A 134,227-nucleotide genomic window follows, 5' to 3' on the forward strand; every position below is an offset into this window, starting at 1 on the left:
GAAGGGTGAGTAAAGATCTACATCAGGAACAAGGAGGGAATTAAGATCTACATCAGGATTTGCTGCCCCTGTGGATTCTGTCGCCTGAGAAAGTAACCTCACCTTGCCTCATGGGCAGGCTGGCCCTGACAGTGACTGTGATGCCTTCAGTGTGGGAATTTTGTAGATTGCAAAGTACCCCTTAGATTACAGGATGTACCAATTTGTGTATGTTAGGCTGGAATGCGAGACATGAGTAATTAAAGCAAGAGACTCAGGAAAGTTTATACGTATTTTTCGCTCCATAAGATGCACCTGACCATAAGATGCACCTAGTTTTTAGAGGGGGAGAAGCAAGAAAAAAAATATTCTGTGCAGAGCATGCAAGCGGCTCTCGCTTTTTTTGCTTTAAAGCAAGCAAAGCGAGAGCCGCTTACATGGCTTCTCTCCCGCAGATGTAAAAGAGGAGGAGGAGACACCGGGACAGGTGCTTTGCTTGCTTTACAGAGAGGCGGGAGGAAGGATGGGCAAGCAAATTGAGAGCTGCGCAAAGCAGGATAGAAGCCATGTAAGCGGCTCTCGCTTTGCTTGCTCCCGTCTGTCCCTCCTCCTGCTTCGCTGAGAAGCCAGCAGAGCAAGAGCGATAGCTGTGCAGCGCCTCTTGTTCTGCTGGCTTCCCAGCAAAGTGGGATGAGGTACGAAAGGGAGCCCTTACATGGAGCCCCTTCCGTCCCTCGGAGGCAGCCCGTCTGTCCCTTCTACCTGCTGGGGGGAAAGCCAGCAAGAGCCACGCACATGCTCTGCAGGCTCTTTAAAGGGAGCGCTGAGCAAAGCCTGTGTGTGGCTCTTGCTGCCTTTTCCGGGAGGAGGAACTGACGGACAGCCCTCCATCCCTTCCCCACCTCCCGGAAAAGCCAGCAAGAGTCGCACACACGCCCCACGCAGCTCTTTAAAGGGAGCGCTGAGCAGAGCCTCCCGCCTGCATTCGCTCCATAAGACGCACACACATTTCCCCTTACTTTTTAGGAGGGAAAAGGTGTGTCTTATGGAGTGAAAAATACAGTATATTCCAAACTAGGTACATCCAGTGTGCTCCCGCTACTGGTCTGTGAAGCTGTGTGCACAAGATGACAGCCACAATGCACATCTGTCCCCTTGTTTCATGAGAAATACTGCATGTTGATGCATCCCCCCTACCTCCCCAAAATGGAAGGCATCCATGATTCCACTCTGCCAGGCAGCAGGTGGCTTGGAAACACATTTAACCGGACTGATGTGTACAATGCTGTGTGAATGCAGCACATGGGGGAGGGGTGTACGTGACCTTGCTACATTCGAAGCCAATAATGGGTACACAGCGTCAGCATACAGAAAGAATTAGCGAGTTTAGTCAGCTGTAGGAATGGTCCATAGCTGTCAACTTACAGATTTGAAAATAAGGGACCAGCAGCCTTGAAAATAAGGGACCAGCAGCCAAAATAAGGGACCTGCAGCCTCACCTGTTCCAGGCACTCCAGTCTTCCTGTCCTCCTGCAGTCTGGTCAAACTCATGCTGGTAGCTTTGAGAACACTGTCCAACCAACTTTGTAACCAGAGGTTCAACTTAATAGAATCTGAATCACATGCACCACAAGGCCTATGCAGCCTCAACTTAAGATGGCTCCCCGGCCTGGCTTTGCACTGCAAAGTTTGCAGCAGCACGTGCAACAAAATGGTGTCCAGCATTCAAAACCCCCCTCAGCTTGCATTAACTAGCCACACACAAGGCATGCAAGCTCCACCCCCCAGTCGTTCTTAGACTTCTTATTGGGTGAGCAACACAGCCAAGCAACACAGTTGGAGCCTCCCTCCTCCCTGGCCAGCAGGGAGGGAGAGAGAGGAGCTGCTTCCTTTGAAATTTAAGGGACATCATTTAAGGGACATTTAAGGGACATCCATCAACAAGGGACAGCAGCAGGACATGGCGCTGGAATAAGGGACTGTCCCTTCAAATAAGGGACACTTGACAGCTATGGAATGGTCACATGTTCTGTGAAATGTATGAGGCTCCAAAAACCCTTTGCTAAATCAGACTACTTGGAGGGCACAGGAATGGCAACAGAAAATGACAGGGAGTGCATCGATACGAACATGCACATATAGCCTACTTACACTGTGATAAATAGGTACCGAAGGAACTACACCTGCCCCAGCTACTTATAAAAGTACAGAGCACTGTTGCGCTGTACCTTTCTCCTGAGTGATGTTGCCAATTTGAGGTGTGCTATCTCAGGATCTTTCTCTCCCCCTCTCCATAAATGACTTTTCCTGTTTGGTTCTAGCTGGTCCCCTCTCCAGCAGGATCCATATTTCAAACTGCAGGGGTTAAGCAAAGCGACCAATTTCCTCTGACTAATCGAGCATGCAATTTGCCTGCTTGTATTTGGGCAAGAGGATTTATTACACCCAGCGACAATAAATGCTCCGAGCACTGTTATGGGGCAGACAAGTGCCGCAGTTCATTAACTTAAAAGGAGGGGGATGCTAAAGTACTATTTCTATTTTCGGGCTACTCTGTTTCAAGTTCATTGTGTATTTACAGCTCCCCGGGCAATAAAATGCTTGAGAAGTCCACACCAGAAACTAATTTTGCGTGAGTGTTGCTGTGTGGGTGGGTGTGCTTTCCCCCCTTCTCTCACCTCGAAGTGTTAGCGTTTCCAACGCTCTGGTTTTTCACAGAGAAGCCTGTCGTGCTAAAACTCAACTTCCTTGCTCCAAGTTAAATGCTCCAGAGTTCGCCACTGACAAACTGTTGAATCTGAACACGGAATGGGCCTATGATTTCACCCACGCATCCGCAAATGATGTTGACGTTTGTATCTAACCCACTTTTTAAAAGGTGCTCAAAGTAACCAAAATCATAAAGGTAAAAAGAAGAAATGAATCAAATCTGTTGTTGTTGGCATCTGTCTGTCTTGAGAAACAATGGAGTCCGCCTCCGGGGGTGAAGTCAAACTGCTGTGTTAACAGCACCGAAGTAATCTTCCATGGTGCACAAGGTGGGCAGTGTGTGTGGAGGTCCTGGGCTGTCCAGATGACAAAGTTCCCTTCTCGGCCTCGCTGATGTGGTCCAAAGGAAAGCAGAGCAATACATTGAGCACCTTCTTGACTGCAGGAGTTGCCAGAAGGAGGCGTACAAGGCCCCATCCAGCTGTTTTGGGGACTCCACTCCAGATTTGTGTAGGGTTTACTCCAGGGGTCAGCAACCTTTTTCAGCCGTGGGCTGGTCCACCGTCCCTCAGACCATGTGGTGGGCTGAACTATATTTTGAAAAGGAAAAAAAAAAGAACAAATTCCTATGCCCCACAAATAACCCAGAGATGCAATTTTAAATAAAAGGACACATTCTACTCATGTAAAAACACGCAGATTCCATGACCGTCTGCAGGCCAGATTGAGAAGGCGATTGGGATGCATTCGGCCCCTGGGCCTTAGGTTGCCTACCACTGGTATACTCCATAGCCTTTCCTTCTCCTGAAGATATCCCACAAGGCAGTAGAGGTTTAAGATCAAAGTTTTCCTTCTCCTAGATAGACGACCTTCCTAGGTTGATGAGCCCCATCTGAAAACACACAAAACCATCTGAAAACAACAGGACAGCTGTCAGGTAAAATACAAGCAATAATAAATGATTTCTGGCTGGAAAATGTAACTGGAAAGAAAAGAGAGGGACTTTCCAGAGGAGAAAATTCAATAGCGGGGGGCTGCTACTGGAAAGGTCCTGTTTCATTTTTTTTATTGTTTTAGGACAGCATTCATTGTTTTAGGACAGCATTTTCCAACCTGGTGCCCTCTAGATGTTGTTGGATAACAACTTGCATCACCCCTGGCCATTGGCTATGCTGGCTGGAGCTGATGGAGGTTACTGTCAATTAACATGTGAAAGCCACATGGTTGTGAGGCATCTGATCAAGGCCTGTATTTTAAAATGAGCTTAAAGATATATTTGCAAATGTTTGTATGTTTCATGCCAGGCAGAAACCAGCTGGCTAAGTACTTTGGCAGTTGTTTATCTTCCTGCTCTCCTGAACAAGGGCCCCCCTGATTTATAGCAGTAGCAGGAGACAAGTTTCTCAAAGTTGTAAAAGGGAAATACAGGCTGGGAGCAAATGTTACACTGACCCTACATATTACAGAATACAATCAAGCTGCAAAAACACTAATTAAGAGTTGGTAAATAGTAAGATTTATTGTTTAACAGAAAATAATACCATGTGCCTCCCATCAGACTCTAGCCATATTTTCCTAAGGTTTAAGGTATACTGAGAGAGTTAAAGGGCAATAAATTTTGGGAAGAGCTAATGGGAAAAGCAGCTGGCTGGGAAAGGGGGGGTGTAAACTGAAGAGGATTCTTTTGAAGCTGTTTTTTACTGAGTTCCTTTTTTACTTTGCAAAGGCCTTTTCTTCTAAAAAGCTATCTATGTTATGTATGAGATTTGTTGGCTTAATGTAATTAGGCAAAGGATTTAGAAAGTAAGAAATGTTAGATTCTTATTTCATTGATGGTGTGTGAGAATGTGAACCCAAGATCTCTGTTTAGATAGAATTTAATACCACGAGCCATTTGTTTTAGCCATTTGTTTTGGAATGCAGGGGCAACAGGGGCAAAAGGTGATCTGGTAATTAAGGTGCCTTGTCGAGGCAAATGTAAGATATATGGCTACTTGTCTGCCATTTATGGATAGAAGAAAATATAGCCCTTTGTCTCCCATAAAAGGTAATAGGAAATGGGTGTATATTTTATGATTGGTTCTAGCAAATAGCCAATAGGAATTTCAACCAGGCTGATTGGACAGAGGCAGCCAAAGGAGGAGCAAGGGGGCTGGGCTGAGGAAATATAAGTGCTGGCCATCAGGGCTGGAGGGAGCAGAGCTTTGGTAACCATATACCACTGTGCCTATCATTTATTTGTCTGACAAATAAATTATTATTTTAATTTCTCTATTGCTGCGTTAAATATTTCATTCCAGCTAAGCGTTAACCACAAGCAGGGTGCTACAGTTGGGGAAGGTTTGTCTAGGAACATATTCAAGATCACTTGATTTTTTAATATGTTTTAATGGGGATCCTTCTGCTGCCCTGTAATCTGTAGTCCACACTTTTCCAAATTACAGTGGTGCCCCGCAAGACGAATGCCTCGCAAGATGGAAAACCCGCTAGACGAAAGGGTTTTCCGTTTTGGAGGTGCTTCACAAAACGAATTTCCTATGGGCTTGCTTCGCAAGACAACAATGTCTTGCGAGTTCCTGCGGGTTTTTTTTCTTTTTTCCCCCTTTTTCTAAGCCGCTAAGCCGCTAAGCCGCTAAGCCGCTAAGCCGCTAAAAGCCGCTAATAGCGCTAATCCGCTAAGTCGTCAATGGGCTTGCTTCGCAAGACGAAAAAACCACTAGACGAAGAGAATCGCGGAACGGATTCTTTTCGCCTTGCGAGGCACCACTGTACATATGAATACTCTCCCAGCATTCACACAGGCATGGTCCACGCAGCTGCCTTTGTAAATTTCTAAAGAGTCTCCTTCATAACTGGCTATGACATTCTGTTCTCCATCCTTAAATTGGTGCAGTACAAACAAGGACCTTCTGCCAAATATGTTTAGTAGTATTCTAGATTTGCCCACGGTTAGGGAAATGGTGGCTATCACAGCTCGACCATGTGCTGATTCATGTGCCCTACTTTGCAGAGGACAGTCCTCTATTTCAAGGTATCTTCTATTTAAAAGGCTGTTGAGTCAAAGTCTGATTCAAAGGTAAAAATTCCATTAGAAGGGAGAGCAGGGACCTTGAAGTTGCCCATGAGTTGTATGAACCTGGATAGCAGACTGAGCAAGCACACGGATTGCCTAGTCAGTTTCCCCCACTGCAGTGAAATGCAATACAGTTCTATTAAAATTAGGGGCATTATTCGTACATTTGCAGGGATATGTATGAATTAGCATATGCAAATTTCATGCAAATCTTTGCCTTATTTTGTCCTGCTTGTTTCCTTTTCCCTTTTTTTGCAGAGCAAAAGTAGTCATTCCATAACTATGAAAAATAGACACTGATGGTCTGGTCTGGTCTGGTCTGGTCTGGTCTGTATAATCGCATTTTGATCTGCAGATATCAGCACATAGTGGTTTTTCATTTGCTGATTGTCTGCAGAACAGATTGTTTTGAAAGACACAGAAGCAGGGGCCAATAAAAGCTTCCATGGAGAAGCTGCTGTTGGCTTTCTGAATTATGGAAAAAAGTGGATGAAACCCAATTTTGGAAAATGCACAGGTAGCTATAGAAGAGATCCATGTGTCAAAGAGACCCTACAGTCTATATTGCAAAAGAATAGGAAATGAAACTCTCTGGGTGAAATAATTTTAATCCGCATTGGTTGTGGGAAATTCAGACTTGGCAGTCATAGCTGTTCTGGATTACCATTCACCTTGTTAGCTAGGAGTGCTGGTGCCATTGGATTGCTCAAGAACAAGCTTTGGTTTGGCAAAGAGAAACTAAAATCAACCCATGATTAGCAGCATGATCATGCACAAAAATGGTGGCATTTGAATGCTTAGTCAGAACATAGCATGTACTGAAACAAGAAATTAAATTGTTATCAAGCTTGGTTTGAATTACAAAAATATTAAAGATCATTAGACAGAAACCTATTATCAGTATACATTCAGGCATTTAAGAACTTAATAGATTCAGGCATTTATAACCCTAATAGATTTGACATGCGGACTTTCTGATTTCAAGTTTTGACAACTTTTGTAACATAGAAACAGATTGCTTTTAGACACAGATTGTGTAGGGATAAATATAATATTTGGAATCCATTTATAAAAGTATAATATCTTGTTAATAATGTTGCATTTAATGGAATAATTCTATTGCCTGTATGCCCATATACTCTTTATCATATCACAATTTCAATTTTGGTTTTTTTTTCTCTTTTTCTTTTATTCTTTCACATTACTCCCTCACTGAAAACTTTTAATACAAATATAAACCTTACAAGTTTTGATGGCATTGCTGATTCTCATTGTATCAATGTTGTACCGCAGTGGCGTATTGCTATAATTAATCAAAATAATGATTTTACAAACTATACACAATTTCCTGTAGATTATATAAAAGTCCAGCATGCCACATCTTGGTATGCACTGCCATCTGGTGATAGTATTTTATGCAGGGTTGCCTTTTAAAATTATTCTCTGTTAACCGGTAGCACTCAAATTAAATAAAAAATGTTTCTTTTAAAAAAGGTAATTCAGAGTTTTAAAATTAACCCCTGATAATAGAAAATAAATTCCATAACAATTGCTTTCTTTTGCATTAATGAAGGTAATTTAGGCTTTTTTGCATGACCTTTTTGAGCTATGTCTTCTCCTTTGTGCATCTCCCGCAGCAACAGTGCATTATCAATTCACTTGCATCCAACAGATGAGGGGAAAGCCTTGATTCAGGCACAGAGGATGGCACATTAGGGTAAATGGGCACTACATGAGAAGCCTTAAGTCTCCTGGCAACCACCTGCCCGCCGAGGGTGGCTCCACCTGTATAGATTTTCTTCGTAACTATATCTCTTTGCATATCCTTTTGTATATCCATTGGCTTTCTATTTTAAGTTAGGTTCACAGTGACTGGCGTTATATTTTAAGTTAGACTTTGCAGGGATTGTGAGATGTGAGAATGCCATTCTGCTTTCCTTATGGAATATTATGTCAGTTAATAAAACTTCCTTCTGATACCCAACAGTCTGCATGCTCTCCATTGATGGAGCTCCAAGGAACATTTTTGCTTGCTTGGTGGTTGCTACTGGCCAATGACCACTAGCCGGCGAGACATATGCCCGGCCCCGCCTCAAAATCCTCGAAAACTCTTTAGAATTGAGTGTGAGCACAGACGCTTCACTTCTAGATTATGTAAGAATGAGAGACCCAGGGTATATGCTTTGAATTAGTTACGTTTCAAATACTGGTGGCATTTAGCGTTTAGAAATATAGCACGCATCGCTGAATAGTTTTTACGTGCGGTTCCTGTGTGCCTATTATTTTATAACCCCTGGGCCATATCCAAGAAACCCTGTCCAACCCTGAAAGCGGTACAAAGGATGTTGTTCCAGTTAACATCGGAGTGCAAATCGAAACACATCCTCGAAGCTCCTGGGGAGATAGAAGCGAGGGAAGTGAGATAAAGGAAGGCATGTCAACATCCTGCCCAAGGCCTAGTTGCGAGGCAATAGAAATGTGGCATTTGAGGCCATAATTGCAAGGGAGCAGAAGGCCGTAAGGAGCCATACACCGGTTTACCAACCCATGACCTGCAACCTCTCTTGGTGTATGAAGGATGTTTAAGAATGATGTTTTTATGATGTGCTACGCCTATAAAAAAAGAAACCCTTGTTCTGATGCTCCTGGCGGCAGACCTTCTTTCATAACTGGCTAGAACAAGCTCCTTAGGTCCCTCCTGGATGCTGGAATTTAATTCATTTCCTTGGCTCCTTCCACGTAGTATATTCATCACCACCCCATTTCCTTTCTGACTAAAACAAATCTTAGCTTTTTATCAAATTTAATAAATAAAAATAGGGGCTACTGGTTTGCTTCATTTATTGGTTTGCTTTCACTTGTTTTAGGACATGGTGTGTGGGTTTTTTGCATTTCCGTGTTGCACTTTTACCCTTGTGAGCCGCCCTGTGGTACACACAAACCCCATATATATAAAGGTAAAGGACCCCTGACAGTTGTCCAGTCGCAGACAACTCTGGGGTTGTAGCACTCATCTCACTTTACAGGCTGAGGGAGCCGGCGTTTGTCCGCAGACAGTTTTTCCGGGTCATATATATATATATATTATATAATTGTTGTTGTTTAGTCGTTTAGTCATGTCCGACTCTTCGTGACCCCATGGACCAGAGCACGCCAGGCACTTCTGTCTTCCACTGCCTCCCGCAGTTTGGTCAAACTCATGTTTGTAGCTTCGAGAACACTGTCCCACCATCTCGGCCTCTGTCGTCCCCTTCTCCTTGTGCCTTCCATCTTTCCCAACATCAGGGTCTTCTCCAGGGAGTCTTCTCTTCTCATGAGGTGGCCAAAGTATTGGAGCCTCAGCTTCAGGATCTGTCCTTCCAGTGAGCACTCAGGGCTGCTTTCTTCAAGAATGGAGAGGTTTGATCTTCTTGCAGTCCATGGGACTCTCAAGAGTCTCCTCCAGCACCATAATTCAAAAGCATCAATTCTTCGGCGATCAGCCTTCTTTATGGTCCAGCTCTCACTTCCATACATCACTACTGGGAAAACCACAGCTTTTACTATACGGACCTTTGTCAGCAAGGTGATATCTCTACTTTTTAAGATGCTGTCTAGGTTTGTCATTGCTTTTCTCCCAAGAAGCAGGCGTCTTTTAATTTCGTGGCTGCTGTCACCATCTGCAGTGATCATGGAGCCCAAGAAAGTAAAATCTCTCACTGCCTCCATTTCTTCCCCTTCTGTTTGCCAGGAGGTGATGGGACCAGTGGCCATGATCTTCCTTTTTTTTTTTTTTGATGTTGAGCTTCAGACCATATTTTGCGCTCTTCTTTCACCCTCATTAAAAGGTTCTTTAATTCCTCCTCACTTTCTGCCATCAAGGTTGTGTCATCTGATAACACAGTAATACAATTCGGATGCTTGGCCTCCCGACCGTTGGGCGCCTAAAGCACTAGCAGCTTCCTTTCGCTTAGTATATTCACACACACACACACTTAAAAAAAAAAATTTAGCCGCTAAAATGTATTTATTGTACTTTCGGGGTTCTGAAGCACCCGCTTCCCGCCATTATCTGAGGCGTTTCTGAGGCGATTCTCCTCCCCCCTCCCCCCTCCCCCCCACTTCGCTTTTCCTTTTCCCGCCGCGCCCTCCCCTTCGGGCGTTTCCGTGAGGGGCGGCTCGGCTCTTTCCGTGCGCCTGAGAGCGGGAGGGGGAGAGCGGGGGGAGACGGAGCGAGGAGAGCCGAGGCAGGTTCGGCGGCGGCGGCGGCGCTTGCTCTGTCTCTCTCTCTCTCTCTCTCTGAGAGTTTCCCCCTCCCTCTCTCTCTCTCTCCCTCCCTCCCTCCCTCCCTCTCCCTCAGTCGGCCGCTGCCCGCCCGCCCGCCCGCCTGTCGCCGGGGCTGGGAGAGAGAGAGAGCGCGCGCGTGTGTGTGTGTGTGTTATGTGAGTGACGCGGCGGAGGTGTAGTTTGACGCGGTGTGTTACGTGGGGGAGAGAATAAAACTGCGGCGAGAGCCTAGGCGCGAACGAAAGCAGTGACGGAGCAGCCTGCAGCCGGTAAGAGGAGAAAAGCAAAGGAAAGCCAGGAAGGGAAGAGAGAGGAGAAAAAAAAAAAAAGAGAGAGAGAGAGAGAGAGCAGGAGAGGAAAGAACCAAGAGGAGGAGGAGGAGGAAAAAAAACACCACAACCAACCCCCCCGCGCACACACACACAGGGAGGGGTGTCGGCCGAGGGGCAGCAGTGGCCGGGGCTGAGGCGGGCGGGGGTCGGTGGGACGGAGGGGAGCCCTCGGGCGGGAGAGAGAGAGAGAGAGAAGCGAGGCCTGGTCTCGCTCCGCGGGAGGGGCGCCCGCTTCTTCTTCTTTCTTTTTTTCGTTTTGTTTCTCTCTTTCTCTCCCCCCCCCTCCCCTCACTTCTCCGGCCCCATATAATTCGAAATGGAAGCGGGCCTTCTCTCCCCACAGATCGCCCCCCCTCCCTCACGCGACCCTGCTGTTTCCCGCCTTGCCGAACCCGGCCGCAACCGCCACGAACAAAGAATAATGGCGGATGGAGGCGGCCGGGCAAGGCTGGCGGCGGGAAAGACGGCTCCGCTGCTGCTGCTGCTGCTGCGCTTCCACCTTGTGGGGGGGGGGCGACATAAGACACCCCCTCCCCGACCTCTACTGCCGTTGGGAGACCGTGGGGGGGGGAGAAAGGGCCTCAGGAGAGCTTGCTTTCCCCCCCCCCTCCATACACTTTTCGTTTTAGTAGGTGGCCCTCCCCGTTGTTGTGGGGTTCCCCCCCCCTCCCGTGAGGTGCCTTAAGTCGTTATTTGGCAAAGGCGCGCAAAAAATTAAAACCGGATCGCCCACCTAGAACAAGCATTCATGGGGGGGCGCTTATTTAACAGCCCTACGGAAAATAGGGAAGCTCCCGCCGCCTGCTGCCTCTCTCCTTCCCCAAGCGCCGTGTTGGGGCGCTTTTGCCCCTGGGTGGGGCGGGCGAGGAAGACCCGAAGGGTGCGAAGCACACACACACACACACACGTGTTTGATTTTCGATCTGTACCCAGCCTCCCTTTGTGGAGAGCAGACGGTGGTCGCGATGCCTCCCTCTTCCCTGGTTACTACTCTCCTCTCTCAGCCTCCAGCTAAATATCTCCTGGGTCCCGCAACAGACACATTTTGCTTTCCCGCCCCTCCCTCCGTGGGCAAGGCACTTCCAGATGTTTGAACCCGCAGCCCTTGGGGTCCAACCCGGGTTGCTCTCCACAGCTAGATAGCTGATTTGGCAGGACCGCCCTTTGAAAAAGGGAAAAGAACGTTGTTGTTCTATTACGGAAAGCACAGCTTTAAAAGTTGTGCTCATTGAGCAGTGCTCTTGAGGTTGCAAGGCCTTCCGAGTTCCTTTTTAATAAAAGTATTTTGGATCAAAACTGTATTCCTGAACACTTTGTTTTCCTCTCAGCTCTGTGCCTAGAATGATACAATGAAAGCCTGGGCCCACTGAAAACAAAGTTCCTATCGGCTTCAGGGACACCGGGTTTAATCCTGGCGCCCCAATTCCACTGTTTTGCAGTTCATTTGCTCAGTACTGTAATGCATGGTGACTGCTTATGAAGAGAGGTGTATAAATAAAGCTATTCTGGCATTAATAACTATAAGTAGAGTAATGCATACATTTTATTACAGCATCTGGTTGCAGGGCACTTGGCAAACTGATGAAGACCAAGGGGTTGGTCATTTAAAATGTGGATTTTGAGCTGGGGTTTGAAGTTTTGAGACATTTGGGTGATACTAGTATATGATGCATGACAGAGTAGGCCCAATTGGAATGTCTAAATTTTGCAGCAGTAATCTCCATCCTTACTGGTTTTCAGGGAAATGGACTCGATACTGAAAATACCTTAAATGAGGCTGATATAACTTCATGAAAATGTAGGGAGGCTTGCATCACACTTATATACAGTTGTATATAACATTCTTTCTCATACTGAAAAGTGAATTTCATCACAGGTGTTGAGTAGCAGGTCTTAATCTAGGTCTCACTGTGATGTTTGCAAGCATTGTCCCCGTTTGCACTCCCTAACATACTTCATACCCAGGCAACCGTATTTCAGTGACCACCTCATGAATGGTTTTGTTTATTCTATTTCTTCCTTTTTTAAGTATAGAAATTCTCAATTTTCTTGCATGTACTTATTTGGGTTCTTTAGTTTGTATCCAAATGCAACTATTTTGTATCTTGCGGGGGGGGGGGGATAATAATAACTTGCGTAATCAACAATAAGATCATTATTATTTTTTTAAATACAACCTAGAGTCTTTGTGGTTCTAAAAAACCTAATAGTTATTACAACATACTATTTTTGGGCTAGAACCTACTTACATTATAGATGCCATGGACTGTTGCCAGTGATGGAGTGAAAAGTTCATGCAAGTCAGGGCACATGATTTTCAATGAGCCCAGGTAGTTTGGGTCCCTCTGGAACAGAAAAGGATATGATACAGTAGTATAGGAAGCTGCCTTATACAGAGTTAAACCACTGGTGTATCTAGCTCTGTTCTGTCCATGCTTCCTTACAGTTGCTATCAAAGGTTTCAGATGGGAGTTTCCCAATAATTTCAGGGGATTGCAGCTGGGATCTTCTGCATAGAAGGTAGATCCTGTACAACTGAGCTACAGCTACAGCTCAGTGGGAGGACGAAGAGAAAACCAAGTGTCCCAGTTTGTGTGCAGAAGCATTTCCACCACTGGATGCAACTCATGAAGTGTTACCCTCAATTGACAACTGGATACATACGGGGGAGGGGGGGGACACCATATATAAACAGCCATGAAATGAAAGAGGTACAGTCACTGACTCTCTTAAGAAAAACAAACCTTATTTTCTCCTTTCCCTCCACAGTTTATGCCAGTCCCTTAGCGCTAAGGTAGAAATTTGTCAGGAAAATGCTGTGCCAGGTTTTTTGTGTTTTTTTTTAAGAAATTAGGCACACAGTGTAACAGTAGGAAGAAACTACTTGTCTGTGTGGCTGTGGATCCATACATAATACATTTAAAGCAAAGAATCTTGAGAAGTGCAGTTTACCAGAGCTACACTTTCCAGGATTTTTTTGGGGGGGTGCTTTAGCTGTATGGTGTGTACACAGCCTTAGTTTGTCTTAGCTTTAGACCATGTGGTTCTTCTCTAAAGTAGATCTGTAAAGTATGCATGTATTGGGGATTATCTTGCATCATTTATATCTAACCTGGCTTGCTTTGGTTCCGTTTGTAGGGATGGCTCATATACTAAGCACCATATACCCAGGATGCATTTAGTAACAGTATTCTTCACAATGCAAACCAATTCGTTTGTTTTACATTCTTCCCTGATGAGATCCATGGATCCTATGTGCTATGTCTAACAAGTATTTGACCCCCTAAACATGCATCTTAAAACAATTTTGTTTGCCAGTATGGTAGTGATGTGAAGTCCTTCATATCACCTAGTTCTATACGTATCTCATCACAGAATGACCATTTCTTTGTGCAGTTGCTCATAGTGCTAGTTTTTCATTGGATTTCCCCTTTTGCAAGCCATGAGTTGTCTTAAGCTTATTTTTACTGTAGGAAAACTAGCACTGAAAAGCCTTGGAAGGATAAGGTGGGTGGGGAATTATATTCTGGGATATGAGGAATTACTGCAGAAAATGTGAACCGGTGTTATATTGCATCATTTCCCCTAGTGTTGCAGCAGGACTGTAATGGACCACTGGGTTTTCACATCTTACAAATGAATGGAGCTCTTTTCACATCTCACGTTTATTTTGTCACGTATTATGTTGCTGGTTAACACTTTTGCTTTCTGTGCAATATCAAGGTGAAGTAATTATTAAATGTAGCACTTTAGTCATGCACAGCAATAGTTGTTCAACCTCTTGCTGGAAAACCTGATTTACGCACCCTTTGACTGCCTTATCTCCTAGTCTGGATTTCCAAGGTGTCTTAAAGGACTTCAGGGATCCCTTCTTTTGACTCATGCCACTTCCTACAAATCCCACTTCATGTCTGAGAAATCCAGAATCCTTCCAAGGCACCCTTTTCAGTTTGAAATCAATCCATATTTGATGCACAATCCTAGTATAGTTCCATCTTTCTCCTCTTAACCTAAGGTGAACAAAAAGGGGGTATTGCGCTACTGGTGTGATCCCCTTGTGGGTTGATGAAGAGAACTGCTATAGTTCAGTGGTTTTCTGCCTTCCAGAAAAAGTTTCTGTATTGATCTGTCTGTTGCCTTACAGAAGATTCTGGGACATGGGAGGGTGTATTGTCTGTTCCTGTGAGAATCCAAACATACCTGTTAAGCTTCATGGTTGCCCTGCATAAATGGAATGCACCCTAGATTTCGTGTTTTTCTCAAGCTCCCCCCCCCCCGCATTTTTGCCTGTAAGACCACCCCTCCTTCTGTTCCACAGCTTGTCATGCAGATAATCTTGTTTATACAATAATGTATATGCAGCCTGCCGCTGTGAGCAAAAATCTGGATGGGAGCCTTTATCCAGCACTGAATTCTGATCTACATAACAGGACAATGCAGTAGCTTTTTCAGACCAGGTTGGAATGATGAAGGAAGTGAGGGAGCAGAGACCCAACCCACAAATCAGGGCTATTCAGCTCACCTTTATCTTGGATGGTGGTGGAAAGGAGGTTTCACATGCCTCAGGATCTTGCTAGTTCCTGAAAATGTGAATATTCCTTCCAACTGTCCCATAATTTGAGCACTGCTCTGTTGCAGTATAACACAAAAGGAAGATTAGAAATGCAGATTAAGATATATTTCAAGAAATATGCTTTGCTGAACTTGTTGAGAAATGCTTCGGGATTTCAAGAATTCTTTGGGTTCCCTGAAACATCAGTCAAAATCACTGCTCTTGTCAGTTCTTTTTAGTAAGGCTTATAGTTCTCCATACTGTAACCATGCTTCTCTAATTGCATGTCTAAGCCTGTAATCTTAGGATCACTTGGAAGTAAGCCTTATTAGATTCAGACTTGTTTCTCTGTAAAACGTACCTAGGACCATACATGTCAGAGTGAAAGTAGTCACACTCGTTTCCAAATAACTTAAGTTAGACTTACCTTCATTCGGGAGAAAAGGAAGAGCCATTATGTATTGCTGTTTATTCATCAATGGCCTTCTGGCATTCACTATATATTTTGAAGTATCTACAGATGAATTATTCCTTCAACCTTAAAATTACAGTGAATGTGAGCATCTTAATTTGTACAGTATATTTTGTGCCCTGGTTTTCAAGTTCCTGTAGACAACTGAGCTGGCATACTACAATAAAATGAATGCTGGGATTCTGAATGAATTAGCTTTCTGCATACCTGAAAAACAGCACATATTTTCCACTTAGCTTGCAGTTTCAGTATCCATAGGTTTTCATATGTGATGTCAAAGAAAGAAAGATACTTGCCCCATGACAAACTTTCTTTTTATGACTTCCCCACTATACCTGCATATTCATCTTCATGTTGTTTTCTCAGCCTATTTTCTTTTAGTGAAGAACTGAGTTTTAAGTTGCTCATGTTTTTATTGGCTATATTATATTCTATAGTGATCACTATAAAAGCAAGCCAGAAACAAATGGTTTAGCAACTTGTGCAACATCATTTTGCTTCATCTGCATAATCTCATGTTCTTGTACACACAAATGCAACATTGAGTGAGCTGCACGTTCGTGATAGTTGCTCCACAGCAAATACCATGATTCTGGGGGCGTTTCTTCATCCTCCTAAGAACAGTGTTGAGGAACTTTTCTCATCCCAAGTGCCACATGCCCTCATGGACTGCCTTCCATGGGCAAAACTCAAAAGAGGATTCCACACAAACACCACCACCCATGTTTTCACAGTTAATGGCACCTTCCAGCCAGGCAAAAGTACCGAAGGAGGGCTAGACTGAGCTGGTGACAGGTATGGCCTGGAGAGAATCTTGAGGGTATTCTAGAGAGGCCTGCATCTGCCCCCTTGGCCTAAAATTCTGCATCCCTGCTTTAAGAGCATGAAAATTGCTTCTTTCCCATGACTGGGATTGCCCAGGTCCCACATTTGGGTATATGAGCACGTTTGCAGGAATGCCAACAAAATCTTGGAAGAAGCATAGTTCCTGTTCCAAGTCGTAGCCTATATCTGAGAATGCATGCTTCTTCAGAACCAACGGTTGTATTGCAAACATGAAATAAATTTGATGACGTTGCTATTTTGCATGTTTTAATAATGTACAGTATTTATGTTTAGGGGAGTATCACTTAGATGGGTGTAGATGCCAGGCTACAGCTAGTAGGTGTTTAACCCTGCAATAATTCTACTGCTCTTGTTTATTCCAAGAGGAATACATCTGTTTCATAATGAAAATACTTTCCCTCAGAAATAGTGGAAACAGTTTTACCTGGTTTCTAATACTTACGGTATGTAGGATACATTAAATTCATATTTTCACCACCTTTAGAGCTGCAAACTTTAAATAACATGAAAGCTCGAGTACTAATTGTCCCAACAGCCCTGAAATGCTATCAGGCACTGAATTTGGCTGGCGAAACATTTGATGCTCATCCAGGCCTGGTGTCTGAGGTCCTCTAAGGGTAGCCAATAGCAGATCCTTAGCTAAGTTGGAAGGACTCTTTAAGGAGTAGGCTCATGTGTTTTACTGAAAGGCAGAAGGCTTACACTTTCCTTGCTTCTAATCTGATGTACAGGGAGGCAGCTACCAAGTTTATTCCTAAGTAACTGAAAGCCTCCTAAGCAGTGGCTAGAATTGAATAACCTCCCTCCAGTAAAACTTAGGGGAGCTAGAAATTAGCATTGAGCAAATGCCAAAAAGTATCATTTGTGTGCACAGTTAATCCTCTCTTTAGCATACATAAGGATAGTTTTGTCCTTTGGGTTTCCTTGAACAGTTGGATATTAAATATGCTATAGAGGGGGGAAACCTCCCCTGACAAAGTAAGTGTTTTGCACCCAACCTAATTTTGTTGTTGACAGCAGCAGCATCCTGTCTTGCAAATATTAGGTTGCAGAGGAGCACCAAACCTGTATTAATACCAATCATACCATTACAATTCTTTAAGAACTGATTAAATGGATTTTCATAGTCTTTGAAATTATTAGTATGTCTAAGTCTTGCTTGAATGTAGAACAAATAAAATGTAGAGGCAGCATTCAAACAGTTTTTAAGTATGCATGTGCTTTGTTGCTGAATATTTCAGTTTTCTGGGATTTTCCTACTTCTGTCCCATCCCAGTCCTACTAATTAGGCTTTCAGTTCCTTTTTTCATTTGACCCCTTTAAGTCAGGCTAAGCATTTTACCCATGTCTGGGGCTCAAAGTTGCTTTGCCAGTCTTTTCCTAGTATCCCAAGTCCTGTTCAAACAATCCTTAACTCTCCTTCGGTGCATCGCAGGCACAGGTATCTACACACCTCTTTATTACAGATTCACACAAATTTACATTTATTAATGGAACCATAAAACTTGTAGCAAATAATACAGCCAGGTGTAAATCACTTTAAAATTCTTTTGATTTAAATTTGAGAGTTAAGCACATGGTGACAAATAATTGCATCTCTGAAGCATACCTTTTAATTACACCACACCCTGCATTGGCAATAGGAAGATAGTTGCATACACAGCAGATTTTTTTAGTAACAACAAAGTCACTCCACTGTGATGCTGAAGATTGTTAAGAGCATGCATGCAAGCTACTGATTTGATTTCTCCAGTGTGTACCACTTTGCTAACTGACCAGTTTGAAAAAGGGTGTGTGTGGTTTTTCAGTCATGTTCAAGGAATGCTTATCTCATTGGCCTTGCACATGGACCATGTTAACTACTCTTGTTAAATTTGGAAATTTGATACAGCAAAGAGCACACAGTTACATTTGTCAATGAATTTCACTTAGATAACTGCCAGTATTATGTAGGGTTGTCATATTTCAAAAGGACACCCGTAAGTTGTTGAGTTTTTTTAAAAGGAAATTAAGATGCAGCACAAAGTGCCGCCTTTCAGAAATTCCACGTATGGCACGCCTAGAATTACGGAACAGCTACCAACTATTAGGCAAGATTGGCAGTTTCAAAGTTTTTAGCTTTGTTAACTAAATGCAAGTAAAGCAAATTATATTAAATCGCTGTCTGGGGTGATCTTAGGTGCAGTACTGTATCCAGAGCTCAGAAACTGCTCACACTAATTAAATTCCCTGTTGCAAAATGCACCTAGAACAATGGGAGTTTCAAATACTGCCGTGATGCTTGGACAGACATCAGAGGAAGTGTCACAATGAACTGCTGCATTCAAATCCCTTTTCACAATAAACTGCTGCATTCAAATCCCAAAGCGGAGGAATATTAATCAGTGACTCCACCCAAGATTGGGTGCAAAGTTGTCCTACGTGGCTTATGGAATAATGCTGCAAGTTTTTATTAAGGAACACTGCAAAGGTTTTTCCTGTTCTCCATGGTTTTTCCCGTTGCTTTAATTAGAAGTGTATTCTTCATAGAAGGGGCTACTGACAAAAGTACATTTCCCTCATGTCCTGAAGTCAGGTACGAATAAAGGGTGCACTACTGGACATTTGTGGATTTGAATTGCAGTAGTGAAATTATTGACAGAATGACTTTATGCTACCGTGGGTGACCTTGATAAAAACAGGAGAAAAGCATGTTTCACAAAGAGGGATTGCAGTCTTATCACTAATAATGTCTGCAAGCAAAACAGGAATAGATCACACACTGTTAAGAGCTTTGATATCTAGATAGCAGCTTCCCCTTGGCTGGCTTCCAGAGCAATCCTATGCTTGCTTACTTAGGAATAAGTCCCATTGAGTTCATAGGGTCTTAGGTCCAAACAAGTGTGCTTGGGTTACATCCTCAGTTGTGTTCGATTTAAACAGGACATGGTTCATAAGAGAAGAGAGGCACACAAGTGAGCAACTTCAGCATCACAATCATACTGTGGATATTGTGGTCAGTATTCAGAATCTCCCAAGTGTGGATATTACTGGTCACAGCACAGTATTTGAGTAACAATGAAAGCAAATTCACAGTAAACTGAAATCTGGGATGAATGTAATTAGAACCCAAACCTGTTCCTAACTGGCTAATTCCCTCTCTCATTTCCTGTCAACTGACCAAAGTTCCCATTGCCACCCAATTATCATCTTATGCCCTTTCAGCCTCCCCCTCCCCTTCTAACATTCTGTACTCCCAATGGATTTCCTTCCCCTACCCTCAAAGCTTAAACCCAAAATATGGTTCATTACTCCAGTTTTGGACTATGCTGCCCTTGCTGGTCCCTGGCCTGCCTCCTGGACTGGCAGTGATCAGCACAGAAACTGATGCTGCCTGTGTGTGATTTATGGGTCATTCAGAGAAATCTCTGCCTGGAAACAAGATTAAACAGCATGTCAGAAGAGGAGTAATGTGATGAACACTCCTTTAGCTTGTAGTGTATCACTGAAGGAGGATGTGAATGTTTCCGCCTGTACTTTGAACCTTAGAGGTGGGGAAGTTTAAAGAGAAATTATTTATGTTTATTACTTTCCAATTCGTCCATTAACCAGAATGGCTAACTTCTCATCAGGCTTGTAATCCAGTCATCTCATGTGCTCTTGGCCGGATTGAGACAGCAATTCTAGGTTTTCATTTTGCTTTTAATAATCAACAGTATAAACTAGGACCATGGTGTACCATCAAGTACCTATCAAAATGATGGCAGTGTGCTGCTAATGAGTAACCACGCTAGGATTATAAAACTGATTTATGAAAGTCGGTTCCCAACATTCTGTTCCACTTAAGTGTCACCAAGGGATGAATCCAGGTTCAAGGTGTGCAGATAGGAACAAGCTTTAATAATAGTTGGGGATACCAGCCCCCTATCCTAATGTTCTTGAATGTACCCTGACCATCTTCCACATAATAGCTATTGTTCATTCTACAGGGACAGGTAAAATTCTGCCATTGACATCCTGTAGCACTGCTGATTGCCCCTGATATTGGCTACAGCCAAGAAGATGAGGGGGAGCAATGTTTCTCCTGAGGTTCTGAGGCTAGGATGGCTTTTCCAGTGCCTTCCCTCACAGGAGACAAGTGGGAGTGCGGGTGAAGCAAAGCTGAACATTGTTTCTTTCCCCACCCAAATCCAGAACACAACTCCTGGTTGGAGATGGGGTACTTTTTCCTCTTTGCTTTGATTGGTTAGTTTTCGTTTGGGGGAACGGCCAGGTTGGGAAAAGATGTGTCTAGGGCAGTTACCTCGGTGATGAATGGGAGAAGAAGATGGGCTGGAATTATTTATCCTTCCCTGATCCTCTTCCACTGGGTAGTCAAAGAGGAAAGTGGTGACTCTGTCATACTTTAGCACAGGAATGGGGAACCTGTGCCCCCCCCCCAGTTTCCAACTCTTATCTTTATGTGCCCCCTTGCCCAGATTGTCCGGAGTTTGGGCTGGGTTGTCATCAATATGCTGATGACACTCAGCTTTATCTGTTGATGGGCGGCCGCCATGACCTGGCCCCGGACACACTGACCAGATGCTTGGAAGCTGTGGCTGGATGGCTGCGTGGGAGCCGGTTGAAGTTAAATCCTTCGAAGACAGAGGTCCCCTGGCTGGGTTGGGGCGACATAGGGTTGGGGGGCCAACTCCCATCTCTTGCAGGGCTCAATTAGTGCCAGCGCCTTCTGTCAAGAGGTTGGGTGTAACCTTCGACGCCTCCCTTTCCATAAAGGCGCAGGTTGCAGCCACAGCAAAGGTGGCATTTTTCCATCTCCGCCATATCAAGCAGTTGGTCCCTTACCTTTCTCGCCCTGATCTGGCCACATTGATCAATGTGACGGTCACCTCCAGGTTTGATTATTGTAACTCACTCTATACAGGGTTGCCCTTGAAGCTGACCCAGAAACTCCAGTGGGTGCAGAATGCTGCGGCGAGGCTCTTTACAGGGTCCTTGCCACAGGATCACATTCATCCAATGCTTTACCAGCTGCATTGGCTCCTGGTGGAGTACAGGGTCAGGTTTAAGGTGCTGGTTTTGACCTTTAAAGCCTTATGCGGCCTAGGACCCTTGTACCTACGGGACCGCCTCTCCTGGTATGCCCCACGAAGGACCTTAAGGGTCCACAAATAACAACACTTTGGAGGTCCCGAGCCGCAAGGTGGTTAGATTGTACTGGCCCCGACTTGATGGAACGCTCTGTCACAAGAGACCAGGGCCTTGCGGGATTTGACATCTTTCTGCAGGGCCTGCAAGACGGAGCTGTTTCGACTGGCCTTTGGTTTGGACTCAGTCTGACCCTTATGTTTCCCTCCCCTTCTGCTTTTGATTTATGGGCTACTACTAAAATGAGGCTGCATTTTAAATTTTATTTTAACCCGTATTTTAATTAACTGTTTTTTTCTTTTTCTTTTACGTTTTATTGTAATTTTATTGGTGTTAGCTGCCCTGAGGCCGGTTCTGGCCAGGGAGGGCGGGGTATAAATAAAATATTATTATTATTATTATTATTATTATTATTATTATTATTATTATTATTAAACCAAGCCAGCATGACCAATTGTAGGGGTTATGGGAGGAATAGTCCGGCAATAACTGGAAAGCCACATTTTTTTAAAAAAAAACCCCTTTATTTTAATTTGATAATGCATATATTACATACATACAAATTACCAGACACATTGGGTTTTAATTTCTTACCAGACTTTTAATAGTTTGTGCATAGACGTTATTTTTCCAAAATGTTTGCCACATCAGTTCTAAGATGGCCACCTACATCAGATCCCTTCTTAAGTGCATAATCTCCCAGTTCTTCACTTGGCTGCTCTGTAACCAGCTCTTAATTTTGGTTTCAAATCCTAGCTAAGGAGTGAACCTTGTTTTAACCCAGATATAACACTGCGTTATATTTAAGGGCAACCTTGGAAACAACACTGAGCTTTTGAATGTCAGGAGGAAGGTTTCGTCAATGCCTTCTTACCTTTTGCATTCCCTGCAGGCCAAATCTGACAGGTGAGCAGGGCTGCTCACCTGGTAGTCACCTGACATCACAGTTGTGTCATCTAACCCATTTTTCTTTGTTGGTGAGATTTTAAATCAAACTGGGCAAGGGCTTAGCACTTTGCAAGCACCAAGGATCAGCTGATGGTTTGTGCGTGCAAAGCTGTGTATCTTTGCAAGCACTGCCATGATAGCTGTTCTTGCAGAAAGCTTTGCAGGCTCCAGCAATCAGCCTGTCATTGGCATTTGCAAAATGCTATGCACTGGGGACGCAGGTGGCGCTGTGGGTTAAAGCCTCAGCGCCTAGGGCTTGCCGATCGAAAGGTCGGCGGTTCGAATCCCTGCGGCGGGGTGTGCTCCCGCTGCTCGGTCCCAGCGCCTGCCAACCTAGCAGTTTGAAAGCACCTCCGGGTGCAAGTAGATAAATAGGGACCGCTTACCAGCGGGAAGGTAAACGGCGTTTCCGTGTGCGGCTCTGGCTCTGGCTCTGGCTCTGGCCAGAGCAGTGATGTCACGCTGGCCACGTGACCCGGAAGTGTCTCCGGACAGCGCTGGCCCTTGGCCTCTTAAGTGAGATGGGCGCACAACCCCAGAGTCTGTCAAGACTGGCCCGTACGGGCAGGGGTACCTTTACCTTTACCTTTTATGCACTTGTGAGCACCACCGATTAGGAGCAAACTCTGCTTTCAGCAGGGAGCCACATTTCTACTTGACCCATCCCTGATGTCAAATGTGGCCAGGTGGGCATGGCTTCCTGGAAACAGTCTTGTTAGTCCAATGGGGAAACCTGGCAGGTTCAATTAAGCCTTCAGGGGCCTCACACCTTGTTTAGAGACACAGAAAGATCGTATCTGCTGTGGGAAGTTGTCAACCATAGAATGGCAACCCAACTTCGTGGATTGACAATAGTTTTTCTTACTAAGAAAAAAACATAGCATGGCTTACATAGCAACCAGGAAGTAGACAAACTAAAGATCAGAGAATCGAGAGACACAGTAGCTGGAGGAAAAGGGCAGGGCAGAGCACAAGTGTAATGGAAAAAGAGATAAGGAAAGAGGGATAGGAAAGAAGAAGGGTCTGATAAAGTGAGATCTGTGGGGAAAGCTAGCATGGCCTACAGAAATGAGGATTTTATATTGTTGGCAGGAAGAGGAGAGGGGAGAGTGGTGAGCAGACAGGGAAGGTGAAGCAAGTGAGAGCTGATAGAGGTAAGATACCGGAGAAAGTAGGGGCCTAAGGAAACAGTTGGTGATAAAACGATAGTCATCAGGGTGGGCAAGTAGGAGATGCATGTGAAGCAAACAACACATAAGGCCTAGGGAATTTTTACAGCCTTTGAGGCTCCAGCACCGTTTCCCTGAAACGTGGGATGGAAAAGTATGCTTTTGCCCATCACAACAGAAAAACCACGTTGGTCTTATTCTTCTATGCAACTGTCAGAGGCACAGAGGCATTCTCAGCGCATGGATCTTAAACCCCAAAGGGGCAGCCATCCTCTGACGCAGGGGAGACCAAGTGAGTGAGCAGAATTTCACAGATGTAGCTGAACTATTTATCATTAGGAAAGAGATTCAAAAATAAAAATCTGCCCATATCCTATACAGTTCTGGTTGCCACACCTCAAAAAGTGGAGCTGGAAAAGTTGCATCACCTCAAAATTTTGGAAGGGTCAAAACCTGTGCCTCTTGTATAATGCCAACCTAGAAGTATGAAATAATCTGAAATGAAGTGATGGCAACAAACAACTTCCCGGCAATATTTTTCCCTGCATTTTTTTCCCCTCCCTCATTATCAGAGAATTGGGGAAAAATAGCAATAACATATTCCAAATAATTTCAGAAGTAAAATGTTCTACTGTTAATGCACATCATGCAGTAAAAAGTGTGTTAAACATATTTCAGGGTTTCCTTTTCTCATTAACATTTTTAGAACTTGCCTTGCCCAAGAATGTGTGGTTTCGAAATTCAGTTCTTGCGTTACAAAGGTAAGAACCATGTATTTGACTCTGGTGATCTGTCCTTAGTCTCTTGATCCAAGTGCAAATCAAAATTTATTTTAATTTAATTTATGAATTCACAGCCCACTTTTCAACCAACATTCTTAAACAAAATATAAGAATTAGAAAATTAAAAAGTTAAAAAATAAACCATTAACAAAATTACAGTTGCAATTTCCTCTTCAGCACAAATCATAGTTTGCCATGACATCTAAATTAGAAAACTATTTAAACTATGGTTTCCATTTCTGGTTTAGAGGGATTAATGAATCTACTATCATTGCATGGACTTCCTAGTTTGCATTAAAAGTGAGGCAGTATGCAGGACAGGGGAGCATGGTTTGGAGGTTTTCTGAAAAAGCCAGTGACAGCCTTTGCAAAAGATAACCAGACAAGGATTCAGAGTACATAGGCAGACTTGGTGAAAGGATACTCAGGGACTTAAATAGCTTTTTCTGTTCTAAGCACTTCATAGGGACAGAAGGTCAGGTTACACCAAGAGAAGGGTGGGCACAGGCAGGAATACATCCTTGTGGTGTTTTCATAATCCTTTGCAACCATGAGGGCTGAAAACATTTCTTATATGCTAGTTGAGTTTCTGAGATTTAAACAAGAGAATCAAATATTTCCTCAACCCAGTGGATCATGTTCCCATTCACAGCCAGGTGGACTGGAGGTGGCCATCTTTGTGAGAGCAAGTTGAAGGAGCAGACATCATTCAGGAAAGTAAATCAAATGCCTTAGTTTGTATATTAATACTTGTGTGGCAGTCATTTCACTTTTACATTTCAGGTGCAGTGCTAATACAAACACACAAAGTGAAATTCAGATTGTATAAAGAAAGCTTTACGATCTATACATTAGCCTAAGAGATAGATACATGGGGGGCATTCTCTTTTCCTTCATAAAAGTTGTTTTTATTTGAGGGACATGTGCTTCATTGTTCACATAGGTGGAGCTTACAATCAAATACTAAGGTAGTATCAAGAAACTATAACGCCGCCAGCAATATGCACTTTTTAATGTACTTTTCAACAAATTTCTTTGGTTAGCTGCTGATCACCTCAAATCTCAACATACTTTCAGCAAAAATGCTTCTTGCTAACTGGTAGAGATGTTTCTGACACTATTTCTCCCTCCCAAGTTTGGTTTCACTTTTATTTCGGGGGAAACACTCTTAACATCTGGTTACAAGACCCACTCATCTTTCCTACAATGGCTAATGTGCACAGTGAAATTCTGGTTTTTGTAGTGGACTAATGTACATTCCAGCTAGATCACAAACCTTTAGGTTTGCTAAATATTAAAAACTGTTCATCAAAACCATTTCCTATCTAATCCTGTGGTTCATAGATCATTCCATTTAATTTTGGGGTCCATCAGTTATTGCATTAAGGTGGATGCTGTGAAAGGAGGCAAGCGCTTGTTAGGGATAGCAAACCAGTCATAGAGAATCATTGTTTCAATTGTAAAGCTCAGGCATTAGCTGTAACTCAAACTTTCCAGATATATTTTTGCCATATATGCTGTAAAGTATTTTGGTACTTAACATTACTTCAATCTTTATTACAGTGGTGCCTCGCAAGACGAAATTAATCCGTTCCGTGAGTTTTTTCATCTTGCGATTTTTTCGTCTTGCGAAGCACGGACTTTGGAAAAGCTTCAAAAATCACCAAAGTCTTCAAAAACCTCAAAAAAGGCTACCACACCACGTGCTGTGAGTTGCTCCTCGAAGTGAATGCACGGTTTTAAGAAAAAGGAAAAGAACTCGCAATACAAGGGAAACAAACTTGCAAGACGTTTTCGTCTTGCGAAGCAAGCCCATAGGGAAATCCGTCTTGCGAAGCAACTCAAAAAACGAAAAACTCTTTCGTTTTGCGAGTTTTTCGTCTTACGAGGCATTCGTCTTGCCATGTACCACTGTATGACCAGCCATGTTAAGTGTTCTGCTTTTGGGGAAACAATCTTAAACACACTTACTAGGGAGTAAACGTTGCTGGGTGTATTTCTGAGTAAACGTGCAGAGTTGTGTTACAGCAGGAGCTGCCCATCTTTTTTTAGGTGGGGGTGGGCGTGCTGTGAACTCATCTGGAAACCTGATAAACTTGGGTTCACCAAACACACATACAACCTAACACATTCACTCCCCAACCATGACTCTAAATGCCTCTTCCTCACTAGTTAGGCTTAAAAGAAGCCTTCTGGTGTGGCCAAGAGAAGACTGCTTTCAAGCCTAAATGTCTGTGTGTGATGTTTTCAGCGGCTAGGAGTTGCAGCTGAAGAGGTGAGAGTTAACCCTTCCCCAGCTGTGACTATCCCTGAAATAGCCCCCCCTCCTGCGCCACAATTAGCTTTGAGAAAAGCCTTCTGTGGGCTATAACAGATGGCTCCCCTGCCAATATATACACACACACACACACACACACCTGCACTGCGGCAAAGGACAGAGTGAGGGAGAAAGGCCTTGGCATGTGTATGTTCCCCTGTGGATGCTGGGTTGGCAGTCCCTGTGCTATTGTTTGTACTTCCCGATTAGTTTGCATTATTTGCGACAAGAACTGTAATCCTTATTACTTATGTCGAAGGTAATCATTGTGTAAATGAGAGGGAACTTACAGCATAGCATAAGATTTCTGGCAGATAATCGGGAATTTATTGTGCGGTAGAAATTCTGTAATTGAAACTTAAGAGTGGAATATACAGAGATACGGCAAGAAGTACACCTTCCCTGTAATAGTAACACAAATCATTACCATTGTAGGTAACTAAATGACCATGGAATCTGGCGCAGAGAACCAACAGAGTGGCGATGCAGCTGTTACAGAGGCAGAAAACCAACAAATGACAGTACAGGCCCAGCCACAAATCGCAACGTTAGCGCAGGTACAAAGTTGTTCTTGACTGATGTGTTGTGTCCTTAAGCAAATGTTTATAAGAGTAACTTTAACATCTCTTATGGACTCTAAAAGGTTTAAAGGTTGTTATGATTTGTTACAACTATTGCAACTAAGAAACACTGAAGTACCACAGCAGAGAATCATGTTGTTGTTTTTTACCTCTACATGCATCCCTGTCTCTCTTCCCTTCGTGGTAGACAGCAATTAAACCTGGAAGTCTCCTGCTTCATCCAAAAGAGAAAACTGTGTTTATTCGCTACAGAACAAGCTAAACACAGCTTGTTCCAAAGCTGGCAACTGTAAGTTTCAGTTTGGATAGAACAGGAAACCATTATTCATTGGCAGCTTCTGAATTTAATTGCTGCATGACACAAAGGGAGATGAGAAGGAGCTCCATGCTTGAGCAAAAAGCTTGATCTTAAGCAGCCTTTAATAAACGTATGTTTTGGTTGGAGAACAAAAAAGATCCTATTTAAAACCACCAGTATCAACTAAATCAGGTTTTTGAAACAAATCCAACACATTAATAGAGTTATGAATTTGTTATTACACAGAGGTCTGGTTAAGCCGTGGTTTGTTAACTCTGAGTTGTCTCACAGACGCCCCAACAAACAGTGGTTTGTTTCATTAATGTTTGGTTTCTTTGCCATCAGTTCTTTCATTGTGCTTTTGTAGCTTAATAAGCATTAGATAGGTGGCCAAAAAAACCCATGGTTAAGGAAGGTTCCTGGGTTTGCACCTAACAGCAAGCCAGAGTTAAAACAAGTCAACCATAAGTCAACCATAAGTCGTGCCTCCAGATAGTGGCTTCTCGTCAGTAAATAAATCATAGTTAAGCCACTGGACAGGGTTCAGACACTCAAACAAACCATGGTTTAATGAAAACTAATTTAGTGCACTATTTGTTAGTACATAAACTCCCATTATACATGGGAGTGCCTCTGAAGAAGGTTCAGAAATTTCAGCTGGTGCAGAATTCAGCAGCCAGGTTGCTCACTGAACACATAACACTGATTCTGTCCCAACTGCAGTGGCTGCCAATTAGTTTCCAGGCCCGAGTGCTGGTTTTGACCTATAAAGCCTTTAGTGGTTCAGGGCTGCAATACTTCAAGGGCCGTCTCTCCCCATATGAATTGACCCAGACTCTGCGATCATCATCTAAGGCCCTTTGTATTCCTCCGCAAGAGGTCCACAGGGAGACACACAAGAATGGGCCTTTTCTGCGGAGGCTCCTCATTTGTGGAATGCTCTCCCCAGTAAGGCTCACCTGGCGCCTTCATTACCTATCTTTAGGTGTCAGACAGGTATTGCTTTTGTTTGTTACTTTGTTATGTGTTTTTATATTGCAAACTGCCCTGTGATCCTCGGAAGAAGGGTTGTATGGAAAATAAATAAATATTAATATGAAATCTATAATCATGTAAGTTCATTATTTGTCATAAATCCATAAGATGGAAAAAGTGAAAGAGGTGTATAAAGTAAGTGTAGTCATTTATTCTTCATTAGTACCTTCGAAGAAAATATGATGATTGTTATAAAAAAGTTGTCAACCCTTGTGACATCCTGATTCTTGTGTTGAAAAGGTTTGTTAACTCTATTAGTACATAAAAGGGAGGAATGAAGGATTTAAGACATTAGTTCTGTGGTTTTAGCATAATGATTCCTACTTTCTTTCCTAGGTATCTATGCCAGCAGCTCACGCAACATCTTCTGCTCCCACCGTGACCTTAGTACAGCTGCCTAATGGGCAAACAGTTCAAGTCCATGGTGTTATCCAGGCAGCCCAGCCCTCAGTTATTCAGTCCCCACAAGTCCAGACAGTTCAGGTATGTGAAAATGCCTTTCAAATAACCATGTTATTTCCTGAAAATAGAAACATTGCCTAAACTGTTGTATCCTGAGCTTTATTATCAGCATGCAACGTTTTAAATTTCTGAAAAGAAATTCTAAACAATACCAATTTGCCTTTGCCATTTCATAGTTTATAGGTAGTTCATGCTATGCAAGATGATAAAATGACTTCAAAACTGCCATGTTCAGGACAGGACTAAAAAGTTCAAACAGGCCCTTTCTCCATTTCCATCTCTTCCGTTTAAAGTTGCTGCGCTCTTGTTTTTGTTCTTTTCCACCTCCACTGATACAGCAACAAAAATTCGGTTTCTACTGGACATAGGCATGGTCTGGCCTGAGCCACAACAGTATTTCTTGAGATAACTATTATAGCGAGAGAAGGCTGCTTGCTGAAGGATACCTGGAAGCTGCTTGGTTAGCCTTGTAAAAGAGATGTATGAGGGGAAAGAGTGTTCAGGGTAGACTCCAGCTTAGCTCCAAGGAGCATCTAATCTGGCTGTCCTAATGACCATGAAAAACCCTAAAGCCAAGTTGGTGGAAGAAGACTGGAAAAAATTTAAAGTTTATTTACAGAAACATTGCAAAATTAAGGAATGTTAGAAGGATGATGGAATGAAGTAATGTGGTTTTAGCAGAAATGATATAAAGGATTAGGTAAGAATTGATTTCTTTAATTGGAGAAAGACGAGAATGTAAAACTACAGTATATTAAGATAAATTATTAGGATAAAAACAAAGCTGGAAAGGATTTGCTGAAATATCTAATATCTAATTGAAATATCTAATTGAACTACAAAAAAGGGAGCTGTGAGGAGGTCAAGGAAATAAGCAAAGGAAAGAAAGTTATGTAAAGGTTTGAGCTGTTTTTTCTCTTTTTTCTAACTGTTTGTATTTTTGTATTGTATTTTCTGTATCTTTTTTTTCTTCTTCTTTTTTGTTGTTTTTTTCAAATTTTTCTCTCTGTAATTTTTAAAATTCGAATAAATATTATTTTTTTAAAAAAATGAAAAACCCTAAAGCCTAGCCAGTGAAGGACACAAGGCCTTGGTGGAGTGCCTACAGCAACAGCACCACAAGTTTAACAAATTACAGCCAGGATAGGCAGCATTTCAGACCTGGGAGGCATCAGCTGAGGAGGATTCCCCTGTGGTTCAGTTATGGGGCCTGGGCTTTATATCTCCTCCTTTTCATATCTGAAACCTTCCAAGGGGAAGGGGGCAGCTGGAAAATAAACGCTCTTAAGTTTTCATTCTGAAGCAGTCCACCATATGAGAAGAATAGCATTTTATTTAGTTTCTGCTGAAAAGGGATGTGTGTTTAGGTGATTGGAAGACCTGCACATACATAGGTGTTTTCTTGAAAGAGTTGTTCATATTCTGATGTGAATCAATAACCAATTTAGAACAGCTAGTGTATCCTCTACAGCAGAAAGCAGCTGCCCACCCTTGGTTTAGAATAAAAGACTTAAGCAGTTCATTAAAGGTAAAGGTACCCCTGCCCGTACGGGCCAGTCTTGACAGACTCTGGGGTTGTGCGCCCATCTCACTTAAGAGGCCAGGGGCCAGCGCTGTCCGGAGACACTTCCGGGTCACGTGGCCAGCGTGACATCGCTGCTCTGGCCGGAGCCAGAGCCAGAGCCGCACACGGAAACGCCGTTTACCTTCCCGCTGGTAAGCGGTCCCTATTTATCTACTTGCACCCGGAGGTGCTTTCGAACTGCTAGGTTGGCAGGCGCTGGGACCGAGCAGCGGGAGCGCACCCCGCCGCAGGGATTCGAACCGCCGACCTTTCGATCGGCAAGTCCTAGGCGCTGAGGCTTTAACCCACAGCGCCACCTGCGTCCCGTTAAGCAGTTCATTATGCTGCTTAATTAGGGGTATTTAATATGGTTCTTTCCCTAAGCGGGTTCCAAAGCACTCTCAAAATCATTTGCTATTAAGCATGACAATAGGAACAATTTAGATTGCCCTGGTGTGGTCTTCCTACAAGCATGTAGCTGGCAATTATTGGAAACAGAATGCTGAACTAGTTGGAACTTTGGTCTGATCCAGAAAGGCCCTTCTTATGTTCTTAAAAATGTGAGATAAATGTAGGATGCAGCCCTAAGGACACCAAGATGGCGTCCCATAGGCCATAGGCTAGATGGGATCTACCTCTGTGGCAGATCCTTCAAAGCCCTAGCCCAGCAAACATTGGAATTCTGAAGTCAGCTGGGCGAAAAAGGAGATAGCAGCTTTGATCCAGAGGCATCCTGGTCATGTGACTTACCCTCAAATGAGGGAGAAATTTAGTCACACTCCTAAGCAGAACTAAATCTTTCCTCCTATTGTTTCCAGTGGTATGGAAATTTTTTTAATAAAAAAAAACCAAAGTGGGAAACAGTCAAAGGGATACCAGGGTTTTCCTCCTGCCCTGTCGCATTGAGCCATTGTGCATCCACCCAGGATTGCAGTTTTAGAGATTTCTTATTAAGAATCACTAATCAACAGATAGACTTCATAAGTCTGTTTATACAGTTGTGTAAGCAGTACTAGGTTTTTTAGATCATCTTGATAAGGATTCCTGTTTGCTGCTTTACAAGTTCTGTCATTTCTTCTGCCTATACTTCCAGTCACTAAAGCTAGGTTTATGCTGTTTGTCATGTAAAACCCTCCAGAGTTCAGATGACACACAGGAATTTCTAAGCATAGTGAAACAAGATAAGAAACTGATAACAAAAGTGCTTGGAATTTAGGAGGAGACGATTAAAGGCAAGAATGCAGTAGGAATGCTGAAATAATAAGAAGTGTTTCACAATCCTGAAATCCTGGTTATACTGAATGTTGACGACGTACCTATAGATCTTTGAGCAAGTTATGTTCCACAAGTGAAGGCACCTGATAGCCTTGCCAATATCTACACATGTTTGGTTTTTGCTTGTTTGGTTTTTAAATTTAAAAACATTATTTTCTTTTTGGGGGAAACAGACTTTTACTTGCTTTTTCTTTATTGCGTTTTCATATTCACCAGTAAACCAGGTTAGCAAGTGTTGGCCGGACACCACCTATGGATCCCATACCTGCCTTCTGCTACTAAGAGCGTCAATGACATCCCCTTTTTGCAGAGGCCAGGTTTTATAAAGTTCCATGTTCCTCTGAGCATGTTTGTTCAGAGTAGATAGGAGACCACAGTTTCTTACACTACAGTGGTGCCCCGCAAGACGAATGCCTCGCAAGACGAAAAACTCGCTAGACGAAAGAGTTTTCCGTCTTTTGAGGTGCTTCGCAAGACAAATTTCCCTATGGGCTTGCTTCGCAAGACGTTTCGTCTTGCGAGTTCTTGCGAGTTCTTTCCCTTTTTCCCCCTTTTTCTAAGCCGCTAATAGCCGCTAAGCCCCTAATAGCGCTAATCCGCTAAGCTGCTAATAGCCGTGCTTCGCAAGACGAAGAGACTCACGGAACGGATTAATTTCGTCTTGCGAGGCACCACTGTACTTGGGTCTTCAGATTTTCATGTATAGAAGAGGACCTCATGGTGTGGGTTTGCTGACCATATTCTCACCTTTACATCTGTTTTTACTTAAATATGTTTAAAACGGTAACATTACTGTGCTCTTATACCTAGATCTCCACTATTGCAGAAAGTGAAGATTCACAGGAATCCGTGGACAGTGTCACAGACTCCCAGAAACGCAGGGAGATTCTTTCCAGACGACCTTCTTACAGGTAGGAATTTAATTTCTCTTACACACATGCAGCAAATCAGCTTCTTATAATTACTGTCTAGTGACACGTCAGACAGAAGTCATTTAGCTTTCAATTTTCTCAACAATCAGTTTCTTTGTTGTTCTACAAACTCCGGTACAAGTTATAGTCATACTGTATAACTATAATGTGTTCCAGATGTTTGGCATGGGGCTTCTACTGACCCGGTTTGAGGAGAGGAAGCGAAGTCTTGTTAGGCTAGCACAATGATGAGGTTCAATACGGCCCAGTGCACCGAAATCAGTTGGATTATCCCAAACTGTACAATAGGGGCAAAAATCCTTTTTGGCTTCAGTATACAGTTTGGTTGGACAGTGTTCTCGAAGCTACAAACATGAGTCTGACCAAACTGCAGGAGGCAGTGGAAGACAGGAGTGCCTGGCGTGCTCTGGTCCATGGGGTCACGAAGAGTCGGACACGACTAAACGACTAAACAACAACAACAAATACAGTTTGTTGCTAAGAGATATTAATCTTGAAGTGTTGTGTTCAAATCCTGCTTGGGTATCCATAGGTCAAGTCCTGCTGAGAAAGTAAGAGCTATATTCAGAGGCATTTCACATCTGTATACCTGTTGCTATAGGAGCAAATGGCAGATGAGGCTTCATGCTCCTAGCTAACCACCATAGGGAACAGAATATTGAAATGGATGTGCCCTCTGTCTGATCCAGCCAGGCTTTCCTTAGGTTCTTACCCTGCCAGTGTGACAGCCTGGGCATTCCGTCCCTGCCCTTCCAGTTATACCAATTCTCCTGCCCAAAAATACAGAAGCTACGAGAACCTGGTAAGATTTCTACAATATTCTTCCCTTTTCAGAAAAATATTGAACGACTTGTCCTCAGATGCCCCAGGAGTGCCAAGGATTGAAGAAGAAAAGTCTGAAGAGGAAGCAACAGCACCTGCCATCACGACTGTCACGGTGCCAACTCCAATTTACCAGACAAGCAGTGGGCAATACAGTATGTTGCTTGTGTTTCTCATCTGATAAGTGGAGAGGAAGAATACTTCAGAGATTTGGTTTTTAAAAGATGGCAAGAATGCTTAGTATGTATATTATGAATTTTTCCTAAGTGCTCAAAACGTGAAGCCCCACGTTTGCCACTCCCAAGTTTTGAAATTGTGGTGTCAGAAATGCTGGAAGGAGAGAAACAGGAAATACGTGGGAAGAGGCCAAAAGGTAATACAGACAGGACACAGTGCTATTTTTCTAGAAAAAGAGAACTCGTCATGAGCACCTTCGTCGTTCTCTTAAAATGGCAGTGGCGCCTACCTGAGAGGTGCTGGAACCCACCTGAGAGGTGCCGGGACTGAGTTCCTGTGAGTTCCCCCTGAAAAGTGCCCTTTGGATGCAAAGGTTCCTACTTTCACCAAAGGCCAGCTTCCTGTTCTGGCAAAATAAACAACACTTCCTTGATGCAATGGATCGGTAGAACAGGGGGTTTCTTGAGTAGCAGCACAGCCAACAAAGTCTGTTTATATACAATTCTGAAGGTCTTTTTTCAGCCCAAACACCCTTCACTTGTCCTAGCTGAAGGTATATTATTGGCGGGTAGGGGGGTTGCCCCTCCATAGAACAGCTTTATCCTACTTCCTCAGTGTGAGATACCGTGCCAGCTTGTGCCATTATGACTACAAAGGACGAGCTGACTCAAGCAGTTGAGGTGGTAGTTTATCAAGTGATATGGTGATTGCATTCCAGTTTAACTCCTATTGACGCTTTGCAATAGCTATTGCATGCAAGCATGCTTCCATGTTGCAGTTGCAGTTTTCATGTGAGAAGCATTGCCATGTGGATTGTCCTTACTCAGTAAACTTTCAGGGCTGGAGTGGGGGGGGGGCAGATGAAGAGCATGGTGCTTGCAACTGTTTTTTGCCCTGGTCCCCAGTGTGGTCCTGATTTTCTTTTAGGGACTGGTGTTGCTGATATCAACCATCAATATGGCAATGCTCTGCATGCAGGTATTGTCTGCATGAATGGACGGGTGTAAATGTGGAGGAGCTGAGGAATCTTGTACTAGAAGCGCTGAATGAGGGGACCGTGTGTGAACGGCATTTGTGCTGCTGTCTGGATGAGGTGGAACAGACCGAGGGACTTCATGAAAGAGAATAGACTCATGAAATAAAAACCAGAAGAGAAACTGTATGTGAAGAACGAAAAGGAACTGAGATTAAGAGACGGAGGAATGCTAGAATGGAGATCTGAGAAAAGGGTGTAGATGAAAGCATAACCATGCAGGATAGAGAAGAGGGGGAAACAAAATGAAAAAACAAAAAACCTTAATCATTAGAATGGGCAGAGCTTGATAGAGGCATGTCAGAAGTAGATTGATAACTTTGATGAGCTTTATGTCATTCGTTATTTGTAACTAATATTCTGTTGACCTACACATTTTTTCACATTACTGAAAATCTCACATAGTAAATACCTCATGATCACCAAAATCAATATTTAGAGGGTCTTATTGTTACTCTTGAAATGTAAGTTGTGAATATTTATTTTGCCCATAAAGTAGATATTTTCACTCTGCAGGAGGAAATTGTTATCTAAATTAGGTTGTTAAAAAAACAAACCATAGTTGCAAGGAATAGAAACATAACTGGCAAGTTGATGACAGTTTTTTAACATTGGCCTGTGTGGTGATTGCAGTCCCAGCTGCTGGGGTTTCAGTCTCAGGGCAGTATTTCCCTGGAATGACAACGGTAATGGCACCACATCCATAAAAAACAAGAGTCTTGAAACGGACTTAATTTTCAAATTGTTGGTTTGACTAAAGGACTGAGGACAGTTGTGTGTATGGCACTGAGGAGGTCAATATTCTAATATGCTGACTCGCATCTGCCTGCTTTCAGTTGCCATCACCCAGGGAGGTGCAATCCAGCTGGCTAATAATGGCACCGATGGAGTCCAAGGCCTGCAGACGCTCACCATGACCAATGCTGCTGCAACACAGCCTGGTACCACCATTTTACAGTACGCACAGACCACGGATGGACAGCAGATTCTCGTGCCCAGCAACCAAGTTGTTGTACAAGGTAAAGAAGAGCAGTTTTAAGCAGTTTGCTCAAGTTTAGCACTAGACACGTGCCATGTGTGAAATTTTTCCCCCCATAGGGAATCACTGTGCACATGTAATATTTGTGAAGCACCATACTTTCAAGCAAATTTACCTGTTTCTAAGGAAGCTGCAATACACTCTGCTGTTCTAGCAATAGTGGGCAATAGAATGAAGTAGTTAGTAATGGGCCAGAATTCTGAATGCTAATAGCTAGACAATAGCATAGTTTTGGTTTTGGTTTTTTAAAAGTGTCCTTCCTCCAAGGTTTTGTTTCTGGTGCTGCCAAGCAATCTTTGGCAGCAGTACCCTATCAAAGGTGGGGACATTATTTACTTTTGGAGCAAAGGTGCCCAAACTAGAGTTTACTCTTCTTGCTCCTTGAAAGTCCCTAGGGTTACTTTTAAGTTTAATTGAACCATGACTGTTCACTAACCCACACAAAAACAATTATGTGCCTGGCCAAGCCTGATGAAAAAAAGAGCAGTGGCTTTGAAGAATTATACAGTGGTGCCCCGCAAGCCGAACGCCTCGCAAGACGGAAAACTCGCTAGACGAAAGAGTTTTCCGTTTTGGAGGTGCTTCGCAAAACGAATTTCCTATGGGCTTGCTTCGCAAGACGAAAATGTCTTGCGAGTTCCTGCGGGGTTTTTTTCCTCCCCCCCCCTTTTTCTAAGCCGCTTATCCGCTAAGCCGAAAAGCCGCTAATAGTGCTAATCCGCTAAGCCGTCAATGGGCTTGCTTCGCAAGACAAAAAAACCGCTAGACGAAGAGACTCGCGGAACGGATTCTTTTCGTCTTGCGAGGCACCACTGTATGTGGAAAATAAGGAGTCAGGGAGAAACACAGGAGGAAACAGCTATGTACAGCAGAAGCCTATAATTTGACAAAGGTTCTGGGTAGGAGGAGCAGTAGCAATGGTTGCAGATAGCAATACTGCAGGGTGCAGATAGGGATGGTGGAGACTGGGAAAGGGTTGATCCTGAAGAGTCAGGAGGGGCCCTGTGGAAGAAGCAGTGCTGGCAGCCTGGAAGTGGGCTGATGTATTGAATTGGAGAAGGGTCTGGGCTAGAGAAGTAGAAGAGAGAGCTAGGGTGTGAGGAGGCCATATGAAAAAGGATCAGAAAGTAAGAATGGGCAGGGATGAGCAAAGCCACAGAGGCAAGTAAGATGGGGAGGAAGAGGCAAACGCATCATGGACATGTTACGTAAATATGTACATTTAGCCCAGCCACACAGGCAGAAGCTTTACACATTTGCAGCACAGCACGGAAGCAACACAAAGGTGTCATCAACCGTGCAGCTTCAGGTAATGAGGGGAGAGATTCTTCGTTTGAAATGACAGGTCCCCGTCCCCCCCGTCCCCAGTGTAGGCTTCCAGAGCTGTCAGACCTAATACCCCTGCATTCCCTGATCCGTTTTTTTCTCTTAGCTGCCTCAGGAGATGTCCAGACCTACCAAATTCGCACAGCACCTACAAGCACCATTGCACCTGGTGTCGTGATGGCATCCTCCCCAGCACTTCCCACCCAGCCAGCAGAGGAAGCAGCGCGGAAGAGAGAAGTCCGCCTAATGAAGAACAGGTTTGTGTGTTCTGGAGGACTGAGGTGGACCAGCAGACCCGCCCCCCAACTCTACCCGCCCCCGCCCCCCACAATCCTGCCGAAGGTTTTGTTACCAGGTGGAACTGAGGGTGTGGCAGAAATTTGGCTGTGCCTGAAAAATAAAATAAGCAGAAATGTGGCTCCGAAAGGTAGCTTCAGTACACACCAGTCTTTATCCCTCAGCATGAAGGGCAAGAAAAGTTGTGGTGTGTAGTACCTTACTCCTCTCACCACACCCCAAAATTACCTAGCTAAAAAATCAGTCCAAAAAGGAAAATAACACCAAATGCAAATATTCCTTACAATTTACCAGCAATTTGAATTTAAGCCAGAGTTCATGCAAAAAGGGGAAAAAATATCAAATGCAAAATATAATAATAATAATAATAATAATAATAATAATAATAATAATAATGTAATAATAATAATAATAATTTATATCCCACCCTCCCCAACCGAAGCTGGGCTCAGAGCAGCTAACAACAGTAAATATACCATACAGTTGATCCATACAGTTTAGTGGCATATGTGAAATTACCTCCCTTTGCTTCAGAAGGTTCCTGATACGTTAGGCAAGCAATGGTGATTTGCCACAACTACAAGGAAGCCTGTTGCTCACCTGTCCATAAAGAAGATTTGTGTTTATTCTACTCCCAAACAAACAATAAATATTATACTATTCAGTTAGTTCTGCTTCGGTTTTATCAGTTTAAAATCAGTGAACATATTGACTTGAGCTTTAATATTCTGTTTTGCCTACAGGGAAGCAGCACGCGAGTGCCGCAGGAAGAAAAAAGAATATGTCAAATGTCTAGAAAACAGAGTGGCTGTGCTTGAAAACCAAAACAAGACATTGATTGAAGAGCTAAAAGCACTTAAGGACCTTTATTGCCACAAATCGGATTAATTTTAGATCCCCATTTTTGGTTTGTTAATGTCAGAGAAAGACTGCTTTGGTGACTGCCAGAAAGACAAAGTGGACTTTTTATTTTCTAAACATTTCTCTCTTTTTTTTTTCTACGCGCAAAACTGCCTGAAAGCAACTGCAGAATTTTATTCGTCTGTGCTTTGCATTAAACTGTGAATGTTGAAACACCTGCCTCCACTTCTCCCCCACCTTCCCTCTCCCTTCCCCCGAATTATTTTCACCACAGTGCATCCTGGTTGAGAAGAAAGAGAAGAGACTTCCTCATCTCCCATCTTCTTCAAGGAATAATAACATTCACTTCTGAAGCTGGGTTTTGTTTTTTGTGTGTGCGCGCAGAGGGGGTTATTTCATAATGCTTTCAAGAATTAAAACACAGAGCTCATCTGAATCCCTCAGAGATGGTTATCGCAAGGCTCTGCCCTGAAGTATTATGTGTGCGTACCCAAGGTATGCTCTGAGGAAGCTATGGTTGCCAAATTGTCGCATGGTTTCAAACGTCCATTATCAAACTTTACAGTTGCAGCTACGTGGTAGAATGATGCCAAAAGACATGTACTTCAGGTATGTAGGTATGTACACAATAGGAATTAAATGAGCATATAGAGAAGCGTTGGGGAGAAGGTGGGATAGTCACCTGTAACCTCCATCTGTTTTTTAGATAGTTTTCTATATGATAAAAGATGATTCCATTGATTTCCTGTTTTTTATATATAAAAAAGGATATTTCATGTGTTCAGTCTTTTGATTGCCCGTAAAGAAATCATCTAACGCTTATGATATCCTAAGGGGACATGGACTCCTAGCAAGCAGTAGAGCAGGAACGGTAACGTTCTGCTTTAGCTTAGAAGTCCATGAGATTATCATAAAGAATAATTCATTAAAACACCATTTTTGTTTTGCATTATCCAGAGGCGATGTTATACAAGGCAACCACTAGCAGTGCATACTTGAGTGAAGAAAGGAGTGAATGTTAACTTTTTCGTGCAGGTGACCTGGTAGAGAATTTTTTTTTTTTAATCTCCCTATTGTGCACATAGATGGTGTGAAATTGAACTTTGCTGACTTGTTAAACCTAAGTCATCAGCCAGACCTGCATCCCAGTTAAGCTATCTGATTTCAGTAGGACTTTGTGTCATTTAGGGATCAAGCTGGATCTAAGTAAAAGTTTCTCATCTGCAGACATTCAAACCCTAAGGAGTAAAAAGAAAAAAACTTCCCCTAAAGTATGTTGCAGGAATCAGTAATGTGATTAATCAATATAATATGATTTAAGGCAGCAAATAAGCCGTTCAACATTAGAAATTCCTTTGTTCAAGCTACTTTGGCTTCTTAAGGTGGAATCAGTTCTCCGGAGGCAAAATGGACTTATTTAAGAGAACATGAAGTTATTTTGAATCTCTAATCCCAGCAGTTATTTTGATCCTCATCTATAAAAGCCTGCATATAAAATAAGACTGCTCCTGAAAGAATATTAGTTCACAGATCTTCTTAAAGGTGATAAAACCAACATGGCCTATTGCAATGTTTTATCAGTTAAATGTAACACCTGTAGCAATAATTTAGCTAGTAATTTTACTTAATAGTGCATTTGTTTTTTATGAAAATAAGTGCAAATCTTGATAATTTACTCTTTTATCAGATGAAGACAAAATTTGTTTACATGGCATGTCACAAAATCTTTAGAATTAAAGAATATAAAAAGTTATCAAGCCTCATATTTTAAGCAGCTTATTTTTATTTGCAAGGCAAACTTTTCCTCCTGCTAGTGGATAAAATAATACAGACATTTTGAACAAAAATAAGTCCTGCCATTTTAGAAACCCTTTAATTCTCACATCATAATATTTTTTTAAACAAAACAAAAGCAGGTTCCTACAAAGAAATGGGATGATAGATTATGGAGAACTCAGATCCACAATTTTTACCTGCCTTGTGAGGTTTGTTCCCCTCACCCCCCGAAATTTTGGTAGAATCATGATCTCTGCTGATTTTCTCAAATTGCTAACCTCATTGAAAACCATTGTATGTGTTGATCTTGGTTTGAGAAAGCCTCTTTCAAAACTGGCTGTGGATGTGTCAGGTAATCTGTTTAAACATTATGTAATAATCTAAAATTCGTTCATCAGGAAAGCAACCACCATAACTCTCTGCTTGCTGTGTTCTTGGCATCTCCTGCAATTAGTTGAGAGAGTTGCATTTCAGCAAGAGATATCAGCAGACAAATGGGTTGTGGTGGGGCTGATCCTACGCTTAATTTCAGCCTTTCCCAGGTTCCATTCGGTCAAAGGAGGCTCAACATGAACTGCTTGCAAAATCTAGTGTGGCTCGTCTATAGGTCAATTCAGGGTTTTCATTCTGGAATCTTTCACCAGCAATAAAATAACATCTGTCAGTTTTTACTTACCCAATACCGAGATATCTGGCATTTCTTATGAAATACAACAATTTCCTATTTCTTATGTTTTCGGTAACCCAAGTTCAGACTTTACTGGTATGTCCTTTGTAATTATGACAGCCAAAAGGAACTGAAGAGAATGCGAAAAACAAGCAAACCCTTATTTTATATATTGCTAATTTATTGAACAAACAGCAAGATTGTCTTACCTGGTTGTTTTGCATTGGCCCCTTTGCTGCTCAACAGAAATTTTGCTAAAATACTAAGTTGGTTGCCAGGCTTAATTGGGAAAAAAAAAGGTGTAGAAAGGGCTAGCTCCATTGTAGTCATCATACATAGGTCTGGTTTCAAGTACAGTTTCTATCTTTTACAAAATAAAAGGTACCATGTAGGCAATTAAAATATTGCCCAGGGTGTTCTTCTAACAGATATTCTTGGAAAATGCGTATGTATAAAATATGTACATATATAAAATATATATACACAGTATATAATCTATAGCTCTGAGAGCTTTTAAGTCAGGAATGCTGAGTATTATAGTATATTGAGGTCAGAAAAAAAGTTTTACTCTGTGTGTGTGAGAGAGAGAATGTGCATGCGTGTTAATACACACGCTTCAGCCTCTTGTTTGAGCTACATTCTTCTGGCGCTTATTGATATGTTGTATTGTTGTTCACTTACCCATATTTAGTGATTTTATTTCACTGCAATTTGTATTTTTTTAGAAAGTGAATTATGGAATTATGTCAGCCGTTTTAAGCTCCTCTCTTCCCCCAGATTCTTCACCTTGTGCTTTGTCTCTTCGGCAGCTATACATTAAGGCAAAAAAAATAAAATAAAAGGAAAAGATTTGCTTTATACAAAGGGAACTAATGACCCACCCACCCCACCCCTTTTTTTTTTTTTTTGAGTGTGAAAGCACACATCCGTCTAAACAAGTCTGGTGGTTCTATAGTGTCTCTATTTCAGAAACAATTATCTGAAGCTAAATAATTCCCAGTAAGGTGAGAACGTGCGGTATGACAAAAATCAGTTTTGGTAATGAGCTCAAATATATCACCTGCAGCCTTGGGTGCTGTTGAAGGCTAGAATGTGCAACTACATGCTGCAGGTGGAGACTGAATGTTTGATTGTGTTCCCACATGTACCGTATTTTTCGCTCTATAACACGCACCAGACCATAACACGCACGTAGTTTTTAGAGGAGGAAAACAAGAAAAAAAATATTCTAAACGAAATAGTGGATATATGATTTTTGTGGTTCATGCTGTGGCCACAGACATGTGATCTGACAGTGAGTTTGGAGTAGCCCAATGCAAAAATCCTGTGGATCCATGCTTTGTAACTACGGAGGAGGGAAGGAAGGCGAACCATGGATCCTCTGCTCACGACTACAGCAGATCCCCCCTGCCACCCGCAGGCATTCGCTCCATAACACGCACAGACATTTCCCCTTACTTTCTGGGAGGAAAAAAGTGAGTGTTATGGTGCAAAAAATACGGTATTTTTAAAAATCCTGCCCATAAAAAAAACTAGTGTTAAGGAGAAGGGTATACTATAGCCTTCCACTGACATCTTAGTTTTTAATGTTTGGGCATGTTGTGATGAGGCAAACATTTCAATTGCCATCTGCAGTGTGAAGTTGCAGTACAGTCACAGTTCAAATTTTGCCTTTGAGGGTATTGATCATGCAGCTTGGCTCTTAACCTGAAGAGCGTCTAGCATATTTATTGTGGTCCTACTATTTGTATATATCTCATTACTTTTAGCTAATCCACTGACTCTCAGGATAAACTTTAAAAGAGGCAATTCTTGCGGGGGGATCTGCAGGGCAGGACCAAAAATCTACAGGCCACTGGAAGTTAGGAAGATTACAGTCCTTTTAATGACATTAGAAATGTGGCAGAGGATTGTATTTAATGATTGGAACAATCATATGAGAAAAGGGGAAACTAAATTTTGGTGATGCTGAATTCATTTTGTAGTTTGTGAATAGAACTGAACATTTCAAGGATCGAATCCAGATGAAAAAAATGTAAGATGCATGGATTTGTTTTCCTTGAAGAGTGAAGCTACATAACACACCCAGATTTATCAGAAAGCACAACTCCCTAGTATTTCCTGCCGGCAATTAAGATGAGTTGATGTAAAGTTAAAGACTCTTAAAATGGGTTTATTTTTCTATACGATAAACCCATGGTTGCATACTTTATGCCTATGGATAGATTTTATCAAGTCTTCTAAATTTTCTAGATAAAAAGTACACCAACCTCTGTTCTGAGCACATTGAGAAGCACAGCCAGCTTGGAACTGTTAAATATATGGTGCTGAAATTTTAGCAGTGCACTGTCTTGTGATACGTTCATCTTCCATGCTGACTGTAGCTTAAGAATTATTGCATGGCTTCACTGCAAGATGAGAAATCAGTAGACGACATATCAGAATGTACGGTAGTCCCAAATATTTCATTCTGATATATTTGCATCCTGAAACACTGCAACCTCAAAATGTATGTAAACCATAGTCGTAGGTGAACGGACAGGCTTTTTCTTTTAATAGCACAAATGTATTTTTGGTACTGCAAATGCAGGTCCCTGCTAGCTTGAAGTGAGCGGTCGTACATTTTAAAGTCATGTTTACAGAGTCAGAAATGATGAGGGTTTGTTCAGGATTGTTATTTTGATCACTCCCTTGCTTATACCTGCGAGGAATCTCACCGCATCTTACTGTACCCTTTTACTCACTTTCTCAGGGTTTGTGTGCACATGTACGTTTTCACCAATTCAGCATTTATTTCTGGGATGCTTGGTGTCAAGGGGACCTATAGCTTACCCCAGTGTAATGAGACAACTGAGAACAACTACTCTGGGATTTAGCTCATTAATTTATGGATACGTGGCTGCAAAAATTAAGCATCGAGGTCCTAAGGTTGCCATTCTTTTGCAGTGCTTTCTGAATATTACCCAGTCACCACTGCCTACCACAATAACTATGCTGTATTGTTTATATGTGGCCTCTTAGCCTCACATTGAACCCAAGGCACATCAAACCTCTCTTAATTATCTGGGGGTTCTCCTCACTTGAATTTCTCCTCCTGATTGACCTGTTGATAATGGAACCAAGTTAGAGATTGGTGCAGATTTAAAAACAACCATTGGCTGTGTCATTCTAAGCAAGATACTACTGTATCAGTCAGTCACTTGAGCTGTGGCCGCATATTGATTTGATGGACAATCTGAGGCAGGAAGAAAGAGGAGAGGAGACCTAAAACAGTTTGATGGTATTCAATAAGGTCATGATAAATAATTGGGAGATTGTTTTTAAAATGTTTTCTACTAGTTGCACTTGAGCCAGATACCACTCCACTCCATATCTGTGTAATAGAATTATTTCTGTTTTGAAATAAGAAGAAACTAAATGCTAGACCTTCAATTCCATTTACAACCCTACTACTTTATGTATGACCATTCTGCTTGCAAGAACACACAGAGAGAAATTTGTGCAAGTGAAGCACCTTCTCTAAAGCTCCTTCGTTACGTTTGGAAGGCAGTTTACACATGAAGAAATCACAATTCAAAATTTCAAGTTTCTGGAATGGGGATGGCTATGCTATTTTTATTTAAGAGAAACTAAAATTCACCCCCATTTCTGATTCTTCACCCAAAACAATCAGCACAAAACAGGGTATTGAACTTTGAAAAAAGTTTCCTCTTGAAATTAAATTGCTGAGCAAAGAAATATGAACTGGGGATGGGTTAATTTCATTTGAGAATCCTCTATTTCCTAGAAACACCCCTGTTTTAATTTTGTAATTATTGTTTTGTGCGTTTATTCCCCCCACCCCATGTACTGAGTTACACTGCTTTTTATTAACATTGTGTACATACTAACTGCTTTGTGTTTCAGAATGCTAGTAATTGCTTTGTATATTAAAGTGATCCTTGTGAATTTGTGAATTGTCATAAAAGTGCTTTTTCTTACTGTAAAGTTTGTGGTATAAACTGTCATAACACCCTTTTTACACATTTATGTGCAGACACATAAACATGCTTTTAAAATCATTTTGAAGTCTCTTTTCTTCAGAGAAGGAGGGTCATTTATCTTGATGCTGTTGACGTCAGCAATACTTGACCACTTAAGAGCAAAACAATAAAATAGAAATGCTCTGAGAGCCCAATCATAGGTATACTTTCTGTCAAGCTGGCGAGGAACCCTAGGATGCAGCCTAAGGGCTGCTTTGGGGGCAAGAGACAGGTATGCTAGCAGGAGAGTTTATGCCACCAGATGTATTTCAGAACACCTGCGGAAAGCTCCCCTAATCTAGATGTACCAGGGGCCCATGGGAAATGGGAATGAATTCCCATTCATGTCCCTGGCACACCCACAAAAATGATGTTACCTTTCATTATTAACAGGAAGGAAGAAATGGGGGGGGGGGCTGCTCCCTTGACTAGGAAATGGGGAGGCAGGGCTGAAGAAATTTGTAGAAACCATAGCAATGGCCCTCCTAACCTCCCAGCTCCACATTTTGCACCAGAATAATAGCACAGATCGCTTGTGCCCCTTTCCTCAGAATGGCGCTGATAATGCCAAGGTTGCAGGCTTTTCCCTGCATAAAGGGACGGCTGTATATTGCTGGTTTGCAGGCAGTTGGACTAGATCCTGGAGGTCCCTTCTCATTCTACAATTCTACACAAGCTTCCAGGGGTAGATACCTATTGTCTCTGCCAGGATGGGGTGGGGCAGGTCATTGGGGTTTTTCAGCACGTGCTCTGCTCAACCTTAGATCCAGCTCAAACTGAGAATGTGCCCTAGGATGGATTGTCAAATCCTACAGCACAAAAGTGCTCCACAGGTTACAGGTTGCGATGGAATGGATTTACTTAGGCTGGAAAAGCTGAAGACCGAATTTGTAAACTGATTCAGTTCTAAATCCCAGAAAGAGCTCTTTCAAAAAAAAAAACTTCAGTTACTTTAAACAGCTGTTTTTATTGCTGTTAAGTAGTGCCTGAACCGAATAGGACGCGGGCGGCGCTGTGGTCTAAACCAGAGCCTAGGGCTTTCCGATCAGAAGGTCAATAAAGCGAGATGAGCGCTGCAACCCCAGAGTCGTCCGTGACTGGACTTAATGGTCCGGGGTCCCTTTACCTAGTGCCTGAACCATAGGAACCAAAGAATGGTGCAGCTTAAAAATGAAATTGTGTAGATCTTTAAAGATTTGTTCACCCTTGTTACATTTGCACAGTCGATTTCAAGATTGTGCTTTGTGCTCTTTAGGAAGTTTTGGGAGTCCAAAAGTAATCTGTTACATGCAGGACGGGAGTTGTTTTGTGTTCAGCTGGGGACACTCTTGTGCCTCTTGGATGGTTTTGATCCAAATGTTCTCTTCTACTGCTGCACATGGAAGCATGAGGACTGCTGCAGAACCTCACAACTAGAGAATTGCTCTTCTGCTCCCACTGCACATGCAGCTCTTTTCAGTTTGATCACAGTACTTGGGATCCACTCCAAGGGACCACAACGCAATTGGGCAACACGTTCATATGGAAATTCTGGATTTCTGGTTAGAAGTTGCACTCTGCTGATCGGGATGGAATTTGGCACCTCACTCTGGAGGCATGTTTAAGTGGAGGAGATCAGATTCAGAAGTCACCTGAGATTACCTCTTGAGTACACCTGCCTGGTTGTATCCTTCTGTTGAAAAACTAATCAAACATGGGACATTTCTTTGCAAAACATCAAACATTTTTATTGACTTTCTACTTCTGTGGAATGATTTACAACTATCAAGTATTACTATCTCTATCAGTAACAACTTATTTGTAAGAACTTCTTCCACATGAAAATAAGAATACTGGAACTTTGCACCAGAATTTTACAAGTCACTAAGCAGATAGTGCACTTGATTGATCAGATCACTTTCCAATTGCGATGACAGACAGTGGACGGCACACTCACTTTCCGGTCTCTTCATCACATGATGTTTGGGTAAGAAATGGATTCATCTTTTTCTTTTGATAATTTCAGGAGTAAATCTAATCTCACTGAAAGCTTTTGAGGGAAGGATCTATTTTTTAATTGCAACAGAAAGCATCGCGACTTTAAATTACACCTTAACTAATTCCAAATTTTGAGACAAACTTTAATATAAGACAAACTTGCATGTTATATATATTGTGTGAATCTAAACAGATAAGTTTACTGGGAACAGAACTTTATTTGGATATACACACCCATAGACTTTCTGGACATTAAAAAAACTATTCAAAGAAGATCTTACTGTATACGTACTTGATGACCTTGAAATTACCTTTGAAAAAGACCAGTTATTAGTTGACTTCTGGCTTATGTATGATATCACGGTTTTTACTGTATTTGGACTTGCATACTGATAACTGATGCTGGATTGGGGGTGGTTCTGATTCTACATTGGCAGATTTGAATTAGCAGAGGGGAAACTTTATTAAATGTAGATTAGTGATTTACTTAACTAATGTATTACAATTTTACTTTTCGATAAAACAGTAGGGATCCACTTAAGAGAATAATCACAGATTTGTATCATCTTTATAGACTTGATAAATAAAATTACTGGACAGCTTGAATGCGCACTGATGAATTATAAATTACAAACTTGATTACTGAAAAACAACTAATGAAGCATATTTGTGAACAGAATGAATTTCTAAGGAACTAGGCAACTCTAAATAATAATGAATGAATGATGTTAGACTATTTAGTCTCATGTGAAATATCTAGAAGAATTTAAACATTCTATTAGGAATGCAAATCAATAACTCCCCTAATGTTTTGGTATATTATTTCTCTATTGCATGACTGATCATTGTTCCAGTTAGCCTGATAGAAAATTGCTAACTGATTCATTATCTCTAAGTACACAAACAGTAAAACTGGTTTGTTTTTACATAATATAGCCAAATACTTCCTTGTGAATATCACATTCCCCCCACCCCCATGCACTGCATAATTCAGATTTGCTGTTCCATTGGGAGAAGTGCCCTGAGATGTAGTTCTGAGCAGCATAGCTTAACACCAGCGGGAAACAGAGGTAAACTGTCACTATTATTAATCTAATTGGATTTTTCCATTTACTTGAAGCCAGCAGGCTTGGCCCTTGCATACTAATAATTCATTGGTCCATTTATAATTTGGTTGGATTACCTGAGTTACCATGATCGGGATGGGAAAAAACAGGAGGAATGGCTGGATGAAAGTTGTTGGCTAAATTAAGTTGTTTGGTCCAGGTACGATTGCAAGTGGCAGGAATAAGCATACTAGAGTTCACAAACTAATCACAGATCTGCTTTCTGGGCTTTCCTCTGCGCTCTGAATATATGCACATCATTACTAGGGTCATAGTGCACCTCGTATACTGAAAACCGCTCCTTCAACATCTTCAGGAAGTTGTGGTCTCGCTCGTAACGGAGGCGGCATGATAGTAGGATCACCGTCTGTTCAGAGCAGAGATGGTCCAGTGTTTCAAGAAGATCGGCAAACGTTTCTTCCAGGTAAACAATGTCTGCTCCCAAGATAAAGTCATATCCTCCTGATGAGAAGCTCCCCAAGTCTCGGCCCCAAGTCAGTTCCTTTACTGCTGTCCTTGGCCGGACGTCAGCAGGTAAATTAGCTTGGACGTTTGACTCCAGTAGCGCCAAGGCTGCCTTCCTGTCTGTGATTGTCACTTGAGCACCTAACGTGCCAAAAAGGAGGAGGAGGAGAAGGAGAAGAAGAAGGAGAAATCAAATGTGTGAAGACAAATTGCTGGTATCTGGCACAACTTTCAAAACACAGGTTTATTTCCCCAAACAACAAAACCATTTCTCGGGTTGATTCCTATGTAAACTCATGTTTGGAAATACTATTATTAATGTTCAGTACAGCCCAGTCATGAGGGACGCAGGTGGCGCTGTGGGTTAAAGCCTCAGCGCCTAGGACTTGCCGATCAAAAGGTCGGCGGTTCGAATCCCTGCGGCGGGGTGCGCTCCCGCTGCTCGGTCCCAGCGCCTGCCAACCTAGCAGTTCGAAAGCACCTCCGGGTGCAAGTAGATAAATAGGGACCGCTTACCAGCGGGAAGGTAAACGGCGTTTCCGTGTGCGGCTCTGGCTCGCCAGATGCAGCTTTGTCACGCTGGCCACGTGACCCGGAAGTGTCTCCGGACAGCGCTGGCCCCTGGCCTCTTGAGTGAGATGGGCGCACAACCCCAGAGTCTGTCAAGACTGGCCCGTACGGGCAGGGGTACCTTTACCTTTTTACCTTACAGCCCAGTCATGTCATTCAGCCAAGCTATCCAGACCAAGAGAGTGTTCTAATGCTCATTAAAAGAATATTATGCTACCATCTTTCTATCACTGCATTGCTATGCTAATCCATTATCCGCAAGCCCCTGTTAATAACCTTGCAGCCCCATTTTGGGTCAGCTGAAGTTTCTAGATCATTTTCAAGGCAGCCCCACAAAGGCCATGCAGCCGTAATTCAAGTGGTTGCAATTCAAGAGTTGAAAGGTTATCTTGGTTTAGAGTCATAAATGGTATATCAACTGAAGATGAGTTGGACTGGACTTGCTCCCAGATATGTGTATATAGGATTGCAGTCTGAAAAGGCTATATCTTGTGATGGCTGCAAAATAAACATTTTTGGTATAGGATCCCCCAACACCCCCCCAAAAAAAACACACAATAGAAAGGGATTTGTGCTCTGCAAGTGAACAGCACCCAAGGAAAACAATGCAACTCAGAATCACTGTCAGCCCCAGTTTCTGCAAAGAGAAACTTACCAAGCAATGCAGCTACAATTCCCAGCAAGCCTGTTCCGGCTCCTAACTCAATCACCAAGCGTCCTTGTAGATCAATGCCTCCCATCTCCAAGAAAGTACACAAAACCACAGCCTGGGCACCCGAAAGGGAAAAAAAATCTAATTAACAAGAATGCTTATTTAGGTTAATGCCAAAACACAGCGTTGTTCATGTGGATCACATGACAAACTTGCAAAAAAGTTGAGGGCAACAAACCGCTGTGAAGTGCAGGCAGACCAGAATATTATTATTCTTCGGACCTAAATACTCAGGGGGACTGGGGAGGTTAAAACTGGAAGTCTGGGTGTCCCTGCCTAAAATGAGGATTTAACTGCAAATTATTAATTTCTAGTGACGTTACTCTGCTCAGCAGATTGTGAGCTATTTAAAACTGTACTTTTTGACAAATATACACTAAAGAGAAGAATTCAGTCTCCTTGAGGGCTGTACTAATGATTTATTTGTTTGGCTACTCATAAATTTATCTTCTTCAGGTAGGAAGTTAAAACTGACTTTTTTGAAAGAAGGTACACATCCAGTGAGATTTCACATCTCTGAACAGATCACGCCTTGTCAAGAGATGATGAAAGAACTAATCTTTCTGTTGTGTAGAATAAAATGAGGACAGATTACAAGAGCATTTTTCCAGCACAGAAAAACAAGAAATATCAGGGTTTTATTTTTATTATTTTAATGTGGCATCACCAATGGTTCATTCTGTAGAAAGGCTGTACCATCAGCACCCAAACAGACAGCAGTGTGATCCTATACATGTCTATTTAGAAACAGGTTCTGTTGAGTTCAACATGACTTACTCTCAGGTAAGTGTCTATGACTACAGTGAAGTATACTGTCATCTGAAACTATGCCAAAACATCAAGAACACAGTATACAGTGCATGATAAATGTGTAAAGTGTTTCTTTAAACATTTGCAGTATGACTTTCATCCTCCATGGTCTCTTTTGAAATGTGTGGCTTTGAAGATCAACAGTTCAGTGTGAAGAGAACATCCATATCAGGTTTTATCAGTTGCTCTGCTACCCAAATAATAGTTTAAGAAACACTACAACTACAGATAAGATTATTAGGACAACTAGATTAGACCATCGTTACTATGGCAGGACTACTATACAATAATTTGGAGGTAAATCCTACTATATCCATTATTAGTAAGCACGCACAGGATCAGGGTACAAAAGCACTGAAGAACTACTGATTTAGGAATTGGAGTGGGGTGGGGGGCTGGACAAGTGACTATTAATGCCCACCTTTAAACAGCAAAGGATCATCTTTAAACAGCAACAGTGTCAGAAAATGAATAAGTGCAAAATTATACGGACCGCATCCCACACAACAGCTGCAACACCCAGCTGCTTCCAGTTCTGCTGGATCTCGATGGTGTGGTTGGCAAAACAGTATGTAGAGGAAGACTTGTGCAACTTCTGCATCCCCCAAGCAGCCGTGTCATCGTAAGGAACCAAGGCCATCTTTTCCTCTGTCAAACCAAATGGAAGTATAGCATTAGGGGAAAAGTTTGTACAAAAGGCTCTTCGTACTTCTTCAAATTCCATTAGCAAAGGTTGACTCAAGTTTTGCCCGACTCCACAATTCACTTATTCTGATTTTACACTCACTCCATGCCAAATGTTGGTAACTGAAACGTAAGATATTCACACTAGGAATTTATCTCTGAGTTTTACTTCAGTTGTGGAAAGCAGACTACCAGTGCTGCCGGAAGATGCCAAGAATTCTTCTCTATAGGCAACCTCCTTACACTTGCTTGATGCTTAGTTAGCAGTCAGGACTATTTTCATTTTATGTTCATCTTCCTGTGCATGTAAAAACAGAACCAAATTAAATCAAAGAAAAATAAAATGTATTTCATGACTTTGATCTTATGAATTTCTGTCAAGGGATTATTATTGACAATACTGGGCATACATGGATACAGTATTCCTGTCCCAAAACGTTAAGTATTAGAAGTCTGCTTTAACAAGTGAATTTTTAAAGCCTGTCTGAACAACACATGAAGAGAGGGAGCCTGATGGATTTCACCAGAGAAGGCATGTCAAAGCACCGTGCCACCACTAAAAAGGGGCCATGAAACCACGCTTTGAATTTCTACTAATGATGGCACATAGAAAGGGCTCTGAGGCTGAGCTCATGGCTTGATCAGTTTCATATGGGAGAAAGCTGGGTCAACTAAGGCTCTAAACAGCTTAACAGCAACATTTTGAAATTCAGCCTTTTTTAAAAAGGAAACTGGTAGAGATGAAGTAAGATCAGAGGTATACGTTCTGACGTTCCAGCCAGTTGAATTTTGGACCAATTGCAATTGAATGAGCAGAGCCTCATGGAAAGAGCTCATACAACCTGGAAGATTGCATGAGTGATTACGCTCAGGTCCAAATTCCCTAAGAAAGGTTACGGCTAGCAAACTAACCTGTAAAAATGACTCTTGTCCAGCACTGATACTGGATATCCAGGATCTCTACCCTAAGCTGCATATCTGATCTTGCAGAAGGAGTACAACTCCATCCAGAACAGGGTTGTATACCTACCATATTTTTCGCCCTATAGGGCGCACCGGCCCATAGGGCGCACCTAGTTTTTTTTTTTTGGGGGGGGGGAATAAAGAAAATTTTTGTTATTTCCTCCCAGGCGCAGGGCTGGGGCGGGGGAAGCCCGAGCTTCCCCCGGCCCCAGCCCCCAGAACAGGCTGCTATCCGCAAGCCTTGGGAGCCCGGCGGGAGTTCGCAAGCTTGCGGACAGCTGTCCGAAGCCCGGGGTGTGCTCTGCTGCGCTCCCCGGGTTTCGGGCTTCAGGCTGCTGTCCACAAGCCTTGGGAGCCCGGCGGGAACTCCTGCCGGGCTCCCAAGGCTTGTGGATAGCTTCCTGAAGCCTGGAGAGCGAGAGGGGTCGGTGCGTACCGACCTCTCTCGCTTTCCAGGCTTCAGTGAAAGCCTGCATTCGCCCCATAGGACGCACACACATTTCCCCTTCATTTTTGGAGGGGGAAAAGTGTGTCCTATAGGGCGAAAAATACAGTAATTCCTGGTTGGCAGAATTCCTGACCGAAAGGACATCAGCTTCAGGCAATTATTTGCCACCAACCATTCCTGAACTGACACTGGGCACTGGTTTAGAGTTTCCATCACCTCAAAGGGATCAGAAGGTGAGAAAGAAAGGGAGAGCAGTATCTCCTCTGCACACTCATGATCTCAGACAGCAGTTTCATGTATCTTGTGAGCTCCTGCGCTGAAGAGCGGTATATAACTTTTAATAAATAATTGCATTTGCATGTTTGAAAGCACGAGAGACAGGCTAGTATCCTTTGGCACCCCGCAAACCAAATCCTATACGGCAGGACAGCAGTCCCCCGATTATTATTGCGCGATTTCACTTATGCACATGGGGGCCCGGAACGTAGATCCTCCCTATAAGTGGGGAGTCGTCTATATTTGCACACAACGACCCTGTGAGGTGGCTTGTCAAAAATTCAGTTTTCACAGATGCGGGGGCCCTGGAGGCAGGCAGTGCGCCACCTTACCTGGTTCTTTCACACATTGACGGGATGGAGATGGGCACATGCCTCATGTTTTCCTTTCCCACTGGAGGTTGGATAGATAGATAGATAGATAGATAGATAGATAGATAGATAGAGTGGCCTTGAAGACAAAGCTCTGGCTATGGCTCAAGCTTTGTTTTAAACCAGTGGGTATTGCCCCCTTGATATTGAGGGATGATTTTCAATCATCGTGGGATAGGGAGGTCATTAACGAGGTTCAATCCTGTGGATTGTCTCACCTTTACTTTGAGTCTATGACGTACAATCAAGCTAGAGATGTGATCTCCCGGAGACTGAGTGATATTGCCAGACAAGAGGACATAGCCCAGGTAAAACCTGGGATGTTCCTAGGGGACCAGATTTATCGGACCATACCAGCCCCCTACCTTGCAGAAATCCACTATGTGGAATACCACAGACTTCTTACAGCGGCTAGATTAAATGTCCTTGACTCTGCGATATTGTGGGGAAGGTACAGGGGAGTACCATACGCCCAGAGAACCTGTCATTGTGCTATCGGTGTGGTTGAGTCCACCGAACACATTCTCTTGACTTGCCCTTCTTATGCAGAGCTTAGACAAAACTTTATAGACCCACTCCTATGTCAACTTAGCTTCCTACCCGGAGAAAACCAGGTTTTACACTTGCTGAATAATGTCACTAGAGCTATACCTTTCTTGGTAGCCAAATTTCTTTTTTTAGCCTTTAAGCGTCGCAAGACCATAATTGACTGTATTGACATGGTGCTATCTGTTTAGCCCTTTTAGTGTTGGCTAGGCTCTAAAATCTTCTTGGATGTTTTAACTGTGTATTGACAAATGTATTTGTATTTTTTTTCTCTGACTGACGGTCGAATAAAAAGGTTCCTTCCGATAGATAGATAGAATTGTAGTGTTCGAAGGGACCCTTAGGATCATCTAGTCCAACCCCCCGCGATGCAGGAATATGCATCTGTCCCTTGGCATTATCGGCACCACATTCTAACCAACTGAGCTGTGTGTTGTGTGCGATCCAATGAAAAAGGCTTTTTGTGTATTTCTCTTATTAACTGTATTCCTGAGAAACCTTAGCCATTTAATGAAAGGGCCGATGCAGTGCTGTTTGCATTGCAATTATTTGTACGGTTTTAAGAGATCTTACATATAAGAAAGAGAGAGAGAGAGATTTTTAATTCTATCCATGTTTCATTGTTTCTTGGTTGTTCCTGCTCTCTCTCGCTCTCTCTCTCACACACACACACCGTTTTTATCTGTTCTTATTTTTATCTGTAAGCTGCCCTGCCAAGGAAACGGGCAGGTTTAATAAAAAAATAAAGATAATAGATTCTCTGTAGCTCATGCATCTTTTTTTGGCTTGGTGATTTAACTTTGCCATTAGACGAAGTGTGTCTGTGCTTTGCTAACAGCATGTCTGTTATTCTGAATAAAAATTATATTATTTGGAATTGAAGAACAAAAACGTCTAGCTCGTTTTCCCGCAGACCTTCATTTTCTATGCTCGCCCTCCCCGCCCTCCCCTTGGTTTATTTATTAATTATTATTATTATTATTATTAATATTAATATTGGTGAACCTTCAGGAGAGGGGTACCTGGCCTCCCTCCCTCCTTGTTGCTAGGGAACCCAACACTCCTCCCCCCACTGACCCTCCTTTGCTCACGTGACGCGGGGTCCACGGAGACCTTCCACTTGTCCCGGGAACCAACTTTGGGCGGCGCGGGAGCACCGGGCATGCGCACAGCAGGCAGCACGGCCGGACTACAAGCATAGAAGGAAAAACGTGTAGAGGTGTGCACTCAGCTTTAACTTCCGGTTACGATTTCTTTTCTTCCTTTATTTCAATTGAGCCATCATTCTGTCCCTTCCTGCTCTACAATTCGTTTCCAGCATTCTGATTCTGCATGGACTAAAACCGGAAGAGCTACACACAGAGCTTTAACTGCCGGTTACAATCTCTTCTCTCCTTTTTTAAAAAGCAAAGGCGCCAATTATTCTCGTTTACTGTACTTACTGGTTGCCTCTTTGCAGCAGGAGCAATCGCGCCCTGATTTTTTCTTTTCTTTTTAATAATCAGTTTTGCAATTATGCAATTAAAGAAGAACTGCACTGGCTGCGAAGTAGAAGCATGGGAGGTTCCCCAAAGCACCCTCTTTGCAAAGATCGCGTAACTTTTTGAGCTCCGCAGTCTCTCTGCGCACTAGTAGCATAGGAGGCCAGGCGCCTTCCTGCGGGTCCAACGTGGGGAAAGGGTGCCTAGGGCGTGTCACACAAGGCACAGGGATGCCTGCCTCTAATTACAGCATTGCTTGAATGTTCTTGGAGGTCAGATCCACACCCGTGCCTCCCGCCTGCCCCCCAGTGTTTCCTCTACAAATGCCCCTTGCCGAATTGGAGGTACTGCTGGTCTCCCTTCTCAGTGCTGGGGGGGAGGAGAGAGAGACTGTAGCACCCTGCTTGTGGTTAACGCTTAGCTAGAATGAAATATTCAACGCAGCAATAGAGAAATTAAAATAGTAATTTATTTGTCAGACAAATAAATATGAGGCACAGTGGTATATGGTTACCAAGCTCTGGCCTGGCCTCCTGCCATTCTGGCCAGCACTTATATTTCCTTAATCCAGCCCCCTTGCTCCTCCTGTGGCTGCCTCTGTCCAATCAGCCTGGTTGAAATTCCTATTGGCTGTTTGCTAGAACCAATCACAAAAGATACACCCATTTCCTTCTGCCCTTTTTTGGGAAACAAAAAGCTATATATTCTTCTATCTATAAATGACAAATAAGTAGTAATATATCTTACATGTGTCTCAACAAGGAATCTTAATTACCAGCTCACCTCTTGCCCTCCTTGCCCTATTGCCTTCCAAAACAGATGGTTAATCTTGAATTTTTATCTTAAACATATGTCAAGGATTTTGAGTTCACATCAACATTGAGAGATCTCCTTCATTTGAAGGTTTCTAAACAAAAGGCCTGACAACCATATATCAGGAGTGCTCGATGGCGTCTCCTGTCTGGCAGGAGGTTGGGCTGGTGGCTGACTTAATTTCAGGATAGTTACAACTCTTACAACTATATGAAATAAGAATCTAGCATTTCTTAAATCCTTTGCATAATTATATTTAAACTAATATATTTAATACATAAATAACCTTTTAAAAGGAAAAGAAATCTTAAAAGGATCTTAGTTTAAGAAAGAAACAGCTTTAGAAAAGACTTCCCAAAAATGTTCTCTTTCTGCCAGCCAGACCAGTTGCTTTTTCACTGCTCTTGGCCTTTTTAACCTTAGGAAGAAGATATGGCTCATTTTACTATTTATCCACCCTTAATTTGTAGGGTCAGTGTAACCTTGGCTCTCAGCCTGTAATTCCCTTTTTACGACTTTGAGAATTGTTTTCTGCTATAAATCAGGGGGCCCCCTTGTCTAGGAGAAAAACATTTTGCCAAGGTTCTTAGGCAGCTGGTCTTCTGCCTGGCATGAACATTTGAAAATCTTTAAGCTCATTTTAAAATACAAGCCCTGATTAAACATATAAGCTTTAATAAAAATGCAGGCTTATGATTAGATGCCTCAAGACATCATTTTGTGGTACTCTCTCTGCACTAAACATTATCCACCTTTCTCCTCAAAGCTGCAGTTCCTCCCTCCACACAACTTCAAATCTTCAAATATCCCAAGGGCTGACTCATGGAGGATGGTGCAAGCTTGGGTTTTTTCCTCCCGCTCCGGAGGGCAGGACTCGAACCCATGGCCTCAAGTCAGGGAAATTCTGACTAGACATCAATAAGAACTTTTAGGATGGTAAGAACCGTTCGATAGTGGAGAGGTGGTGGACGATCTTCCTTCCTTGGAGGTTTCGAAGCAGAAGTTGGATAACCATCTGTCATTGATACTGCAGCTGAGATTCTTTCATTGCAGGGGGTTGGATTAGATGACCCTTGGGGACCTTTCTAACTCTACAGTATGAATCATTGATGCCTTAGATAGCATCTTAAAGAGCAGAGACATCACCTTGCCAACAAAGGTCCGTATAGTTAAAGCCATGGTTTTCCCAGTAGTGATGAATGGAAGTGAGAGCTGGACCATAAAGAAGGCTGATCACCGAAGAATTGATGTTTTTGAATTCTGGTGCTGGAGGAGACTCTTGAGAGTCCCATGGACTGCAAGAAGATCAAACCTCTCCATTCTGAAGGAAATCAGCCCTGAGTGCTCACTGGAAGGACAGATTGTGAAGCTGAGGCTCCAGTACTTTGGCCACCTCATGAGAAGAGAAGACTCCCTGGAGAAGACCCTGATGTTGGGAAAGATGGAGGGCACAAGGAGAAGGGGACGACAGAGGATGAGATGGTTGGACAGCGTTCTCAAAGATGCTGTCTAGGTTTGTCATTGCTTTCCTCCCAAGAAGCAATATTTATATATATATATTTTTGGTGTGTGTGTATGCGGGTGCCTATATATGTATGTGCATAAATATGTGTGCGTGCCTATATATTTGTGTGTGTGTGTGTATGTGCATCTAGATGTGTGTTCTCTTAGGTATGATTGGTGAGGAGATAAAGAATGTGGACCAAACCTTTTTTCAGTATGCCACGGCGGCGGCTAGAATTTTAATAGCGCAAAACTGGAAATCCCCCGATATGCCTACGATCAGAGACTGGCAAGTGAGACTGCATCAGTACATAGAATTAGCGAGATTGACACAAAGAATTAGGCATCACAATAATATAAAATTAAAAAATGATTGGAATAAATTTATAAGTTATATGGAGGTTAATTTTGGAATTAATAATTTAACAGCAGACGGTACTTAATACCTACCACGTTTTAGTATGATGGTATTAATAACTGCAGAAAGAGTATAAGATAATGTAACCCTAAACCGAGTTGGACGGAGGTCTATTGTTTGTAGGTTTGTAAGTTTGTAAGTCTTTTGTATTTTTTACTCTTTATTTTTTCTTTTTTCTTTTCTTTTTTTCTTTCTTTTTTCATCTGTGTTTGCTTTTTTCCTATATGGTTGTTATTATCTTTGTTATATTTTTGTATGTGGCTTTTAAAAATTGCTCAATAAAGATATTTATTAAAAAAAAAAAAAAATAGATGTGTGTTCATATATGTGCCTATGCCTGGGCATATATTTCTGTGCGCCCGCGCATATCCGCTTCTCGACCCCGCCCCCATCACGTGGTCCGGTTCCTCCCCCCCCCCCCCGCTTAGCCTTCAGATGCTACGTCGCAGGCGCGCGGGCGGGGCGGGGCGAGGCGGCGGTGGGGTTTGTCACGTGGGGGCGTGGAGCGCGGCCGGCGGTTGGCTGGCGCGTGCGCAAAGGCGCCGGCGCCGCTCCCTCCTCCTCCTCCTCCGCCGCGGGGACCGTTGGGAAAGCGGCTTCTTCTTCCCGGGTCTTCCGGCTGCAGCTGCTGAGGGGGCGGCGGGAGCGGCTGGTTGGCGAGCGAGGGCGGCGAGGCGGCGGCGGCGGCGGCGTGACAATGAGGCGACGCTGCTGCTGCTGCTGCCGTCGCCGAGGCCTTCTATAGCCGGGCTCGGGCCCAGCCCAGGCGGCGGCGGCTGCTCTCCCGCTCGGCCATGGGGAACACCGTCACCTGCTGCGTCTCTCCCGGCGCCAGCCCCAAGCTCGGCCGGGTCCGCGGCTCCGCGCTGAGGGCGGCGTCCGCCGGAGGGGGCGGCGGGAGCGGGGCGGCGGCGGCGGCGGCCGTGGGGCTCGAGCGGCGGGCGGGCAACTACCGGGAGGTCGCTGAGGCCGAGTCGGGGGACTCGGATCCCGGCGGGGGCGGCCCCCACCTGCAGCACATCAGCGACCGCGAGTTCCCGGATGGTGAGTGAGGGAGAGGGACGGGGGGGGCCCGAGGACCCCGGGGGGGGGGCTGAGGAAGTTGGGGGGGGGGGCGTGGAAGTGAAGCCTCTTTCGTTCCGTCGGAATGACCCTTACTCGGAAGTAGGTCCAGCTTTGATCAGCAAGGCTGTTACAGTGGTACCTCGGGTTACATACGCTTCAGGTTACAGACACCGCTAACCCAGAAATAGTGCTTCAGGTTAAGAACTTTGCTTCAGGATGAGAACAGAAATTGTACAGCGGCAGCAGTGGGAGGCCCCATTAGCTAAAGTGGTGCTTCAGGTTAAGAACAGTTTCAGGTTAAGAACGGACCTCCGGAACGCATTAAGTACTGAACCCGAGGTACCACTGTATTTCCAAATCCCTGCTGGGTGAGATCCCTACAGCCTTTCTCAAACTCTGGTCCCCAGATGTGTTGGGACTACAACTCCCATCAGCCCTAAGGATGGCCCCCAAAATTTAAGTTGGAAGGGACCTCAGGGTCAATCTAATCACCAGCCTTCTGGTTAGCAGCCAGATTAACCTCATCCTGCAAGGAAGAGGGCACAGAGTGTTTCACGTGCCTGTGATAGCATAGTTCTTGCACCCAGTGTTTGAAATTAGCGAAGCACGTTTTGCACCTGACTATTGGTCACTTGAGGGACGCAGGTGGCGCTGTGGGTTAAAGCCTCAGCGCCTAGGACTTGCCGATCGAAAGGTCGGCGGTTCGAATCCCTGCGGCGGGGTGCGCTCCTGCTGCTCGGTCCCAGCGCCTGCCAACCTAGCAGTTCGAAAGGACCTCCGGGTGCAAGTAGATAAATAGGGACCGCTTACCAGCGGGAAGGTAAACGGCGTTTCTGTGTGCGGCTCTGGCTCGCCAGAGCAGCGATGTCACGCTGGCCACGTGACCCGGAAGTGTCTCCGGACAGCGCTGGCCCCTGGCCTCTTAAGTGAGATGGGCGCACAACCCCAGAGTCTGTCAAGACTGGCCCGTATGGGCAGGGGTACCTTTACCTTTACCTTTATTGGTCACTTGCGACCAAGTCAAGATGCCAGGATGGTGCCTGACATGCCAGGGGATCATTGGATCTGGATTGTTTTCACACATCACATCCTGTAGAATACTAACTTCTATATTTTGTCTGCAAAATCAGAATGAATTTCAGGAACCAAAATGCTTTTTCTGTGGGGCCTGAGTGGGAGCAGTGAACAATGTTGTAGTTAATTGTTGTAGCTTGTCTTCAGTTACCCCACCCCACTGCCCTGCTCACAGTTGTGAAGAATATTCCTACATTATGAATGGTCTGTGTCACCATTAAGAAAAAGAGGTAGGAATAGACCAATATATGTGTGGGCTGTTCCTGGATCAAGTGACTTTTCTTCTTTAAGTTCTCAAAGTTCTTAACCTAGCTCAAGGTTGTCATCTGAACTAGCGAGATGTTTAACTGATAATCAATCACAGCCTGTCCATCCTTTCAAAAATAAGGCTTTAGACCCATCTTGCTCCAAAATGGCAACAAGACATTTCGTTTTGGCAACTGCAAGCTTGGATTAAGGAGCCATTTGGTACCTAGTATATACAACTGAGTTTCTGACACTGGTCACAAAGGGTTAACAGCACAATGTTTATTTGAGTAACAATGAAAGCAAATTCACAGTAAACTGAAATCTGGGATGAATGTAATTGGAACTAGTAATCTCCCAAACCTATTCCTAATTGGCTAATCCCTCTCCTTTCCTGTCAGTTGACCAAAGTTCCCATTGCCACCCAATTATCATCCTATGCACTTTTCAGCCTCCCCCTCCCCTTTTAACATTCTGTACTCCCAATGGATTTCCTTCCCCTACCCTCAAAGCTCAAACCCAAAATATGGTTCATTACTCCAGTTTTGGACTATGCTGCCCTTGCTGGTCCCTGGCCTGCCTCCTGGACTGGCAGTGATCAGCACAGAAACTGATGCTGCCTGTGTGTGATTTATGGGTCTGTTTTGCATTCAGAGAAATCTCTGCCTGGAAACAAGATTAAACAGCATGTCAGAAGAGGAGTAATGTGATGAACACTCCTTTAGCTTGTAGTGTATCACTGAAGGAGGATGTGAATGTTTCCGCCTGTACTTTGAACCTTAGAGGTGGGGAAGATTAATGAGAAATTATTTATGTTTATTACTTTCCAATTCGTCCATTAACCAGAATGGCTAACTTCTCATCAGGCTTGTAATCCAGTCATCTCATGTGCTCTTGGCTGGATTGAGACAGCAGTTCTAGGTCTTCATTTTGCTTTTGCACCATCAAGTTCCCAATATTCTGTTCCACTTGAAGTGTCACCAAGGGATGAATCCAGGTTCAAGGTGTACAGATAGGAGCACTGTTTGTGCCTACTTGGAGTCTAAATGCAAAACTGAGAAGGAGTAGCTTAATTCCAAGTGAGAAGTGGGAATGCAGAACAGCTCAGAAGTGGAATACTTTACTGCTGAATTTAATGGGAAAGTAGTCATTGCTACTTGGGGGGATATGGGTGTGGATAACCCTTCTGTTTCCCTTAGAAAGATAGGCAGTAGTTGCTGAAGTGGAACAATGGAAAAGATTGATAATAAAAGTGCCTGCAGAAGAAGAGATGACGTGGTGGGTTGGTCTTGAAGTCCTTGTTCCTGTTGTGTTTCCTTCTGGTAGCAGTTCCGAATTACAGGAGTGCCACCCCCCACTTATTTATTTTTAACATATATGATGTTTGTTTACTTCACTAAAACCATTTTGGGTTTATTATGTAGGGTCCCTGGCCTTCTCCCCTATAATTCCAGAACTGGTAGTAGATAGCTGTGTTTTGAAAACTTTTATTAATGTCTTTCTTAGTATCAGCTATGTTTTTCATCGTCTTCATGCAGATTTTTTGCTACGTCTGATAGGTTGAAACAGTACCTTTTCCAATACTGGGGCTGTTTAGAAAAGCTAAATGGCAGCAGCTCTCATTGCACACAGGCTTCATAGTGTTGCTGCTTGTCTTTCAAACGTCCAGTTTATGGTCATCTGTCTTATAGAGAGAGCTGCGATCCAGCCTCAGAGTTAGTGTTCACACTTCTCTCATGGTCTTCTAATAAGTGATGCATTGAAAGCAATTGGATAATTTTTATACAGTATACAACCATATAGTATAACTTGGCCCCAGATGACCAACAGCTCTGCATTAATGATGGGAACAAGCACAACACTTTTCCAGAGTGATCTGGCCATTTTGTGGAGTTATATACTGTATACACTTCCACTTCTTGGCGTATAATATTGGGGGGGGGGGTAGACTTTAAGATTTGTGTATATCTTACTAATCTGGCAAAACATCTTTGGACTAGATTGAAGTAGTTTGTACTCCAGTATGAAAGAAGGGATTCAGATCTCAACTAGAGGATCTGGGCAACTCTTGGAGAAATCTGACCCTTCTCCCCTACTTCCCTCGCAGTTCCTTTGAACATGACATATTTACTTTAACAAGAAACTGCCTTTGTATTCAGGACTGGAACTGCAGTTGTGATGGCATCTTCCTATAATGATGTTTGGAAGCAAAATATGCAATGTAAGCAAATACATTCGATCTTAAATTTGTATAATGCATACCAATCCCAGAACTTAGTTCTTGATGGGGGCACTTGATACCTTTTTAAAACTGAGACATTCTGCTTCTAATAACTAATATATAGTTATGAATTGTGATACAAAAGTTACGTTCAGAGTGCAAGTGGCAAGACAAGCTTGAGTGTCTTAACCGCTGAATTTTCTATGTGTTTATTGGAAGGAAGGAAAAGGGTGGTGGAACAATGGAATTCTGGAGGCTAGCTTAAAAATGACATAATATAGCTGGACAATGGCAAACTATATCCAGACCAACAGGAAGTTAAGTTACAGCAGTAAAGTCAGACATCGGCAACCCACTCCCACCCAGCTCTTGTTCCATGCAGGTTTCCTGGGGGAAAAAACTTAAGTTATGTTTGCTTCCTGAACCAAAGGAATAATACTAAAATTAGTTGTACCTATCAAAGAGTACTTTGCCATGGGAAAATATTTAGCAGTCTTACTCAGTTATAGCAGCTTTCTGATTTGTGAACAATCTTATTGGTTAATCTTCTTGATTGACTGGTTGGAAATATAGTAAGTGAAGAATGATAAATGTGGCCAAATTCTTCAAATGATGGCTAGCCATCTGTGTGGTTGCCTTGCTGTATGAGTTTTTTGACTGTCATAATGGCACAAACAATAATTTCTTTGTTCTGTTTCAGAAAAAGTGCAGTGGGGGCTTCAGTAAATTTTTATTGATAATATTTTAGTTTTACCTCTGTTTTCCAAGGTGCTTGAGGCAATGAACACCACTTAGGTCAATTTAGTTTCACACTAAATAATAACATTAAAAACCAATAATCAGGAGAATCGTGATATACGGTTAGCATCATAAAATTCCATAAATACCTGGATAGTAAAAAATTACAGGCTCAGAAACTTCTAAATGCAGTAATAATAGCAGCAGAGAAAAGCAGGAGCAATAAAAAGGAGCAATAAAAACAATGGGAGTAGATAAAATTAAACTACAATATTGTTAGAAAAGGGAAAGCGTTCCTTGTTAAAATTTGCAAGCATACAACTCTGCAAAACAGTACGGGTGAAAAAAGAGGAAGCAAACCTAACACTTCACAGTTACCTTCAAAGTATTCAGAAGGGTTAATGCTTAGTGCTGAGCAGCTTTTCCTTCTAGTGTAGCTGTGACAAGTCTAGGAGTGAAACAGGCTACAGCTTGCTCTTGCAACAGAGCAGACGTGAACAAACACCAGGCCTTTCTCACAAGGCACCTCTCAGAGGAAAGGATCTGCAATACTATCAGTTCCAGCTCGAAAATATAAAATTACATGTGGGCTTTAGGCCCAGTTTTGGAAGGGTTGTCCTGTGGGATGAAATATGTGATAGTAGTAAGGAGCAAGAGGAATATAACTGTGTTGATTCCTTTGGACCTCTAGGCAGCTTTCAACATTGGCATCCTTCTGGTTAGACTATTTTGAGTTGGAAGAATTGCATTGCGGTGACTCCACTCCTGCTTGGATGGTTGAGAGCCCGGTGGCATTGAGGGGGTTATTGCTCTGCTCCTTGGCAAGTATGTTATGGGGTCCCACAGGGTTCTTAAATTATCTCCCATACTGTTTAATATCTACATGAAATTGCTTAGAGAAGTCATCCACAAATTTAACACTGGTATCGGCAGTAGACACAGATGACACCCAGCTCTATCTCTCCTTTTCATCTTTCATCAGTGCCTAGGTACAGTAATGCCCAAATCCAGATAAGATGATGGTTCTGTTACGTGGTGGTTCACCTGCCTGGTGGATGACTTTAACTTGTTCTGGATGGTGTTGCATCCACTGTAAGGATTGGATTCACAGTAGATCATAGGTCTGGTGTTATCACTGTCGATGCAAGTAGTCTCAATGACATGAAGTGCCCTTTATCAGCTTTGGTTGATATATCAACTGTAGCCCTCTCTGGACAGAGATAACCTTGCTACAGTTACCTATGTTCTTTCTTATAACCTACTGCTTGGAGTAATGTGATATACTAGTGTTAGAAACTGAGATATGAAAGCTAGGAGCTAAATGGTACTTTAAACCTAGGTTATGGGTGCAACAACGGAATGTCTAGGCATGGTTTTTTAACACCAAGAATACAAAGCTGAAAATGAATGAACTGCAGCTAAAATACTACGTTTATTTTTCACATGGTCTAGTCCTTCCTCGGCCCACCCCCCTAATATTCTGAATAGGGTCTCTTCTCCAGTCTTCAGAGAATAACTGGAAGTGGGGAGGCAGGAGAATAAATAATAATAATAATAATTTATTATTTGTACCCCGCCCATCTGGCTGGGTTTCCCCAGCCACTCTGGGCGGCTTCCATAGAAACCAAAAATACACTAAAATATCACAGATTAAAAACTTCCCTAAACAGGGCTGCCTTAAGATGTCTTCTGAATGTCAGGTCCTCCTTTCCTTTCCTTCCAATCTGCAGTTTTAATCTGAAATCTTAGGCGCAGTACTGTGCCCAGAGCTCAGAATCTGTTTGCGCTAATGGACTTCCCTGTTGCAAATTGTGCCTAGAACAATGGGAGTTTTGAACACTGTATTATACACAAGGCTGCCTCTGGAAACAACATGAAACATCTGGAAACAACCCGATCCTAAACAAGGCAGCAGGGTATCGGGGACCCAGCAATCTGATCATATTACTGTGGTGTTTCCCCACCTACACTGGCTGCTATCCTTCTCTGAGTTCCGCTGCTTCATGGGGTGTGTCAGATGGCTACTGGAGAGAGAATATTTTTGGTACTGGTGCCCTGGTTATGGAATGCCCTCAAAGAAGTACCACCAGCCCCTGCCGGGGGTGCAGGCCTGGAGGGGCACAAAATCACCTCTCAAGACTAGGGAACGTATGACGTATGTGTGTTTGGCGACACTGTGTGGCAATACACTGCGGCACAAAGGTGTGCAATTTTTTCCATCCTCCTCAGTCCGAACACTTCAAGTACTCGGGATGCATAACATGTAGCAATTGGGCTGTGCAAAATGTTATTTCTAATGTGGCTATTGTAAAGTGATTCCCCTGCCCCCTGGTGACAGCAGGTGGGACCCTAGGTACGCCTCTGGCCCTCCTCAGAGAGACTTGCCTGCGCAAGGGCTCAAGTCATCTTTATGATGCCAGGCTTTATATTTTCCTTTATATTTTTATACAAAATTCATTAGATCTTTTATTGTGTTTTAATGCTAGTTTTACGGCTTGCTGCCGGTGGTTTATCACTTCTTTTACTGTGATTATTTGTCTTGTCTTGTTGCTTGTTTTTAATTAATATTTGGGCAGAGGCTATTATTTAAAGAAGCTGATCTTCCTACAACCCTACACACATTAAAGTAAATCCTACTGAAGCCAGTGAGACTTGCTGATGAAATATGCATAAAATCCAACTGTAAGAGACCTAAGGAAAGACAGACAAAACGGAAATGGCAGAGAATACAATACACTTTCCTTGTTCATGAGAATGTTGGGCAACTAAACTTACAATATACAGGCATAGCTCACTTCATTGCGTGTTGCGGATATTGTTACCTTATAAGGACATTCCCAGGGGAAGGAAGCCCCCTACCACCACTGCCCCTCTTCTGGTTATGAGAGTGGAGCCGGCTTGGGCTGGAGCCGGGGTTTTGCCCTCCCACCCATGCAGCCAAGGTGGCCTGGCTTAATAGACTACTACAGTATAGTGTAAACATAACTTTTATATGTACTGGGAAACAAAAAAAATATGGTATGACTCACTTTATTGTGATACTTGCTTTATTATGGTGGTCTGCTACCGAACCCCCAATATCTCTGATATACAGTATGCCTGTATAAGCATTTAATCTCGGTTGGGTTGCCATTTCACTTTGCTGTCTTCCTGTAAGTCAGGGGGCTCAAGCTGGTCCAAAGCAAAGGGCAGCTAGTTATGCATATTCCGTAAAAGTTAGATATTATAGAATAGGAAAAGCAACTGGTCTTTTGAGTTATATCCGAGTCATTTAAGATGGCTTTTAAAGTCTACAACCAATTCTGAAAAATAGTTCAGACAGTTTTAGCCATCTAAATCAGCGGTCAGCAACCTTTTTCAGCTGTGGGCCAGTCCACTGTCCCTCAGACCATGTGGTGGGCCGGACTATATTTTGAAAAGAAAAAAAAAAGAATGAATTCCTATGCCCTGCAAATAACCCAGTGATCCATTTTAAATAAAAGCACACGTTCTACTCATGTAAAAACACCAGGCAGACCCCACAAATAACCCAGAGATGCATTTTAAATAAAAGGACACATTCTATTCATGTAAAAACACGCTGATTCCTGGACCATCCACGGGCCGGATTGAGAAGGCGATTGGGCCGCATCTGGTCCTTAGGTTGCCTACTCCTGATCTAAATGTTTTTGGAAAGCGCAGCTGGGATTTTGATTCAGTGGACTTTTTTTCATTCGGTTTTGCTTTCTTCCTTAGGGCTAGGAAATATGTGGCTGAAGTTCTATAATGTCGTTAGAATTTGGGAGCTATTACTCCAGAGGATGGATAAAAAACATTGGCTTGTCTGAAATTTTGCTTGCAAAACAGTGGGGAAAGGCATGCATGTTTGGGTCAAGCATTATAAATGTCATAATAGGCCATGTGTTGTTTTATGGCAAATCATGAATACTTATGACTCTATGAACCAAACATTTTGGATGCTTCTTCAGTGAGATCGAAAGTAAATGGCTTTTGTTGCGTAACTTCTACCCCAGTTTCCAGAAAGTTAGGGTGCTTAGGACAGGATTATAAAATGGGCTTGAACACATCCAGTGGCTTGATTTAAATCTGTGGTTTTAACTTACTTAAGTAAAGATTAATTTAAATCAATTTCCCCATTGTCTAAAACATACTTCCTGAACAGCCATACCCACTACTTGGTTGCTATGGCAGTTAAAACACTTCAATTAAATAAAGCCTTTATACTACCTAGAAGCATAATCCGAAACCTTTGGTCATGAAGCATGCATTCTTTGTACACTCCACAATTGTATCTCTTTTAAAAACAAGGGAAGTGATTGTGAAGCTACTGGATTTTTGTCTGGCTGTGTTCACATGGCAGCATCACTCACCTGAAGACAAGAGCCACAATCCAGTACAGAATTAAATACATTAGATTGTGGTCTAGGTCTTCAGAATTTTCCAGAAGAAACTGGACCAGTGTTCTTGCACATTAGATAGACAGTGGATGTCTTTCTTTTTAGTTGATAGTTACAAATGTCAATCATTTCTTCAACAATAAATGTGTTCCATTGTATCGTAATTATAAGGTGTCAGAGTTTTTCCAGGCAATATTTATTTTCACAGTGATTCTGTAAGTGTTTGTGAGTGTGCATCATAATTGGACTTTAAGAACTGTAGAATTTAACATGCTTTATTACAGTACAGATTTTATTTCAAATCAAGCTATCTTCAGAAGTGAAACAACATTATTAAAAATTACAAATCCATCTTAAAACCAAAATTCAGTGAAATAAATGGGTTTGGCACCCTACGGGAAGCCTTTTAGAAGCTTTTTATTATAAAATGTCATAAGATTTGGCAGCAGCTTACGACAGCAGATGCTGCATTGGAACTAAGAAAAGTAATTCAGGAAAGTTGTTAAAAACCGACCAACTTTAAAATATTAGTATTTTAAATACTAGTATTAAATACTAGTATTAGTATTTGTTATGTAGAACCTTTATAATCTGAGCTGGTTCACGTGGTATTCTAAGCTATGAAGTACAGGCAATACCTGATTCAGTCATGACAGCCAGATAGGTGGCTGTGCAACAAACTTTAGCTGCAGCTCATGGTTAGTGAGGACCCACTTACCTGGAAGAAACCCCATTAAATTCAGTAGGACTTCTGAGTCAATATCATTACGTTGTTAGTGTCCTTGCATGTCTGCATGGAGTGAAATGGAAACTAACATCTACATATGTGCAGTCCACCTTCTGAGCTTACACGTGCTACAAACTGATCTTCCTTTAAGTCCCATAATAATAATTCTGTGTATTTTCATGTGCAAATCTGGGTTTCTCTGTACAGTACTTTTAAAAAATCAAGTTCCTGTAAATCGTAAAGTGCATGAGGTATGTAGGCTGTATCAGTAGAGGTTTGGGATTTAGTTTCTACTTCATTGTAAATCAAAATTTGTTGTTGTTGTTTAGTCGTTTAGTCGTGTCCGACTCTTCGTGACCCCATGGACCAGAGCACGCCAGGCACTTCTGTCTTCCACTGCCTCCCGCAGTTTGGTCAGACTCATGTTTGTAGCTTCGAAGACACTATCCAACCATCTTGTCCTCTGTCGTCCCCTTCTCCTTGTGCCCTCCATCTTTCCCAACATCAGGGTCTTTTCCAGGGAGTCTTCTCTTTTCATGAGGTGGCCAAAGTATTGGAGCCTCAGCTTCACGATCTGTCCTTCCAATGAGCACTCAGGGCTGATTTCCTTAAGAATGGATCGGTTTGTTCTTCTTGCAGTCCATGGGACTCTCAAGAGTCTCCTCCAGCACCATAATTCAAAAGCATCAATTCTTCGGCGATCTGCCTTCTTTATGGTCCAGCTCTCACTTCCATACATCACTACTGGGAAAACCATAGCTTTTACTATACGGACCTTTGTTGGCAAGGTGATGTCTCTACTTTTTAAGATGCTGTCTAGGTTTGTCATTGCTTTCCTCCCAAGAAGCAGGCGTCTCTTAATTTCGTGGCTGCTGTCACCATCTGCAGTGATCATGGAGCCCAAGAAAGTAAAATCTCTCACTGCCTCCATTTCTTCTCCTTCTGTTTGCCAGGAGGTGATGGGCCCAGTGGTCATGATCTTCGTTTTTTTGATGTTGAGCTTCAGACCATATTTTGTGCTCTCCTCTTTCACCCTCAATAAAAGGTTCTTTAATTCCTCCTCACTTTCTGCCATCAATGTTGTGTCATCTGCATATCTGAGGTTGTTGATATTTCTTCCGGCAATCTTAATTCCGGCTTCGGATTCATCCAGCCCAGCCTTTCGCATGATGAATTCTGCATATAAGTTAAATAAGCAGGGAGACAATATACAGCCTTGTCGTACTCCTTTCCCAATTTTGAACCAATCAGTTGTTCCATATCCAGTTCTAACTGTAGCTTCTTGTCCCACATAGAGATTTCTCAGGAGACAGATGAGGTGATCAGGCACTCCCATTTCTTTAAGAGCTTGCCATAGTTTGCTGTGGTCGACACAGTCAAAGGCTTTTGCATAGTCAATGAAGCAGAAGTAGATGTCTTTCTGGAACTCTCTAGCTTTCTCCATAATCCAGCGCATGTTTGCAATTTGGTCTCTGGTTCCTCTGCCTCTTCTAAATCCAGCTTGCACTTCTGGGAGTTCTCGGTCCACATACTGCTTGAGCCTTCCTTGTAGAATTTTAAGCATAACCTTGCTAGCATGTGAAATGAGTGAAATTGTGCGGTACTTGGAGCATTCTTTGGCACTGCCCTTCTTTGGGATTGGGATGTAGACTGATCTTCTCCAATCCTCTGGCCACTGCTGAGTTTTCCAAACTTGCTGGCATATTGAGTGTAGCACCTTAACAGCATCATCTTTTAAAATTTTAAATAGTTCAGCTGGAATACCATCACTTCCACTGGCCTTGTTATTTGCAGTGCTTTCTAAGGCCCATTTGACTTCACTCTCCAGGATGTCTGGCTCAAGGTCAGCAACCCCACTACCTGGGGTGTACGAGACATCCATATCTTTCTGGTATAATTCCTCTGTGTATTCTTGCCACCTCTTCTTGATGTCTTCTGCTTCTGTTAGGTCCTTACCACTTTTGTCCTTTATTATGGTAATCTTTGAACGAAATGTTCCTTTCATATCTCCAATTTTCTTGAACAGATCTCTGGTTCTTCCCATTCTGTTGTTTTCCTCTATTTCTTTGCATTGCTCATTTAAGAAGGCCTTCTTATCTCTCCTTGCTATTTTTTGGAAATCTGCATTCAATTTCCTGTATCTTTCTCTATCTCCCTCGCATTTTGCTTGCCTCCTCTCCCCCGCTATTTGTAAGGCCTCGTTGGACAGCCACTTTGCTTTCTTGCATTTCCTTTTCATTGGGATGGTTTTCGTTGCTGCCTCCTGTATAATGTTGCGAGCCTCCATCCATAGTTCTTCAGGCACTCTGTCCAACAAATCTAAATCCTTAAACCTGTTCCTCACTTCCACTGTGTATTCATAAGGGATTTGATTTAGATTGTATCTTACCGGCCCAGTGGTTTTTCCTACTTTCTTCAGTTTAAGCTTGAATTTTGCTATAAGAAGCTGATGATCTGAGCCACAGTCAGCTCCAGGTCTTGTTTTTGCTGAGTGTATAGAGCTTCTCCATCTTTGGCTGCAGATAATATAATCAATCTGATTTTGATGCTGCTCATCTGGTGATGTCCACGTGTAGAGTCGTCTCTTGTGTTGTTGGAAAAGAGTGTTTGTGATGACCAGCTTGTTCTCTTGACAGAACACTATTAGCCTTTGCCCTGCTTCATTTTGCTCTCCAAGGCCAAACTTGCCAGTTGTTCCTTTTATCTCTTGGTTCCCTACTTTAGCATTCCAATCTCCTATAATGAGAAGAACATCCTTCTTTGGTGTCACTTCTATAAGGTGTTGTAAGTCTTCATAGAATTGGTCAATTTCAGTTTCTTCCGCACCAGTAGTTGGTGCATAAACTTGGATTACTGTTATGTTAAAAGGTCTGCCTTGGATTCGTATTGAGATCATTCTATCATTTTTGAGATTGCATCCCAGTACTGCTTTCGCAACTCTTTTCTTGACTATGAGGGCCAGTCCATTTCTTTTGCGGGTTTCTTGCCCACAGTAGTAGATATGATGGTCATCCGAACTGAATTCGCCCATTCCCGTCCATTTTAGCTCACTGATGCCCAGGATGTCAATATTTATTCTTGCCATCTCATTTTTGACCACATCCAACTTACCCAGGTTCATGGTTCTTACATTCCAGGTTCCTATGCAATATTTTTCTTTACAGCATTGGACTTTCCTTTCGCTTCCAGGCATATCCGCAACTGAGCGTCCTTTCGGCTTTGGCCCAGCCGCTTCATCAGCTCTGGATCTACTTGTACTTGCCCTCCGCTCTTCCCCAGTAGCATGTTGGACGCCTTCCGACCTGAGGGGCTCATCTTCCAGCATCATAACTTTTATATGCCTGTTGTCTTTGTCCATGGAGTTTTCTTGGCAGGGATACTGGAGTGGCTTGCCGGTTCCTCCTCCAGGTGGATCACGTTTGGTCAAAACTCTCCACTATGACCTGTTCATCTTGGGTGCCCTGCTCGGCATAGTTCATAGCTTCTCTGAGTTCTTCAAGCCCCTTCGCCACGGCAAGGCAGTGATCCATGAAGGGGAAATCAAAATTACTCTGATGTAATTGTATACTAACCAAATGAGTGAATGGAAAGCTTGACTTAAACCAATAATTGTTTCCTCTCTTTTGGTGACTTAAATTAATTTCCTAACCCTCACCCCCATTCTGATGGGAGGTTTGATGTAGAGCTTGCAATATTTTAATGACTGTTTCTACACCTGACCTCTTTTTAATTCAGGTGTAGGGCAGCAGTGCCATTTCATCTGTTCCCTGAAGGACTATGTAGATGAGCAAACTGAAAGTATTACTGGTACTTATAAGTGCTTTTGCCCTTACTTTGTATGGACAATGGAGTCATCCGTCAGTGTCCTGCTGAATGGCCAGGGAGGAAATCTAAGTCAATCCAAAGCAGATGATTATATGATGTAATAGCTTGCTTTTGTGCTGCATGAGATTGTTAGTCAGGATGGAGAAAGCAATACTTTAGTTCCCTATAGGGACGCAGGTGGCGCTGTGGGTTAAAGCCTCAGCGCCTAGGACTTGCCGATCGAAAGGTCGGCGGTTCGAATCCCTGCGGCGGGGTGCGCTCCCGCTGCTCGGTCCCAGCGCCTGCCAACCTAGCAGTTCGAAAGCACCTCCGGGTGCAAGTAGATAAATAGGGACCGCTTACCAGCGGGAAGGTAAACGGCGTTTCCGTGTGCGGCTCTGGCTCTGGCTCTGGCCAGAGCAGCGATGTCACGCTGGCCACGTGACCCGGAAGTGTCTCCGGACAGCGCTGGCCCCTGGCCTCTTAAGTGAGATGGGCGCACAACCCCAGAGTCTGTCAAGACTGGCCCGTACGGGCAGGGGTACCTTTACCTTTAGTTCCCTATTGTAATAGGACTTTGCTTGTTATGAGACATTCAGGAAACTGATGTTCAAGGACCTACCATTTGTGGTCAGTTCAGAGACAGAAGAATAAAGAGATGGAGCTTTTCCTGAAACCACTTCAGGTGGTGCAGTTGCATATTTCAATGCCTCCCTTTCTCTACCATTCACTGAGGCCCAACTTAAACAAGATGCAGGACATAGGTTTAGCACTTACGTGTCTCTAATCATGCCCAGATCGTTGGCTTGTTAACGTGTTACATTAGCAGGTCAATGATTAGCGGCCAAGGCAGACACACAGTTTGTGTTCCAACACTATATGCAAATAGGCAAACAAACATGCTGCATGTGTGGAAACATGACAGGGTGTGTGGGGAATGTTGCAACTCTACAATGCTAGGACAGAAATGTAACAATGTCATTCATGCATTTGCTATCCAACTTCAGCTCAGAATTATGCAAGGATATCCTGCATTGGAAGGGGTTGGCCTAGATGACCCTCGAAGTCCCTTCCAACTATGATTTATGATTATAGCCATGTTAGTATGTCAAAGAGAGAAACTGCAATGCCTTAGAGAGGAAATTGTCTCATTGCAGCATAAACTTTCACTGTCAGCCGTCCAAAGGCATACCAGTATGTCTACAATTTAAATCCCTTGGAGCAGCTGTTCCTCCTTGACAGAGACTTGGGCCATGCTGCTGAAGATTCCCCTCTGGTAAACTGCAGTGTATTCTGTTAATCTGCAGCACATGTGGTTCCTTTGTATTTATGTCCGTCTGTAAAATTACTGCTGAAGTATAAGTGAATCCTGTGTCTATATAGCATAGGTCATTTTGTGGCCAACTATCTTTGCAAGCGTGCCAGAAATCAAGACCCAAGTGCGAGAGTCACTCTGGCACACACTATAACACATAAAACAGCTGCTACACATTTGTGGTATGTTCTTGCCTCTAGTGAACTGGGCTGGGGGAAAGGCAACTAGGTAGAATAGGAAAGGTACTTATATATTTTAAAAAGCTACAATAGTGTATTCATTATTTTTTAAAGTTAAGACTTAAAAAGTAATCCTGACCTGAGATGACCTCATAGCATCGAAAATGCCTTGTGGTTGGGTTCTCCCCAACTCAGTATCCTTTATATGAATTTCTTAACAGTTTCAGTATTTACAAGTTTTCTGGTGACTCATGTCTCTTAGAAGTAAATCCAACTTCAATGATCTAAGTGTGAAATAATGTGTTTTAATGTGTGTTTCCCATTCATACTTGGAAAGTGTTCTTAACCAGCTTCTTGAAATTCTTGGGGACTGCCTGTAGAATTTTAAAGGTTTGGCATAATTAAAGCTACTTTCTTTGTTTACTCAGAGAGGAAAACTAAACTACTGATGAACAGCTGGGTGCTTTTAGGAAGCCATCTAGCATTAGTCTAGCTTGTCCACACTATGTCCTTGAAACAGCCAATCTAGCATGGCAATATTAGAAATTCAAATACATAATCTAATCGCCAAATGGCACTTTAAACCTAGGTTGCACTCGCCACAACAGAATGTCTAGGGATTTATTATTAACACATTCAGTCTCCAAGGAAGATATATCAGAAGTGACATTTTGCTTTAAACAACCACCAACTTGGTATCCAGAGATCTCCACGTGGTGGCTATTGGACCTGCACCAGTCACAAAATGCACCTGGCTAATTTCTAACACTGGGCAATATTATATATGGGCAGTGTTATATATGTAATGAGGGCTGCTCATGCAGAAGAGCTGAGGCAGTATTGATGGTCTAGCACATGGTGTCACTATGGTATCACATGATTGACAGGTGGATTGCCCCATCCACATGTCAAAATCCCTTGCGCAGCACATGCTTTCCAGCAGTCTCTTGCCCCCCACTTTAAGATTGCTCTGGTGCTCTTTAAAGTGGGGGGGAGCGCTTTCAAAGAGTGCTGCAAAGCAAGTGCCTGCTTCTTCATTGTTGTGTGACAGAACGGTTTCTGTCAGAGCCTGTATCTAAAGCAAACATGGGTTCTAGCAATGAAAATTACATGCTGGGTTTTTTTTAATACCCCCTCCCCAAAATATGTTGATCTTCTTCAAAGGCTGAAACAGTCGGCATGGAGCAGACTTTCCAAGAACATCCTGTCTGTTAGTTGATGTCACCAGTGACATCAGCTGATGGGCAGGTGGTTTAGAGAAATGGCAGACACAGATTGGCCCATTGGCCAGAGTTCCCCACCCCTGATCTATTCAGAGCAGGCTGATGACTCGGACTTTAAATCCAACTGAATGGGGTAAATACCAGTTCAGTATGCTCAACATTAGTGTGGGTAGCACCCTGTTGATTATTATGAACTACTGTATGAATCTTTTTTATTATTATTATTCTAAGATATGGTTCTAGTGTTTGAATGTATGAAAATGTACTATATAGATACTAATTACGTAACTGTTGGGAAGTATGGGATAGGCAGGATGTCTAGGAGTAAGTTCACTTTTCTTGGAATATAGATGTGTTTCCCAAAATAAATCCAAACCTAGGAATAGCATCCCTTCTGTTTCTTTGTTTCAGATTTAGCATTGGAGTCAAATCCATCTGACCATCCTAGAGCAAGCACAATTTTCTTGAGCAAATCCCAAACAGATGGTAAGCTATCTTTTGCTCTCTTAAAACGAAGGAGAGGAGGATATGATAGAGCGGATGGATTTTGATTGAGAAATGCCGCTGTCTCCTTCCACTTCCGTCAAAATACTGACTCTGCATCAACATTTTAAGCTGCTCTTTCTTCATAGCCATTTTCCAAGGCATTTAAAAATAAGCTTTTAATTCATCCATTCTTTTGAAACACTTGCCACTCATTAGAATGAATAGGAATGATTGCATTTCTTATTTAGGAATGGTTTAGGATGGTTGTCCTGTGACCAGTGCTTGAAAAAAAAAAATCTACTTAGGTTTATCCTGGCAGAGTGTGTGCCTTGTAGCTTGAAGCTCAGTAGCTTTAGATAACACAACTCGTAACAGCATTTATTTTTGTAATCACATGTTCTTCATGGTATAAAATTTCAGTGCAGTTGGATTAGCTCAAACTTAGCAAGTAAATGCTTAAAGCAGTGCTCTCTAGTGATGAAATACCAAGAGTCTTGAATGCATTTTCCCTCATAGGATGAACTGCTGCAATAACTCCCTAGTCTTTGCAGAGCAGAAGGTTCTGTTGCTTTGAGTGGCACTAGCTCTGTGTAAACCTTTCTTGCATTGGGAGTAAATGTTAGGTTTCCCAAAAAAGCAGCATAAAGTTAAGTTGACACACCCTGGAAGTGATAAACTGTGCTCAACTGAAAACTGAATTATTGTCGGATAAACCTTGGGTGGTTTTTGTTGGGTTTGAATGTATACTCCTAGCAATTAAACAGATTGCATTCTAAAATACAGAATGCATTTAGAAGTTGAAGCATTCATTAATAAAAGTGTTCACTCCCTTTTCAGTGAGAGAGAAGAGGAAAAGCAACCACATCAACCATGTAAGTACATCTAGGAAATGAGGAAAGGTGTAAGCAAAAGCCCAGCTAGTTACATGCAGGAAATGGCAGCAGTGAGCTTAAGAGTTTCACTCCTTGCTATTCCAACAGCTTACTTCAAACGTTTAAACCATTCACTGCATATTTAAGTTCCTGCAATGCAGGGCGTTGGACTAGATGACCCTTGGGGGCATTTCCAACTCTGCAATTCTATGATTCTCAAGTTTCCTTTTTCCATAACGCAGTAGAACACAATCCTAGCTGGTTGACTGCGCAATATCTCAGTCTAAACACTCACGTGATATAATTGTTTCAAGTGCAAAAGCATATTTAATAAATGAGCATGAAATTTGTCTCCCACATGGCTAATGCTGTGATGGAGAAGGAGCAATAATGTGTGCTTCAGTGGGAGCTGCAGGAGAGGGTCACCTGTGACTAATGGGATTAGTGGTGATTAATCCGTTCAGCATTTCACTTCCATATTTTTTTGCCTGCCAACACTTGATAGAACAAGTGCTCTGTGCTCCTGTTTCCCTTCTGTTTCAGAAACACTTTGCAGCCAAAGTAGAATGGGAGTAAACTCTGAAGCAGAAGGTAGTTCATGTTTAATTTCCATTGAACAGCCTGTTAACTACCAGTTGCTGGAATTCCTGCAGAGTACAGGACTGGGTGGGCCTCAGTCTGAACATTGCACCTTCAGGAACAGTGGATTTTTTCTGAATTACTTAAGACAGATTAGTTATATTTTAAATGTTAAGATCCTGAGGAGGTGTTTATTTGTTTAAACAACCCACAGGGATTCTAGTACAGTAACAACAAAATATTCTGCAAAACAAAGTTCACCCCTGCCTTAAGATATCTGCTACCAACTTTCACACACTTTCCTAGAATTGTTTGGTGGGATGAGTAGCTTTTTGATGTTCATAGCTTATAACTGTCGAAGTATAATATTGATGGCACATGGTTGTGTAATGTAATGTGCTCATGCTCACTCTCCTAGGGTTGCTATATTCCCAAAAGTGAAAATCCAGACAGAGTTGTTGAGCTTTAGTTGCTGTTTTTTCCCTGATTCCGCAAAAAAAAATTCCCTAAAATGCCTGGATGTATCCAGGAAAATCTGGTTGTATGGCAGCCCTAGGCTCGTTTCCTAAAAACTAAACACAATTAATCATTGGCTTTAAATGGGGGGACATCTGTAGCCTAAGTAACCCTGAATACCTTCCTTGAGCTTCAGCAGAGTCGTTTAGCTTCTCTATGACACACTGCTGGCACATGTTCTTCTCAACTTTAAACATGTCATTTCTTGTGTATTCTCCTCTGCTATTTACAATAGTAGCCACAAGGGAGTCCAGACCTGGAGAAGGACTTGCGATGGGCGGCTGGTGTGTGTGTGTGTGTGTGTGTGTGTGTGTGAGAGAGAGAGAGAGAGAGAGAGATTTTCTATGCCATTCAAGTATTTTTCTCTAATGTATCTTTGCTTTAATAGAATTTTAATGCTTAATTCTTAAATATGTAGGTTTAGATATGGGTGCTTACTGTAAACCCATAAATAGTTGTATTGGAAACCCTTTTTAAGAACACTGCTGCTTTCCCCTCCTCCTTACAGGTTTCTCCAGGGCAGCTTACAAAAAAGTATAGTTCATGTTCAACAATATTTATTGATGACAGCACAGTAAGCCAACCTAATCTTAGGAGCACAATAAAATGGTAAGTACCACTGAGTCTTTAGGGAGAAGGTATACTGATGAACCATCTTCAGAGAGATAAGAGGAGTCAGTATTCTCTCAAATGAGAATAAGTAAAAGTGGTTGATTCTGATTTTTATAAGTTGAGCAGGAAAGTTTTCTTTGCCCCCAAAGTACACAAAGTAAAATGCAGCACTTTTATGAAACCTTTGCTCTGGTAACATTCTGTATAAAACACAGTAAATTGTAGCCTCTTGGGTTGGCCTGCCATCTAGTGGCATGAAATTATTCCTTAACCACAGTACTTGATTCCAGAATTCTTTGATTCAGGGAAAAGTTACCTAATAGTTAAACTTTTTTTGTATCTTCATCTTTCTTGTTTCTCTTATGTAGACTCCAGAGCTCTCATACTCCAGTTTCTATTTTTGCCCTCTCAGAGAATTGGGTATAAAATTAGCTTGTAACTTTAAAATGTTTAGCTGATAAAATATTGGAGTGCTTGAGACAATACAGTAATTAGGAATTAGGAACACAAAGCCCAGATTTGCCATAGATTAGCTCATGTAAGTCACACAGTGTGTTTAGGCCATAGAGAGCTGCAGGAGGAAGTTGGATTCACAGCTGAAGCTGAGAAGTAGTGGAGATTTTAAGTACAACATCATGCATCATTTCAGATTGGGTCCCTTGACTCAGGGTTGCCAGAATAGCAGCAATGAGGGAAGAGTGTTGGAAGTACCCTTCATTTTCCCCCTTGAAAATTTATTTCCCCTTAGAATTAATTTCCTATACTGTTCTTTGGCTCACTGACTTATTTTTATCCCTGTCGTATAATGAAATTATACTATAGCTTAAAGGTATAATGGGGGGCACACTATAAATGGAAAAGAGGTTTATTAAAGAGGACTGTATACTGTTGAAACTCTCCAGCATTGTAGGGCGAGCTGCTTAAAATACAGGGCAAGCTGCTTAAGGGATGATTCCATGGAAATGGATTTAGCCCATTTATAGGTGTGGCCTCTTAGAAGTGGAGCCACCACCACCCCGACACAGTTTCCTCCACCTCGGTAATAGACTCTGTGCACCATGAGCATAAATATTCTCAGGGCTTTCAGACTGGAGCGAGCGAAGAGTTGATCTTGCACAGTGGATGTAGGAGGTCAGAGCTTCCCCCTCTGATTCCTCAGCTGGGCTGTGTGGTGTGGTAAGCCTAAGGAGCCATGGGCGATGGTGTTCTGTAGCTGTCAGAGCATCAGCCTCTTTTGTCTAATGAACCTTCCCCTACCTCCCACCAGCTGAATACAGCGAGGACAACATCTCAATCTCTGCACTGGCAGCATCAAAATGTGCCCACAGGTCTGCCTGGAGAGAGCAGCGTCCAGTTGCTTGGAAAAGGAGGAGGCACAGTCACTAACCCACCTATCTTGTCTTACAGCAAAAAAAAGAAAAATGACCAGAAGATTTTAGCCTACATCACCAGTGTGGTGATACCCTGTATCCCTCCTAATATTCAGTGTTATTCAATAGTCCCCCCCACTAGTGATATTTGTGTACCGCTTGGGGTCTCTTGGCCAAGTCATCTACACAAGCTAATTTTGTTGGTCATTTTCTTACTAAATAGATTACAGATTTAATCCAGATGCTCCATTATACGATCCAGTTCCTGGCATTATAAAGATTTTTTTAGTCTTAGTTCAGGCAACCTTGTATTAGAGCATGTTGAATTTCAACACATATATCTTTAAATGAGTTCAGTTGAAAAAGGGAAAGAAGAAGAGGCAAAAGTTTCCAATGTGGTTTTTGTCATAAAATCTGTTTTTGTCTCGAACAGCAATCTTGTATCAAAATTAAACTTGCAGAACCACTAACGGTGAAATGACTTTTCTCTCTCCTCACAGTGTTACATTAGCAATATACTATCACATAAAGAACAGGTGAGCACCATTTAAAACTCTTGTGATGATGACTACAGCTTAGCCATTGGTTACTGAAGTAGCTGTAGCTTGTGTGTTTTATTAATTGGGGCTTTCATGTTGGAGAGGCAACGCTGTTAAGAATCAAAAATTTGTTGTGTGAATATGAAATAGCAAGATTTTAAAATGGGCAGGTATTAGCTACATTTTTCATACCTAAGAAATTGCTGGTGGCTGTAAAGAGCCCTGGGGAATTGAGAGAGAAAAACAAATGCACACACAAACTTACCAAATTAAGGTCTTGGAAACAAAAATCAAAGTGCAACAGATGTGAGTTTTGCATTCAGTAACTTAATTTTTATGCCACCTTCTGTGCATAATGACTTCATAGATAGGGCTGGGTTGCAAATGCGTGCTCCTTGTCTCCCCACTTTCTATGGCTGATGATGAGCTACTTCACTGCAGGAGATTAATGTTAAATATAGCTCTTTGGGGATGAAGGGAGTCTCTTTGAAGACAGGAGCCACAGTAACAGTTATAACACAAGCTTTGTACGGGCTTCTTTGAGGTTTTGCATCCCTTGCAATATAGGCATATTGTAATTTGTGGCTATGGGCTCAAAATGTGTTTGCAGGAGGGATGTGTCTTTGCTCCATATGGTTTCTTTAGCACCCCAGGTTGTAACCAGAGTTGTCGAATGGAAGTCTGCAAGGTGTCCATTGCCCAATTTCTACTTAGTCCTCCTTTGCACTCCAACCCTTGGTACCACATCCCACCCCATTCAGGAGAGTCCTCCGATTTTTCTGGGGGCACAGGAGGCTATAGCGAGGAAGAGATAGGAGAGCTGTGTTCTACTCATACTATTCAAGATCCAGCCACTGGATCCACACACAAACACACACCCTTCTGACCATATGCTTACTATTACTCATTTGCCCAGACATCTTGTCTCACCTTAATGCAAGTGCTTGCTAAAAACTTCAAATTTGGCTCATGCTGAGTATCTTGGCATTGAAAACAAGTCTACAAAAGTTATTGATTGAGGGCTGTTTGTTTGTTGGGTGTAGATGTCTTGCTTGTTTTGTTTAATGACATTGCCAGTTTTGTTCCGTGAAAGTATATTGTGGTTCCCAGGACAGTTTCTTAGATTTCCAACAATTGCTGTTAAAAGTTTATTACAGTCATACCGTGGTTGCCGAATGCCTTGGAACTCATACGTATTGGCTCCCAGACAAACAAAAGCCGTGTCTTGGTTTTCGAACAGTTCCGGAAGTCGAATGGACTCCCAGAACGCATTCTGTTTGAGAACCAAGGTACGACTGTATATAGTTTTATGGCATTTTTGAGTTAGCATTTAGAAATGCAAACATGGAGGAGAGAGAGCGGGCAAAGGAGATAAAGAACAGGGTATTGCCATATTACCAATTACATGGGTCGTCGTCCTCATCCTATGATGTATTAAAATGCTTCTTAAAGGAATGCAAATGCTTATCTTTCAAAAAACTTTACTAACAGCAGTAACATACATTCTCCTGTGTTGCAGGGATTCTGATAGATCACTGGATATTTTTGATGAGAAATCACATCCACTCACGGTAAATTTGATTACCTTAGTTTGACTTAATTGCTTGAGTGCATCCCATATGAACAGGAATAAACCCTGATACCTAGGAAACTGGTGTCTATTTCAGCTTGCTTTATAAGGAAAGCCAGATTTTCAGGAAAATAAGAGAGATTTCTTGTTTCTTAGCTTCTGTGCAAAGAAAGATTTCAGTCTATACAAAACTAGATTGCTAGTTGGCTTCTTATACTTTAAAAAGTGATGCTGCAGAGTGTAATCCCTGGCCAATTGGTTCCATTCTACATTCTGGCTGTGGTGCAAGACAGCTGATACAGGTTTTGTTTTGTTGGAAGAGCAGTGTTAGACCTCTATAGCTTGGAGCTGGAATCCAAAGAGGGGTATTTATGAAAAATATTTACCCATGCTCATGAGTCAGTTTCTCCCTTCTGGTGGTAGCTTCTTGAGTCCCCATAGAATATAGTTCTAGATTGTGTCCCCTATTTTTGAGAGCAGCTAGGGAGCTCCAGTAGGAAAAGGCCTTTAAGGAACTCCTGTGAGCACTCAGCCATTTGGATTCCAGCCTTTGTATATAACCCACCGACATGCAGGATATTTTCACAGTACTAACAGCATGATCCTGTGCATGTTTGCTCAGAAATAAGCCCGCTGTGTTCAGCTTCACTTTTAAATTACTTCTGAACTGTGTTCTGTTTCAGCGTGAAGAGGTTCCAGATGACTACTTTAAACATGACCCTGATCACAAGCACATCTATCGCTTTGTACGTACCCTGTTTAGTGCAGCGCAGCTGACGGCCGAATGTGCAATAGTGACACTGGTAAGCCTTGGTGGTAAGCCCAGTTACCACCATCTTGCATTTAATTTTTTTTTAAATCAGGTTTTGTGAGTTAGATTCATAAGAGTCATAGGACTGTAGAGTAGGAAGGGACCCAAAGGGCATTTGACCCCAACTCCCTGCAATGGAGGAATCCAAGATGGAATTAAGTATGTCTCACGTAATGACTCCTTGTCATTTTTACCTTGCAGCAGTGAGAACTAGATACAAGAAATGCACTAGGTTGATTGCAGCAGTGTCAATAAGCTTGCACCTAAGCTGCCTGTTTGATAACTGTTAGACAAATCCATTGCGGGGGGGGGGGGGGCTGTTGCCTTCCAGGTTCTTGTTGGACTTTGACTGTCCATTCGGCATGCCAATGGGAATTGGAGTCCAATCACATGTGAGGCTACTTGATTCCCCCATCCCTTAAGTTCTCTTGTGCTGCAGAAATAGAGGGTAAATGCATTGGGCTACATCTTCTGAATTTGGAATACTTGTGGAGGTAAGTAGCTGTCCTGTAGCCAGTGAGTCTGTCATGACTCGGAATTGAGGCCCTGTTTCAGTGTAAGATTTGCCGCCTCTGCTGTGTTTTTGGAATGGTTCCTGTGAAGGCCTGCAGGTGAAAAATTCCACACGACCTTCAGGAATCTTTCAGTAAACTAGAACTGCCAGAAATGGAATATTCTGCTTCCAGTGCTTTTCTGTATTGAAACAATTCCTGACAGCACTATCTGTGTGTGTAAGACTCTAGGAATTCTTCTGAAAGCATTCTGTCGTGTAAGAAAGCAACCCTTAAAAAATTCAGCCACTTAAACATTAAAAAGTACTTCTGCCGCTAGTTGGCACTGTTTCACCGTGGAAAGGAGCAAAAGTTTTCAGTCAGTTGGGAGTTACCTTTCCCCCTTCTGTACATGATATTGAAGCTGAAAATATGGCAGTGCTGTGTGGTTGCTTGATTCTAATGTATTTTAGCGAATGGAGTTCATTTTAAATTGGTGAATAAAACGTATATGTAGATGTGTATCTTGAATGTACAGTGAGTGCAAACACACATGAATAGGGAGCATCTCGGTAATGAAGTTTGCAGTGATGTTGAGTAGTTTTGATTAGTCTTGGTTAAGAAAAATACGAATTCTTAAAACGTGCAATACTTTTTTTATTCGTCTTCACTTTACAATGCCCACCCTTCATAGTGAGTGCATTATGTTTGGTCTGCTTGAAAACAAAAACATTTCTGGTGATGTAGATGGGAGAAGTTGCAGGAAATCAGACTAAAACTACTCCTTCAGGTGTTTGACTACATCATAGATTTTACTTGATTGAAACATTTACTGTGCATGCCTTATTAGCCCTATTCTGGTGTCCTTTGCTCCCGTGTTGAACAACACAGAAGCAAGGATCAAGATCACGCCAAGTAGCCCTGCCCTGGATTTTGTGTGTTTTTGCTTTGCCGGCTTTGTGCTCAGTGCAAACATCAGTAGCAAGGGGAACCTCACACATATAACCCTGAACTGTTATAGATTCTGGGGAAGCCTTCTCACGTACAAGCATGGTTGTGAAACCTCTTTGCTACAGATGTTAATGCTGTGTGCATGGACATCAGAGGAGACATGCACAATGTTGAGGGCAAAGGGCTAATCTAAGCAGCCCCACTTCTCATTTCCATGTTGCTCAATATGGGAGCAAAGAGCACCCAAAGAGGACTCTTGGGTCATTACAATCTTAAGAACAGTTTTCTTCATCTGCAGGTTTACTTGGAAAGGCTCTTAACCTATGCAGAGATTGACATTTGCCCAAGTAACTGGAAGAGAATAGTTCTAGGTGCTATTCTGCTAGCTTCTAAGGTGTGGGATGATCAGGCCGTGTGGAATGTGGATTACTGCCAAATACTGAAGGATATTACAGTTGAAGACATGTAAGTTGCAAGCTTTAGTTAAATTTGCTCATCTGTGTCTTAGCCCAGATAGTTTGAAAATACACCTTTACTCCATGATATATTTAGTATGTAATATGCCTTCAAATCAGGTTTTGAATGGTGTGCATGTGACTTCTTGTGGTTTTCTTTGTGTAACAGTAGTTTGTGAGTACAATTTTTATCAGACCCTGTAAGTTGCAATGAGCAGTTTGACCCGGCCCTAGTAATATGGTGCTTGTTCTTTAACACTTTTTGCGGAGGGGGGGAGGGAGACACAAATCCAAACTTGTTTGGTTTTCACTTTAATAGAGCTCTGGTCTTGGAAAAAATGTGAGAACTTCTGCTTGCTATTCACTAATTTAAGCTGAACAGTGTGGGATTTCAGTGGTCTTGTTTATCAGAATGAGCCACTGGTACATAGTGTTGGGGAGGATTCGGTGTTCATGTTGCATGTTGGCACCAATGACATGGGCAAATGACATCCTGGAAGCTAACTTTAAGTTGCTAGGTTGGATGCTGATAGTCTGGACCTCCTTTGGCATCCAAGGGTCCAACCATCTCCCTAGACTGTTTCCTGCTACTGATACATTTAAAGAATTTTTTCTTGTTGGTCTTAATGTTTTCAGCCATGTGTTGCTCAAATTATTTTTAAAAAATTCCTTACTGTCTGCTTGCATTTGGGGGAGGGGGGTTCGTGTTCCATTTTGTTTCCTTCATTTGGACAAGGTTTCAGTTTTTTGATGGAAGCCTCCTTGCCTCCCATAGCTTCTGTGACCCTTGCTTGTTAAACAGAACTGGCCATGATGGACCTGGAATGAGACCTTCACAATAGATAGCTCAATGAAGATGTTGCAGCAGCCATGAAAAAGGCAAATTCCCTGCTAGGGATCATTAGGAAAGGAATTGAAAATAAAGCTGAGGATATCATAATGCCACTATAGAAATCTATGGTGCGACTGCATTTAGAATACTTTGTACAGTTCTTCTCACCTCATATCAAAAAGGATATTGTGTAGTTGGAAAAGGTTGAAATGAGGGCCTCCAAAATGATCGAGGGGGTGGAGCAACTCCCCTGTGAAGAAAGGTTGCAGTGGATTAAGATTTTTCTTTAGTTTAGAGAGAGGCCTGGTAATAGGTGACATGGTAGAACTTTATAAAATTATGTGTGGCATGGAGAAAGTTCCCCTACCCCCCACCCATAACACCAGAACTTTTGGACATCCAGTGGCACTGAATGTTGGAAGGTACAGAACCAATTTTTAAAAGTCCTTCTTCATGCAGAACTGTGAAACCCACTTCCGCAGTGATGGCCACCAGCCTGGATAGCTTTAGAAGAGGATTAGACAAATTCCTGGAAGAGAGGGCTCCTGATGTGCTCAGATGCTGCTTGCAGGTTTCCCACACGCATCTGTGAGAACAGAATGTTAGACTAGATGGGCTATTGGGTTGATCCACAAGGCTCAAGACTGTCCCCCAGCTCCTCCAGTGCAGCAGCTGAATTTTGCTTCCATTATAGATTAAGCACAGCTTGTTGTGTTGTCCAAACCTTGGCAAATTGTGGTCAACCTTAACTATGGCTTCTTAAAATAATCCAGGTTCAAACTTTTTGCTGATCTTAAAATGGAAGTAGAAACTTCTGCATCCTTTGTGACTACAGCACCATATTCACTTAGCTATGGTTTAGCATTATTGTGTTGTGTCTGAAATTAATACTCAAACTTGTAAAAACAGAACACAAAATATTCAGAGGTGACCCCCAAAGCGAAATGTATTTTTGCTTTTTAAAAAACTATTTTTTACCTTGTACTTGTAAATGTTAACTCTGAATCTTGAGACAAGCATCTAGGAAGGAGTTGTCCAGCCTCAGCAAGTTGCCCTTTTTCTAGAGCGTGCATTGAGAAGCATGACTTTTAATTTGTGATAAGATGCTTAATGGAAAAGAGAAGTGTTATAGGCAGATGAGGGAGTTAATTGGGTTTCTTAAAAGATCTGCCTCTTAGTTTAGAGTGGGGGAAAAGATGTATAAAGCTGGCCAACAGAATAATGCATCAGAATTTTCCTTGCACTGCACTTCTGATTCTGTAACAAGAAATCTGAAATGAGGAAAAAGGAAAATGTTGTTTGTTGAAACCCTTTGCCATATAAATAGCTGCTTTAATGGAGTGTCTTAATAAGAGTGGGAAAAACCTCTAGCCATGCAGCTGGTAATCCTGTAGATTACAGTGTGCATAAAAGAGGGGACATGCTGTTCATTCTTGGGCTACATGTGATAGTAAATAAAGCAACACAAACACATGGGGCCTTTTTGCCTTTCCTAGCTTCTAAACCCTTATTAATAGACTTGTTAATCCGGCAAAGTATTGTAATTTTTACACAATTAAAATGTATTAGCAAGCTCTGTACAAAAGGGGCAAATGAAGCCCTGATCAGCTGATCATCCAAACATTATCTGATTTACATTTCTATAAGCTTTATGACCATATGAGCAGGAAATTAATTCTGGCAGGGGGCTTAATGGTCCTCCTGTCCATCCTGCTCGAAGCAGAGCACACAAAGCTCCTATTCTCATTGAGACTTGCCATCTAGATGATACATTCCTCTTTGTTTTCTGTCTCTTCAAATAAATGCCAATATAAAAAAGAACGATACTTCTCCTCATCTCCCCCCACCCTGCAAATCTTTGTGAGTGAGGAAGAGTTAACAAGAAACTGAAAATTTGACATGCAATTGTGAGTTATGCAGCTCCCGTTTTTTATGGGGAAAGCCCTGTTGTCTGGGGTCGATAGGCAGCTTTTGATTTGCTCTGAGTTAATGGGGGTGGGGTGGGTTTTTTGTTTTTGTTTTAACCAAATTTTCTTGAAACTGGTTTAGATATGGTGATAAATATGGACTGTCTGGGCTGGCGGCAGTGTCATAAGGCAGCAACTGTTGTCACTGGGATGTGCCTCTGGGCCTGAAGTTTCACCTCTCCTCTCCTTTCTACACCTTTGCCTTGCGCTAGAAAGTACTAGAAAGTACTAGAAAGCCCAGTGCTTCGTTCTGGTTTCTTACACAGCAGCAAACACTTTGGGCATAGCTTTTTAAAACATTTTGTCGGTCACATGAAAATCAGCCCTTGTTAATGTTGACATTTCATGCGTTCGGGTTTGAAGACATTTCTTCCCATCCTTGTGGCTATGCTAATTTGGGCTAGGGGATTATTCTATATTTCATTAGGAGATGAGCAAATGAGTTTAGTGTGCTAATAGGGTCTTAACACTCTACTGTATTTTAAATGTAAATGCATAATAGTGGAAAACGCACACAATTCTACTGCTTTTGAATTGGCACAAAGAAAAGGCACATTCAAATAAATGCAACGTACCGCACATTGTAAATCTGTATTCGACTGAAAGTAGAACCATGCCTTTTGACGTTTGGACCGATGGAGAGGTTGCAACGTATCAACTCATAGTGAGATTCTGTTTGGGATATGAAGCAAGTATTACTTTTGAGACCCGTTGCCGGTTCTGATTTTTTGCAAGTACTCTTCTAACCATTCTGAAGAGGTGCTGCCCCGTACCTGAATCCATAGGATAGATTTCAGTAAAATAGCATGTAAGGCAGCCTTTAAAGAATTCCTCCTCCTGTCTTGTGCTGATATATATCCTCCCGGGAGGCTCGGGGTAAAGAACTCCTTCGCCTACCTAATGCTGCTTGCTTGCTTATTTATTTATTGCTGGAGATGAATCCATGTTGCCTCAAGAGGCTTTTTACTCCTAGATAATAGCAGCAGCAGCTCTTCAGAGATCCATTTGTTGCCGTGGTGATATGCCTACTTCTTTTGTTGGTCCACCTCTACTTCAACAAACCCCCTTCCTGTTATCAACCTGGTGAAAATGTCTGCAAGTTCTTCAGAGCTAATCAACAGCACATATCATTCTTTTCATCTGATAACTATAGCGCAGGGTCTTGTAAGAATGAGAATGGAGTATGAATTGTGTACAGCTGTGCTAATGGAACTCTAAAGGACAGCGCTTCTAAGTCAGCAAAGTGAGTGCATGACAGAACATAACCTTTTCTCCCGAGCTGGAGGTCCCAGAATTCAAATTGCATCTAACATGAGCACATTCACTTTGTCCCATTAAAAAAAATAAAAATGCTTCAGATGCAATCAACATTCATTTTCCATTTTTTTGGGGGGGGGGGGGAATGTTGCTTGCAACACTGAATAATATTAAGGTGCTTATTTTGTCTGTTTCTGTGAACCCCTTTCCTTTTACCCTAGGAATGAAATGGAAAGACACTTCTTGGAGTTACTGCAGTTCAATATCAATGTTCCTGCCAGTGTTTACGCCAAATACTACTTTGACCTTCGCTCCTTAGCAGATGACAACAACCTGAACTTTCTGCTGGAGCCCCTTAGTAAAGAGCGAGCACAGAAACTAGAGGTAATGGTCCGAGACTTGGTGTGCTGGGTACTTGGTTTACGTAACAACAGCTTCTGTCCCTTCTTAATCACATTAGTGTGGCTTGCTAAGCTTTTTTGGTTTTGTTTCGTTGGAGGGTTTAACCTCTTAGTTGCAGGAATCCTTCTTTTTAAAGGTAATCCTTTCTTAGGAGAAGAGTCAGAAAGAATGGAAATGTCAAGAAACCAGACAGAGTTGATTAAGACAATTATGACTCTGTGTGCTGACCGACACATTCTGTTCATAATCGTATATTACTACATACAGTCTTTAAAAAAAGGTAAAGGGACCCCTGACCATTAGGTCAAGTCGTGACCGACTCTGGGGTTGCTGCGCTCATCTCGCTTTATTGGCCGAGGGAGCCGGCGTACAGCTTCTGGGTCACGTGGCCAGCATGACTAAGCCGCTTCTGGTGAACCAGAGCAGCGCACGGAAACGCCGTTTACCTTCCCGCTGGAGTGGTACCTTTTTATCTACTTGCACTTTGACGTGCTTTCAAACTGCTAGGTTGGCAGGAGCAGGGACCGAGCAATGGGAGCTCACCCCGTCGCGGGGATTCGAACTGCCGACCTTCTGATTGGCAAGTCCTAGGCTCTGTGGTTTAACCCACAGTGCCACCCGCGTCCCGTTTACATACAGTCTTTAAGGTGTCACTAATGATACCTGAAGAAAGCATGGCAGAGCCTCTTCTTGATTACTTCACTTTGTTAACTCAGGGAAGAAAAGGACACGTGAATTACATTAACTCACACCCACCTGCAGGTTCCATATGATGAACGTGTGTGTGCGCGTACGTACGTACGTGCATGCGCCCAGTCCAGTCCAATGCATGTCTGAAGTAAGTCCCACTGGGTTCTGTTGGGCTTATTTCCTGGTAAGTGGATATAGGATTGCAGTCTCAGTGAACTTTGGTTATCTGCTTCCAAAAGGTGACTTGGCTTTGAGCCTCCAAGAAGAAAGGGTCAACCTGTTTGAATAATTTCTGTGTTCCCTTATACTTGTTCCTGCTGCTATACATCCATCTCTCTATCTCTCTCTCTCTCTCTCTCTCTCTCTCTCTCTCTCTCTCTCTCTCTCAGCTGTTTCACTTATTGTGAGAAAAAATATATAATTCCATCCTAGAAAGACATGCATGAATTGTAAGGACTGAAGTGTGCAGTCCAAGTGTTTTTTCTCAGCTGCAATTATACAAATTGAATGTGGTGCAGTGGTTATGCTAAGGCTCAGGACACCTTGGTTATGTGGGGCATATCTGACTCCTCCTACCTGGAGGGCTCTCTGTGCAAACAGTGTGCGGAATAATCTTCAGTTGGAGGGAAAGAGGAGACCCCTTCACATATCCAGGACAATGTGAGCCAGTTTGGAAGTCAAATAGAAGTTCTGATGGAGTGGTGTGGCTTCTCATATCAGGATATATGTTATCAAAACAAGAAGCTGAAAGGTGTTGAACATAGTCCCTGCCAACATAGCTGAATGCCTGTTGCTTCTCCTGAAGTTGTGAAAAAGCAATTGTCCCTTCAGATATGTAATGAACTTGGCAAGACAGACTGAACTACAGTGCTGCTTTGGGTGCTAAAAATCACCTATACAGATTAAGCAAATGTTTCAAAGGGAGTCTGGGTATTGGTTCAAATATACTAAGCAAATGAAGCTTTACTTGGAAGTATATTGAATGTGCAGCCCTCTAAAGGGACAGTGAAGTTATTTGCTGAAAAGGAGTGTCTGAAATCTTCACCAAATGCAATTAAAGTGTCCATTTTCAGGCAGGTGTGGGATGCCTTTAGATGCTGCTGCTTAAAGAATGTTTCCGTTTGAGAATTGAAAAACCTAGTTAGTAAATTGGCTTGGAGCCTGCAGAAGAAGCATTCAGATCAATATGATCCTAGGTTTGTGATTGGGTTTTCCCCCCTGCTACTTCTGAATCAGTAAAGTGAGAGGTAATACAATTAAACAATGCTGAGATGGGTTGCCTGAGATTCCTGGTTCTCATCCTACGGAGCTCATATTTCTGGCTTGAACATGTTTTCTAGGCTATCTCCAGGCTGTGTGAGGACAAATACAAAGATTTGTCAAAAGCTGCTATGAGACGATCATTCAGTGCTGATAACTTAGTTGGGATCCGCCGTACTAACGCCATCCTCTCTTGAGCAAGATGGAAAGCTGCGATCTTGTGGCGCCAGGATTCCTATCGGCCGGAGATACCACCTCCACTCCAGGCTCACAAGTCAACAGCGATGGCGTCTTCTAGCCAGCGGACGGGGTGAGCACAGCAAGCCAAGGGAGCCCAGAGCCAGAGGAGCATGATTCCAGGTGGAGGGGGGGAGAGATGGAACCTCTTTCAAATGGGCACACTCCATTAAAAATCAAGAGGTTCAAAAACTTTTGAGTCTTCCCCCCTTTTCTCCTCACTGTCCCTCACCCCCCCCCCCAAAAAAACCCCACAGATGTTTGCTTACTGTGTAGGCCTATAGCTGTGAACTATGTGAGTTTTTAATAATGACTAGTTTTACATTTTAGAATTTGAACATTAACACGACAGTAGTCGCGACGTTCTTCCCCCTCTCAGTCATCCAGGACCAGACTGCGGTTGCCTTTCAGTGCAGTGTTAAATGCTAACACAGTATAAAACCAGTCTGGGACTAATGCTACGGCATTGACCAGTGAAGGGTTCTTCCCTCCCTCCCCTCACCACACATTTACTAGCAAGACTCTCGATTCCTACACTGGAGTTCAGTCAAAAGACCAAGGAGCTGCTGAGCAGCAAGCTGTGCTAACTGTTTAAATGCAAAACCCGACACTTGAGATGGTCAAGGGACTGGAAACCTTTGGGGGCAGGAGCAGAGAAATGGTCTTCTGTGTTCACTGATTTGAAAGCCAGTTGGTCAGGGTCCATTTCTTGTCAACTATGGTGCTTCTCACGTTCTTATACTTCTAGTTGAGCCCTGGGAGAGACGCAGTCTGCATAATACACTTTCTTTTGCCTGAAGCGCTGAATAGAGCTGCATTGAAAGCTTAGCCTGAACAAATGTACTGACTTGGCGATGAACAGACAATAAGGCTGCTCTGCTAAACTCTTCCACTACAAACAATGGATATGGAGCAAGGTTTGCTTTTGTCCTGTGCTGCCAAAAAGCTTTAAATTCACAATGGAGAACTATTTTGAAGGTGCTGGACGTGTTGATGAGGGAGGTATGATGATCTTCAGTTCATATCATTACTCTTTTGAAAACACTTTTTTCCCTTTTAAAACCCAGTATATAATGTTCCTTGCTCTGGAAGTGAACTTCTAAACATTGGCTTTTTGTGTAAATTAATTTTGCTTGTCCAGAATGGGTATTTTTGGTGAATCAAGTTTTCTGCTCCTAAAAGTAGGAAGCAACCTAGATTACAAACCTTCACCACTCCAAGTCAGATGATCTAAACAGTTTATACATTGAAAGCAGTCCCTATTGCAATCTGGTACCTTTTGCTATTACTTAATATCCAGCCCAACTTGCTTCTTGAATTGTCAGTGGCACTTGGACTGTTAGGCCCCATCTGCATTTAAAGCAGTATCATGCCACTTTAAACTGCCATCATTTTCCCCAAAGAATTCTGGGAAGTGTGGTTTGTTAAGGGTGCTGAGATTCATTAGTAGACCCCTTTTCTCTCTACAGAGCTACAATTCTCAGAGTGGTTTAGCAGTCAATCCCTCTTTCCAGGGACCTCTGGGAATTGTAGCTCCTTGAAGAGAATAAGGGTCTTCTAACAACATTCAGCACCTTAAGAACTACAGTTCTCCGCATTCTTCGGGGGATGCCATGATTTTTAAAGTGGTGGGAAGCTGTTTCAAATGCAAAGTGCAGATGGAGCCAAAGTCTCATGCTGTATTTTAACCTACCAGCTCTAGGCAGGCATTCTACAGAGTCTGTGATTTCAGGTATTAATCACAATTCAGTTTTGAAACAAATGCTACATCTTCAGGTGGCTTTCCTTTCTCATGTTTGTATTAAAAGAGAAGCTAATAATAAACTCTATTTTAATTAAGATCAGGTGGAGTTAGTGTGCTTTGTATGTCTCGGTCCCAAGTTTCTTGGATAAAAATGTTCCTTGGGAGGAAATGTAGAAAAGCCCTGAACCAAGGTGCACTGAAATAGTCTTTAGTGGTGCCTGCTAGATTGCATCCAATGTCTCAATGTTACTACAAAAGTTTTCTGCCTGATTTTTCAGTCCAGAAGACTCAATCCAGATCAGTTTACGCTAATCAAACAATGAAATTAGTAGTACCAAATCAACGAGACACAACAGCCTCTGCATAAAGCAATAAAAACAGCTGGATATAAACATTCACAAGATCTAGAAGGCTAGATCAGGATGTGGAATCTGGCTCTTCAAAATGATGATGGGCTTTAGCTCCAGCCAGCATTTCCAGTTAGCAGCAATAATGGGAGTTATAATCCAGCTATATCTAGAGGGCCATAAGTTCCCCATTCATGGTCCAGACAAATAAAGCCATATTTTCTGGCATCAAAAACACTTCTCAACCTCAGAGGTGTCATGCAGAGAGCATGCCGTACATGGAGACAGCACCACTGAAATGATGCAATAGCCATCTACCACTCTCCTCTCTTCTGAAGGTAAGGAGGACTTGGAGAAAGGCCTCTGAGCATTGTGACTTTTTAATGTTGTCTCCCACCTTGCTACTAGGCACGAGGAAGATAAGGGAAAAAATCGTTTTGTCAAAAGCATATTCTCAGCGGAGAGTCTACTAGTTTTGCCACTGTGTGTGTACTTACTTGGGAGTAACTTCCCAAATTCATTCCTGGAATGTGAAGTAAGCTGGAAATGCCATTCCAAGATGTCTAATGTTGTCCAGCTAGCCTTTAAGTAAAAAACTACAAAGTAAATTATTAAACTAATTTCTGTCCACCAGAACACAATCAAGCTTTCCATGAACTCTTCAAGCTGATCATAGTGCAGCTTCAAGTAATATAACTGCAAAAATCTTCTTTCCATTGGGAGCACACCAGGTATTCACGTCCAGTAGGCATCCAGCAAGGCTTGAATTGCACTTTATTCAAAAAGTGCTTGTTCAACAGGTGGGTGTGAGTAGGGACAAGCTTAGTGAGAAAGTAGGGCTTGAAGGAAAAGGGTAGACTCCATTAGCATCTATCATAACATTTTGCAACAGCACCCTGCACGCAGCTGCAAGAGGGAGCGTGTGCATTTTCACTTACCAAATAGACAGTTGCCACTGTTTGGAGAGGAGGGTGAGATGTCACACAGTTTACAATGAAAAGGTATATTCAGAAAGTAGAAACCGTACAGTAAACGGAACATCTTGCACCCTGCCAAATTCATCTATGTTCTCAAAGTGCTGTAGTGAAATTCCATTTGAGTTGCTGATTCAGTGATAACGTCCTTCTGATACAGGAAAGAGCTCTTGACAGCGAATGGCGAACCAGCAATGTACGTGCTAGTTTCAGCGCAAAGTGTTTCTCGTATGCTCACTTTGCCACGTGAAGATACGTTTTTGAAGAGGAGCCCAACCTTGCCCATTCATTCATATGTGCTTAATAGGAAGTTCAGGGACTGGTCAGTGTTCAGCTCACTTGATTGCTGCTGCCATATTGCCTCTTGTGTATAACCGTTTGTTTTTGTCTCCAAGGCAATTACATATTGAAACCTCTTCAAATAGGTTAGCCAGGTAAAAGGACCTGCACTTGAACAGCAGAATAAATGTTAAGGGCTGCTGCTTGTTGCTGAGTAAGCAGGTAGGTGTCAAGGAAGGGAGAGGAGGGAGGTGAGTGTTCCAGTAAAGGTGAACAAGTACCTGCTAAAAGGCTTTGTTCTTAAGTGATGAAACTGTTGCTCCTTTTACTGGTATGGTTGTTTCTAGGGAGAGGGGTGCCCAGTGACCAAACGTGGCAAAAGCTTGGATCTAATTGTGAATGGTGCTTTTTCCTGACATTAGCAGGGCACCTGGGTGCTGTAGACAAACTACAGGAAAAATGGTAAATCTCTTCTTGATGTGCTGGACTCGGCCTCCACCTGACAGTTGAGTAACAACAGGAATCTGTTTGATGGTTAATGGGTCTGTATTTCTATGACCTTAAGGCACTTGGGCATACGTGTGTTTGAACTGCATTTCTCAAGGAAGCTAGGAGCCGTTTAACGTGGGTATTGTGGTGGTCTGTATGGGACTGATTCAAGGTCATCTGGCAAGATTCAGGGCTTGAGCACAGATCTTGAACTTGGGGGCCCCAAGCCTCTCTTGACCTTTTCCACTTGCCCTGCATCCTTCTGATTCGTTGCTTCCTATGTCTGAAATGGGGGGGGGGGACAGCAGCGATGCTGGCGAGAAGATTGTTTTGCCACCAAGGTATTGGAAGATGGTACACTAGATGTGTTTTAGATGTTAATCACTAATCCTGCCCCCCCCCCAAGAAATCAAAAGCAGTGACTTCAGTTTGTATCAGGCGTTTCTGGGCATTTGCCGGACTTGAGAGTTTGGTGCCCCTGTTCATAGAATCTTCATGTAATGTTAGCTTCTGAAAGCTCTACTTGTTTTCTGGAGCGAACAAGCAGCAGAATTCAGTGTGGGCTTAAACTGGTGAATGCAGCAGGTCTCTGTATATATGTGCATAAAGGCATAATGAGCAAGCTAGATGAACCACCATCTATGACAGCTAAAAAATGAGATGCTTGCAGCATTCACAAGGTTGCTTCTGGTAGGGAGCCAGGTTCCTGGGTTAGTACATAACTGCCTTTTTTACTTCCTAGGAAAGAAAAGCCCAGCTCCAGATTCTTCTCCGCTTCCTAACATAGATAAGGGGATAGCTTCAAGCTTTGCAGCTTGAAACACGCTTAGGAGAGGGGAATATTCTGTGTTTGCCTAGCTCTCTAGGCAATGCTGCAGCAATAACAGCAGCAATCTTCCTTCTAAAAAACTGTAAGACATGTCTGGATCTCTCTCACACACAGTTATCTCTGTGTGTGCAAGTGCTGAGCATTATCATAAGTGAGCATACTAACCCCTTCCTTCCTTGTATTTTAAGTCTCTTCCTGAGCTCTTCCAAAGATTTATGACCGAAAGAGGGATTTCCTTCAAAGGAAGAAAACTTCCAGTTTGCCTCATGTGCTGTGTTGCAGTGGAGAGACCTTTGCTTACAGCACCGTTTGTGTCTCACAGCAGCCCTGGGTGATAAACTAGGTTCGTGGGTAATAACTAATCACTGCTCCTTGAGCCTTACCTAGTCAGCTTTGTAATGGAGCTGACGTTTGAGCCTTGGTTTCCCCCAAACATACAATGTAAGACCTTTTAGCTGCCACAGCCCATTGGCACAATCCTGAAAATACATGCCCAAAATCTGAGTGACAGCAAAGCTACCTTCTTTTTGAATATCTGTGCTTTTTATCCTGCCTCACGCAGGGTTTCTTATCTTCCCTTGACCTGTGTTATTGCGAGAGGGAATTGTCTTCCCCTGTGTGTGTGTTAAAAGATATCTGAGAATGCAGAACAAGGGGCCGCTGCAAATGAAATAAATGTTTCTGTGCCTCTTCACTGGACTTGAGGGCATTGTGGACGAATGAAAGACGTACATTGTGGTGACATATTAAAGACAATGTGTCGTAGGCGAGGGGGGAGATGGGCATTATTCCTTGCATGGGAAGTGGAAATGGTTAGCTGCGATGTGGCCATCTCAAGGCATTGCCTTCCTACTCTAACAGTCTTCTGAGCTGGTTCCAGTACTTTTAGGAGCTGCATAAATGGTAAGGACATGGGCAACAGTTCTCGTTTCTCTCTTTCTGGGATGTGAGCAAGCAGCGCAGATGGTTGGCATATTAGATTTTTCTGCTTTTGTCCTTTTTCTAGTGGCCTTTGGTTCCTTGAAATGGAACATCACACCCCAGGATACAACTGGTTGGGGAAAAGGCTTGCCTTTGGAATTTCGAATTCTCGTGCAATTTCAAACTCCCTACTGCCACTGGTAAAGACGTAAAGGATGCTTACAACCTTCTAAAAAGCAGGATACAAAACAATTTGGGGAGTTGCTCCTTTAGCATTTCAGAGAGAATACTTTTTATTCTTAAAGAAAATGACAGACCTGGAAGTTACTGAACTATGATTCCACAAGTTGAATCCCACTGTGAATTTACTAAGTGGCTCCAGGCAACTCAAAACCTTTAAGCCCCATCTGCAATATGCGGGTGGTAAGACCAACATTAATCATCTTTACAAGCCTGAATACAATGGTATATTCAAAACCATTTGAATACATATATATGGTGACAGTAGCAGTACCTGTACACAGCAGCAGAGACTGCCTTGCATCCACCTAGAATAGAGGTTAGTCACACTTCATGTTTCGGAAATATAATCATGGTTGTCTCTGAAAAGAACTCAGGAGTGCCTTGTTAATTTTCACACTGCATTTGGAGTGGTTTGTCTGGCATGAGCCATTTTTAGTTGTGCTGCTGTTCAGTAAAGACTGCCTGCTACAGTGCATGAATTCAATATGCAAGCCTAGTTGGTTGCATAAACCAGTCATTGTGTGATGACAAATTAAAGGACTGTGGGCTCAGTGGCAGTCCATCACTCAGCTGCTGGGGGCTCTGGTATTCAGTTTCTCCACTGTCTCGGTAGTTTTTCCTCTGCTCATGTATATATAGCAGTTTCAGACTCAAACTGCTGCTGAAGTCTTGATTTGAGAAAATCATATAAATGAGGGGGTATCTTGGATCAGTTTTAGCTAGCAGGAGCTTTTTTTAAGTATCTATTTACAAAGTGGTCATTTGTTAATTAATCTGTGTTTGGCTTAAAACTCTTTTGGGTAACTCTTTGGCACTGCAAGCATTAACCTCCTAGAAATGATGAGCATTAACCTCCTATAAATGATGCACTGAGGAAGTTACTCCATCCATGTTCTGTGGAAAAGGTTCTAGGCTTTTCTCCACTTCCAAGCCAAAAGCCTGTTACCGCTTAGCAGAACTTCCTTGATGGTTTTATATAATGGTCCTTTTCCCAGACAGAGAATACATTCCTGTAATTTTTGTTTTGTTTTTTCAGTTCACCATAATCACAAACTGGAAAATAAAGCTATGGTTTGTCTTTGTTTTCTTGCAACTCAGTTTTCTTGGGTTTCTTTTTTTATTTGCATAAAATGTATGTCGCAGTTTGTTATACTTTAAAAAGATCCTTAAAATGTTGGCCCTGGAATGAACAGGATGGAGAACTTTTCGAAAGCCACTTCTTATCGAGTTGCTGTGGCTTGGGATTCTGTTACACTATCTGTCCCTGTGTAATTTCTATGCAAAAGCTGGAAGTTTGGCACAGAGCTTTTGAAAAACCAAGCCCATCATCAGCATTTTCTTTAAAACAGTCCTGTATATCAGAGTACAATAGCTAGTGGCCTGTAAAAGGTTAGGTTGTGTACTACAGACTCACATACACACAGAGCGAGAGAGACTGTTCACTTTTCATATAGAATTATTCCCTAACCATGCTTGCAATAATCATGTTTAGGCATTTATTTAGGTGGCAGTTTGAAGTTAGTTTATTTCCTCTTAAAGCTTTTTACAGAATCAACGATGTCTTTTCCTTTCATTTTTTTTAACATCATTTGGCATGGTATTTTCATAATAATATTGCAAGTAGTATGTAAAAGCTTCATCCCTCCACAAGGCACAACTGAAAAAAAGCAGCCTGACCCAAGCATGAATCCAGTATCAAGTACAGCCATTTAATGCCCCGGACTTCCATCCTGTTTATCTGTATCCAAAGCTGCCTCTTTGTCAGTGAGAATTTACAACCTGCTTCCAACCCGTATCAAAAGTTCACTAGAGATTCAGAATATATACAAACTTAATTCTTTTAATACAAATATTTACATACTATAACTACACGGTGCAATTCTGTCTTGGAACATGCCGATGTACACAATGTCTCAATGAAAAAGAACCCTGTAAGTGTCAGAACGAATGACAACTTGTACACTGATGTTTTCTGCATTCCAAAAGGCAATGTTATGCAATATATTATGCCCTGCTTCTTACTTTTCAATCTCTTCCTTTTATCATCTGGCAACCGTTTTAGTTTCCTTACCATAAGCAGTCATGTTCCTAAACTACTGCAAGCACAACTTTTTGATTCATCAAGTTATTGCATTAGGCTACAAACATCGTATTAAACCAGTAAGGTTGGGTGACTTCAGAAACCACTTAAGTTAAAATTGGGCCTCTCAACAGCCCATGTTCCATCCAGCTCCCTTCCCCAGCTATTGATTGCAGCCTACCAGGACTTTTGATAAACCTACTTTAGCTGCCTGCCTGCAATGACAAACAGGCTGATTGTCAAGGCCATGTTTTGGCTGGGTGTTTCACAATTTGTGCAAGGTGAGCTATTTCAAACTTTAACCAGAAGGTGCCTGTACCTTCTAGCAAAGTTGCAACCAGCAGATTTATTTTCCCTATACTGTATCGCCATTCCACTAGGTACAGCATTGGGTGGAAATAAGAATAGTAGACACAATAGGTGAGATCAGGATTTTCAAAGCAGTCACCGATACATACAAAAATGTGCATCTGTATGTTTGCATGGTTTGGTGAGGAAAGTAAAAAATATACAGCTGGTCTCTTTCTCCCTGCAAGACAGTTTACATAGCCACTGCCGATCTACTTAGTAAATCAGTACACTGGTCCAGGAAACTGCAGGTAATGAATGGAAACATGCACAGCAAAGTCTGGAAGGATGCCCTTTTCATTTTTGCACTGAGTTTGGTATAGAGGAAGCTGCAGTGAGGACCAAATCCTGGGGACAATGCTAAAATAAGTATTGGCAATTGAAACCTCCTTACTGCACAGATTATAGTGGGAGGGAGAAATCATGAATCTTGTTAGCATATGACAAATGCAAATGAAATTCAGTATTTTCTACTTCAGTCACAGCTTGGCTAGGTAGTGAAACCAGTTTGGGGCAAGGGAGACGAAACGAGCAATAAATTTGCTCAAATGCATTGCTCAGTTGGCTTGGTCTCTCTGATGAAGGTAGCAGAGCTAACGGCAGTTTAAGCTAATATTTCAAAGAACATCTTTTCCATTGTGCCATTAGCAATAAATATTACATGATATACTTCTCCTTGGGGTGGGGGAGGCAACTCAGGTTAACCAAAATATTTATTGTTCTACAAATTGAAGAAAGTAATCCCAACACAGTTCCCACTTAAGGCCATTAATTTCAATGGATTTAAGTGTGCCCTAATGCCATATTAGATTGTGAGCTAAATGTTTAATGTTGTCAAGGTGAAGAAGTCATTTCAACTGGTCTGCACTGTTACAGCATTTAAGCTCCCTAAAGCAGCTGGGCAAGGGGGGACGACAAACCTCACTGCGGCACAACTTTAATAATTTCCTCATAAAGAAAACCGGAAGAAAAATTGCTCAGTAATAATGAATATGAACATGGTTGTTTTGAAGGAGTGATACTGTGCTGGAGCATTTTCCACCAAAGTCCTTTGGAAAGGAAGAATGCAGCCTAGAAAAGCATACCAAGGATGGACATTGGCATTAATTTGAGTGAGGCTGCCATCCAAAATGACCAATGCCAAGCACAGAGGTATAGCAGTAGAGTGACCCCTCTGCATCACCATTGTGGCCAATTGGCAGCTTCCAATTCAGAATCAGAAGAAGGCCAAGCATCCCTCTAGCCTTTTCCTCCTGCAGTACACTAGAAGAGGCAGGTCCATAGATTCTGGAAGGTCATTCAACCACTGCCTTCAAGGTAGAGTCTCCCACTTAACTCCATGACACCCAGCCAGCTCTGTGCTAAATAAGACTGACAGACAGCACAAGGAAGGTGCATATGCTGCAGAAACAGCCAGAGGGGCAGTGGTTAGATCCTGATCGCTGCTCTCTCCTCACTGCATCCACCACAATGAGGCTCACCAGGAGGATGTGGACAAGTCACTCAACCGACCTCACAGGGTTGCTTTGAGGGTAAAATGCTATTTGCTCCAAGTTATGGACTTCGAGGAAGGATAGGGTGCAAACCCTTTTAAAAAAAGAGTTACTAAACTTCTCAAGGGGAAAAAGCCCCTCCTCTTCCCCCCACCTCCAGAGGAAGTTATGGTCTACGTCAACCCGCATCCTGGCTATTTTAAGATGCCAGATCCTTGTCAGTTCTCTGTCAAGAGAAGCAGAGTTAAGTGAACCCTGTAATATTTTGGGTAGTGTTAATTTTTAAAAACAAGAGCAACTCTTTAACTCAATGGATGATGTCTGCAAACTGGAGCTACTCTGTCCAATGCTTAAAAACTGACTGCCTGTAAAAGTACAGCCAAATTCCTTCAAAAAGTTCTGCCCCTGCAGTTTCCCTCTACCTTCCATGGGCTCCAGAGGAAAAGGGGAGCGTTGCTAGTTCCTGTCCAAAGCCTCTCTGGCCAAAGCCCCTCCTCTCTTGCCTCCGCCTGCTGCATCCATGTGTATGCTTAACATTTGACACCACACAGCCATCTGGTCCAGGAACTGGATGTGTCCTTTCCCAGGTTGCACACTCCCTCCGGCTAACGCCCAGCAGTAGCAGCAGACGTGGGAGCTGAGCATCCGAGGGAGAAGGAAGCTCTGGCATCATCTTGCAACCCTCCTCCCCACATTATCTCGGCAGGCGGGGACGAGGGAGGAGGGAGCTCGACCAGCATAGCGGTTTCCTGTGCCGCTGGGCTAATGTAAGAGTCCGATCCTGTTCACACTTTCCCCCATCCAATAAAGGAAGGCACTGGAAAAATGTTCCAATTGCAGCCACTGCTGGGCAGGTGCGCTTGAAGAAACAGAGGCTGGAACAAGTGATCCTAGAAAGAGTTGCTTTTGATGGTGGCCAATGGATAAGGCCTACATGCCTACCTTAGTAAAAGAAATGCATTGGCAACTGGATGGAAAAGATGCTGTTTTATTTTGAGAGGTGTGGGCCAGCCCCGCTTAAGTTCTTTAAACCATGTTACGTCTACTCAAGACATAAAAGCTCAATGAGTTCAAACAGTTGCTCCACGGTAAGTGTGCGCATATATATATAGGATTGTAGCCTGACGTCCTGTTGCTTTTGAACAGAGAGTGAGTTAAGCACATACTTAACTTCCCCACTGAAATTGGAAAGCCAAAACCATTGGGCGGGGGGGAATGGTTTGGGAAGTGATGTGGAAAACTTTACCACTTTAAGCAGTAATGGATATCCTTCACAGACCCAGGTCACACATAATCCTGCAGTTATCCAGTGATAGTTGTGCACATGGAAACCAGCACTTAGAAAAAGGCTTTTTTTCTGGGTTAGGGTTTTAGCATGGGCAGGATCAGTGCCAAAGCCCTAGCTAAATGGGTGGGCGGTGGACTTGCTTCCCCACAAACCTAGGTGGTCATATCCACACCACACTTTAAAAGCACACGGCTGCCTCCAATGAATCCAGAGAACTGTAGTTTGCTAAGGGTGCTGAAAATGGTGGCTCTTTGGGGTGTAAGCTACAGTTCCCAGGGTTGTTGGGGAAAGCCATCTGCTTTAAATGTGTGGTATGAATGCCACCCTTGTATGGAGGCCAAAAAGGTTTGGATTCTCCTGAGGTTGCCCGTTCACAAACTGAGCAGTCTAGTAAATCAGAGTTCAGGAGAAACTCACCAACCTCTTTGTAAAGCAGATCCAAATGCAATAATCCGCGCCCCCCCAAAAAAAAATACTATTACCAGAATGAAGTTTTTTCCATATAGAACTGAAGTGCTAACACTTTTCACTGAAAGAGGTCTGGCTCCCTCGACAGAAACAAACACACACATACAGCGCTAGGGATCTACTGCCATATCTAATATTGTTTCGGGTTAATACTGAAGTATCAGCATTTAAGGTTTAAAAGCTGAACAGCTTTCCTTAGAAGGTGACTTTTGCCACTGCTTCAAAGGCTAGAAATGGAGGTGGCCCCTTCTGAAAAGAGGGAGGGGTGTTGATTGTCATTCCCTACAGTTGCGGCTGTTGTTGGGGGGGGGACACACACACACAACACATTCAATCTTATGGGGATTGCGCTAGGGGCACAGCTCTACTTTCTAAAGGGGGGCGGAGGGGGATTAGCATTAACAATACCTTACAAATACATACCCAGCCTCACTCAGGGCAGCCATATGTTAAAAACCTGTTATCCAAGAACCATTGTTTCAGTAGATGGGGGGGGGGGGAGAGAGAGAGAGAGAGTAGGGAACCAAAACATTCCCAGTACCTTTTCAGGTAAGACCCCTTACACTCAAGAAGACATACTGCTGAAAAACTTGCAGAGGATCAGACTGCTAGTGTGCCAAGCCATAAATCGATTCTTTGTGGTTCTTTATAGCTTTACCTCTTGAGTAATTCTTCATACCTTGTGTCAACTGATTTTTCAGTCCCTCAAGTCAAAAGAGAATTTGCGGTGAAATGAATCTTAAGAAAACTTGTTGCTGTTATCTATCACCCCACCAGAGCAGGTAGAACTGGAATAGGAGAGACAGAGAGACTAACATCTTTGAAAATGACTATGGGGCTGAAACCCTCTATCTACTTTCCTGGGAGTAAGCCCCATTGAGTTCAATGGGACTTAGTTCTGAGTAAACATGCACAGGTTTGCAGCCCCCAAGCACTTAAGAGTGAAAACACACTAAGAAAAGCACAGTCCTCATTTGCAAAATGTTGTGAAATCATGTACGGCGCTTCACAAGGACTTCTGGTCTGCATCTGAATTCATGCAGCCCTTCCTACTTTCATTTTGAATGCTGAAGAGAAACTAATACTCACACCAATGGCTTTATGAGGCTGCCTGGCAAAGGCATGTGTAAAAACTGATGATGGTGGACTTACGCCATCCAAAAATAAACCTGAAACCAGACTCTGCTCAATCTCAGCTCCACAACTCACCCATTTTGAAAGCAGAGCCTCCCTCCAAATTGATACTCCTTTATATCCGAAAACTTCAGTAGCACGTTTTGTTGAAACAGACAACGTAGCGTGAGAAAGTTCTGCTACCAGGAAACTTAACATTTGCCTGACTGCAGCTGCCCACCCCAACCTAGTGGAAAGGACTCTTAAAATTATCATTTCACCAATTAAATAGTAAGTGTCCTAAGGACCAAACTAGAATGTGTGGGAAGACACGGAATACAGGAGACACTCGGAAGGAGTGTAAGCTGCCCTCAAGGGATGTATCTGAAAACTAGTTGCTGGGAATGGCACGGGGCTGGGGCTGTTCTGGCTGCACTCTGGGCATCTGCTTGGCCACTGTGAGAGCTGGTGCTGGACTGCAGGTGCCTTTGGCCTGATTCAACAGTGCTGCTCTTATGCTCTTAAGCACACACACACCGACCTCAATGGGACTTGCTTCCAAGTAAACATGTATAGGATTTCACTATCCTGAATAGGAATGCAGAAGCCAAAGAACAGTGGATGTTCCTTTTCCTGCCATTTGCTCCTCCTCAGCTACTTTCCCAATGGTGCGAGGAAACTGATTGGGATGGGGGGGGGGACTCATACTGAGCGGATAAACAAACAGCAGGAAGAGACCTGCATCCTCCAAGACTGCTTTTTTCATTATACCTGGAAACTAATTCACACATACCCCACATAAAGAGTTAGATCTTAGCTTGCTCCTTCCACGTTTCCCCAGGAAGGACAAAATGCATTCCCAAGGCTGTAGCGTGCTCTTAGTAAACCCTGCAATCTTGCAATATGGGCAAAGCAATGTGTCCACACACACCCCCATGAACACACCCCTCTTTTGTGTCTCCATCAGGAGATGGAGCAAAGAGTTTCACAACAGACAGACCAAATGACAGTTTAAAAAACAAAGCTCCAGGGGTTATTTCAAAACCTTTTTGCAGTTGGGAGCTCAAGTCACACTGTGCTTACCTGCTCCCAACTACGACCAAGTAAGGTGCTTTGGGGTTTTTTTGCTCCCCCTCCCTTTTTTTCAGACGTGGGACAGTGGGACTTGTTTGTGGTAAGGAGCAGGGTTGGGCAGGCCACTCCTGGCCGTCAGAGCTGCGCTCGCTTCGCTGTACATGCCTGTGCTCCCAGGCTTCCCGCTCCGGCAGCACTTGCTTGTGAAGCGCCTCCAAGACTCGAGGGTCTTCCCCGACCAAATCCAGACCCCTGAGGTGATTCCCACCACCAGACACATGAAGTACTTCAGCATAAAGACGGCATAGTCGGGCTTGACCTTGGGCTTCTCCCCAGGGCAAGAGCAGTTTTGCGCAGTCTCCCACCTTTCCCGGTAGTGCTGCTCATAAATGTAGCAGGCCACCACTATGGTGGCTGGGACCGTGTAGAGCACCGTGAAGATGCCAATCCGGATCATCAGCTTCTCCAGCTTGTCTGTTTTGGTGCCCCCTTGCTTAATCACACTCCGGATCCTGAAGAGGGACACAAAACCGGCCAGCAGAAACATGGTCCCTGTGAACAAGTACACCACCAAGGGAGCCAGGACGAAACCCCGCAGCTTGTCTAGGTTCTGGTTGCCCACATAGCAGATGCCGGCCACCGGGTCGCCATCCACCGAGCTCAGGGCCAGCACTGCGATGGACTTGACGCTGGGGACAAGCCACGCAGCCATGTGGAAATACTGGGAGTAGCTAGCGATGGCTTCGTTGCCCCATTTCATCCCGGCAGCCAAGAACCAGGTGAGGGACAAGATGACCCACCAGATGGAGCTGGCCATGCCAAAGAAATAGATCAGGAGGAAGACCACCGTGCAGAGGGCAGGGCCCGTGGTCTCGTAGTGTATGTGGTTGTAATCTTTATTGCAAGCTACGCTGGCGTGGCCCACCACCAGCCGGATGATGTAGCCGATGGAGACGAAGAGATAACAGGCGGACAAGAAGATGATGGGGCGCTCCGGGTACTTGAATCTCTCCATGTCGATCAGGAAGGTGGCCACTGTGGTGAAGGTGGAGATAAAGCAGAGGACAGACCACAGGCCTATCCAAAAGGTGGCAAAGGTCTTCTCGTCCTGGGTGAAGTAGGGCTGGAAGCAAGGGACGGCGCAGTTGCGGACGTGGCCTGTCTCAATCTTGTTGTAGAGCGGGTGGGACTCCTCGGAGATGAAGACCAGGGGCTCCCGGCACTGGCACACCCGCTTGCAGCCGGCCCCCTTTAGCGGGGTCAGGTTCCTGTGGGCACCTTTGGAGGGGCGGGTGGGCTTGGTGAGGAAGGGTGGCAAGGTGGTGGCGGCCTCGGTGCGGTTGTAATCCATGCACAGCATCTCGGCGTCGCCCAGGACGGGCAGCTTGTCGCAGTTCATCCTCTCGGGCCAGGCGAAGCCGTACTGCCGCATCAGGGGAGAGCAGCCCGCCTTGGCTCTCTCGCAGACCGAGCGGCACGGGGGCAGCGGCTTGGCGTAGTCCAGCAGGCAGATGGGCGTGTACATGCTGCACAGGAAGAACTTGAGGTCCGGAGAGCACTGGATCTCCACCAGGGGCCAGAACTGGTGCACCTCCAGCCCGGCCTCGTCCTGCGTGTCGTGGTTGAACTGGTTGGGCATGTAGGTCAGGTTGTAGCCGATGCCCTTGCACATGGGCACCGTGATCTCCTGGCACACGATGGCCTTGGAGGCGGCCGCCGACGGAGCGGGAGCCTGAAGCAGCAGCAGCAGCAGCAGCAGCAGCAAGAGGCTCAGCCACGCGTCGCGGAGGCCGGCCATGGGGAAGGCGGCGCTGCCTCCCGGGCAGGGGCGGAGCGCGCTGGGTTTAGCTCTTGGGACCGAGTCCCGGGAAGGAGAGCCGGGGGGTCCCCGTAGCAGCAGCAGCAGCAGCAGCAGCAGCGTCGCCCAAGGCGCACATGATACGAGGCGCCCCCTCGCAGTCCGCTCCGAGCCCCGCCAAGCCAGTCAGCCCAAAGTCCTTCAGCGCCGGCTAAAGGCGCCCCTGGGCGCTTCTGTTCCCCGGCCGGCCGGGCGTCTTAAGGGGGGAAAAACCCGGAGGGACGCGACCAAACGAAGAGGCGAAAGTCCATAGCCAGGCGGCTCCGGGGCGGCTCTCTGCCGGCTCATGCTGGCCAACTCCGCGCCGGGCAGGCGGAGGCGCCGGCTCCGCTTCGCAGGTCCCCCGACGGGATCGCCAGGGAGGAAAGTTTCTTCGGCGAGGCCACGGGCGCCGCGGTGCCAAAGTCCCTCCGCGCGGAGCGCACGCCAGCCATGCAAGCCCGGGGGCCCTCACTCTCCGGCGGGCAGCGTTCGCCTGCGGGGCTCGGCCAGCGCGCGGGGCTGGCCGCGTGGAGTCGCCGAGGAGCCGCCGCCGCCTGCCATGCCGCCCTGGCCGCTTCGGCCGCGTCCGACAGCCGGCTCGAGGCTCCTTCCGGCCGGCTCGAGGCTCCGGCACCAAGCGCCCCGCCGCCCAGGCTCGACTCGCGGTCTGGACGCGCGCAGCCCGCCACAGGCGCCACCGGCAGCGAATGAAGCGCCCAGCCCGAGCCACCTGCGCTCTAGTGCCGCCTGCGCGCCAAGACCGCCCACCCGCCCCGACGGGGCCCGCCCACCCGCGCCGGAGGCCGGCCCCAGAGCCGCCCCCTCCCCGCGTCGGGGCAGCCGGGCCGCGGAGGGAGGCCGAGCAGGCTGCGCCACGACGCCCAAAGAGGCGCAAAGGGCTCCGCGGCAGCCCCGACGCGGAAGGGACCCTCTCCCCCTGACCCTCCCCTGAACTGCAATTCCCAGCTCCCTTGGCAAATCCCCGTCCCCCCCCAGGCTTTCTTCGAGGCAGGGCTCCTTGGATTTCACAAACAACACCACGGAGGGCAGTAGGCACCACGAGGTTTGCCCCGGAGTATTCATGACCATGACAGAGTTCTTGGTCCATGGACTTCCATGGCTCTACTCAGCTTGGAACTTCGTTGAATGCCAACCCCGCGGAGACTTCACCCCATAGGAAATGGGGTTACTCTTTAAAGTGCCACTAACTTTGGGCACTGGCTGCTGCCACGAGATGTGAAGAAGACGCACCGGCTGTAAGGGAGAATTAGGAAGGATGAGTCTCTCCCCCACTTAGCCAACGTGGCTAAATGGAGCCTCCAGGTCCAGCGCAGAGGACTTCCAGCGAACTGCAAATAGTAATACCAATCAATGCAATGAAATTAAAGGAGCGACAACAATATGATTAATAACCAACTGCATCTAGCACAATGCATTAGGATTGCTACAAAAGACAAGGGGGAAAAATCATCATTAGTAATTTTCATGTGCTCCATCAGGGTGGGGAGTTTGGGAACTGCCGCCATAGAATTTTTGCTGGTCTTCCAGCATGCCACAAAGCTCTGACTGTTTTCCCTTCAAATTGTGTTGTTGCTGCTATTTATGTATTTGATGTTTACTGGCACCCATAGCACTTTGCAGAGGAATTTAAGTAAATAATAATAATAATCCCCCCACCAGTGGAGAACAGGAACTGCCTCTGCGCATGGAATCTGGCAGCATGAAGGCAGAGCATAGGCACCATCCTTCAAAGTGCACAAAACCAGAAAACTGCACAAGCAAACTATACCAACCATCTGAAAAGTGTGTGCTGTGAATTTACGGTGGCTTTTTTGTGTGTGCACAAACCCAGAAAACCACACAAGCAAAATTTCAGCTGCCTGACTGGGAGCTTTTGCACTCTTCTTGGGTGTGGGTTTTCTTTCGAAATGTGTGCGCACAGGTTGATTCTATTGTGTGTTCCCTGCCAGGACCTCATGGGCACAATAGAATCAACAAATGAGGCAGGGGCAAACAGAAAAGGGGGTGCCTGCTTGCAGAAACAGAAAAGACTGAAGTTCCTCCTCTTACCTAAATTCAAATACAAGCAGGTGTGAACTGCTCCAGTCTATTCTGAATGGAGGAAGTGGATTAACAGATAAATCGTGCTCAGTCCACCCTGTCTTGTAGCACCAAATTCCGTAAGTTAATCTTGCCCTTGGTGAGCAAGTTTTTATTTTTTGTTATGGGAAGTAACACAGGAAGCTCCTTATACTGAATCAGACAAATTGATCCATCTCACTCAGCAATGTCTACACTGACAGGCAATGGCACTTTGTGATTTCAGGCAGAAGTCCCTCCCAGCCCCTGCCAAGAGAGGCCACCTGGAACCCAGGACCTGCATGAATAGCAGGACCATTAGCCCTGAGCAAGAGCCTTCCCACAGTGCCAGTCTGGGGAAGCTCCTGCCCATTGATTTCGAAAAACAAGGCAAGAGTTATTGAGGTAACATCAATGCACGAACTATTAGAAATTCTAATGACTTCTTTTGTATATGCTTTATGCTCTTATCAGTTTCTGTAAGTCACTCTGAGACTTTTTTGTGTGTGGCAAACAACTAATAGTAGTAGAATTTAATAAGAAATGGAAGATGGATAAACAGAGAGGAATTTCCCCATCCTTGTGATTTTGTGGGGGTGGAAGAAGCTGCATCTTTCAAATATGTGCCACTTTTTGAGACTGACGGAGCCTCTTCCGCCCTTCGGTTAGTTCAGAGCATGCAATGTATTCAAGGCTTTGCACACACCTGGCCTCAGCCTGTATTTTGGAAGTGGTAGAAGGAACCTGCTAGGATAATTGGAGGATGAAGTATTGAAACTTCATATTCTCTAGGTGGCGAACTGGGGCAATTGCCAGCAACACAGATCTAGGGCAATTTTCCTCCTGTGGCTTCCCCTAGCAACAGTGGGGGGCTCTCCTCGCATTGTCCAGAGAAATCAAGCCCCATGAAGAGGTGCTAATAATCCTCTTCAGCTTGCAGCACTTAGCACCCCTTGGGTAGGTGCTAAGTGCTGCTAATTAAAGGGCTGTTTGGAAAGACATCAGATGTGAGCTCTTCCACGGCCACAGTGATCCGATTCTAACCCCGTGGCCACGTTTGGGTCATATCTGAACTGAATTTAGACCTTACTACTGCCATGACGCCCACTACTGATGCTCTCTTCATTTGTACAAGTTAATAGCTATTAGGCTAGAGGCAATATGTGCTTATTTTTATCCATTAATGTTCCTGTTAGGCTGTTTTTTTCTTTTAGCATATGCAAGAGGAAGGGGCACCTTCTCACCGAAGACCCACACCTATTGGGTACTATTCCACTATGTTTTACTGCAATTTGAGTGAGTCTGCTCTGTGAACATGACAAGCTAGGTCTATTAACTGCAGTGGGTCTACTCTGAGTAATGCCGTGTTGCTCACATTTCCATGTAATTCTTGTTCTGGGAGATATCCCTCTTGTTCATGAGAAGGTGAAGTACCAATTTGCAACTCATACACACCAGAGATGACTGAACACAGACATGACAGAATTATCCCCACCTGATTCACAGGTGGTAAGACCCATGCAATTAATCCTGCGGCCTCATCTGTGGGTGGCTACCTTGAGCCCACAAGTCGACTTTAACTATTTAATTAATGTATTTCTCACAGCACACTAGGAGTTCTCTCATCGCACACTCAGTTTAAGACTCCCTGCCAGAAAGGTATCTGCATCATGCCCAGACAGATCCTGTTCACTGCCTGGCTTGTTTATTGACTTTGATTTGTAGGTTACCCCAACACTTGGGGTTGGTAAGGTTGACGTTTCCTTATCTTAATCCATGCAGTAACTCCCATTTTACAGAAGGACAACTGAGGCGGACTTGCTGAAGGCCACCCATCAAGTACATGGCTGAGCCAGGGTCTCAGAACCACAAATATTCAAAAAATGTTACACATCACTTGGGAAGACAGGCAAACTAATGACAGTGTACTGGAAGAAGCAAATATCATTCTTCAATATCAACTTTGCTGGACTGGTCATGTTGTCCAGATGCCTGATTATCATCTTCCAAAGCAACTACCGTATTTTTCGCTCTATAAGATGCACCAGACCACAAGACACACCTAGTTTTTGGAGGAGGAAAACAAGAAAAAAAATATTCTGAATCTCAGAAGCCAGAACAGCAAGAGGGATCGCTGCGCAGTGAAAGCAGCAATCCCTCTTGCTATACTGGCTTCTGGGATAGCTGTGCAGCCTCCATTCGCTCCATAAGACGCATACACATTTCCCCTTACTTTTTAGGAGGGAAAAGGTGAGTCTTATAGAGCAAAAAATACGGTACTCTATTCCCAACTTAAGAATGGAGATTGCACAGGAACACAACAAGTTCCTAACAGGAATGGGGAGGATATTCAGGTGAGGACAACAAAAGAGGTTTAAAGCTGCTCTCAAGGCAAACCTTTAAAAAATGTAGCATGAGCATTGGCCTGCGAGTACTCCAATTGGAAAACAACCTTTACCAAAAGTGTCATGGGCTTTGAAGATGCTCAAACTCAGGATGAAAGGGAGAAATGTGCTAAGAGGAAGGCACGCTTGGCAAACCCTCACCGTGATCAACTCCCACCTGGAAACCCATGTCCCCACTGTGGAAGGGCGTGTGGATCCAGAACTGGCCTCCACAATCACTTACGGACTCATTGTTAGAACTGTGTTTATGGAAGACAGCCTTACTTGGCTAAGAGTGATCACTGAAGAAGGAAGAAGAAGAAGCTCAGAACCAATCTGCATGCCTTCCTTCTGGGGCAGATGGAGCTCTTTAGCCCACTTTCCAATGCACCTTCTGCAAAGCAGCTCAGCACCGAATCCTCCGGCTTCCTCTGTTTGCGAAACAGATTTTTAAAAAACATCCCTAACAAAAACCCCACACAGGCACACCCTGGTGCAAAAACACAATTGCCAAGACAGACCTGCTTGCCATAATCTGTACAGAACCGCGTTACTAACATGTTTTTTTTTTAAAAAAAAAAAATAAAACACACACGAAACGAAGCAAAACAAAGTGCCAGTCCTAATTCACCTCCAGAGTGTAAACAGCTTGAGAAAGGCTTAATGTTACATCAGTCTGATTTTTATAAACATGCTGTCTATTATGCTGGGAGGCTGGCTTAAAGCAAGCTGAATGGGAGAGAAGGAACACATCAGGTTAGTGAAGTGGAAAGGTTAAGGTACTGTATAACCTATTAACCTTTCAACATGTGCCTTTGTCCTTCCCGGTCTGCTCCAAGAAACTTAACTCTTTCACTCTTGCCCACCACTTCCGCTATCCAATAGTTGAGTTGTCACTTGCCCTAGATAGAAATGATTCTTTTTTTGCTTGCTCACACATGTCGGACTACTCCAGTCCAGTTGCCCAATAGGAAGGAGTGTTCCTCTACTTATTTATCTTTCATGCAGTAACATGCATTTGTTTAACAGCCCACATTGTTCCTCCAGCTCAGAAGAGATAACATTTCATTTCACTTCTGTTAATGGCAGGGGCAGCCCAGCAGGGTGCCCTGCTGACTCCCATCAGGCTCAGCTAGGCCAATGCTCAGGATGATGGGAGTTGTAGTCCAACAACGTCTGGCTGGAGCAACGTTGGCTATTTCTGAGATCACCTCACCAAAACCTTGTAACTCCCCATCTCTCCAACACCCTCCCAAAAAATAATAAAATAGAAGAAAACAAGTCTTCTGTTCCTTTAAGAGCTTGCAAGAAGGGCAAAACAAAACAGCATCTGGAGCTTTCTCTGGCACAGGAAGGCATTTGTAAAGAAGGCTCCTCCTGTTAAATTTCTGCTTTTTGACTCAGGTGTTAAAAGACACAAGAGCCCAGCCATTAAAAAAAACACAACCCCAACTAGTGATCTTTTTCACTTTACATGGAGAAGAAAGCTGGTGAGTCAATGGAGGTGCAGACAGCAAACTCTCAGTATTTGGAGCCATGGGGCAACATCCAGGTAGGAAGAAATGAGTTGGAATTGGTGTCCTGAACTAAGAACTTAAGAAGAGCTCTGCGAGGATTTGCACACAATGACTATTCCAGCACCCTGTTGCCAGACCCTTCCAGAAACCACCAAGGTAACAGCTATATTCCCACTTGGTATTCAGAGACCTTTGTGCATGTGCGGTTAGCTATCTTGTGTGAATTTGTACTGCTCTGATTGTCATGGTTTCCTCTCAAGGAATCCTGGGAGCTGTAGCTTGCTAAGGTGGCTGAGAGTTGGTAAGGTAAAGGTAAAGGTACCCCTGCCCGTACGGGCCAGTCTTGACAGACTCTGGGGTTGTGCGCCCATCTCACTTAAGAGGCCAGGGGCCAGCGCTGTCCGGAGACACTTCCGGGTCACGTGGCCAGCGTGACATCGCTGCTCTGGCGAGCCAGAGCCGCACACGGAAACGCCGTTTACCTTCCCGCTGGTAAGCGGTCCCTATTTATCTACTTGCACCCGGAGGTGCTTTCGAACTGCTAGGTTGGCAGGCGCTGGGACCGAGCAGCGGGAGCGCACCCCGCCGCAGGGATTCGAACCGCCGACCTTTCGATCGGCAAGCCCTAGGCGCTGAGGCTTTAACCCACAGCGCCACCTGCGTCCTGAGAGTTGGTAGGAGACCCCTATTCCTCTCACAGAGCTACGATTCCCAAAGTCCCCTTGGAAGGAGGATTTATTGTTAAACCACTCTAGGAGGGGTCTCAAAGCAACTCTCAGCCACCAGAACACGCCTCATTTCCCAGAATGCTCTGGGGAAGCCATGACTGTTCAAGTGGTACAACAGTGCTTTAATGTATGATGTAAGAGTTGTGAGTAAAATGTCAAGGACATGCAAAAAGCACAGTTCCACTAGAGTTAAATGTATGCAAAATAAGCGCCAGGGCACAAGAAGTACCAACAGTGGTGGAATGGCAGATGAAGATGATGGAATTTTCGGAGCTAGCCGACCTGACTGGAAGAATCCGTGACCAGAAGGAGGAGGAGCACCAGGAAGAATGGAAGAATTTCAAAGACTATTTACTCAAATATGCTAAGATAAATTAAATAGAAATACTTGCAAAAAGATAGATAGGCTAAGGATTTAAATATGAGAAGTTATAGAACAATATGTTTAAAGTTAAAATGAAAAGAGACAAAGATGTTAAGAGGAATAAGTAAATTTTATGAGATTTTATTTTGGAAAACGGTTACAATGATGGATCATGAAATTCAGTCAAGGGAATTTGAGGAAGTCATTTAACAATGTTATTAAGGTTGGACCAAGTTCAGTTATTATTTATGTTTGCTTGTTTGTTTAAAATTTTGGAAAATCAATAAAAAAAAATTTGGGGGGAAAAATAAGTGCCAGGGGTCACATTTCAAATTTTGAGACAGGGTTGGAGGCACCAGTCAAAAAATAGCTGCCATGGGGTGGGGAATAACATAAAATTAGAGAGACAACTACCCCCATGCTTACCATGAGAAGTCAGGTATGTCCTGCTGGTCCTGATTGTGCAGATAACACAATGTTGATTACACACACAAACACACACACAAACACTTATGTTGTCTAATGACAACAGTCCTAGGAAAAATGGTCACCTCACACACTGTTGAATTTCACAGAGAAGGTACCTGCACATTTTGCCCCACAATTCTCTTCCTAGGAGGGTTTGAGACTTACTTTAAAAAATAAAATAATTAAAGCTCAATATCTGGGACACCTGTGAAAGCCTTTGCAGGCACCCACAGGTGACCCCTGCCTTTTACAATAGCAGTAACTGGTGATAGCATAATCATCTTAGCATGCTAAGAGGGACAAGAAACTGTTATCTCTATTTAGACCAAATGAATAGAATCAAACATCAGTACTAGTTTTCATTCACCTGATACACCCTGAAGTCTCCCTTTGAAATCTCCTTGGCAAATGATCATTCATCCATAATGCAGAGCACTTCTATATCCACGGATGGTACTATTCTTCATCCGGGGAGGGTCAAAGGGAGATTATCCTCACTACGATTGTTCAACAGCCAGGAATCAGAAATCCTTGCAAATCTTCAGCAAATCTCCCAGTTGATCCAGATCTAACTTCTGTGTACTCCTGCCTTAGATTTTAGAAAACTAAGCCACACTTCAGGAAAGACAAAGGAATGAACAAGGGGATGAGGGAAAATGTGTGTGGTGACATTTCTTAAATCCTTCCACAGTTAATATTTTACACACACATACCCTAAGGCAAGGACACAGCCATTGTTGGGCAGGGCCGAGATGAGCAAGGGCTTATCCTAGCTGAAACCCACAATCTGTTTTCAGTGACATGGAAACTGCTTACTCTGTTTGTTTGTTTGGGTATTTGGTGTGTATAGTACTTCTTAACAGGAACTTTGTTTTATCAGATGTAGAGAGTGTTCTCTAAAGAACACTCCATAAAGAAGGCTGATCGCTGAAGAATTGATGCTTTTGAATTCTGGTGCTGGAGAAGACTCTTGAGAGTCCCATGGACTGCAAGAAGATCAAACCTCTCCATTCTGAAGGAAATCAGCCCTGAGTGCTCACTGGAAGGACAGATTGTGAAGCTGAGGCTCCAGTACTTTGGCCACCTCATGAGAAGAGAAGACTCCCTGGAGAAGACCCTGATGTTGGGAAAGATGGAGGGCACAAGGAGAAGGGGGCGACAGAGGACGAGATGGTTGGATAGTGTTTTCGAGGTTACCAGCATGAGTCTGACCAAGCTGCGGGGGGCAGTGGAGGACAGGAGTGCCTGGCGTTCTCTGGTCCATGGGGTCACGAAGAGTCGGACACGACTAAATGACTAAACAACAACAACAACAAAGAGAGTGTTCTTGCTGGCAATCTATCATACTTGCTTAGTTGAGATTCCTGCGTTGCAGGGGAGTTGGACTAGATGCCCCTCAGGGTCCCTTTCCTATTCTACAATTCTATGATTCTGTAATCTTAAACAGATTTTCTTAAGGTAGAGCCTGGGTGGCAGTTGCTGTTCCTTCACCTTTTATATAAATAAGATTTCTTAGTTCCACGTGCATTGTCTGTTTTTTTTCAAGTTGTGTTTTCTACAGATCAGTTCCATTGGTTGTGAGACATTAGTGTTACAAACAATGTTATGTTAGGAAGAAAAGGGGGAAAGAGGGGGAAGGGGGAAGGGGGAATGGTGAGTGGGGTGGGATTTGTGGCAATGCTTCAATTCTTCTTCTTAGTGTACGTGTGGGATTTTTGTGTCAATATCGCTTGTGTGGGTTCTCTGTCCTATTCGCTTGTATTCCTTTGGTGGTGAGAGAGGTTGGGGGTGGCCCAGGGTGTGGTTGGTTGTCTTTGGTTGGCTGTAGTGAAATTTGTTTTTGTGTGTGAGTGGGGTGGGTGGGTGTTTTTGGATCAGGTTAGCCAGCTTGATTCGAATGCTGTTGGCGGGTTCTTGTCGTTGTCTTCTTGGGCTGTGTATGTGATAAAGGGGAATCAAACCGGGGTGAAGACGTCTTCTTCTATTTATCCCCATGTCAGTTAATAATAATAATAATAATAATAATAATAATAATAATAATAATTTATTATTTATACCCCCGCCCATCTGGCTGGATTTCCCCAGCCACTCTGGGCGGCTTCCAATAAAACACTAAAATACAATAACCTATTAAACATTAAAAGCTTCCCTGAACAGGGCTGCCTTCAGATGTCTTCTAAAAGTTTGGTAGTTATTTTTCTCTTTGACATCTGGTGGGAGGGCATTCCACAGGGAGGGCGCCACTACCGAGAAGGCCCTCTGCCTGGTTCCCTGTAACTTGGCTTCTCGCAGCGAGGGAAGGCCATTGGTGCTGGACCTAAGTGTCCGGGCAGAACGATGGAGGTGGAGACGCTCCTTCAGTTTATTGGTTAGTTTTTCTAATAAGGCTGTTTCCCATACTATTTGGTACCATTGGTCTATGCCAGTGGTGGCCAAACTTGGCCCTCCAGCTGTTTTGGGACTACAATTCCCATAATCCCTGACCACTGATTCTGTTAGCTAGGGATGGTGGGAGTTGTAGTCCCAAAACAGCCGGAGGGCCAAGTTTGGCCATGCCTGGTCCGTGCTTCTCTCCAGTGTCTGGCTATGATGCTTCTGGATGCTGAGAGTAGGTGGGTTATGAGCTCTTTGCGTTGTGAGTGGGCATTATTGTCTTGGAAGATGTTTAGTAGGGCCAGTTCTGGGGTGACTTCTAATACTTTCTTAGCTATTTTGCATATTTCATATATGATGGAAACTGTTTACTTTCTTCTTTGCTTCTCCTTTAGACTTCTATCCTTGACTTTCTGTTGGCAGCTGGCTCAAAGTGGCTAACGAAATTGGCATTCCACGAAACCGCGATGACAGTTCAGCACCAAACCAATCCTACTGGAGAGTTTTCCTGCTGCACACTTGGAGAGCTGGATTTGGTACCTCAAATGTCCACCTTGACTAATGCCAATTTTGAGGCCTTTCAGTGGCAGCATGAGTAATGGAATATGGAAGGCTGTGATTTGTCTGTCACTCATAGAAGTTGGTGGTCTTCTATGAAAGCAGTGAGGGAGAGCTGGCACTCTTGGCTCTGGTTTTCCTTAGCTGTAGCCAGAGTGTGGCATCTCTGACCTGTGGGACCAATGAGGTCACTTTGGCCAAGCCATGCCCAGCTGCAGGACCAAAACGTTTGCAGGCACTACTTACTGGTCCATTCTGCAAAATCCTTGGCTTGCAGAGAGATATGCAGGGCTAAAAGAATGGAAATGGTTTATTGAATGTCTACAGACAAATGGTAAACAGATAAGGACATTGGCAGGATTATTGTAATAACCTGCAGTTTCATAAGAGTATCTATTTAAAGTAGATGAATAAAATAATAAGTTAATTTAGGCTATGCAGGAAATGTAAAACAAATTTAAGGAAATGCAGAAAGAGAAGGAAGGAAGAAGTTTTTAAATGTTAGAATGATTGTAAAACTATTGAAATATATATAACTGAAAACAATTTTAATTTTTTTTTAAAAAAAGAGATGTGCAGGGCATTTTGAAGTCCAGACAATCAGCTGATTATATGGCCTTCAAAGCACAGCACCAGGCTTTATGCAAGCATCAACAATTGGATGATCAATTTGATTATTTGGTGTGTGTTTTTCTAATGGGCCAAGCAATTGCAAACATTTCATAAATAAACAAATTCCATTTGAAGCTTTATTGAAGTAAATTTATCTTGCATGTTCACATTTAATACACAAAACAGATGAGTGGCTTTTGCTTCTTTTATCTATTAAATTATTATTTATTCAATTTATATACTGTTCTTCATCCAAGTACTACAGTTCCCTTTGCTTAATTTCCTTGCATTTTTGGCTGCCTGATTTGTTTTTCATAGCCAAACATAGTAGCATGGTTGGGGTGGGTGGGTGTGAACCAGATTTTTATTCTCATATGTTTTTTGACCCAGTGAATCAGCAGCATTGACTCTCGCTGTGCCTAGAATCAAGCCCTTTCCCCTTCCCTTTGCTGTCACTTGAAACATCCATGTGTGCTTCAAGGAGGGGCTTTTTAAAGACATCTGCCCACCCACCCCTAATTCCCACCTCTGTCAGGATACTATAAGCTGCCTGAGCCTCAAGTAAGCCAATTCTCTGCTTCCATTTTCCTTGGGGGAAAAGAAAGACGCCCTCAACATTCCATGTCTCAACTGACTTTAACATTCCATAGGTCCTTGAAGTCACTAAGCACAAGCCCTTCTGGGACCATTTATTTGAGGTCCCCCCCACCCCAAATGTGTTTTTCATTACAAAGTTAGTAAGGTTCTTCTGTGCACCCTAAGTACGCAGAAACCACAACCTTATTTTGTGATGGGACTATTTCCACTTCCAAATTGATAGGCACCAGATTACCCAAATCTGAAACATAATAAAACATAATTAAACTTTTTATTTTATTTTTAACTTCCCTATACAGGATTGCCTTCAGATGGCTCGGGGGTCGGATAACTCCATATCCTCCAACATTTATCCAATGAAAATAGGGTCGTCCTAAGGGAAAGCGGGATATTCCGGGATCAAATCAGAAACCAGGACGGCTTCTCTAAATCAGGGATGTCCCAGGAAAATAGGGACACTTGGATAGAGTTACCAGATGTCCCCATTTCCCAGGGACAGTCCCCGGATTTGCGAATAAGTCCCTGGACAAATTCCATCCCCGGGATGTCCCCGGATTTCATCTAATGTCCCCGGGAAATGCAGCAGCGGCAGTTTCAGCAGCCCAGAGCAGTTGGCTCTGGCTGGCTTCAGGAGCTGCTCGGAAGTCCCCATGAGTTGGTGGTGCAGGGGCTCTAAGATGCAGCTTCCAGGCTGCCTCCACCTTTCCTGACCCCAGCAACTAAGCTGTGAAGGAAGGCTTCACGCTGCCTATCAGAGCTTGCGTGCAAGCAGGAGGGGGCAGGGATCTCTCAGTTAGGCAACGGGAAGCCTCCCTTCCCAGCTGAGGGATCCCCGCCCCCTCCTGCTTGCACGCAAGTAGGAATGGGATTGGGGCTGCTCCTATGGGAAGGGAGGCATCGCGCTGCCTGAGCCTCGCCGCCGCTCTCGGCCCTCCTTCTCCGCCTTCCATGCCTGACCCACTGCACACCGCTTCTCCACCACCACCACCAAAGAACCAACAACTCAGGGGCTGCCCAGGCTCATGCAGAAAGGAGATAGAAGCCTAGGAGGAAGGGGAAACGTGGCGGTTGAAGTCAAGGCGGTGGCCGCCTCTCTGCCACCGCCATCGCTGCAGCATCAACGTCCCGAACGTGTAGCAATTAATTAATTAATTAATTGAAGTGTCCCCGGATTCATTGGATAAAATCTGGTAACTTTATACTTGGAGGGCCTGTGCTCTGCACCCCCCCCTTGAGTACCTTTGCTTGGAGGGAAGTGTTCCTGAACTCTGATAGCGCTTCTCAATCCCCGGGATGGAGGGTCGAGAAGGGTGTGTGAATGTGTGTGCAAACTAGCCTAGTGTCCAAAGTTCACGTTTGTTGCCTCACCCCACTTTTCCCTCTGGCCCTTCTCCCCCCCCCCCCCAAGGTACCTGGCTCCTGGAAAACTTTCCAAAAAGAAATGTGGTCCTCAGACTGGAAGAGGTTCTCCACCTGAACTGCAGTCACTGATTTACTGATTTGTAGACAGTAGGCAAGCGCTTTGTTTTCTGTCTTCATTCTTTGCAGTCTGAATCTCCCCTTCTCTACTTTTGGACTGTCAGATGTGACTTATTGCAAAATGTCAGGGCTGTACATGTGAGCACAAGCGTGTTTGGTTAAGCATCGCTTTTCTAAAACAGTAAAGTGACGTCCCGTTTGAGAAACAGCCATGATGAATGATTTTAGGTCAAGGAAAGTCATTTAGTATTTGTTGTGTAAATATCTATCTATTATGGACTATGAGTCTGTGAATTATGCAAGCGCATGCGAAATAACTTTCTCCCTTCCCTCTCATTTATTCAACAATATATAAATGGGTCCTTCAAATCAATTAGGGCCCTTTGTGTTAAAAGCTATTGTGTACTTAAAAACATTTTTTAAAAAAGGGAGCATGCATTATTTACTTAAAATAAGCTGATATTCAAGAGTTCTGTTAGCACAGATGCCTTTTAGGATTGTGGCTAGACGGCTTAAATCTATTAGGCTGCATGCAACCAAGAGATACTCCAAGTAGACCTGTTGGAATAGATAGCTTTAAGTTAGCTGTCTTCAATGGGCCTCCTCGGAGTATGATTTAATCGTATGTATAACGCACTGTGTTATAACTATCAAATCATAAGCAGTATTTTTTTTTGGCCTTGATTCCTTGTACAGATAGCTGCTTCAGGCACTCGCTACATAGGCACTGGACTGGAGACTAGCACTGATGCCCTTTCGTGGCTTGTGGCTTGCCTGGGCAGGCAAGTCTAGTTAGGTCCTCCAGGCCTTCCCAATTAGCTTGCGAGGCCATTTTGACCAGCCCACACCCACCAAGCCCTACATCTGAGGTCATATATGATGTAAGGCCAAAGCACAGCTGGACCGAAGGAGACCTGCAGACCTCATCACCTGCCAAGCTCTGCGCAAGGTGCTTTGACTGTCAGCTGATTGCTGGGACTTGCAAAGTTCTGTGGGTGACATTTTGCGAGTTCTCATGATCAGCTGGTTGCCTGTGCAAAAACAGGTCACCTGACACTATTGGGGTGTCAGGTGACTAACACGTGTGAGGCCCTGCCCATCTGTCTAACTTGGCCTTGCAAGGGGGAAGGAGACTGGATCTGGCCTGTTTTAGGAGTTGGAAGGTAGTCAATGAAGAAGACAGGAGTCCTGAATTTTGGGCATTGGCTGCCTGTGTGTTGTTTACTTATGGAGGAGCTGATGTGTCCGAAACCCTAACCCTTATTGTTTGCCTTATTATTAATAATAATGTTATTATTTATACCCTGCCCACCTGGCTGGGTCTCCTGAGCCACTCTGAGAGGCTTCCAGCACATATGATGTTTTTAACATAATAAAATGCCAAACATGAAAACCTTCCCGATACAGGGCTGCCTTCAGATGTCTTCTAAAAGTTGTGTGGTTCTTTATCTCTGTAAGGAAGGAGCCACTGCTGAGAAGGCCCTCTGCCTGGTTCCCTCTTAACTTCACTTCTCACAGTGAGGGTACTCCATCTATTCAATTTGCATTATTGTAAATAAAAATATTACAAATAAGCCTCCATGTCCCCAGTAAACTTTCTTTGCAAGGGACATAGGCTGCCCTAGAACTTCCTACCACTCAGGGAAGTGGGAAGCATAAAAAAAACTACTAGGAGTAGCCAACTACGTTTAACTGAGAGTAGTTCCATTGATATGAATGAACATGGCTAAGCTAAGTCCATTCATGCAAATGGGTTTCCTCTGAGTAAAAGCATGCTTTATTTACGCTTTTCTGGAGAGCCAGTGTGGTGTAGTGGTTAAGAGCGGTAGACTCGTAATCTGGGGAACTGGGTTCGATTCCCTGCTCCTCCATCTGCAGCTGCTGGGGGACCTTGGGCCGGTCACACTTCTCTGAAGTCTCTCAGCCCCACTCACCTCACAGAGTGTTTGTTGTGGGGGAGGAGGGAAAAGGAGAATGTTAGCCGCTTTGAGACTCCTTCGGGTAGTGATAAAGCGGGATATCAAATCCAAACTCTTCTTCTGGATGATCAAGACTAATGCCCGTTTGTATTTTCACTAAATGACAACGATTATTATATAATGTAAAGTTCCTACTGGCCTTCAGCTTTACTTTTGACAAGGCGGGCTGATGGGGAAGAAACAACGAAATCTCTCTGCCCTAAGCAATCCAACCTCCAAAGTGCCATCACATGGCAGGCTGCTTGTTCTGCAAAGACACGCTTGCAATGATAATCTTATCTTGGGCTTATCAAGAATGGGAGGAGGCGCATGGCTACCCCAAGGGGGCAGGGTTGGCCCTGCCGTGAGCCAAGGCGAACACTTTGCTTCAGGTGGAGCGAGGCCCACCTGCTGCCACCTGTCTCCTAAAGGAAAAGGCGACTGGAAGACTTTCTCTTGCACCTGAAAGGAGCTCTACACTGGCCACTGGCAGAGGGAGCCAAGTTCAACATTAATCCACGATCAAGGCTGGCAGCGGCTGCCATCATTTCAGATCTCACCCCAGAGCCTCCCTCTCTGGGGATAGACAGAGAGAAAGAAGCATTTTAGGGCGAGCTGAAGCAAAGCACTGTGTGGAGCCCCACAGACTTCAGCGGGTGAGAGCTGCGCTCGTGCTGCTCAACTCCCCCCACCCCTTAAATCAAGGGGCCCTAAAAGTGTCCAGAAGTTTTGGCTGAACACTGAGTCGCCAATGTAGCCTTGCAAAACGTGCTGACACATTGACTGCTGTAATAATAGTAATAATAATAGTAATAATAATAGTAATAATAATAATAATAATAATAATAATAATAATATTTGTGGGGGCAGAGATGGGGACCTTTTAAAGATTCCCGAAACAAGAAAAACATTGACTCCCCAAAATCGGACCCCCGGATGTCACAACCATGCCAAAATCTCCACTTGCGTAATTGGCCCCAAGATTTCGGAGAGAATAAAATCCAATTTACCTGTCAAAAAAGTAGGTCTGAATAGGTCGCGGCCAAATGGGCCCCGGGAATGGAGTGCCACTGGCTGCTGCCTCCAAGCCCCCGTTTCGCTTCTTTTCACTCTCCTCTCCGCAGGCCGCCCTTTTCTCGCAGAGCAGAGAGAGGAGGAAAAGTTGGAACAATCTGCTAAAGAGGCACAATGTTCTTTGCACAGTTAGTCCACTAATTACTATTAAGCTTTAGTTCCCTTTTGTGTTCCAATGGGGAGCCTTCAATGAGATGCTACCTCTTAGGCCTTTCATGGGGCTGGCCTACCCCTTGAATAGCAGACTTCTCCCCCACGTCTTTTCCCATATTAGTTGTCCCCCCTCCCCTTATTCTTCCCTACCCTCCTTCGCCCCCATTTTCTTCAGATGCCTCTTTCCGCCCCCCCACCTTCTTTACTTTTCCTCTCTTTTTTTGTCCATGTTGTGTAAGGCCCTAAATGAATCTTGACTGCCCCCACGGCCGACTGGAGACGCACAAAAGCGTCCCCGTTCCCCCAGCTACAGCGCCATTATGCGCCCTAACAATGTACTAATTGGCAGTGACAATCGTGCTGTTGGGGGAGGAAGGGATTGTAAGGGGGGGGCTTGGTTCTTTTCTAATCAGCAAGCCCACTAAATAATAAAAAATAAGATAAAATAAAGGAAGGAAGGAAGGAAGGAAGGAAGGGGAGAGAGAGGCAGAGAAAGGTATGGGCTGGAGGGAGAGCAACACTTTGCAAGACATGAGGTTATTTTGTTTGGGTCAGAAAAAGAATTAAATCATTTTGGTAGGGGGGTAATGTGAAGCAAGGGGTGGTGGTAATGACACATAAATCGACATTCTCTCTTTTCTGCATGGGGGCATTATTCTGCTAGGAAAACTTGAGGAGAAGGTAGCGGCGCGTGCAGGTGTAAAAGGAGCGAATGCTTTGCGAATGATTCCCACACGAACCTTTTGGCACAGGTCTGTTTTCCCTACAGGAACGTGTTTGGGGAAGAAGTAACCTGTAAATGCGTTTCCCGCACCTCAGGACCAGTATCTGACAGAGAAACAATTCCCATTCCGTTACTTGAGGTGCTTCCAGCCAGTTGTGATATTGTGGGTCAGATTCAATAGCGCACCAGCAAGCTCTGGTTGCACAATTCAAGTGGATTTTTGCGCTCTCGTACCATAAAACCACATCTTCCCTCTCCCCCCCCCCCCGAAAAAGAGAACAGTGACAGCAAAACACACCTGGTGGCTTTAATTAGAAAGATGCAAGTGTCTGCTTAACAGTACAATTAACACCCCATGTTGTCGATACACTTCTTTTTATGCCTCTTAGCAAAACATATCACTCAACTCTGCCAACTTTGGAACCCCAAAGGCTTATGAGGACACAGTGACTGCAGTTCTGGATGGGCAGTGGATATGCATTCATATCCATATTGTGAATTTGCTGGATTCCATTTCTTGTTATGTGTGGCTTGTTGTGCATGACAGGAGCAAGGTCGTGGCTGATATCTGCTTATTCCTTATTGTCGATGCTGCCTTGAGCCACAGCTAGATTTAACCCAACACTCGCTCCTTCTTTGACTGACAGGGCTTCTCTTGCTACCAGTGCTTGGAAACGAACTTGAGATATTATGCATGCCAAACACGTGATCTTCCACTGAGCTCTAGGGCCCTCTCCGAAGACTTTAAGTATCAAAAACTTGGTGGCATTTACTTTTTTTTTTTTTTTAAATAGCACCTATTCGCAACATGTTGTTGAAAAGTACATCGCAAAATGATTAAGCTTTGTAATACACCAGCCATTGCCCGCCTGAGGCCTTCCAGATGTGTTGGGCTATAACTCTTTAGTCATAGTCAAAAACATATGGAGGGTACCAGGTTGTTGAAGGCTGTATCATAGGAGCACTTGGAAATTCTACTGTGCTGACTTTTTTTTTTAAAGGCATCCTAGCAATAAGAGATCGTCCTATTCCAAATATTCCACAATGGGGATTCAGAGGCATAATATTACCTGCGCAAGATCTCACCCTACTCTCAGTGGTAGAGAAAGTTAATGGAAATAACCCAGATAATTATATTTTATGAACATCTAATCTACCGAGACTCTCGCCTCATTCAAGAGTTGCAGGGAGCAAAGCATTGAATGTTCTGTGTATGCAAATAATGATCTGGTACAGGGAAACATATTTTCACCAAGTATCAGGACTGATTGAAAACTTTGCCCAGTTCCCACCTTTACAACACCAGTTCCCAGGTTGCCCTTTGTCCTGGGATCCCATAGCAGCCGCAGCAGAATCTGTAATCACCAGATCACACAAATTATGCCAGACGTGTCTGTAGTTGGGAAATTACAGAGATACGGTATGTGCTCTGACCTAATCTGAAGGCACATCTGGTAAGTGCCACATAAAAAAAGTTTTGATGTAAAGCTGGAAATATACATAAAAACAGCAATGTAGGCAATGTTGCCTTATTATTTCTGTCACCCAGCAGTGAAAAAACTGCTGTGAACCACTTCTTTTTGCCATAAAGGTAAAGGTAAAGGGACCCCTGACCATTAGGTCCAGTCGTGACCGACTCTGGGGTTGGCCAAGGGAGCCAGTGTTTGTCCGCAGACAGCTTCCGGGTCATGTGGCCAGCGTGACTAAGCCGCTTCTGGCGAACCAGAGCAGCGCACTGAAACACCGTTTACCTTCCTGCCGGAGCGGTACCTATTTATCTACTTGCACTTTGAGGTGCTTTCGAACTGCTAGGTGGGCAGGAGCAGGGACCAAGCAATGGGAGCTCACCCTGTCACGGGGATTCTAACAGCCAACCTTCTTATCGGCAAGTCCTAGGCTCTGTGGTTTAACCCACAGCACCACCCACATCTTTTTGCCATACACCTGCATAAAATTTTGGACCTTGTACTATGATGCTTTCTAACACCTTGTCCTTCCTTAAATGCTTTTCCCCATTTGCCTTGTGCCCCCTTCAGGTCCTAGGAGCCTTCATAAGGGCTTGGTGGCTATTTTAACCTGACCTGTTGGTAAGCTGTATGCTCACTTACGGTAAATGTTCATGTATCCTAAATTAACGGTTAAATGTTGATTGTGTTGGTTTCTGCTCTCTTCACTGTGCAGCGGAAGAGCTTGTCACAAGACAATGTTTACATTCCACAGACAGCATTACTGTTGTGTTTCCCACGGGAAAAGGAGACTGGATGTGACGTACACTGGTTTCCTGTTTTTCACTGTTCTCACACAGTGTGATTCTCTCTGTGCTTCAGAGGAGAGAGGATGCAGTTTTCTGCTCCGGCAGAGACAAGATGTTTTTCTGTAATCTACCAGCTTTGAAATGTAAATAAAGCAATATAGAGCATGTTGGCACGTATTCCTCATCATTCCGCTGTGCACTTGGATGCTACAAATCAACAGATTGTTACTATTTTAGTATTATCTTGTTGTGACGTTTTATTACATATTGTTATTGTATTACTGTCTTTAGACACCAATTTCTGCGAGAACCACTTTGAGCCCAGATTTACTTCTAGAAAATGTGGTATATAAATAGACTATAAATTCCAGTTCTGGGAAAGCATGAATTCAGGGCAGCTGTTTGGCAAGTAATTTGAAATGTGACAATGGTAGGTGGGGAAAGGGATTCGTGCCCCACCCCCTTCTCCTGTCCCATGTTCCCCACTGCAAGTGGCTTTCTCTGACTCAAGGAATGTTGCATTCATCTTCATGACGTGTCTAGTTTGGCTTTGAGATTTCGTTCTTCTGCATGAATCTTTTTCTTTTTTAGCAACATGATTCACGCAAAGTTGACCATATTCTATTCAGCAAAATAAATAGTGCCCCCCCTTTTAATATAATTTTTGGGATGCAAACAACTTCTTCAAATTACATAAGCATCTACATGTCCACAAGTATATATGTTTCGAATCAGTTCCACTTGCTACTTTGCCTCCCAACAGATCCATGAACTGGAAATCATAGTAGGTGTTCTGGAGCCGAACGCAAATAGTTTTAGTTTTCAGTGGCATGTCAGCCAGGAAGTGACTTCTGAAAAGCGTGTGCTTTCTGCCAAAAAATAATATCTCAAGATAATACAATCTCCAGAGATAGAATTGCCGGGAATGGCAGCCTGTCAGTTCTCTTCGGGCAGCTCCCAAGGAGGACATGAAGCTACTGCTTTGCTCTGTTGTTTGTTCCATTATTGGGAACCAGAGGCAATGTGTTGTTGAACAGAGATGTTTAGCTGCAGAGATGTCTGGGGTGCCCGTTTGGCCAGGTGGCGTGGAGGACTGGGCAGCTATGGGGGAAGGGAGGAGCCACAGTAAGACACAGTACAGCAGCAGCAGCAACATTTGCCAGGACTCCTTGCTGGGCAGAACCCACCCAGCGCGAAATGCAAGTAACTGGATTGGTTCACCTGTCTTAGATGAATTCATCTCATCTTTTTTGTAAGTCACCTAAGCTGGAGGCTATCGCTGCATGTAATGAGTGCTGCAAGTTACCGTAATTACTGTACATGTATGGAGAAGTTCTGACAAATCAGTTACGCCTGCTCAAAAATGTTTCTCCAAGCCTAATTCTTGTTATGAAGATGAGAAGCAAAGAGTTGCAACAAAGGCCCAGGTACTGCAAGCGAAGAGTACTCATCCCATGAGTATCGCACATGGCTTTTTTGTTGTTCTTCTATGAACAGGTTGCTTTTCAGAGAGGCTTGTTTCCTTGTTGAGAAGTATTCTCTCAATGCTGGCTAAGGTACAGCGTGTGAAATATTGAATTATTTTTAATACACTATCTTTCCCCTCTCGTGGCAAGGGGCAGGTGTCTTAACATTATTTTAAAAATTGCAAGTCTTTTTGCCTTCCTTGTAAACAGTCGGCTCTAAAATATACAGCTATTCTTGAACCACCTGTCTAAACAGTAACTTTAAAATGTGTTTTTTCAAAAACATGCAAAATCAGCATTTTGGGAGGCCTCTCTGAAGGAGGAAGTTCCATAAGGCCCTGGCTTTACCCTTGCAGTCATTATTTGCTACATACAGTGGTCGGATCTGAAGCAAGGTTGCCGCAGATTTCCATTCACACTCAAGAGGTTGTGCAGAGACAACCAATCCGTGCCATTCTGCAGGGCAAGTCTGATCTTTTCTCGACAGTGGCAGGCCGTCTCCTCTTCTCCATGTTATGGAGAACAACAAGCCCCCCATTTCTGTACTTTCTGGCTGCACTGTACTTTCTGTACTTTCTTTCTGCTCTGCTTTGTGCCTTAATTTTGTCCACTTAGTTAAAGCAAAAGGATGTCTTACCCTGGTCCTCTCTAGATATTGTGGTATGGCAGCTCCCAGATCTGGGAGGGTACCAGAATAGTCACCTCTCAGTTACAGCAGCACTGGGAATGGAGAGCAACAATATGCAGCTCTGCCCATGTGTTCAGGCTTGCATTGGAGAGATTGCTTGAGCCATAGTTCTTGTTTCTTGCAATGGGTTTTGCCCACATAGTTTGAATGCACAGCATCTGTAAGTTGTACTTCCATGGAAAACCTTCCCCCGTGAAAAGGCTTGGGAGAGACAGGTAAGATGCCAGTGGAATAATCCATGGCAAGAACTCACATCTGTGGCACTGTGGCTTTGCAGGAAGAGGTGCATTCCTCCCTCCCAGACCAGTCAGTGCAAAACTGGGCATTTGGCAAATCCTTTAAGCCTCTGAAAAACCTCAGCTGCTGCAAACAATGGATTCGTTTAATGCCAACTGTAATGGGATTTTTATTAGGAACCAGAACAAAACCAGGACTTCCTTTCACAGTAGGCTCAATCAACACTCATCAGGTGGCAGGAATTTTTAACTGTACTGAGTACCAACTTGGGTTGCCTATGAACAAACTGCAAAAACAACCATTTCAATGTCAGCTGCCCCTCTTCGCCGCCGTTCACCAGGTCTCCTGCTAATCCTTCCCAAAGTGAAACCTGACATTAAGAAGCCTATAAATCCACCTCTTCCACGGTCAATTGGTGGATCAACTAGATGCCAGGAAAAGGAAACCCCAATGCCTGTTATTAATAAAGACTGGTAGAGAGTCTAAGCATTGTGCAGCAATGAAAAAAGATAACACTTGCCTACAGACACCATAGCATCTGGAGATCTGCTACAATTCATCGTAGACATGAAGGACTGATGGTCTTCCTCAGTATATTAATAATAATTTATTATTTACACCCTGTCCATCTGGCTGGGTTTCCACAGCCACTCAGGGCGGCTCCCAACAGAATATTAAAAATACGATAAAACACCAAACATTCAAAACTTCCCTAAACAGGGCTGCCTTCAGATGTCTTCTAAAAGTCAGATAGTTTTTTATTTCCTTTTATATCTCTGATGGGAGGGTGTTCCACAGGGCGGGCACCACTACCGAGAAGGCCCTCTGCCTGGTTCCCTGTAGCTTCACTACAGTGAGGGAACCGCCAGAAGGCCCTCAGAGGAGGACCTCAGGGTCCGGGCAGAACGGTGGGGGTGGAAACGCTCCTTCAGGTATAAGCTAACTGTTGTCTTAACAGTGAAAAAGGATGGGGGAAAGCATTAGAGTAGCTTCTGCTTCTCTCGACAATGGATGTTCTTGCTGTGTGCAGCCTCCATTAGCTATTGGGTGGAGTCAGAGTGTAGTCACATCCTGCTCTCCAAACCCCAGGCAACTGGCAGTTGTGGGACCAAGTTTTGGTGTGTTTTTTTTCTGGTAGAGGGGAATGAAAAGCAAGTTCTCTGCATCTGCTTCTTCTCTGGCTCATGGGCGAGGCCAATGTATTTGTATCACAATCTGCTGAATTTCTAGGTTGTCGACAATGCATTTATTCATTCCACACGGGGGAATGGCCACAGGAGGGAAAGCAAAAATGAGTCCAGCCATTGGTTGCAATTAGCTGAACTGACAAGAGGAGCAGAGGCAGCCCAAGACATTTTGTAGCCTGAGGATAAGTCAAAATGGCACCACCCTGTCCATGATGGTATGCATGATCCAGCCCAAAGTTAAAGCACATTGAAACCCCACTGACTTCATTGGGAAAGCTAAGCAGGCGCTATAATCTCGCTCATTAAAGTCAACGGGACTTCAGAGAAGTAAACTTCATGCTCGCTGTTTAAGAAGCACCTTGGACTTTAAATGGTTTCAATAAAGACTATTGTGAAGATACCCATTTTATATTGAACTGTTTATTGAGTGTTGCCTTTTGTACAGTAGGGGTCAGTCGCCCTCAGCAATGTGTTATGGACCACTTAGGTTTACCTGGGAACAAGTGCCTTTGAACTCAAGGGATCTGCCTCACACTAGAGGAGGTTAGGAATGCAGTGTAAGAGATCAAACCCAGATACATTATCAACACATAATCTAACTCATTTGAGTGGAACTAATAATATAACATGTATTATTCATAAATTAAGCACATTGACGTGATAGCAAATAATTTAAAACATACAATACAAAACAATACATGTAATCGACAAAGGTGTTGGCTCCATTGCAGTTTTCAAAAAACAAAAAAACAAAAACATGTTTAACACACTTACAACAAAGTAAAATTAAAAATAGCAAACCATCTCCAGAAATAAACAAGCAATTGTCAGGTTTAGATTACCAGCTATAAAATAATGCTTGGTTGTATTTCCCTCACTCAAACTTGGGAGCAAAAGGTTTGCATTTTCCAGGTTTGTAGGTAAAACGGCTGAAAGTTAAGTAAAGGGTAGAAGCAGGGGATGGACTTAGATCCCTGAAACACTACAAAAGTACATTTCAGTACAGCTTCTCCTCATACCAGAACTGGGTTGTTTTAACAGGGCACTATTTTAGAGCAGCTTATTTCTTCCAAAGCAAATGAAATCACTTTTATGAGAAGATTTGGACTGCCAATCTGACCAACCAATGAATTATTATAGAATGTGAGGTTAAGTTAATTAGATACATCCATTCCATTTGCTGATCCTCTGCTTTTATTGACTATTCAGTTAATCGTTGGCTGCTAGAAGAACAAATTATTTAGTTATTTGGGCTGGATTAGCCAACAACCCATTTAACTGGCTAATTCACAAACATACTAAGATCAAATAAAGTTAAATAATACTAACAATCTATAAATGCAATGCCTCTAGAGTAAAAGCAGCTTTATTATTCTAAGACACAGAGAAATTCACGGACTGAAAACAAAACAAACAAAAACAAACAAACTACCCAATGTGTTATACAGTAGGGTGGGGAATTGTGTTAGTGAAAAGGCTGTTGAGCTAACTATAAACTGATTAACAGCTTCATATCAGCAAAAAGCTGGATGAATTTGGAGCATTCATCAGAGGGGCAAGTAGCAACTTGCAGGACAGGAAAAGGGAGACAATTCAATTGATTTCTTTTTTTAACATTTGTTACCATTTATAAGTGTTAATCAAGACATGACATGAATGTTGCTTACCCCTGCTTTATATAGTGAGGGGAGGAACCGTACAAATGTTACCGGACTACATCACCCCAAATCATGGATGTCTGAGGGCCACGGGTTGTTCCCTCCTGCTTTAGATAATGACTTTTTTTGTATATCGCAACAATTTTAGAAATTGCTATTTCAATTATCAGTGTTACCAGCACACCTTTAAAGGTTTCTTGATATTTACTGCAATTCAATTGACTCAAATAATAATGAAATACACTGATAATTAAATCCATACAGAAATGGTCATATTCAGGGTTAGTCACCTGATTCTTTTTAAAAACACATATTTTGTAAATCCATGATATCCTGCATCTACCCATGCAATCTAATGCCCTTCTTTTCTTAAGAGTAACCAGCTAATTTCAAATACCCTGGGCGGGATTCAACATTGTGTTCAAGCTACCAAAGATGTTGACTTGTTATTCATAGGGGTTGACACTGGCTTCAAAATTACCCTCTTTTCTGTGAGCCAATAATTTGCCCATGTCTCAAACTGGCTCATAGCTACTCTAAGTAAAAAAAAGAAAAATAAAATAAATAAAAAGTTTACATAAAAAGTAGGAAGAGATGTTTCCTAAAGGCTGTTAGAATGTATTTTAAGGAAACCCGGAATTTGAAATAACTCCTTTCCCTCGTAGCATGGAAGTCAATGGGGCTCAACACTAAAACTCAATAAACTCAACACGACTTGGCACTTTCTCTTTCTCATGCAGAGACTCAGAAAGAAGAGCAACTGTCTATGGCTTGGGAAACACATGGCTACAGAATCTGAAAGTTCCTGCTGACAAAGCGGGAATTTGAGAGCAGCAGATTTGTGTTGCACCTTTTTATATTAAGTGCTCAAGCATCCCTCGCTGCCCTATTCTATTCTGCCATTGCAACCCACGTGACAGTGGCGACTGCTGCTCAGCTCCCAGCTTCCAAGGGAAAGAAGAAGCATCCCATAGTATTGTGCTGCAAACACAAGAAACAAAGTTCTGCTCTCTGCCATGTGGACAGGACACCTCCAGCATAAAAGTCCACCAAGGACAGACCCACTACTATCAGTAACAAGCCACAGGCAGTGTGAAATGTGACACATGCCTATTCACTTTGGTTAGTCTTTCCAAGTGGCATCAACAGTCGGCAATTCAATGTTAGGTTAGAGCCTTTGGAGCTGTTGATGGTGCCATGGTCAAGAATCTACCTGGTGTGTGCTATTTCCTTCTACAAATGGCTGCTATTTCCTTCCTTTCCTTTCAACATTATATTGTTTTCAGGTGTGCCCCCCCCCCCATTTTCATGTTACGGTAGATTCTCAGGTTACATATTTCAAGCAGGGGACAAGTCTCACGTATCACACCTGTATCTGAATACATTTGCAGAGCTCTCAAATAAATGAGTAAAAACATTACTAATGGACACCATTTTACAGGTGTGTCCTGGAGCAAGTTTCACAGGATAACATGTTTGTACATGTGCACATACGCAGATGCAGGAGTGACTTCCAGAAAAGTAATGTGGACAGCAGTTCTTTTATATATATATATATATATATATGGAACGCTTCACGAATTTGCGTGTCATCCTTGCGCAGGGGCCATGCTAATCTTCTCTGTATCGTTCCAATTTTAGTATATGTGCTGCTGAAGTGAGCACGACAGCAGTTCTAAGATCCTGCCATTCTTTTCTCTAAAGCTTTTCGCTACAGAAACACTCTATATCCCTACCCCTGCTATTTCTTATGTAACCAGCCTTCCCACACCTCTCGTTTATAAAATTCCCGTTTCAGACAGAAGTTTTTAATTTCCTGTTTAAAAGGCAGGTTAAGGTTTGGCTTACTCAGCATCCTCCATTTTAAATATATTTGTTGCCTTAAATCTGTAATCTATAAGATACTGGATTAACCTAGTACTCTCCAGATGTTTCAGACTAGAACTCCCAAAACACCTGACCACTGAGCCTGATGGGACCTGTAGTCTAAAATACCCGGAGAGTACCACAGGGAAGGATGCATTAACAGGTAGGTATAAATACAGCTATGCATCATTTTCACAGAACAATGCACTTCCTACAAATTAGTAACCACATCTGCATCAATATATATGCACTGGAGGAAGAACAGGAAATATGGAGAAACTAACTGCACTGAATAATAAAAGATCTCAGAGACTGTGAGCATTTGGACCTAATAATAACCTAAGGTTTACTGAGGTTCGCTACAGGAACAAGCCCAGGGAAGCCTCAGGCTCTATCTTTGATTAATCTCAGTTTAGTGTTTACGCCCAAACCCTAAACTATGGTTAAGCTTAACTGGTTTACTGAAAGGGGTCGGCAGCATCAACCAAGATGTGAAGTTGGCTTGTTTCACTAAACCATCGTTCAAACCAACAAAGGCCAAACTGCAGTTATCCAAAAGGGGAAGCAACAGTGTCCAATCTCTTCCTTGAGTAGGAAGCACATGAGCCTGAGATTCTCTTAAGCATGTTGCTTAAATGATAAACCATAAACCTCTGAACACAGCCTCAAAGTGGCTAAAAACAAAGAAACAAAATCAGGCTCAGAGGAAACATTTATGAGTGCCAGTAAATTCTGCTACTTTTTTATGACTCTCTGCCTTCAATGTACAGACTCAATATGAATGAAGGCTGGAATTCTCCATTGATCTGGCTGGGAAAGCTTACTCAAGCTACCAGTAGGTGAATCTTGGTGCACAAGACTGGTCTGGATAAGGGCAAAATAAATGCAGCATTCGCAAACTTAATTTGACATATCTTTAAGTACCAGATACACAGAACAGAGAGGATTAATGGGCCTCACTCCAAAGAAAGATGAATAAGTGGGCAAAATGTTATGTACTACTAGGATCCCATGGGTAAAAGTCGTGTACTAAACCCTCAGGCAAAAGACAAGGAAGCACGTTCCAATCTCTATCATAAGACACATGGAAAGTGCATCGCTATTCACAGTATGCAGTGCTGTGTGCACAGTGAGTGTGGATGCACACCTGACAATCTGCAGAACATGTGCCATGTTCTGTACACGCACTTTCTTATGCAGAAACAGAAACTGCACAAGTCCCAATTTCTCAGCCAAGATGTTCCAAGATGTGCCTCCTCCTCCTCATTGCGCTGAAGCATTTGTCCCCAGCAATTGCTCAGGCTGCTATTCTGAGTCCCCATATCAAGTGCAGCCAAAAGGATAGAGCAGCAGAGAGAGAGACGAAGCAGACCCCGGCCCTGCGAAACCCTCAGCTCACCATTTCAAAGTGTATGAAGGTGGAGAAAGGTGATTAGAAAAAGTGGTCAACTTCCAAAGGAGCAGCAAAGCAGTGTGTACATTGTTTAACATCAAAAGAGATGCAT

The 134,227-nt window shown here is 43.5% G+C and overlaps 4 protein-coding genes and 3 long non-coding RNA genes across 14 annotated transcripts; 4 read left to right on the plus strand and 3 right to left on the minus strand.

Annotated features, from left to right (window-relative positions):
* The first annotated feature begins 10,098 nt into the window (after positions 1–10,098).
* On the plus strand, positions 10,099–44,778 carry CREB1 (cAMP responsive element binding protein 1). 5 transcript variants are annotated; one of them, XM_079982343.1, is made up of 11 exons: positions 10,099–10,296; positions 24,180–24,234; positions 24,908–24,972; positions 27,008–27,129; positions 28,823–28,969; positions 32,598–32,698; positions 33,554–33,696; positions 34,646–34,696; positions 35,588–35,770; positions 37,223–37,373; positions 38,157–44,778. In XM_079982343.1, exons 4-11 carry the CDS (start codon positions 27,016–27,018, stop codon positions 38,299–38,301), a joined length of 1,035 nt encoding a protein of 344 aa, XP_079838469.1. In that variant the 5' UTR covers positions 10,099–10,296; positions 24,180–24,234; positions 24,908–24,972; positions 27,008–27,015; the 3' UTR covers positions 38,302–44,778. The 5 variants fall into 5 exon arrangements, with proteins under 5 accessions (XP_079838469.1, XP_079838470.1, XP_079838468.1 ...); XM_079982344.1 differs by having other exon boundaries at positions 24,908–24,966; positions 27,006–27,129; XM_079982342.1 differs by lacking the exon at positions 24,908–24,972.
* Positions 44,779–45,796: 1,018 nt separating this feature from the next.
* Positions 45,797–47,919, plus strand: LOC307220651. The gene is made up of 2 exons (XR_013841019.1): positions 45,797–47,241; positions 47,272–47,919. It is a non-coding gene; the product is annotated as an uncharacterized lncRNA (long non-coding RNA).
* METTL21A (methyltransferase 21A, HSPA lysine) lies at positions 46,441–54,978 on the minus strand. 4 transcript variants are annotated; one of them, XM_079982906.1, is made up of 4 exons: positions 54,759–54,978; positions 50,873–51,027; positions 49,513–49,624; positions 46,441–48,428 (listed from the first exon to the last, which is right to left on the minus strand). In XM_079982906.1, exons 1-4 carry the CDS (start codon positions 54,829–54,831, stop codon positions 48,031–48,033), a joined length of 738 nt encoding a protein of 245 aa, XP_079839032.1. In that variant the 5' UTR covers positions 54,832–54,978; the 3' UTR covers positions 46,441–48,030. The 4 variants fall into 4 exon arrangements, with proteins under 4 accessions (XP_079839032.1, XP_079839033.1, XP_079839034.1 ...); XM_079982907.1 differs by having other exon boundaries at positions 54,745–54,896; XM_079982908.1 differs by having other exon boundaries at positions 54,673–54,776.
* Positions 54,979–58,575: 3,597 nt separating this feature from the next.
* Positions 58,576–92,607, plus strand: CCNYL1 (cyclin Y like 1). The gene is made up of 10 exons (XM_079981831.1): positions 58,576–58,926; positions 75,283–75,357; positions 76,195–76,229; positions 77,833–77,933; positions 79,807–79,842; positions 81,365–81,416; positions 82,099–82,218; positions 83,967–84,133; positions 88,401–88,563; positions 90,612–92,607. Exons 1-10 carry the CDS (start codon positions 58,677–58,679, stop codon positions 90,726–90,728), a joined length of 1,116 nt encoding a protein of 371 aa, XP_079837957.1. The 5' UTR covers positions 58,576–58,676; the 3' UTR covers positions 90,729–92,607.
* Positions 84,393–97,420, minus strand: LOC307220402. The gene is made up of 2 exons (XR_013840867.1): positions 93,798–97,420; positions 84,393–87,594 (listed from the first exon to the last, which is right to left on the minus strand). It is a non-coding gene; the product is annotated as an uncharacterized lncRNA (long non-coding RNA).
* A 669-nt stretch (positions 97,421–98,089) lies between these two features.
* On the minus strand, positions 98,090–106,774 carry FZD5 (frizzled class receptor 5). Its single transcript, XM_079979218.1, has one exon. It carries the CDS (start codon positions 106,254–106,256, stop codon positions 104,529–104,531), a length of 1,728 nt encoding a protein of 575 aa, XP_079835344.1. The 5' UTR covers positions 106,257–106,774; the 3' UTR covers positions 98,090–104,528.
* A 20,980-nt stretch (positions 106,775–127,754) lies between these two features.
* On the plus strand, positions 127,755–132,635 carry LOC307220250. The gene is made up of 2 exons (XR_013840788.1): positions 127,755–132,382; positions 132,519–132,635. It is a non-coding gene; the product is annotated as an uncharacterized lncRNA (long non-coding RNA).
* The last annotated feature ends 1,592 nt before the right edge of the window (positions 132,636–134,227 follow it).

This window comes from Podarcis cretensis, assembly GCF_951804945.1.
Source record: "Podarcis cretensis genome assembly, chromosome: 1".
Lineage (NCBI taxonomy): Eukaryota > Metazoa > Chordata > Lepidosauria > Squamata > Lacertidae > Podarcis > Podarcis cretensis.

What these genes read in the sequence shown, in the direction of transcription:
- CCNYL1 (XM_079981831.1), top strand. Translation starts at nt 58,677, where the DNA reads ATGGGGAACACCGTCACCTGCTGCGTCTCTCCCGGCGCCAGCCCCAAG. An exon ending in CGACCGCGAGTTCCCGGATG is followed by an intron (nt 58,927 to 75,282) that starts GTGAGTGAGGGA and finishes TCTTTGTTTCAG; the next exon opens with ATTTAGCATTGGAGTCAAAT. An exon ending in GATATTACAGTTGAAGACAT is followed by an intron (nt 84,134 to 88,400) that starts GTAAGTTGCAAG and finishes CTTTTACCCTAG; the next exon opens with GAATGAAATGGAAAGACACT.
- FZD5 (XM_079979218.1), bottom strand. Translation starts at nt 106,256, where the DNA reads ATGGCCGGCCTCCGCGACGCGTGGCTGAGCCTCTTGCTGCTGCTGCTG.
- METTL21A (XM_079982906.1), bottom strand. Translation starts at nt 54,831, where the DNA reads ATGCCCGGTGCTCCCGCGCCGCCCAAAGTTGGTTCCCGGGACAAGTGG. An exon ending in CTCCGTGGACCCCGCGTCAC is followed by an intron (nt 51,028 to 54,758) that starts GTGAGCAAAGGA and finishes TTGGTTTGACAG; the next exon opens with AGGAAAAGATGGCCTTGGTT. An exon ending in AATTGTAGCTGCATTGCTTG is followed by an intron (nt 48,429 to 49,512) that starts GTAAGTTTCTCT and finishes TTGGCACGTTAG; the next exon opens with GTGCTCAAGTGACAATCACA.
- CREB1 (XM_079982343.1), top strand. Translation starts at nt 27,016, where the DNA reads ATGACCATGGAATCTGGCGCAGAGAACCAACAGAGTGGCGATGCAGCT. An exon ending in CACAAGTCCAGACAGTTCAG is followed by an intron (nt 28,970 to 32,597) that starts GTATGTGAAAAT and finishes TCTTATACCTAG; the next exon opens with ATCTCCACTATTGCAGAAAG. An exon ending in GACAAGCAGTGGGCAATACA is followed by an intron (nt 33,697 to 34,645) that starts GTATGTTGCTTG and finishes ATTTTCTTTTAG; the next exon opens with GGACTGGTGTTGCTGATATC.